General features: G+C 51.8%; 1 long non-coding RNA gene across 1 annotated transcript; it reads left to right on the plus strand.

Moving 5' to 3' along the window:
• Positions 1-1,935: 1,935 nt before the first annotated feature.
• Positions 1,936-119,760, plus strand: LOC142907639 (uncharacterized). The gene is made up of 6 exons (XR_012931165.1): positions 1,936-2,623; positions 3,687-4,031; positions 114,713-114,809; positions 116,017-116,052; positions 117,435-117,563; positions 118,988-119,760. It is a non-coding gene; the product is annotated as an uncharacterized LOC142907639 (long non-coding RNA).
• Positions 119,761-139,825: the final 20,065 nt, after the last annotated feature.

The following is a 139,825-nucleotide window of genomic DNA, read 5'->3' on the forward strand; positions in this document are numbered from 1 at the left end:
GCGTGTCTTTCCATGGGCCTCTTGTCCTCGTTTGGTGAGTTTTCTTTATTGCTTTCTTACTCTGTTGCTTTTGTGATGGCTGCTCAATTGGGAGGAAGTCACAAGGTAGATGCAAATTCCAATTAATCAATTTGGTTCTCCCTTCTCCCAATGCCAACATATACCTTGTCCTCCCAGTAGGAGCGAATTTTGCCCGGTCCCCCTTTCTCTCACGCATGTTTCTCACCAGGACACGATTGCCTTGATGTAGCTTTGCCCCAGGGATTTTCTCGTCATACTGGCCCTTCCCTTTAGTGTGTTCTTTTGTTGCAAAGTTGGATGCTATTCGGTAGGTTTCCACCATCTGCCGTCTCCACTTCTCCACATATTGCTTATAGGATCATCTCTCTTCCTGGTATTTGAAACCAAAAATAAGATCCACTGGTAGTTTTACAGACCTCCTAAACAGGAGAAATAAAGGTTAGAATCCTGTAGCTTCACTATGAGTACATTTATAGGCATGCACTACCTTGGCTAGGTAGCTCTTCCAATTTGTCTTCTGCTCATCAGTCAGAGTTCTTTAATTCGATAGCTCCGAACAAAAAGTTTGTGCAGATGCTCGTGGCTCCTGAGAGATGTTAATCAACTAATGCTTTGTTCTCTACCGTGTCCCTTCAAAATGGTTTTTAACTTGTAAATAGTCAAATCAAATTTTATTTCTAGCATGTCCCTCAAATTCAGACCAGGAATGATTGCTCTGATAACTACCTCAATTATGTCATACTCAGCATCGTCCTTACGGATTCCTGCATCGATCTGGTGCATCAGATTGGTGTAGCATAACTTGTCTATCTGCCTTCCACCAATCTGCCCACAGACCCTGAATTATCTCTGTATTGTTACATCTGGCACATTTGCTGGTCTGGCCATTCGTACGGGATCCAATGCTGCTATGGTTTTTGTTCCACCTTCACTTGAGGTTTTCTTTTACTCAAGGGTTTTTCTGGATTCTTCTTGTGACTCTTGTATTTCATCATCCATATCTTCAGATATGGTAGCAGTGTTTGACCTGTTCCCTAACTGTCTTTGTATTTCTGCTGTATTGTCTCAATGAAAGACATCAGGTTTTGAACACATGCACAGGCCTCATGATCTTATTTTTGGTCTTCAACTTCATCGAGTACTATTTCTGCCATACGAATTAAAGCCCGTCTGGTTTTATCTTAACCAGTCTCATAATCATCGAAACACTTCAAATATATGCATGTTTCCATGAGCTGGGCTTTCTGCAGCTGATCCAAGGCAGCATTGGCCTTGTCCTGCAGCTGTTCCAATGCCATGATGTGAAGACCGTTCAGATCCTTGCACGACTGTCTTTACATATGGTGCCCGTACAATTGCTTGGTCCATCTCGTTGGAAGAGTTTATCTCTGTCAGTGAACTCTAGGAAACTCTGTCAGGCTCGCCAAAATATGTTGTACACTCGAATTGAAGGACGTGGGCAGGTGCTCCAAATCGAGGGCAAACACATTTATTGTAATACTTTGTAAAATGCAACAGCACGTGTGTTACACACAGAAGTTTCCAACCAAGTCGCCATTAACCTCGTGACTAGTGTACAGGTTCAGGTTACTCAATAACAGTTTCTATTAAACCCATTTCACTACTGATAAACCTTCTTTGTCTTTAAACATAACCTTTAAAGTTAACTATTCGAATACTACTTTAATCCTAATCTGTATGTCTATCTATACCATCCACTTATATATTGATATCGTACACCCATTATCTGTACTGTATATGAACTGTATACGTACTGTACTTGTCATCATTGTACAACTTACTATTGTAAATGTGTTATATTTTTAATAGCATTGCAATTAGTTAAACTCTGGGTGCATGGACATGGTTATAGCATAAACAGTATTAGGGTTAAAGAATCACCAGTGTTAACTACAGTACATCATCCTTTACAGTGTACAGTCCTAAACACCCTCCTATTGAAGAGCTCACAATCTACCAATTCAAAGCCAAGCTTAAAGACTAGAACATTTCAATAACCATCAAATCCAATATTTGGGCCGTTTACCTGTAAAATGCAACAGCACGTGGTGTTACACACAGAAATTCTCAACCGAGTCACCATTAAGCATACGACTGGTGTCCAGGTCAGGTTACTCAATAACCCTGCCAGCCACCTACAGGCCCGACTCAAAATCGCATACTGGTCTACACACGTGCAGTGATGTACTGCACAGCACATAGGGACCTTCACAAAACCACACTTTACTCCATTGCTGCACGAGGAAATAATTAAAAGTGTTCCATTCCTATTGTGCCACATATGCCATTAAAATGTCTTGCTTGCATGTGGCCATTTCAGCGTCAAGTTACATCGTTTTAACCATCACCAGCAAGACTACCACGACCATGACAGTTTCAAGAACGACTTATCTCCCATACTTGTTCTCCTACTGGGCCTACTTGAGAGAGACTGCGAGTGGAAACGTGGTTAAAACATTCTCGATGTACTCAAGCGTGATAACATTTACTGGCTTGGATCCTGGAAGAAACTACTCTGTGTCTGTGTGGGCTTCCGATGGGTCTGTCTCATATTGGTCAGATGTGGTAATGGACAGAACTTGTAAGTACCATTGTGGTCAACTGTTCAGACTATATTAATTTAGACATTAATGTGTGTATGCTACTTTATATCACAAGTGCATTGTGATTAATACACTGTATTACTTAATTTGGTATTGAAAACTTTTCACCACCATGTAATTCTGCCATTGCCCCTGCATTTAAAATAGACATACACGATTCACATTGGTCATGTTGACAGGCCACTATTCTCTTATGGTATAAGTAGGTCAAAAACACGTAAGGATGTGATTTGGGCTGATTTAAAGTAGACAGGCGTAATCCTTGATCCTGGTGATGATTTAATAATATTAATTTACACTGCTAAAGTGCCTTGCACCTGGAGGTCAGAAGGCACTGTACAAAACACAAACACGTGCATGCTCAACCCAATAAAATCCATCCTCAAACTTAAAAGATTCAGGAAATAGAAAATTTCCTTTAAAAATAAGTGCGTCTAAAGGAACGAATTGAATAAAGCTATGGAGCCAGCATAGTGAACGTTCAGGGGATGTGAACTCCACAGCCTGAGGGCCACACGAGAAAAGGCCTGGTTAGCCATCATCATACAGGAGAAGTTACCTCGGCAGACAACGATACACTATTTCTGTTGTACCAGGTAAGGCCCACTGAGCTATGTAGCTCTTTTTAGAAGCGGCCTGGTGATCATAAATTATAGCAAAAACGAAGTGTCTTATCAAGTGAAATTTTAGCAGCCAGATACTCTAAACGCATTACTTTTAAATCTGGAGGGAAAAACCAGAAGACCCGTAAAAGAGGAGAAGAGGTGGACTGGTAAGCACGCGCACCGAGGGTAATTGGGCCCAATGTTGGCACGCCTGTATTGCCAATGGAGTCGACAATTTTAGGCACCAACCGTGTCTCACATGCACGCACATGCTCAAAACCGAGCCCCTGCAATGTGTTAGTTTTTTGTGCCTCTGTGTTTTGAATTAAATGGATTTTATTATTGGTCATTGGTAATATCAGCAGTGAGTTACATCTTCACCAATCCTGCATCCCCTCCCCCCCAACTACCCCATTCACCAACTTTTTTCCCCCAGATCCAGCATCTGTCAGATACTTTTCATGCTTCCCGTATTCCACGGAGAATATTTCCTGCAGTTGGTCTCTCCCCGACGGTGTATGGAGCTGGCTGTACCTGCAAGTGATCAACGGCAGTGATCGTTTGCAGGCAGTAGGCATCTTCAATGACGATTTCACAGTCATAACCATTTATACTAAGAATGAAACAATTATAGAGCCTCGGGGAAATGGAAAAACAAATTTAACATTTGCTATGCTTGGACGTCTGATGCCGAACACTGAATACTTAGTCAATATCACCACCTACTCAGGAGATCTGCCCAGTCAAACTCTACAAGGAAAAGCACGGACCGACATAAGCGGTGAGTTAATCCATGTTTATTGGCACATGAGTGGTTGTGATTGTTGAGTTTTGTACCAAATGTGTGAGCAAATCAATCATAAATGTGTGCAATGTATTTTAGAGACAATCGGGTGGTCTGTTCTGGTATCAGGGAGTCCATGTCCAAGCACCCATCCACCCACAGCAACCTGTATCAGTAATTTTAATTTCTAAACCATTTAATAACTTTCTGACATTCCAGTAACAATCGTTTTGTGCGAAGTATTTTTTATAAAGAGTTCAAAGTTTTCATGGTACACACCCAACAACTTAAGTTCAGTACTGGGCCTCGCCTTACTCATCTGTACCTCAAATGACCACCTGCTTAAGTGTTTAAACATCAGAATGTGTCTTTTTCCTGCATGTCCGATTTAACGTGATTGGCTACGTACGGTGCAAAAAAAGTTCACCTTACGTACAGCACTGGAGAGGGAAAAAAGTGGCTGGTTCTGAAACTGGCCTTATCAACTCCCTTGTGAGCAGTGCCATCCTTTAAAAGGCTGCTCATTAAGAGCACTTGCCCTTACGACTGGCTGTTCAAAAACGGCTACGATGGATTTTTGTTTAAACCTCACTTGTTTGGTTGGAGCAGTGGACACCGTATTGAGGGTGCTGCGCTATGAATAGAGCGACCCCCCCCTCCCCCCATGCATTTTCTGGCTATGGCAAATATCAGTATCTGAACTGTTGCTAGTTCCTCCAACCCCTGCTTCGCTATCCCACACTGACCAGCATGGAAAAGTATGGTCAAGTAATGTCCATGCCTTCATCCAGTAGTGGATTAACAAATGGTTCTAAATTACAACAGTCTGTGCAATTGTGCTTATTTCCAAAACTTCCATGTTCATGTGGGTAGCTCCTCCACCCGTTCAATAGACGGTGAACATCACGACGGTGCAGAACCAGGTTACACTGTTAATTTGTGGCAAGTGCTTTGTATGAAATCTAGACGTGAAGTCAATGCTTCTAGGAAAACTCAGTTTAGACCATCTTACATCTTCAATATAAACCAGTCACAATTGTACAGTCTCCAGCAAACCAAATGCCATTGGATCAAGCTTAATATGCTCGTGGCTAAAGGCTTGCCAACACTGTCTTGACCACGTTTCACCACACGTGGGAGATGCGCGTTGGTGAACGGGGGTAGAGCACAGGACCGGTTCAGACATCAGTCACATGAACTGTAATCAGGAATTCAACTCTGGTAACCAGGTTCATTGAGCACTGCACTCATCAGTACGCACAAGAAAAGTGCTTGTAAAATATTGACCATTTACAATGTGCACTGTAATATGAAATTATTTCATCGAAACTCTGTTATTTATTGATTGGGCCGAGACGGTCCCAGTTCCAGAAAGACTGTTGCCAGTGTTCCGAAGCATACAAAACTGAGAAAATTGAGGAGTGGGTAAGCAGCAGGGTCAGTGTCTGAGAGAGCAGAGCGCAACTTACTGTGTGGGCCACGAAAATGGTTACGTGAGGCCATATACAAGTGGGTGCTGACAGAGGTAGAGGATAAAGCGGAAATGAGTTAGAAAAGATGACTGCTTAATGTTCCAGTGAAGGGGCTGGGGGGGGGGGGGGGAGAGTAGTTGGTTGAGTCAGGACCAGGTAGAGCAGGTGAGTGAGTCAGGACCAGGTAGAGTAAGTGGGTGAGTCAGGACCAGGTAGAGTAGGTGAGTAAGTCAGGGCCAGGTAGAGTAGGTGGGTGAGTCAGGGCCAGGTAGAGTAGGTGGGTGAGTCAGAACCAGGTTGAGTAGGTGGGTGAGTCAGGGCCAGGTTAAGTAGGTGGGTGAGTCAGAACCAGGTTGAGTAGGTGGGTGAGTCAGGGCCAGGTTGAGTAGGTGGGTGAGTCAGGGCCAGGTAGAGTAGGTGGGTGAGTCATGACCAGGTAGAGTAAGTGGGTGAGTCAGAACCAGGTTGAGTAGGTGGGTGAGTCAGGGCCAGGTAGAGTAGGTGGGTGAGTCAGAACCAGGTTGAGTAGGTGGGTGAGTCAGGGCCAGGTTAAGTAGGTGGGTGAGTCAGAACCAGGTTGAGTAGGTGGGTGAGTCAGGGCCAGGTACAGTAAGTGGATGAGTCAGGACCAGGTAGAGTAGGTGAGTGAGTCAGGGCCAGGTAGAGTAGGTGGGTGAGTCAGGGCCAGGTAGAGTAGGTGGGTGAGTCAGGACGAGGAAGAGTAGGTGGGTGAGTCAGGACGAGGTAGAGTAGGTGAATGAGTCAGGACCAGGTAGAGTAGGTGGGTGAGTCAGAACCAGGTTGAGTAGGTGGGTGAGTCAGGGCCAGGTAGAGTAAGTGGATGAGTCAGGACCAGGTAGAGTAGGTGAGTGAGTCAGGGCCAGGTAGAGTAGGTGGGTGAGTCAGGGCCAGGTAGAGTAGGTGGGTGAGTCAGGACCAGGTAAAGTAGGTGGGTGAGTCAGGACAAGGTAGATTATGTGAGTGAGTCAGGACCAGGTGGAGTAGGCGGGTGAGTCAGGACCAGGTAGAGTAGGTGGGTGAGTCAGGATCAGGTAGATTAGGTGGGTGAGTCAGGACCAGGTCGAGGTGGGTGAGTCATGACCAGGCAGAGTAGGTGGGTGAGTTAGGACCAGGTAGAGTTGGTGAGTGAGTCAGGACCATGTAGAGTAGGTGGGTGAGTCAGAACCAGGTAGAGTAGTTGGGTGAATCAGGACCAGGTAGAGTAGGTGGGTGAGTCAGGACCAGGTAGAGTAGGTGAGTGAGTCAGGACCAGGTAGAGTAGGTGGGTGAATCAGTACCAGGTAGAGTACGTAGGTGAATCAGGACCAGGTAGAGTAGGTGGGTGGGACAGGACCAGGTAGAGCAGGTGGGTGAGTCATGACCAGGTAGAGTAGGTGGGTGAGTTAGGACCAGGTGGAGTAGGTGGGTGAGTCAGGACCAAGTAGAATAGGTGGGTGAATCAGGACCAGGTAGAATAGGTGGGTGAGACATGACCAGGTAGAGTAGGTGGCTGAATCAGGACCACATAGAGTAGGTGGGTGAATCAGGACCAGGTAGAGTAGGTGAATGAGTCAGGACCAGGTAGAGTAGGTGGGTGAGTCAGAACCAGGTTGAGTAGGTGGGTGAGTCAGGACCAGGTAGAGTAGGTGAGTGAGTCAGGGCCAGGTAGAGTAGGTGGGTGAGTCAGGGCCAGGTAGAGTAGGTGCGTGAGTCAGGACGAGGAAGAGTAGGTGGGTGAGTCAGGACGAGGTAGAGTAGGTGAATGAGTCAGGACCAGGTAGAGTAGGTGGGTGAGTCAGAACCAGGTTGAGTAGGTGGGTGAGTCAGGGCCAGGTAGAGTAAGTGGATGAGTCAGGACCAGGTAGAGTAGGTGAGTGAGTCAGGGCCAGGTAGAGTAGGTGGGTGAGTCAGGGCCAGGTAGATTAGGTGGGTGAGTCAGGACCAGGTAAAGTAGGTGGGTGAGTCAGGACGAGGTAGAGTATGTGAGTGAGTCAGGACCAGGTAGAGTAGGCGGGTGAGTCAGGGCCAGGTAGAGGAAGTGGGTGAGTCAGGACCAGGCAGAGTAGGTGAGTGAGTCAGGACCAGGTAGAGTAGGTGGGTGAGTCAGGATCAGGTAGATTAGGTGGGTGAGTCAGGACCAGGTCGAGGTGGGTGAGTCATGACCAGGCAGAGTAGGTGGGTGAGTTACGACCAGGTAGAGTTGGTGAGTGAGTCAGGACAATGTAGAGTAGGTGGGTGAGTCAGAACCAGGTAGAGTAGTTGGGTGAATCAGGACCAGGTAGAGTAGGTGGGTGAGTCAGGACCAGGTAGAGTAGGTGAGTGAGTCAGGACCAGGTAGAGTAGGTGGGTGAATCAGTACCAGGTAGAGTACATGGTTGAGTCAGGACCAGGTAGAGTAGGTGGTTGAGTCAGGATCAGGGAGAGTAGGTGGGTGAGTTAGGACCAGGGAGAGTAGGTGAGTGAGTCAGGGCCAGGTAGAGTAGGTGGGTGAGTCAGGGCCAGGTAGAGTAGGTGGGTGAGTCAGGACGAGGAAGAGTAGGTGGGTGAGTCAGGACGAGGTAGAGTAGGTGAATGAGTCAGGACCAGGTAGAGTAGGTGGGTGAGTCAGAACCAGGTTGAGTAGGTGGGTGAGTCAGGGCCAGGTAGAGTAAGTGGATGAGTCAGGACCAGGTAGAGTAGGTGAGTGAGTCAGGGCCAGGTAGAGTAGGTGGGTGAGTCAGGGCCAGGTAGATTAGGTGGGTGAGTCAGGACCAGGTAAAGTAGGTGGGTGAGTCAGGACGAGGTAGAGTATGTGAGTGAGTCGGGACCAGGTAGAGTAGGCGGGTGAGTCAGGGCCAGGTAGAGGAAGTGGGTGAGTCAGGACCAGGCAGAGTAGGTGAGTGAGTCAGGACCAGGTAGAGTAGGTGGGTGAGTCAGGATCAGGTAGATTAGGTGGGTGAGTCAGGACCAGGTCGAGGTGGGTGAGTCATGACCAGGCAGAGTAGGTGGGTGAGTTACGACCAGGTAGAGTTGGTGAGTGAGTCAGGACAATGTAGAGTAGGTGGGTGAGTCAGAACCAGGTAGAGTAGTTGGGTGAATCAGGACCAGGTAGAGTAGGTGGGTGAGTCAGGACCAGGTAGAGTAGGTGAGTGAGTCAGGACCAGGTAGAGTAGGTGGGTGAATCAGTACCAGGTAGAGTACATGGTTGAGTCAGGACCAGGTAGAGTAGGTGGTTGAGTCAGGATCAGGGAGAGTAGGTGGGTGAGTTAGGACCAGGGAGAGTAGGTGAGTGAGTCAGGACCAGGTAGAGTAGTTGGGTGAGTCAGGACCAGGTAGAGTACGTAGGTGAATCAGGACCAGGTAGAGTAGGTGGGTGGGACAGGACCAGGTAGAGCAGGTGGGTGAGTCATGACCAGGTAGAGTAGGTGGGTGAGTCAGGACCAGGTGGAGTAGGTGGGTGAGTCAGGACCAAGTAGAATAGGTGGGTGAATCAGGACCAGGTAGAGTAGGTGGGTGAGACATGACCAGGTAGAGTAGGTGGCTGAATCAGGACCACATAGAGTAGGTGGGTGAATCAGGACCAGGTAGAGTAGGTGGTTGAGTCAGGACCAGGAAGAGTAGGTGGGTGAATCAGAACCAGGTAGAGTAGATGGGTGAGTCAGGACCAGGTAGAGTAGGTGGGTGAGTTAGGACCAGGTAGAGTTGGTGAGTGAGTCAGGACCATGTAGAGTAGGTGGGTGAGTCAGAACCAGGTAGAGTAGTTGGGTGAATCAGGACCAGGTAGAGTAGGTGGGTGAGTCAGGACCAGGTAGAGTAGGTGAGTGAGTCAGGACCAGGTAGAGTAGGTGGGTGAATCAGTACAAGGAAGAGTACATGGTTGAGTCAGGACCAGGTAGAGTAGGTGGTTGAGTCAGGATCAGGGAGAGTAGGTGGGTGAGTTAGGACCAGGGAGAGTAGGTGAGTGAGTCAGGACCAGGTAGAGTAGTTGGGTGAGTCAGGACCAGGTAGAGTACGTAGGTGAATCAGGACCAGGTAGAGTAGGTAGGTGGGACAGGACCAGGTAGAGCAGGTGGGTGAGTCATGACCAGGTAGAGTAGGTGGGTGAGTCAGGACCAGGTGGATTAGGTGGGTGAGTCAGGACCAAGTAGAATAGGTGGGTGAATCAGGACCAGGTAGAGTAGGTGGGTGAGACATGACCAGGTAGAGTAGGTGGCTGAATCAGGACCACATAGAGTAGGTGGGTGAATCAGGACCAGGTAGAGTAGGTGGTTGAGTCAGGACCAGGAAGAGTAGGTGGGTGAATCAGAACCAGGTAGAGTAGATGGGTGAGTCAGGAACAGGTAGAGTAGGTGGGTGAGTCAGGACCAGGTAGAGTAGGTAAGTGAGTCAGGATCAGGTAGAGTAGGTGGGTGAATCAGTACCAGGTAGAGTAGTTGGTTGAGTCAGGACCAGGTAAAGTAGGTGGTTGAGTCAGGATAAGGGAGAGTAGGTGGGTGAGTCAGGACCAGGGAGATTAGGTGAGTGAGTCAGTACCAGGTAGAGTAGGTGGGTGAGACATGACCAGGTAGAGTAGGTGGCTGAATCAGGACCACATAGAGTAGGTGGGTGAATCAGGACCAGGTAGAGTAGGTGAATGAGTCAGGACCTTGTAGAGTAGGTGGGTGAGTCAGAACCAGGTTGAGTAGGTGGGTGAGTCAGGGCCAGGTGGAGTAAGTGGATGAGTCAGGACCAGGTAGAGTAGGTGAGTGAGTCAGGGCCAGGTAGAGTAGGTGGGTGAATCAGTACCAGGTAGAGTACGTAGGTGAATCAGGACCAGGTAGAGTAGGTGGGTGGGACAGGACCAGGTAGAGCAGGTGGGTGAGTCATGACCAGGTAGAGTAGGTGGGTGAGTTAGGACCAGGTGGAGTAGGTGGGTGAGTCAGGACCAAGTAGAATAGGTGGGTGAATCAGGACCAGGTAGAATAGGTGGGTGAGACATGACCAGGTAGAGTAGGTGGCTGAATCAGGACCACATAGAGTAGGTGGGTGAATCAGGACCAGGTAGAGTAGGTGAATGAGTCAGGACCAGGTAGAGTAGGTGGGTGAGTCAGAACCAGGTTGAGTAGGTGGGTGAGTCAGGACCAGGTAGAGTAGGTGAGTGAGTCAGGGCCAGGTAGAGTAGGTGGGTGAGTCAGGGCCAGGTAGAGTAGGTGGGTGAGTCAGGACGAGGAAGAGTAGGTGGGTGAGTCAGGACGAGGTAGAGTAGGTGAATGAGTCAGGACCAGGTAGAGTAGGTGGGTGAGTCAGAACCAGGTTGAGTAGGTGGGTGAGTCAGGGCCAGGTAGAGTAAGTGGATGAGTTAGGACCAGGGAGAGTAGGTGAGTGAGTCAGGACCAGGTAGAGTAGTTGGGTGAGTCAGGACCAGGTGGATTAGGTGGGTGAGTCAGGACCAAGTAGAATAGGTGGGTGAATCAGGACCAGGTAGAGTAGGTGGGTGAGACATGACCAGGTAGAGTAGGTGGCTGAATCAGGACCACATAGAGTAGGTGGGTGAATCAGGACCAGGTAGAGTAGGTGGTTGAGTCAGGACCAGGAAGAGTAGGTGGGTGAATCAGAACCAGGTAGAGTAGATGGGTGAGTCAGGAACAGGTAGAGTAGGTGGGTGAGTCAGGACCAGGTAGAGTAGGTAAGTGAGTCAGGATCAGGTAGAGTAGGTGGGTGAATCAGTACCAGGTAGAGTAGTTGGTTGAGTCAGGACCAGGTAAAGTAGGTGGTTGAGTCAGGATAAGGGAGAGTAGGTGGGTGAGTCAGGACCAGGGAGATTAGGTGAGTGAGTCAGTACCAGGTAGAGTAGGTGGGTGAGACATGACCAGGTAGAGTAGGTGGCTGAATCAGGACCACATAGAGTAGGTGGGTGAATCAGGACCAGGTAGAGTAGGTGAATGAGTCAGGACCTTGTAGAGTAGGTGGGTGAGTCAGAACCAGGTTGAGTAGGTGGGTGAGTCAGGGCCAGGTGGAGTAAGTGGATGAGTCAGGACCAGGTAGAGTAGGTGAGTGAGTCAGGGCCAGGTAGAGTAGGTGGGTGAATCAGTACCAGGTAGAGTACGTAGGTGAATCAGGACCAGGTAGAGTAGGTGGGTGGGACAGGACCAGGTAGAGCAGGTGGGTGAGTCATGACCAGGTAGAGTAGGTGGGTGAGTTAGGACCAGGTGGAGTAGGTGGGTGAGTCAGGACCAAGTAGAATAGGTGGGTGAATCAGGACCAGGTAGAATAGGTGGGTGAGACATGACCAGGTAGAGTAGGTGGCTGAATCAGGACCACATAGAGTAGGTGGGTGAATCAGGACCAGGTAGAGTAGGTGAATGAGTCAGGACCAGGTAGAGTAGGTGGGTGAGTCAGAACCAGGTTGAGTAGGTGGGTGAGTCAGGACCAGGTAGAGTAGGTGAGTGAGTCAGGGCCAGGTAGAGTAGGTGGGTGAGTCAGGGCCAGGTAGAGTAGGTGGGTGAGTCAGGACGAGGAAGAGTAGGTGGGTGAGTCAGGACGAGGTAGAGTAGGTGAATGAGTCAGGACCAGGTAGAGTAGGTGGGTGAGTCAGAACCAGGTTGAGTAGGTGGGTGAGTCAGGGCCAGGTAGAGTAAGTGGATGAGTCAGGACCAGGTAGAGTAGGTGAGTGAGTCAGGGCCAGGTAGAGTAGGTGGGTGAGTCAGGGCCAGGTAGATTAGGTGGGTGAGTCAGGACCAGGTAAAGTAGGTGGGTGAGTCAGGACGAGGTAGAGTATGTGAGTGAGTCAGGACCAGGTAGAGTAGGCGGGTGAGTCAGGGCCAGGTAGAGGAAGTGGGTGAGTCAGGACCAGGCAGAGTAGGTGAGTGAGTCAGGACCAGGTAGAGTAGGTGGGTGAGTCAGGATCAGGTAGATTAGGTGGGTGAGTCAGGACCAGGTCGAGGTGGGTGAGTCATGACCAGGCAGAGTAGTTGGGTGAGTTACGACCAGGTAGAGTTGGTGAGTGAGTCAGGACAATGTAGAGTAGGTGGGTGAGTCAGAACCAGGTAGAGTAGTTGGGTGAATCAGGACCAGGTAGAGTAGGTGGGTGAGTCAGGACCAGGTAGAGTAGGTGAGTGAGTCAGGACCAGGTAGAGTAGGTGGGTGAATCAGTACCAGGTAGAGTACATGGTTGAGTCAGGACCAGGTAGAGTAGGTGGTTGAGTCAGGATCAGGGAGAGTAGGTGGGTGAGTTAGGACCAGGGAGAGTAGGTGAGTGAGTCAGGACCAGGTAGAGTAGTTGGGTGAGTCAGGACCAGGTAGAGTACGTAGGTGAATCAGGACCAGGTAGAGTAGGTGGGTGGGACAGGACCAGGTAGAGCAGGTGGGTGAGTCATGACCAGGTAGAGTAGGTGGGTGAGTCAGGACCAGGTGGAGTAGGTGGGTGAGTCAGGACCAAGTAGAATAGGTGGGTGAATCAGGACCAGGTAGAGTAGGTGGGTGAGACATGACCAGGTAGAGTAGGTGGCTGAATCAGGACCACATAGAGTAGGTGGGTGAATCAGGACCAGGTAGAGTAGGTGGTTGAGTCAGGACCAGGAAGAGTAGGTGGGTGAATCAGAACCAGGTAGAGTAGATGGGTGAGTCAGGACCAGGTAGAGTAGGTGGGTGAGTTAGGACCAGGTAGAGTTGGTGAGTGAGTCAGGACCATGTAGAGTAGGTGGGTGAGTCAGAACCAGGTAGAGTAGTTGGGTGAATCAGGACCAGGTAGAGTAGGTGGGTGAGTCAGGACCAGGTAGAGTAGGTGAGTGAGTCAGGACCAGGTAGAGTAGGTGGGTGAATCAGTACAAGGAAGAGTACATGGTTGAGTCAGGACCAGGTAGAGTAGGTGGTTGAGTCAGGATCAGGGAGAGTAGGTGGGTGAGTTAGGACCAGGGAGAGTAGGTGAGTGAGTCAGGACCAGGTAGAGTAGTTGGGTGAGTCAGGACCAGGTAGAGTACGTAGGTGAATCAGGACCAGGTAGAGTAGGTGGGTGGGACAGGACCAGGTAGAGCAGGTGGGTGAGTCATGACCAGGTAGAGTAGGTGGGTGAGTCAGGACCAGGTGGATTAGGTGGGTGAGTCAGGACCAAGTAGAATAGGTGGGTGAATCAGGACCAGGTAGAATAGGTGGGTGAGACATGACCAGGTAGAGTAGGTGGCTGAATCAGGACCACATAGAGTAGGTGGGTGAATCAGGACCAGGTAGAGTAGGTGGTTGAGTCAGGACCAGGAAGAGTAGGTGGGTGAATCAGAACCAGGTAGAGTAGATGGGTGAGTCAGGAACAGGTAGAGTAGGTGGGTGAGTCAGGACCAGGTAGAGTAGGTAAGTGAGTCAGGATCAGGTAGAGTAGGTGGGTGAATCAGTACCAGGTAGAGTAGTTGGTTGAGTCAGGACCAGGTAGAGTAGGTGGTTGAGTCAGGATAAGGGAGAGTAGGTGGGTGAGTCAGGACCAGGGAGATTAGGTGAGTGAGTCAGTACCAGGTAGAGTAGGTGGGTGAGACATGACCAGGTAGAGTAGGTGGCTGAATCAGGACCACATAGAGTAGGTGGGTGAATCAGGACCAGGTAGAGTAGGTGAATGAGTCAGGACCTTGTAGAGTAGGTGGGTGAGTCAGAACCAGGTTGAGTAGGTGGGTGAGTCAGGGCCAGGTGGAGTAAGTGGATGAGTCAGGACCAGGTAGAGTAGGTGAGTGAGTCAGGGCCAGGTAGAGTAGGTGGGTGAGTCAGGGCCAGGTAGAGTAGGTGGGTGAGTCAGGACGAGAAAGAGTAGGTGGGTGAGTCAGGACGAGGTAGAGTAGGTGAATGAGTCAGGACCAGGTAGAGTAGGTGGGTGAGTCAGAACCAGGTAGAGTAGTTGGATGAATCAGGACCAGGTAGAGTAGGTGGGTGAGTCAGGACCAGGTAGAGTAGGTGAGTGAGTCAGGACCAGGTAGAGTAGGTGGGTGAATCAGTACCAGGAAGAGTACATGGTTGAGTCAGGACCAGGTAGAGTAGGTGGTTGAGTCAGGATCAGGGAGAGTAGGTGGGTGAGTTAGGACCAGGGAGAGTAGGTGAGTGAGTCAGGACCAGGTAGAGTAGTTGGGTGAGTCAGGACCAGGTAGAGTACGTAGGTGAATCAGGACCAGGTAGAGTAGGTGGGTGGGACAGGACCAGGTAGAGCAGGTGGGTGAGTCATGACCAGGTAGAGTAGGTGGGTGAGTCAGGACCAGGTGGAGTAGGTGGGTGAGTCAGGACCAAGTAGAATAGGTGGGTGAATCAGGACCAGGTAGAGTAGGTGGGTGAGACATGACCAGGTAGAGTAGGTGGCTGAATCAGGACCACATAGAGTAGGTGGGTGAATCAGGACCAGGTAGAGTAGGTGGTTGAGTCAGGACCAGGAAGAGTAGGTGGGTGAATCAGAACCAGGTAGAGTAGATGGGTGAGTCAGGACCAGGTAGAGTAGGTGGGTGAGTTAGGACCAGGTAGAGTTGGTGAGTGAGTCAGGACCATGTAGAGTAGGTGGGTGAGTCAGAACCAGGTAGAGTAGTTGGGTGAATCAGGACCAGGTAGAGTAGGTGGGTGAGTCAGGACCAGGTAGAGTAGGTGAGTGAGTCAGGACCAGGTAGAGTAGGTGGGTGAATCAGTACCAGGAAGAGTACATGGTTGAGTCAGGACCAGGTAGAGTAGGTGGTTGAGTCAGGATCAGGGAGAGTAGGTGGGTGAGTTAGGACCAGGGAGAGTAGGTGAGTGAGTCAGGACCAGGTAGAGTAGTTGGGTGAGTCAGGACCAGGTAGAGTACGTAGGTGAATCAGGACCAGGTAGAGTAGGTGGGTGGGACAGGACCAGGTAGAGCAGGTGGGTGAGTCATGACCAGGTAGAGTAGGTGGGTGAGTCAGGACCAGGTGGATTAGGTGGGTGAGTCAGGACCAAGTAGAATAGGTGGGTGAATCAGGACCAGGTAGAGTAGGTGGGTGAGACATGACCAGGTAGAGTAGGTGGTTGAATCAGGACCACATAGAGTAGGTGGGTGAATCAGGACCAGGTAGAGTAGGTGGTTGAGTCAGGACCAGGAAGAGTAGGTGGGTGAATCAGAACCAGGTAGAGTAGATGGGTGAGTCAGGAACAGGTAGAGTAGGTGGGTGAGTCAGGACCAGGTAGAGTAGGTAAGTGAGTGAGGATCAGGTAGAGTAGGTGGGTGAATCAGTACCAGGTAGAGTAGTTGGTTGAGTCAGGACCAGGTAGAGTAGGTGGTTGAGTCAGGATAAGGGAGAGTAGGTGGGTGAGTCAGGACCAGGGAGAGTACGTAGGTGAATCAGGACCAGGTAGAGTAGGTGGGTGGGACAGGACCAGGTAGAGCAGGTGGGTGAGTCATGACCAGGTAGAGTAGGTGGGTGAGTCAGGACCAGGTGGATTAGGTGGGTGAGTCAGGACCAAGTAGAATAGGTGGGTGAATCAGGACCTGGTAGAGTAGGTGGGTGAGACATGACCAGGTAGAGTAGGTGGCTGAATCAGGACCACATAGAGTAGGTGGGTGAATCAGGACCAGGTAGAGTAGGTGGTTGAGTCAGGACCAGGAAGAGTAGGTGGGTGAATCAGAACCAGGTAGAGTAGATGGGTGAGTCAGGAACAGGTAGAGTAGGTGGGTGAGTTAGGACCAGGTAGAGTTGGTGAGTGAGTCAGGACCATGTAGAGTAGGTGGGTGAGTCAGAACCAGGTAGAGTAGTTGGGTGAATCAGGACCAGGTAGAGTAGGTGGGTGAGTCAGGACCAGGTAGAGTAGGTGAGTGAGTCAGGACCAGGTAGAGTAGGTGGGTGAATCAGTACAAGGAAGAGTACATGGTTGAGTCAGGACCAGGTAGAGTAGGTGGTTGAGTCAGGATCAGGGAGAGTAGGTGGGTGAGTTAGGACCAGGGAGAGTAGGTGAGTGAGTCAGGACCAGGTAGAGTAGTTGGGTGAGTCAGGACCAGGTAGAGTACGTAGGTGAATCAGGACCAGGTAGAGTAGGTGGGTGGGACAGGACCAGGTAGAGCAGGTGGGTGAGTCATGACCAGGTAGAGTAGGTGGGTGAGTCAGGACCAGGTGGATTAGGTGGGTGAGTCAGGACCAAGTAGAATAGGTGGGTGAATCAGGACCAGGTAGAATAGGTGGGTGAGACATGACCAGGTAGAGTAGGTGGCTGAATCAGGACCACATAGAGTAGGTGGGTGAATCAGGACCAGGTAGAGTAGGTGGTTGAGTCAGGACCAGGAAGAGTAGGTGGGTGAATCAGAACCAGGTAGAGTAGATGGGTGAGTCAGGAACAGGTAGAGTAGGTGGGTGAGTCAGGACCAGGTAGAGTAGGTAAGTGAGTCAGGATCAGGTAGAGTAGGTGGGTGAATCAGTACCAGGTAGAGTAGTTGGTTGAGTCAGGACCAGGTAGAGTAGGTGGTTGAGTCAGGATAAGGGAGAGTAGGTGGGTGAGTCAGGACCAGGGAGATTAGGTGAGTGAGTCAGTACCAGGTAGAGTAGGTGGGTGAGACATGACCAGGTAGAGTAGGTGGCTGAATCAGGACCACATAGAGTAGGTGGGTGAATCAGGACCAGGTAGAGTAGGTGAATGAGTCAGGACCTTGTAGAGTAGGTGGGTGAGTCAGAACCAGGTTGAGTAGGTGGGTGAGTCAGGGCCAGGTGGAGTAAGTGGATGAGTCAGGACCAGGTAGAGTAGGTGAGTGAGTCAGGGCCAGGTAGAGTAGGTGGGTGAGTCAGGGCCAGGTAGAGTAGGTGGGTGAGTCAGGACGAGAAAGAGTAGGTGGGTGAGTCAGGACGAGGTAGAGTAGGTGAATGAGTCAGGACCAGGTAGAGTAGGTGGGTGAGTCAGAACCAGGTAGAGTAGTTGGATGAATCAGGACCAGGTAGAGTAGGTGGGTGAGTCAGGACCAGGTAGAGTAGGTGAGTGAGTCAGGACCAGGTAGAGTAGGTGGGTGAATCAGTACCAGGAAGAGTACATGGTTGAGTCAGGACCAGGTAGAGTAGGTGGTTGAGTCAGGATCAGGGAGAGTAGGTGGGTGAGTTAGGACCAGGGAGAGTAGGTGAGTGAGTCAGGACCAGGTAGAGTAGTTGGGTGAGTCAGGACCAGGTAGAGTACGTAGGTGAATCAGGACCAGGTAGAGTAGGTGGGTGGGACAGGACCAGGTAGAGCAGGTGGGTGAGTCATGACCAGGTAGAGTAGGTGGGTGAGTCAGGACCAGGTGGAGTAGGTGGGTGAGTCAGGACCAAGTAGAATAGGTGGGTGAATCAGGACCAGGTAGAGTAGGTGGGTGAGACATGACCAGGTAGAGTAGGTGGCTGAATCAGGACCACATAGAGTAGGTGGGTGAATCAGGACCAGGTAGAGTAGGTGGTTGAGTCAGGACCAGGAAGAGTAGGTGGGTGAATCAGAACCAGGTAGAGTAGATGGGTGAGTCAGGACCAGGTAGAGTAGGTGGGTGAGTTAGGACCAGGTAGAGTTGGTGAGTGAGTCAGGACCATGTAGAGTAGGTGGGTGAGTCAGAACCAGGTAGAGTAGTTGGGTGAATCAGGACCAGGTAGAGTAGGTGGGTGAGTCAGGACCAGGTAGAGTAGGTGAGTGAGTCAGGACCAGGTAGAGTAGGTGGGTGAATCAGTACCAGGAAGAGTACATGGTTGAGTCAGGACCAGGTAGAGTAGGTGGTTGAGTCAGGATCAGGGAGAGTAGGTGGGTGAGTTAGGACCAGGGAGAGTAGGTGAGTGAGTCAGGACCAGGTAGAGTAGTTGGGTGAGTCAGGACCAGGTAGAGTACGTAGGTGAATCAGGACCAGGTAGAGTAGGTGGGTGGGACAGGACCAGGTAGAGCAGGTGGGTGAGTCATGACCAGGTAGAGTAGGTGGGTGAGTCAGGACCAGGTGGAGTAGGTGGGTGAGTCAGGACCAAGTAGAATAGGTGGGTGAATCAGGACCAGGTAGAGTAGGTGGGTGAGACATGACCAGGTAGAGTAGGTGGCTGAATCAGGACCACATAGAGTAGGTGGGTGAATCAGGACCAGGTAGAGTAGGTGGTTGAGTCAGGACCAGGAAGAGTAGGTGGGTGAATCAGAACCAGGTAGAGTAGATGGGTGAGTCAGGACCAGGTAGAGTAGGTGGGTGAGTTAGGACCAGGTAGAGTTGGTGAGTGAGTCAGGACCATGTAGAGTAGGTGGGTGAGTCAGAACCAGGTAGAGTAGTTGGGTGAATCAGGACCAGGTAGAGTAGGTGGGTGAGTCAGGACCAGGTAGAGTAGGTGAGTGAGTCAGGACCAGGTAGAGTAGGTGGGTGAATCAGTACCAGGAAGAGTACATGGTTGAGTCAGGACCAGGTAGAGTAGGTGGTTGAGTCAGGATCAGGGAGAGTAGGTGGGTGAGTTAGGACCAGGGAGAGTAGGTGAGTGAGTCAGGACCAGGTAGAGTAGTTGGGTGAGTCAGGACCAGGTAGAGTACGTAGGTGAATCAGGACCAGGTAGAGTAGGTGGGTGGGACAGGACCAGGTAGAGCAGGTGGGTGAGTCATGACCAGGTAGAGTAGGTGGGTGAGTCAGGACCAGGTGGATTAGGTGGGTGAGTCAGGACCAAGTAGAATAGGTGGGTGAATCAGGACCAGGTAGAGTAGGTGGGTGAGACATGACCAGGTAGAGTAGGTGGTTGAATCAGGACCACATAGAGTAGGTGGGTGAATCAGGACCAGGTAGAGTAGGTGGTTGAGTCAGGACCAGGAAGAGTAGGTGGGTGAATCAGAACCAGGTAGAGTAGATGGGTGAGTCAGGAACAGGTAGAGTAGGTGGGTGAGTCAGGACCAGGTAGAGTAGGTAAGTGAGTGAGGATCAGGTAGAGTAGGTGGGTGAATCAGTACCAGGTAGAGTAGTTGGTTGAGTCAGGACCAGGTAGAGTAGGTGGTTGAGTCAGGATAAGGGAGAGTAGGTGGGTGAGTCAGGACCAGGGAGAGTACGTAGGTGAATCAGGACCAGGTAGAGTAGGTGGGTGGGACAGGACCAGGTAGAGCAGGTGGGTGAGTCATGACCAGGTAGAGTAGGTGGGTGAGTCAGGACCAGGTGGATTAGGTGGGTGAGTCAGGACCAAGTAGAATAGGTGGGTGAATCAGGACCTGGTAGAGTAGGTGGGTGAGACATGACCAGGTAGAGTAGGTGGCTGAATCAGGACCACATAGAGTAGGTGGGTGAATCAGGACCAGGTAGAGTAGGTGGTTGAGTCAGGACCAGGAAGAGTAGGTGGGTGAATCAGAACCAGGTAGAGTAGATGGGTGAGTCAGGAACAGGTAGAGTAGGTGGGTGAGTCAGGACCAGGTAGAGTAGGTAAGTGAGTCAGGATCAGGTAGAGTAGGTGGGTGAATCAGTACCAGGTAGAGTAGTTGGTTGAGTCAGGACCAGGTAGAGTAGGTGGTTGAGTCAGGATAAGGGAGAGTAGATGGGTGAGTCAGGACCAGGGAGATTAGGTGAGTGAGTCAGTACCAGGTAGAGTAGGTGGGTGAGACAGGACCAGGTAGAGCAGGTGGGTGAGTCATGACCAGGTAGAGTAGGTGGGTGAGTCAGGACCAGGTGGATTAGGTGGGTGAGTCAGGACCAAGTAGAATAGGTGGGTGAATCAGGACCTGGTAGAGTAGGTGGGTGAGACATGACCAGGTAGAGTAGGTGGCTGAATCATGACCAGGTAGAGTAAGTGGGTGAGTCAGGACCAGGTGGAGTAGGTGGGTGAGTCAGGACCAGGTAGAGTAGGTGAGTGAGTCAAGACCAGGTAGAGTTGGTGAATGAGTCAGGACCATGTAGAGTAGGTGGGTGAGTCAGGACCAGGTAGAGTAGGTGAGTGAGGCAGGACCAGGTAGAGTAGCTGGGTGAATCAGGACCGGTAGAGGAGGTGGGTGAGTCAGGACCAGGTAGAGTAGGTGGGTGAATCGGGACCAGGTAGAGAAGGTGGGTGAATCAGGACCAGGTAGAGTAGGTGGTTGAGTCAGGACCAGGTAGAGTAGGTGGGTGAATCAGGACCAGGTAAAGTAGGTGGGTGAGTCAGGACCAGGTAGAGTAAGTGGGTGAATCAGGACCAGGTAGAGTAGATGGGTGAATCAGTACCAGGTAGAGTAGGTGGTTGAGTCAGGACCAGGTAGAGTAGGTGGGTTAATCAGGACCAGGTAGAGTAGGTGGGTGAGTCAGGACCAGGTAGAATAGGTGGTTGAGTCAGGACCAGGTAGAGTAGGTGGGTGAATCAGGACCAGGAAGAGTAGGTGGGTGAGTCAGGACCAGGGAGAGAAGGTGAGTGAGTCAGGACCAGGTAGAGTAGGTGGGTGAGTCAGGACCAGGTAAAGTAGGTGGGTGGGACAGGACCAGGTAGAGCAGGTGGGTGAGTCATGACCAGGTAGAGTAGGTGGGTGAGTCAGGACCAGGTAGAGTAGGTGGGTGAATAAGGACCAGGTAGAGTAGGTGGGTGAGTCAGGACAAGGGAGCGTAGGTGGGTGATTCACGACCAGGTAGAGTAGGTGAGTGAGTCAGGATCATGTAGAGTAGGTGGGTGAATCAGTATCAGGTGGAGTAGGTGGGTGAATCAGGACCAGGTAGAGTAGGTGGTTGAGCCAGGACCAGATAGAGTAGGTGGGTGAATCAGGACCAGGTAAAGTAGGTGGGTGAGTCAGGACCAGGTAGAGTAAGTGGGTGAATCAGGACCAGGTAGAGTAGATGGGTGAATCAGGACCAGGTAGAGTAGGTGGTTGAGTCAGGACCAGGTAGAGTAGGTGGGTGAATCAGGACCAGGTAGAGTAGGTGGTTGAGTCAGGACCAGGAAGAGTAGGTGGGTGAATCCGAACCAGTTAGAGTAGGTGGGTGAGTCAGGACCAGGTAGAGTAGGTGGGTGAGTCAGGACCAGGTAGAGTAGGTGATTGAGTCAGGATCAGGTAGAGTAGGTGGGTGAATCAGTACCAGGTAGAGTAGGTGGTTGAGTCAGGATCAGGGAGAGTAGGTGGGTGAGTCAGGACCAGGGAGATTAGGTAAGTGAGTCAGGACCAGGTAGAGTAGGTGGGTGAATCAGGACCAGGTAGAGTAGGTGGGTGAATCAGGACCAGGTAGAGTAGGTGGATGGGACAGGACCAGGTAGAGCAGGTGGGTGAGTCATGAGCAGGTAGAGTAGGTGGGTGAGTCAGGACCAGGTGGAGTAGGTGGGTGAGTCAGGACCAGGTAGAGTAGGTGAGTGAGTCAGGACCAGGTAGAGTTGGTGAGTGAGTCAGGACCATGTAGAGTAGGTTGGTGAATCAGTACAAGGTAGAATAGGTGGGTGGGACAGGACCAGGTAGAGCAGGTGGGTGAATCAGGACCAGGAAGAGTAGGTGGGTGAGTCAGGACCAGCGAGAGTAGATGAGTGAGTCATGACCAGGTAGAGTAGGTGGGTGAATCAGCACCAGGTAGATTAGGTGGGTGGGACAGGACCAGGTAGAGCAGGTGGATGAGTCATGACCAGGTAGAGTAGGTGGGTGAATCAGGACCAGGTGGAGTAGGTGGGTGAGTCAGGACCAGGTAGAGTAGGTGAGTGAGTCAAGACCAGGTAGAGTTGGTGAATGAGTCAGGACCATGTAGAGTAGGTGGGTGAGTCAGGACCAGGTAGAGTAGGTGAGTGAGGCAGGACCAGGTAGAGTAGCTGGGTGAATCAGGACCGGTAGAGGAGGTGGGTGAGTCAGGACCAGGTAGAGTAGGTGGGTGAATCGGGACCAGGTAGAGTAGGTGGGTGAATCAGGACCAGGTAGAGTAGGTGGTTGAGTCAGGACCAGGTAGAGTAGGTGGGTGAATCAGGACCAGGTAAAGTAGGTGGGTGGGTCAGGACCAGGTAGAGTAAGTGGGTGAATCAGGACCAGGTAGAGTAGATGGGTGAATCAGTACCAGGTAGAGTAGGTGGTTGAGTCAGGACCAGGTAGAGTAGGTGGGTTAATCAGGACCAGGTAGAGTAGGTGGGTGAGTCAGGACCAGGTAGAGTAGGTGGTTGAGTCAGGACCAGGTAGAGTAGGTGGGTGAATCAGGACCAGGAAGAGTAGGTGGGTGAGTCAGGACCAGGGAGAGAAGGTGAGTGAGTCAGGACCAGGTAGAGTAGGTGGGTGAGTCAGGACCAGGTAGAGTAGGTGGGTGAATCAGGACCAGGTAGAGTAGGTGGGTGAATCAGGACCAGGTAGATTAGGTGGGTGGGACAGGACCAGGTAGAGCAGGTGGGTGAGTCATGACCAGGTAGAGTAGGTGGGTGAGTCAGGACCAGGTAGAGTAGGTGGGTGAGTCAGGACCAGGTAAAGTAGGTGGGTGGGACAGGACCAGGTAGAGCAGGTGGGTGAGTCATGACCAGGTAGAGTAGGTGGGTGAGTCAGGACCAGGTAGAGTAGGTGGGTGAATAAGGACCAGGTAGAGTAGGTGGGTGAGTCAGGACAAGGGAGAGTAGGTGGGTGATTCACGACCAGGTAGAGTAGGTGAGTGAGTCAGGATCATGTAGAGTAGGTGGGTGAATCAGTATCAGGTGGAGTAGGTGGGTGAATCAGGACCAGGTAGAGTAGGTGGTTGAGTCAGGACCAGATAGAGTAGGTGGGTGAATCAGGACCAGGTAAAGTAGGTGGGTGAGTCAGGACCAGGTAGAGTAAGTGGGTGAATCAGGACCAGGTAGAGTAGATGGGTGAATCAGGACCAGGTAGAGTAGGTGGTTGAGTCAGGACCAGGTAGAGTAGGTGGGTGAATCAGGACCAGGTAGAGTAGGTGGTTGAGTCAGGATCAGGGAGAGTAGGTGGGTGAGTCAGGACCAGGGAGATTAGGTAAGTGAGTCATGACCAGGTAGAGTAGGTGGGTGAGTCAGGACCAGGTGGAGTAGGTGGGTGAGTCAGGACCATGTAGAGTAGGTTGGTGAATCAGTACAAGGTAGAGTAGGTGGGTGGGACAGGACCAGGTAGAGCAGGTGGGTGAATCAGGACCAGGAAGAGTAGGTGGGTGAGTCAGGACCAGGGAGAGTAGGTGGGTGGGACAGGACCAGGTAGAGCAGGTGGGTGAGTCATGACCAGGTAGAGTAGGTGGGTGAGTCAGGACCAGGTAGAGTAGGTGGGTGAATAAGGACCAGGTAGAGTAGGTGGGTGAGTCAGGACAAGGGAGAGTAGGTGGGTGATTCACGACCAGGTAGAGTAGGTGAGTGAGTCAGGATCATGTAGAGTAGGTGGGTGAATCAGTATCAGGTGGAGTAGGTGGGTGAATCAGGACCAGGTAGAGTAGGTGGTTGAGTCAGGACCAGATAGAGTAGGTGGGTGAATCAGGACCAGGTAAAGTAGATGGGTGAGTCAGGACCAGGTAGAGTAAGTGGGTGAATCAGGACCAGGTAGAGTAGATGGGTGAATCAGGACCAGGTAGAGTAGGTGGTTGAGTCAGGACCAGGTAGAGTAGGTGGGTGAATCAGGACCAGGTAGAGTAGGTGGTTGAGTCAGGATCAGGGAGAGTAGGTGGGTGAGTCAGGACCAGGGAGATTAGGTAAGTGAGTCATGACCAGGTAGAGTAGGTGGGTGAGTCAGGACCAGGTGGAGTAGGTGGGTGAGTCAGGACCATGTAGAGTAGGTTGGTGAATCAGTACAAGGTAGAGTAGGTGGGTGGGACAGGACCAGGTAGAGCAGGTGGGTGAATCAGGACCAGGAAGAGTAGGTGGGTGAGTCAGGACCAGGGAGAGTAGGTGAGTGAGTCATGACCAGGTAGAGTAGGTGGGTGAGTCAGGACCAGGTAGAGTAGGTGGGTGAATCAGGACCAGGTAGAGTAGGTGGGTGAATCAGGACCAGGTAGATTAGGTGGGTGGGACAGGACCAGGTAGAGCAGGTGGGTGAGTCATGACCAGGTAGAGTAGGTGGGTGAGTCAGGACCAGGTGGAGTAGGTGGGTGAGTCAGGACCAGGTAGAGTAGGTGAGTGAGTCAAGACCAGGTAGAGTTGGTGAATGAGTCAGGACAATGTAGAGTAGCTGGGTGAATCAGGACCGGTAGAGGAGGTGGGTGAGTCAGGACCAGGTAGAGTAGGTGGGTGAATCGGGACCAGGTAGAGTAGGTGGGTGAATCAGGACCAGGTAGATTAGGTCGGTGGGACAGGACCAGGTAGAGCAGGTGGGTGAGTCATGACCAGGTAGAGTAGGTGGGTGAGTCAGGACCAGGTAGAGTAGGTGAGTGAGTCAGGACCAGGTAGAGTAGGTGGGTGAATCAGGACCAGGTAGAGTAGGTGGGTGAATCAGGACCAGGTAGATTAGGTGGGTGGGACAGGACCAGGTAGAGCAGGTGGGTGAGTCATGACCAGGTAGAGTAGGTGGGTGAGTCAGGACCAGGTGGAGTATGTGGGTGAGTCAGGACCAGGTAGAGTAGGTTGGTGGGACAGGACCAGGTAGAGCAGGTGGGTGAGTCATGATCAGGTAGAGTAGGTGGGTGAGACATGACCAGGTAGAGTAGGTGGCTGAATCAGGACCAGATAGAGTAGGTGGGTGAATCAGGACCAGGTAGAGTAGGTGGTTGAGTCAGGACCAGGAAGAGTAGGATCGTGAATCAGAACCAGGTAGAGTAGGTGGGTGAGTCAGGACCAGGTAGAGTAGGTGGGTGAGTCAGGACCAGGTAGAGTAGGTGAGTGAGTCAGGATCAGGTAGAGTAGATGGGTGAATCAGTACCAGGTAGAGTAGTTGGTTGAGTCAGGACCAGGTAGAGTAGGTGGTTGAGTCAGGATCAGGGAGAGTAGGTGGGTGAATCAGTACCAGGTAGAATACTTGGTTGAGTCAGGACCAGGTAGAGTAGGTGGTTGAGTCAGGATCAGGTAGAGTAGGTGGGTGAATCAGGACCAGGTAGAGTAGGTGGGTGAATCAGGACCAGGTAGAGTAGGTGGATGGGACAGGACCAGGTAGAGAAGGTGGGTGAGTCATGACCAGGTAAACTAGGTGGGTGAGTCAGGACCAGGTGGAGTAGGTGGGTGAGTCAGGACCAGGTAGAGTAGGTGAGTGAGTCAGGACCAGGTAGAGTTGGTGAGTGAGTCAGGACCATGTAGAGTAGGTTGGTGAATCAGTACAAGGTAGAGTAGGTGGGTGGGACAGGACCAGGTAGAGCAGGTGGGTGAATCAGGACCAGGAAGAGTAGGTGGGTGAGTCAGGACCAGCGAGAGTAGGTGAGTGAGTCATGACCAGGTAGAGTAGGTGGGTGAGTCAGGACCAGGTAGAGTAGGTGGGTGAATCAGGACCAGGTAGAGTAGGTGGGTGAATAAGGACCAGGTGGAGTAGGTGGGTGGGACAGGACCAGGTAGAGCAGGTGGGTGAGTCATGACCAGGTAGAGTAGGTGGGTGAGTCAGGACCAGGTGGAGTAGGTGGGTGAGTCAGGACGAGGTAGAGTAGGTGAGTGAGTCAGGATCATGTAGAGTAGGTGGGTGAATCAGTATCAGGTGGAGTAGGTGGGTGAGTCAGGACCAGGTAGAGTAGGTGAGTGAGTCAAGACCAGGTAGAGTTGGTGAATGAGTCAGGACCATGTAGAGTAGGTGGGTGAGTCAGGACCAGGTAGAGTAGGTGAGTGAGGCAGGACCAGGTAGAGTAGCTGGGTGAATCAGGACCGGGTAGAGGAGGTGGGTGAGTCAGGACCAGGTAGAGTAGGTGGGTGAATTGGGACCAGGTAGAGTAGGTGGGTGAATCAGGACCAGGTAGAGTAGGTGGTTGAGTCAGGACCAGGTAGAGTAGGTGGGTGAATTAGGACCAGGTAAAGTAGGTGGGTGAGTCAGGACCAGGTAGAGTAAGTGGGTGAATCAGGACCAGGTAGAGTAGATGGGTGAATCAGGACCAGGTAGAGTAGGTGGTTGAGTCAGGACCAGGTAGAGTAAGTGGGTGAATCAGGACCAGGTAGAGTAGGTGGTTGAGTCAGGATCAGGGAGAGTAGTTGGATGAGTCAGGACCAGGGAGGTTAGGTAAGTGAGTCAGGACCAGGTAGAGCAGGTGGGTGAGTCATGACCAGGTAGAGTAGGTGGGTGAGTCAGGACCAGGTGGAGTAGGTGGGTGAGTCAGGACCAGGAAGAGTAGGTGAGTGAGTCAGGACCAGGTAGAGTTGGTGAGTGAGTCAGGACCATGTAGAGTAGGTTGGTGAATCAGTACAAGGTAGAGTAGGTGGGTGGGACAGGACCAGGTAGAGCAGGTGGGTGAATCAGGACCAGGAAGAGTAGGTGGGTGAGTCAGGACCAGGGAGAGTAGGTGAGTGAGTCATGACCAGGTAGAGTAGGTGGGTGAGTCAGGACCAGGTAGAGTAGGTGGGTGAATCAGGACCAGGTAGAGTAGGTGGGTGAATCAGGACCAGGTAGATTAGGTGGGTGGGACAGGACCAGGTAGAGCAGGTGGGTGAGTCATGACCAGGTAGAGTAGGTGGGTGAGTCAGGACCAGGTGGAGTAGGTGGGTGAGTCAGGACCAGGTAGAGTAGGTGAGAGAGTCAAGACCAGGTAGAGTTGGTGAATGAGTCAGGACAATGTAGAGTAGGTGGGTGAGTCAGGACCAGGTAGAGTAGGTGAGTGAGGCAGGACCAGGTAGAGTAGCTGGGTGAATCAGGACCGGTAGAGGAGGTGGGTGAGTCAGGACCAGGTAGAGTAGGTGGGTGAATCGGGACCAGGTAGAGTAGGTGAGTGAGTCAAGACCAGGTAGAGTTGGTGAATGAGTCAGGACAATGTAGAGTAGCTGGGTGAATCAGGACCGGTAGAGGAGGTGGGTGAGTCAGGACCAGGTAGAGTAGGTGGGTGAATCGGGACCAGGTAGAGTAGGTGGGTGAATCAGGACCAGGTAGATTAGGTCGGTGGGACAGGACCAGGTAGAGCAGGTGGGTGAGTCATGACCAGGTAGAGTAGGTGGGTGAGTCAGGACCAGGTAGAGTAGGTGAGTGAGTCAGGACCAGGTAGAGTAGGTGGGTGAATCAGGACCAGGTAGAGTAGGTGGGTGAATCAGGACCAGGTAGATTAGGTGGGTGGGACAGGACCAGGTAGAGCAGGTGGGTGAGTCATGACCAGGTAGAGTAGGTGGGTGAGTCAGGACCAGGTGGAGTAGGTGGGTGAGTCAGGACCAGGTAGAGTAGGTTGGTGGGACAGGACCAGGTAGAGCAGGTGGGTGAGTCATGACCAGGTAGAGTAGGTGGGTGAGACATGACCAGGTAGAGTAGGTGGCTGAATCAGGACCAGATAGAGTAGGTGGGTGAATCAGGACCAGGTAGAGTAGGTGGTTGAGTCAGGACCAGGAAGAGTAGGTTCGTGAATCAGAACCAGGTAGAGTAGGTGGGTGAGTCAGGACCAGGTAGAGTAGGTGGGTGAGGCAGGACCAGGTAGAGTAGGTGAGTGAGTCAGGATCAGGTAGAGTAGATGGGTGAATCAGTACCAGGTAGAGTAGTTGGTTGAGTCAGGACCAGGTAGAGTAGGTGGTTGAGTCAGGATCAGGGAGAGTAGGTGGGTGAATCAGTACCAGGTAGAGTACTTGGTTGAGTCAGGACCAGGTAGAGTAGGTGGTTGAGTCAGGATCAGGTAGAGTAGGTGGGTGAATCAGGACCAGGTAGAGTAGGTGGGTGAATCAGGACCAGGTAGAGTAGGTGGATGGGACAGGACCAGGTAGAGCAGGTGGGTGAGTCATGACCAGGTAGAGTAGGTGGGTGAGTCAGGACCAGGTGGAGTAGGTGGGTGAATCAGGACCGGTAGAGGAGGTGGGTGAGTCAGGACCAGGTAGAGTAGGTGGGTGAATCGGGACCAGGTAGAGTAGGTGGGTGAATCAGGACCAGGTAGATTAGGTCGGTGGGACAGGACCAGGTAGAGCAGGTGGGTGAGTCATGACCAGGTAGAGTAGGTGGGTGAGTCAGGACCAGGTAGAGTAGGTGAGTGAGTCAGGACCAGGTAGAGTAGGTGGGTGAATCAGGACCAGGTAGAGTAGGTGGGTGAATCAGGACCAGGTAGATTAGGTGGGTGGGACAGGACCAGGTAGAGCAGGTGGGTGAGTCATGACCAGGTAGAGTAGGTGGGTGAGTCAGGACCAGGTGGAGTAGGTGGGTGAGTCAGGACCAGGTAGAGTAGGTTGGTGGGACAGGACCAGGTAGAGCAGGTGGGTGAGTCATGACCAGGTAGAGTAGGTGGGTGAGACATGACCAGGTAGAGTAGGTGGCTGAATCAGGACCAGATAGAGTAGGTGGGTGAATCAGGACCAGGTAGAGTAGGTGGTTGAGTCAGGACCAGGAAGAGTAGGTTCGTGAATCAGAACCAGGTAGAGTAGGTGGGTGAGTCAGGACCAGGTAGAGTAGGTGGGTGAGTCAGGACCAGGTAGAGTAGGTGAGTGAGTCAGGATCAGGTAGAGTAGATGGGTGAATCAGTACCAGGTAGAGTAGTTGGTTGAGTCAGGACCAGGTAGAGTAGGTGGTTGAGTCAGGATCAGGGAGAGTAGGTGGGTGAATCAGTACCAGGTAGAGTACTTGGTTGAGTCAGGACCAGGTAGAGTAGGTGGTTGAGTCAGGATCAGGTAGAGTAAGTGGGTGAATCAGGACCAGGTAGAGTAGGTGGGTGAATCAGGACCAGGTAGAGTAGGTGGATGGGACAGGACCAGGTAGAGCAGGTGGGTGAGTCATGACCAGGTAGAGTAGGTGGGTGAGTCAGGACCAGGTGGAGTAGGTGGGTGAGTCAGGACCAGGTAGAGTAGGTGAGTGAGTCAGGACCAGGTAGAGTTGGTGAGTGAATCAGGACCATGTAGAGTAGGTTGGTGAATCAGTACAAGGTAGAGTAGGTGGGTGGGACAGGACCAGGTAGAGCAGGTGGGTGAATCAGGACCAGGAAGAGTAGGTGGGTGAGTCAGGACCAGCGAGGGTAGGTGAGTGAGTCATGACCAGGTAGAGTAGGTGGGTGAGTCAGGACCAGGTAGAGTAGGTGGGTGAATCAGGACCAGGTAGAGTAGGTGGGTGAGTCAGGACCAGGGAGAGTAGGTGGGTGGGACAGGACCAGGTAGAGCAGGTGGGTGAGTCATGACCAGGTAGAGTAGGTGGGTGAGTCAGGACCAGGTAGAGTAGGTGGGTGAATAAGGACCAGGTAGAGTAGGTGGGTGAGTCAGGACAAGGGAGAGTAGGTGGGTGATTCACGACCAGGTAGAGTAGGTGAGTGAGTCAGGATCATGTAGAGTAGGTGGGTGAATCAGTATCAGGTGGAGTAGGTGGGTGAATCAGGACCAGGTAGAGTAGGTGGTTGAGTCAGGACCAGATAGAGTAGGTGGGTGAATCAGGACCAGGTAAAGTAGATGGGTGAGTCAGGACCAGGTAGAGTAAGTGGGTGAATCAGGACCAGGTAGAGTAGATGGGTGAATCAGGACCAGGTAGAGTAGGTGGTTGAGTCAGGACCAGGTAGAGTAGGTGGGTGAATCAGGACCAGGTAGAGTAGGTGGTTGAGTCAGGATCAGGGAGAGTAGGTGGGTGAGTCAGGACCAGGGAGATTAGGTAAGTGAGTCATGACCAGGTAGAGTAGGTGGGTGAGTCAGGACCAGGTGGAGTAGGTGGGTGAGTCAGGACCATGTAGAGTAGGTTGGTGAATCAGTACAAGGTAGAGTAGGTGGGTGGGACAGGACCAGGTAGAGCAGGTGGGTGAATCAGGACCAGGAAGAGTAGGTGGGTGAGTCAGGACCAGGGAGAGTAGGTGAGTGAGTCATGACCAGGTAGAGTAGGTGGGTGAGTCAGGACCAGGTAGAGTAGGTGGGTGAATCAGGACCAGGTAGAGTAGGTGGGTGAATCAGGACCAGGTAGATTAGGTGGGTGGGACAGGACCAGGTAGAGCAGGTGGGTGAGTCATGACCAGGTAGAGTAGGTGGGTGAGTCAGGACCAGGTGGAGTAGGTGGGTGAGTCAGGACCAGGTAGAGTAGGTGAGTGAGTCAAGACCAGGTAGAGTTGGTGAATGAGTCAGGACAATGTAGAGTAGCTGGGTGAATCAGGACCGGTAGAGGAGGTGGGTGAGTCAGGACCAGGTAGAGTAGGTGGGTGAATCGGGACCAGGTAGAGTAGGTGGGTGAATCAGGACCAGGTAGATTAGGTCGGTGGGACAGGACCAGGTAGAGCAGGTGGGTGAGTCATGACCAGGTAGAGTAGGTGGGTGAGTCAGGACCAGGTAGAGTAGGTGAGTGAATCAGGACCAGGTAGAGTAGGTGGGTGAATCAGGACCAGGTAGAGTAGGTGGGTGAATCAGGACCAGGTAGATTAGGTGGGTGGGACAGGACCAGGTAGAGCAGGTGGGTGAGTCATGACCAGGTAGAGTAGGTGGGTGAGTCAGGACCAGGTGGAGTATGTGGGTGAGTCAGGACCAGGTAGAGTAGGTTGGTGGGACAGGACCAGGTAGAGCAGGTGGGTGAGTCATGATCAGGTAGAGTAGGTGGGTGAGACATGACCAGGTAGAGTAGGTGGCTGAATCAGGACCAGATAGAGTAGGTGGGTGAATCAGGACCAGGTAGAGTAGGTGGTTGAGTCAGGACCAGGAAGAGTAGGATCGTGAATCAGAACCAAGTAGAGTAGGTGGGTGAGTCAGGACCAGGTAGAGTAGGTGGGTGAGTCAGGACCAGGTAGAGTAGGTGAGTGAGTCAGGATCAGGTAGAGTAGATGGGTGAATCAGTACCAGGTAGAGTAGTTGGTTGAGTCAGGACCAGGTAGAGTAGGTGGTTGAGTCAGGATCAGGGAGAGTAGGTGGGTGAATCAGTACCAGGTAGAGTACTTGGTTGAGTCAGGACCAGGTAGAGTAGGTGGTTGAGTCAGGATCAGGTAGAGTAGGTGGGTGAATCAGGACCAGGTAGAGTAGGTGGGTGAATCAGGACCAGGTAGAGTAGGTGGATGGGACAGGACCAGGTAGAGAAGGTGGGTGAGTCATGACCAGGTAAACTAGGTGGGTGAGTCAGGACCAGGTGGAGTAGGTGGGTGAGTCAGGACCAGGTAGAGTAGGTGAGTGAGTCAGGACCAGGTAGAGTTGGTGAGTGAGTCAGGACCATGTAGAGTAGGTTGGTGAATCAGTACAAGGTAGAGTAGGTGGGTGGGACAGGACCAGGTAGAGCAGGTGGGTGAATCAGGACCAGGAAGAGTAGGTGGGTGAGTCAGGACCAGCGAGAGTAGGTGAGTGAGTCATGACCAGGTAGAGTAGGTGGGTGAGTCAGGACCAGGTAGAGTAGGTGGGTGAATCAGGACCAGGTAGAGTAGGTGGGTGAATAAGGACCAGGTGGAGTAGGTGGGTGGGACAGGACCAGGTAGAGCAGGTGGGTGAGTCATGACCAGGTAGAGTAGGTGGGTGAGTCAGGACCAGGTGGAGTAGGTGGGTGAGTCAGGACGAGGTAGAGTAGGTGAGTGAGTCAGGATCATGTAGAGTAGGTGGGTGAATCAGTATCAGGTGGAGTAGGTGGGTGAGTCAGGACCAGGTAGAGTAGGTGAGTGAGTCAAGACCAGGTAGAGTTGGTGAATGAGTCAGGACCATGTAGAGTAGGTGGGTGAGTCAGGACCAGGTAGAGTAGGTGAGTGAGGCAGGACCAGGTAGAGTAGCTGGGTGAATCAGGACCGGGTAGAGGAGGTGGGTGAGTCAGGAACAGGTAGAGTAGGTGGGTGAATTGGGACCAGGTAGAGTAGGTGGGTGAATCAGGACCAGGTAGAGTAGGTGGTTGAGTCAGGACCAGGTAGAGTAGGTGGGTGAATTAGGACCAGGTAAAGTAGGTGGGTGAGTCAGGACCAGGTAGAGTAAGTGGGTGAATCAGGACCAGGTAGAGTAGATGGGTGAATCAGGACCAGGTAGAGTAGGTGGTTGAGTCAGGACCAGGTAGAGTAAGTGGGTGAATCAGGACCAGGTAGAGTAGGTGGTTGAGTCAGGATCAGGGAGAGTAGTTGGATGAGTCAGGACCAGGGAGGTTAGGTAAGTGAGTCAGGACCAGGTAGAGCAGGTGGGTGAGTCATGACCAGGTAGAGTAGGTGGGTGAGTCAGGACCAGGTGGAGTAGGTGGGTGAGTCAGGACCAGGAAGAGTAGGTGAGTGAGTCAGGACCAGGTAGAGTTGGTGAGTGAGTCAGGACCATGTAGAGTAGGTTGGTGAATCAGTACAAGGTAGAGTAGGTGGGTGGGACAGGACCAGGTAGAGCAGGTGGGTGAATCAGGACCAGGAAGAGTAGGTGGGTGAGTCAGGACCAGGGAGAGTAGGTGAGTGAGTCATGACCAGGTAGAGTAGGTGGGTGAGTCAGGACCAGGTAGAGTAGGTGGGTGAATCAGGACCAGGTAGAGTAGGTGGGTGAATCAGGACCAGGTAGATTAGGTGGGTGGGACAGGACCAGGTAGAGCAGGTGGGTGAGTCATGACCAGGTAGAGTAGGTGGGTGAGTCAGGACCAGGTGGAGTAGGTGGGTGAATCAGTACCAGGTAGAGTAGTTGGTTGAGTCAGGACCAGGTAGAGTAGGTGGTTGAGTCAGGATCAGGGAGAGTAGGTGGGTGAATCAGTACCAGGTAGAGTACTTGGTTGAGTCAGGACCAGGTAGAGTAGGTGGTTGAGTCAGGATCAGGTAGAGTAGGTGGGTGAATCAGGACCAGGTAGAGTAGGTGGGTGAATCAGGACCAGGTAGAGTAGGTGGATGGGACAGGACCAGGTAGAGAAGGTGGGTGAGTCATGACCAGGTAAACTAGGTGGGTGAGTCAGGACCAGGTGGAGTAGGTGGGTGAGTCAGGACCAGGTAGAGTAGGTGAGTGAGTCAGGACCAGGTAGAGTTGGTGAGTGAGTCAGGACCATGTAGAGTAGGTTGGTGAATCAGTACAAGGTAGAGTAGGTGGGTGGGACAGGACCAGGTAGAGCAGGTGGGTGAATCAGGACCAGGAAGAGTAGGTGGGTGAGTCAGGACCAGCGAGAGTAGGTGAGTGAGTCATGACCAGGTAGAGTAGGTGGGTGAGTCAGGACCAGGTAGAGTAGGTGGGTGAATCAGGACCAGGTAGAGTAGGTGGGTGAATAAGGACCAGGTGGAGTAGGTGGGTGGGACAGGACCAGGTAGAGCAGGTGGGTGAGTCATGACCAGGTAGAGTAGGTGGGTGAGTCAGGACCAGGTGGAGTAGGTGGGTGAGTCAGGACGAGGTAGAGTAGGTGAGTGAGTCAGGATCATGTAGAGTAGGTGGGTGAATCAGTATCAGGTGGAGTAGGTGGGTGAGTCAGGACCAGGTAGAGTAGGTGAGTGAGTCAAGACCAGGTAGAGTTGGTGAATGAGTCAGGACCATGTAGAGTAGGTGGGTGAGTCAGGACCAGGTAGAGTAGGTGAGTGAGGCAGGACCAGGTAGAGTAGCTGGGTGAATCAGGACCGGGTAGAGGAGGTGGGTGAGTCAGGAACAGGTAGAGTAGGTGGGTGAATTGGGACCAGGTAGAGTAGGTGGGTGAATCAGGACCAGGTAGAGTAGGTGGTTGAGTCAGGACCAGGTAGAGTAGGTGGGTGAATTAGGACCAGGTAAAGTAGGTGGGTGAGTCAGGACCAGGTAGAGTAAGTGGGTGAATCAGGACCAGGTAGAGTAGATGGGTGAATCAGGACCAGGTAGAGTAGGTGGTTGAGTCAGGACCAGGTAGAGTAAGTGGGTGAATCAGGACCAGGTAGAGTAGGTGGTTGAGTCAGGATCAGGGAGAGTAGTTGGATGAGTCAGGACCAGGGAGGTTAGGTAAGTGAGTCAGGACCAGGTAGAGCAGGTGGGTGAGTCATGACCAGGTAGAGTAGGTGGGTGAGTCAGGACCAGGTGGAGTAGGTGGGTGAGTCAGGACCAGGAAGAGTAGGTGAGTGAGTCAGGACCAGGTAGAGTTGGTGAGTGAGTCAGGACCATGTAGAGTAGGTTGGTGAATCAGTACAAGGTAGAGTAGGTGGGTGGGACAGGACCAGGTAGAGCAGGTGGGTGAATCAGGACCAGGAAGAGTAGGTGGGTGAGTCAGGACCAGGGAGAGTAGGTGAGTGAGTCATGACCAGGTAGAGTAGGTGGGTGAGTCAGGACCAGGTAGAGTAGGTGGGTGAATCAGGACCAGGTAGAGTAGGTGGGTGAATCAGGACCAGGTAGATTAGGTGGGTGGGACAGGACCAGGTAGAGCAGGTGGGTGAGTCATGACCAGGTAGAGTAGGTGGGTGAGTCAGGACCAGGTGGAGTAGGTGGGTGAGTCAGGACCAGGTAGAGTAGGTGAGAGAGTCAAGACCAGGTAGAGTTGGTGAATGAGTCAGGACAATGTAGAGTAGGTGGGTGAGTCAGGACCAGGTAGAGTAGGTGAGTGAGGCAGGACCAGGTAGAGTAGCTGGGTGAATCAGGACCGGTAGAGGAGGTGGGTGAGTCAGGACCAGGTAGAGTAGGTGGGTGAATCGGGACCAGGTAGAGTAGGTGAGTGAGTCAAGACCAGGTAGAGTTGGTGAATGAGTCAGGACAATGTAGAGTAGCTGGGTGAATCAGGACCGGTAGAGGAGGTGGGTGAGTCAGGACCAGGTAGAGTAGGTGGGTGAATCGGGACCAGGTAGAGTAGGTGGGTGAATCAGGACCAGGTAGATTAGGTCGGTGGGACAGGACCAGGTAGAGCAGGTGGGTGAGTCATGACCAGGTAGAGTAGGTGGGTGAGTCAGGACCAGGTAGAGTAGGTGAGTGAGTCAGGACCAGGTAGAGTAGGTGGGTGAATCAGGACCAGGTAGAGTAGGTGGGTGAATCAGGACCAGGTAGATTAGGTGGGTGGGACAGGACCAGGTAGAGCAGGTGGGTGAGTCATGACCAGGTAGAGTAGGTGGGTGAGTCAGGACCAGGTGGAGTAGGTGTGTGAGTCAGGACCAGGTAGAGTAGGTTGGTGGGACAGGACCAGGTAGAGCAGGTGGGTGAGTCATGACCAGGTAGAGTAGGTGGGTGAATAAGGACCAGGTAGAGTAGGTGGGTGAGTCAGGACAAGGGAGAGTAGGTGGGTGATTCACGACCAGGTAGAGTAGGTGAGTGAGTCAGGATCATGTAGAGTAGGTGGGTGAATCAGTATCAGGTGGAGTAGGTGGGTGAATCAGGACCAGGTAGAGTAGGTGGTTGAGTCAGGACCAGATAGAGTAGGTGGGTGAATCAGGACCAGGTAAAGTAGATGGGTGAGTCAGGACCAGGTAGAGTAAGTGGGTGAATCAGGACCAGGTAGAGTAGATGGGTGAATCAGGACCAGGTAGAGTAGGTGGTTGAGTCAGGACCAGGTAGAGTAGGTGGGTGAATCAGGACCAGGTAGAGTAGGTGGTTGAGTCAGGATCAGGGAGAGTAGGTGGGTGAGTCAGGACCAGGGAGATTAGGTAAGTGAGTCATGACCAGGTAGAGTAGGTGGGTGAGTCAGGACCAGGTGGAGTAGGTGGGTGAGTCAGGACCATGTAGAGTAGGTTGGTGAATCAGTACAAGGTAGAGTAGGTGGGTGGGACAGGACCAGGTAGAGCAGGTGGGTGAATCAGGACCAGGAAGAGTAGGTGGGTGAGTCAGGACCAGGGAGAGTAGGTGAGTGAGTCATGACCAGGTAGAGTAGGTGGGTGAGTCAGGACCAGGTAGAGTAGGTGGGTGAATCAGGACCAGGTAGAGTAGGTGGGTGAATCAGGACCAGGTAGATTAGGTGGGTGGGACAGGACCAGGTAGAGCAGGTGGGTGAGTCATGACCAGGTAGAGTAGGTGGGTGAGTCAGGACCAGGTGGAGTAGGTGGGTGAGTCAGGACCAGGTAGAGTAGGTGAGTGAGTCAAGACCAGGTAGAGTTGGTGAATGAGTCAGGACAATGTAGAGTAGCTGGGTGAATCAGGACCGGTAGAGGAGGTGGGTGAGTCAGGACCAGGTAGAGTAGGTGGGTGAATCGGGACCAGGTAGAGTAGGTGGGTGAATCAGGACCAGGTAGATTAGGTCGGTGGGACAGGACCAGGTAGAGCAGGTGGGTGAGTCATGACCAGGTAGAGTAGGTGGGTGAGTCAGGACCAGGTAGAGTAGGTGAGTGAGTCAGGACCAGGTAGAGTAGGTGGGTGAATCAGGACCAGGTAGAGTAGGTGGGTGAATCAGGACCAGGTAGATTAGGTGGGTGGGACAGGACCAGGTAGAGCAGGTGGGTGAGTCATGACCAGGTAGAGTAGGTGGGTGAGTCAGGACCAGGTGGAGTATGTGGGTGAGTCAGGACCAGGTAGAGTAGGTTGGTGGGACAGGACCAGGTAGAGCAGGTGGGTGAGTCATGATCAGGTAGAGTAGGTGGGTGAGACATGACCAGGTAGAGTAGGTGGCTGAATCAGGACCAGATAGAGTAGGTGGGTGAATCAGGACCAGGTAGAGTAGGTGGTTGAGTCAGGACCAGGAAGAGTAGGATCGTGAATCAGAACCAGGTAGAGTAGGTGGGTGAGTCAGGACCAGGTAGAGTAGGTGGGTGAGTCAGGACCAGGTAGAGTAGGTGAGTGAGTCAGGATCAGGTAGAGTAGATGGGTGAATCAGTACCAGGTAGAGTAGTTGGTTGAGTCAGGACCAGGTAGAGTAGGTGGTTGAGTCAGGATCAGGGAGAGTAGGTGGGTGAATCAGTACCAGGTAGAGTACTTGGTTGAGTCAGGACCAGGTAGAGTAGGTGGTTGAGTCAGGATCAGGTAGAGTAGGTGGGTGAATCAGGACCAGGTAGAGTAGGTGGGTGAATCAGGACCAGGTAGAGTAGGTGGATGGGACAGGACCAGGTAGAGAAGGTGGGTGAGTCATGACCAGGTAAACTAGGTGGGTGAGTCAGGACCAGGTGGAGTAGGTGGGTGAGTCAGGACCAGGTAGAGTAGATGGGTGAATCAGGACCAGGTAGAGTAGGTGGTTGAGTCAGGACCAGGTAGAGTAAGTGGGTGAATCAGGACCAGGTAGAGTAGGTGGTTGAGTCAGGATCAGGGAGAGTAGTTGGATGAGTCAGGACCAGGGAGGTTAGGTAAGTGAGTCAGGACCAGGTAGAGCAGGTGGGTGAGTCATGACCAGGTAGAGTAGGTGGGTGAGTCAGGACCAGGTGGAGTAGGTGGGTGAGTCAGGACCAGGAAGAGTAGGTGAGTGAGTCAGGACCAGGTAGAGTTGGTGAGTGAGTCAGGACCATGTAGAGTAGGTTGGTGAATCAGTACAAGGTAGAGTAGGTGGGTGGGACAGGACCAGGTAGAGCAGGTGGGTGAATCAGGACCAGGAAGAGTAGGTGGGTGAGTCAGGACCAGGGAGAGTAGGTGAGTGAGTCATGACCAGGTAGAGTAGGTGGGTGAGTCAGGACCAGGTAGAGTAGGTGGGTGAATCAGGACCAGGTAGAGTAGGTGGGTGAATCAGGACCAGGTAGATTAGGTGGGTGGGACAGGACCAGGTAGAGCAGGTGGGTGAGTCATGACCAGGTAGAGTAGGTGGGTGAGTCAGGACCAGGTGGAGTAGGTGGGTGAGTCAGGACCAGGTAGAGTAGGTGAGAGAGTCAAGACCAGGTAGAGTTGGTGAATGAGTCAGGACAATGTAGAGTAGGTGGGTGAGTCAGGACCAGGTAGAGTAGGTGAGTGAGGCAGGACCAGGTAGAGTAGCTGGGTGAATCAGGACCGGTAGAGGAGGTGGGTGAGTCAGGACCAGGTAGAGTAGGTGGGTGAATCGGGACCAGGTAGAGTAGGTGAGTGAGTCAAGACCAGGTAGAGTTGGTGAATGAGTCAGGACAATGTAGAGTAGCTGGGTGAATCAGGACCGGTAGAGGAGGTGGGTGAGTCAGGACCAGGTAGAGTAGGTGGGTGAATCGGGACCAGGTAGAGTAGGTGGGTGAATCAGGACCAGGTAGATTAGGTCGGTGGGACAGGACCAGGTAGAGCAGGTGGGTGAGTCATGACCAGGTAGAGTAGGTGGGTGAGTCAGGACCAGGTAGAGTAGGTGAGTGAGTCAGGACCAGGTAGAGTAGGTGGGTGAATCAGGTCCAGGTAGAGTAGGTGGGTGAATCAGGACCAGGTAGATTAGGTGGGTGGGACAGGACCAGGTAGAGCAGGTGGGTGAGTCATGACCAGGTAGAGTAGGTGGGTGAGTCAGGACCAGGTGGAGTAGGTGGGTGAGTCAGGACCAGGTAGAGTAGGTTGGTGGGACAGGACCAGGTAGAGCAGGTGGGTGAGTCATGACCAGGTAGAGTAGGTGGGTGAGACATGACCAGGTAGAGTAGGTGGCTGAATCAGGACCAGATAGAGTAGGTGGGTGAATCAGGACCAGGTAGAGTAGGTGGTTGAGTCAGGACCAGGAAGAGTAGGTTCGTGAATCAGAACCAGGTAGAGTAGGTGGGTGAGTCAGGACCAGGTAGAGTAGGTGGGTGAGTCAGGACCAGGTAGAGTAGGTGAGTGAGTCAGGATCAGGTAGAGTAGATGGGTGAATCAGTACCAGGTAGAGTAGTTGGTTGAGTCAGGACCAGGTAGAGTAGGTGGTTGAGTCAGGATCAGGGAGAGTAGGTGGGTGAATCAGTACCAGGTAGAGTACTTGGTTGAGTCAGGACCAGGTAGAGTAGGTGGTTGAGTCAGGATCAGGTAGAGTAGGTGGGTGAATCAGGACCAGGTAGAGTAGGTGGGTGAATCAGGACCAGGTAGAGTAGGTGGATGGGACAGGACCAGGTAGAGCAGGTGGGTGAGTCATGACCAGGTAGAGTAGGTGGGTGAGTCAGGACCAGGTGGAGTAGGTGGGTGAATCAGGACCGGTAGAGGAGGTGGGTGAGTCAGGACCAGGTAGAGTAGGTGGGTGAATCGGGACCAGGTAGAGTAGGTGGGTGAATCAGGACCAGGTAGATTAGGTCGGTGGGACAGGACCAGGTAGAGCAGGTGGGTGAGTCATGACCAGGTAGAGTAGGTGGGTGAGTCAGGACCAGGTAGAGTAGGTGAGTGAGTCAGGACCAGGTAGAGTAGGTGGGTGAATCAGGACCAGGTAGAGTAGGTGGGTGAATCAGGACCAGGTAGATTAGGTGGGTGGGACAGGACCAGGTAGAGCAGGTGGGTGAGTCATGACCAGGCTGAGTAGGTGGGTGAGTCAGGACCAGGTGGAGTAGGTGGGTGAGTCAGGACCAGGTAGAGTAGGTTGGTGGGACAGGACCAGGTAGAGCAGGTGGGTGAGTCATGACCAGGTAGAGTAGGTGGGTGAGACATGACCAGGTAGAGTAGGTGGCTGAATCAGGACCAGATAGAGTAGGTGGGTGAATCAGGACCAGGTAGAGTAGGTGGTTGAGTCAGGACCAGGAAGAGTAGGTTCGTGAATCAGAACCAGGTAGAGTAGGTGGGTGAGTCAGGACCAGGTAGAGTAGGTGGGTGAGTCAGGACCAGGTAGAGTAGGTGAGTGAGTCAGGATCAGGGAGAGTAGGTGAGTGAATCAGTACCAGGTAGAGTACTTGGTTGAGTCAGGACCAGGTAGAGTAGGTGGTTGAGTCAGGATCAGGTAGAGTAGGTGGGTGAATCAGGACCAGGTAGAGTAGGTGGGTGAATCAGGACCAGGTAGAGTAGGTGGATGGGACAGGACCAGGTAGAGCAGGTGGGTGAGTCATGACCAGGTAGAGTAGGTGGGTGAGTCAGGACCAGGTGGAGTAGGTGGGTGAGTCAGGACCAGGTAGAGTAGGTGAGTGAGTCAGGACCAGGTAGAGTTGGTGAGTGAATCAGGACCATGTAGAGTAGGTTGGTGAATCAGTACAAGGTAGAGTAGGTGGGTGGGACAGGACCAGGTAGAGCAGGTGGGTGAATCAGGACCAGGAAGAGTAGGTGGGTGAGTCAGGACCAGCGAGAGTAGGTGAGTGAGTCATGACCAGGTAGAGTAGGTGGGTGAGTCAGGACCAGGTAGAGTAGGTGGGTGAATCAGGACCAGGTAGAGTAGGTGGGTGAGTCAGGACCAGGTGGAGTAGGTGGGTGAGTCAGGACCAGGTAGAGCAGGTGGGTGAGTCATGACCAGGTAGAGTAGGTGGGTGAGTCAGGACCAGGTGGAGTAGGTGGGTGAGTCAGGACGAGGTAGAGTAGGTGAGTGAGTCAAGAACAGGTAGAGTTGGTGAATGAGTAAGGACCATGTAGAGTAGATGGGTGAGTCAGGACCAGGTAGAGTAGGTGAGTGAGGCAGGACCAGGTAGAGTAGCTGGGTGAATCAGGACCGGTAGAGGAGGTGGGTGAGTCAGGACCAGGTAGAGTAGGTGGGTGAATCGGGACCAGGTAGAGTAGGTGGGTGAATCAGGACCAGGTAGAGTAGGTGGTTGAGTCAGGACCAGGTAGAGGACGTGGGTGAATCAGGACCAGGTAAAGTAGGTGGGTGAGTCAGGACCAGGTAGAGTAAGTGGGTGAATCAGGACCAGGTAGAGTAGATGGGTGAATCAGTACCAGGTAGAGTAGGTGGTTGAGTCAGGACCAGGTAGAGTAGGTGGGTGAATCAGGACCAGGTAGAGTAGGTGGGTGAGTCAGGACCAGCTAGAGTAGGTGGTTGAGTCAGGACCAGGTAGAGTAGGTGGGTGAATCAGGACCAGGAAGAGTAGGTGGGTGAGTCAGGACCAGGGAGAGAAGGTGAGTAAGTCAGGACCAGGTAGAGTAGGTGGGTGAGTCAGGACCAGGTAGAGTAGTTGGGTGAATTAGGACCAGGTAGAGTAGGTGGGTGAATCAGGACCAGGTAGATTAGGTGGGTGGGACAGGACCAGGTAGAGCAGGTGGGTGAGTCATGACCAGGTAGAGTAGGTGGGTGAGTCAGGACCAGGTAGAGTAGGTGGGTGAGTCAGGACCAGGTAAAGTAGGTGGGTGGGACAGGACCAGGTAGAGCAGGTGGGTGAGTCATGACCAGGTAGAGTAAGTGGGTGAGTCAGGACCAGGTAGAGTAGGTGGGTGAATAAGGACCAGGTAGAGTAGGTGGGTGAGTCAGGACAAGGGAGGGTAGGCGGGTGATTCACGACCAGGTAGAGTAGGTGATTGAGTCAGGATCATGTAGAGTAGGTGGGTGAATCAGTATCAGGTGGAGTAGGTGGGTGAGTCAGGACCAGGTAGAGTAGGTGAGTGAGTCAAGACCAGGTAGAGTTGGTGAATGAGTCAGGACCATGTAGAGTAGGTGGGTGAGTCAGGACCAGGTAGAGTAGGTGAGTGAGGCAGGACCAGGTAGAGTAGCTGGGTGAATCAGGACCGGGTAGTGGAGGTGGGTGAGTCAGGACCAGGTAGAGTAGGTGGGTGAATTGGGACCAGGTAGAGTAGGTGGGTGAATCAGGACCAGGTAGAGTAGGTGGTTGAGTCAGGACCAGGTAGAGTAGGTGGGTGAATTAGGACCAGGTAAAGTAGGTGGGTGAGTCAGGACCAGGTAGAGTAAGTGGGTGAATCAGGACCAGGTAGAGTAGATGGGTGAATCAGGACCAGGTAGAGTAGGTGGTTGAGTCAGGACCAGGTATAGTAAGTGGGTGAATCAGGACCAGGTAGAGTAGGTGGTTGAGTCAGGATCAGGGAGAGTAGTTGGATGAGTCAGGACCAGGGAGGTTAGGTAAGTGAGTCAGGACCAGGTAGAGCAGGTGGGTGAGTCATGACCAGGTAGAGTAGGTGGGTGAGTCAGGACCAGGTGGAGTAGGTGGGTGAGTCAGGACCAGGAAGAGTAGGTGAGTGAGTCAGGACCAGGTAGAGTTGGTGAGTGAGTCAGGACCATGTAGAGTAGGTTGGTGAATCAGTACAAGGTAGAGTAGGTGGGTGGGACAGGACCAGGTAGAGCAGGTGGGTGAATCAGGACCAGGAAGAGTAGGTGTGTGAGTCAGGACCAGGGAGAGTAGGTGAGTGAGTCATGACCAGGTAGAGTAGGTGGGTGAGTCAGGACCAGGTAGAGTAGGTGGGTGAATCAGGACCAGGTAGAGTAGGTGGGTGAATCAGGACCAGGTAGATTAGGTGGGTGGGACAGGACCAGGTAGAGCAGGTGGGTGAGTCATGACCAGGTAGAGTAGGTGGGTGAGTCAGGACCAGGTGGAGTAGGTGGGTGAGTCAGGACCATGTAGAGTAGGTGAGAGAGTCAAGACCAGGTAGAGTTGGTGAATGAGTCAGGACAATGTAGAGTAGGTGGGTGAGTCAGGACCAGGTAGAGTAGGTGAGTGAGGCAGGACCAGGTAGAGTAGCTGGGTGAATCAGGACCGGTAGAGGAGGTGGGTGAGTCAGGACCAGGTAGAGTAGGTGGGTGAATCGGGACCAGGTAGAGTAGGTGAGTGAGTCAAGACCAGGTAGAGTTGGTGAATGAGTCAGGACAATGTAGAGTAGCTGGGTGAATCAGGACCGGTAGAGGAAGTGGGTGAGTCAGGACCAGGTAGAGTAGGTGGGTGAATCGGGACCAGGTAGAGTAGGTGGGTGAATCAGGACCAGGTAGATTAGGTCGGTGGGACAGGACCAGGTAGAGCAGGTGGGTGAGTCATGACCAGGTAGAGTAGGTGGGTGAGTCAGGACCAGGTAGAGTAGGTGAGTGAGTCAGGACCAGGTAGAGTAGGTGGGTGAATCAGGACCAGGTAGAGTAGGTGGGTGAATCAGGACCAGGTAGATTAGGTGGGTGGGACAGGACCAGGTAGAGCAGGTGGGTGAGTCATGACCAGGTAGAGTAGGTGGGTGAGTCAGGACCAGGTGGAGTAGGTGGGTGAGTCAGGACCAGGTAGAGTAGGTTGGTGGGACAGGACCAGGTAGAGCAGGTGGGTGAGTCATGACCAGGTAGAGTAGGTGGGTGAGACATGACCAGGTAGAGTAGGTGGCTGAATCAGGACCAGATAGAGTAGGTGGGTGAATCAGGACCAGGTAGAGTAGGTGGTTGAGTCAGGACCAGGAAGAGTAGGTTCGTGAATCAGAACCAGGTAGAGTAGGTGGGTGAGTCAGGACCAGGTAGAGTAGGTGGGTGAGTCAGGACCAGGTAGAGTAGGTGAGTGAGTCAGGATCAGGTAGAGTAGATGGGTGAATCAGTACCAGGTAGAGTAGTTGGTTGAGTCAGGACCAGGTAGAGTAGGTGGTTGAGTCAGGATCAGGGAGAGTAGGTGGGTGAATCAGTACCAGGTAGAGTACTTGGTTGAGTCAGGACCAGGTAGAGTAGGTGGTTGAGTCAGGATCAGGTAGAGTAGGTGGGTGAATCAGGACCAGGTAGAGTAGGTGGGTGAATCAGGACCAGGTAGAGTAGGTGGATGGGTCAGGACCAGGTAGAGCAGGTGGGTGAGTCATGACCAGGTAGAGTAGGTGGGTGAGTCAGGACCAGGTGGAGTAGGTGGGTGAGTCAGGACCAGGTAGAGTAGGTGAGTGAGTCAGGACCAGGTAGAGTTGGTGAGTGAATCAGGACCATGTAGAGTAGGTTGGTGAATCAGTACAAGGTAGAGTAGGTGGGTGGGACAGGACCAGGTAGAGCAGGTGGGTGAATCAGGACCAGGAAGAGTAGGTGGGTGAGTCAGGACCAGCGAGAGTAGGTGAGTGAGTCATGACCAGGTAGAGTAGGTGGGTGAGTCAGGACCAGGTAGAGTAGGTGGGTGAATCAGGACCAGGTAGAGTAGGTGGGTGAATCAGGACCAGGTAGATTAGGTGGGTGGGACAGGACCAGGTAGAGCAGGTGGGTGAGTCATGACCAGGTAGAGTAGGTGGGTGAGTCAGGACCAGGTGGAGTAGGTGGGTGAGTCAGGACGAGGTAGAGTAGGTGAGTGAGTCAAGAACAGGTAGAGTTGGTGAATGAGTCAGGACCATGTAGAGTAGATGGGTGAGTCAGGACCAGGTAGAGTAGGTGAGTGAGGCAGGACCAGGTAGAGTAGCTGGGTGAATCAGGACCGGTAGAGGAGGTGGGTGAGTCAGGACCAGGTAGAGTAGGTGGGTGAATCGGGACCAGGTAGAGTAGGTGGGTGAATCAGGACCAGGTAGAGTAGGTGGTTGAGTCAGGACCAGGTAGAGGAGGTGGGTGAATCAGGACCAGGTAAAGTAGGTGGGTGAGTCAGGACCAGGTAGAGTAAGTGGGTGAATCAGGACCAGGTAGAGTAGATGGGTGAATCAGTACCAGGTAGAGTAGGTGGTTGAGTCAGGACCAGGTAGAGTAGGTGGGTGAATCAGGACCAGGTAGAGTAGGTGGGTGAGTCAAGACCAGCTAGAGTAGGTGGTTGAGTCAGGACCAGGTAGAGTAGGTGGGTGAATCAGGACCAGGAAGAGTAGGTGGGTGAGTCAGGACCAGGGAGAAAAGGTGAGTAAGTCAGGACCAGGTAGAGTAGGTGGGTGAGTCAGGACCAGGTAGAGTAGTTGGGTGAATTAGGACCAGGTAGAGTAGGTGGGTGAATCAGGACCAGGTAGATTAGGTGGGTGGGACAGGAACAGGTAGAGCAGGTGGGTGAGTCATGACCAGGTAGAGTAGGTGGGTGAGTCAGGACCAGGTAGAGTAGGTGGGTGAGTCAGGACCAGGTAAAGTAGGTGGGTGGGACAGGACCAGGTAGAGCAGGTGGGTGAGTCATGACCTGGTAGAGTAAGTGGGTGAGTCAGGACCAGGTAGAGTAGGTGGGTGAATAAGGACCAGGTAGAGTAGGTGGGTGAGTCAGGAGAAGGGAGAGTAGGCGGGTGATTCACTACCAGGTAGAGTAGGTGAGTGAGTCAGGATCATGTAGAGTAGGTGGGTGAATCAGTATCAGGTGGAGTAGGTGGGTGAGTCAGGACCAGGTAGAGTAGGTGAGTGAGGCAGGACCAGGTAGAGTAGCTGGGTGAATCAGGACCGGGTAGAGGAGGTGGGTGAGTCAGGACCAGGTAGAGTAGGTGGGTGAATTGGGACCAGGTAGAGTAGGTGGGTGAATCAGGACCAGGTAGAGTAGGTGGTTGAGTCAGGACCAGGTAGAGTAGGTGGGTGAATTAGGACCAGGTAAAGTAGGTGGGTGAGTCAGGACCAGGTAGAGTAAGTGGGTGAATCAGGACCAGGTAGAGTAGATGGGTGAATCAGGACCAGGTAGAGTAGGTGGTTGAGTCAGGACCAGGTAGAGTAAGTGGGTGAATCAGGACCAGGTAGAGTAGGTGGTTGAGTCAGGATCAGGGAGAGTAGGTAAGTGAGTCAGGACCAGGGAGAGCAGGTGGGTGAGTCAGGACCAGGTGGAGTAGGTGGGTGAGTCAGGACCAGGAAGAGTAGGTGAGTGAGTCAGGACCAGGTAGAGTTGGTGAGTGAGTCAGGACCATGTAGAGTAGGTTGGTGAATCAGTACAAGGTAGAGTAGGTGGGTGGGACAGGACCAGGTAGAGCAGGTGGGTGAATCAGGACCAGGAAGAGTAGGTGGGTGAGTCAGGACCAGGGAGAGTAGGTGAGTGAGTCATGACCAGGTAGAGTAGGTGGGTGAGTCAGGACCAGGTAGAGTAGGTGGGTGAATCAGGACCAGGTAAAGTAGGTGGGTGAATCAGGACCAGGTAGATTAGGTGGGTGGGACAGGACCAGGTAGAGCAGGTGGGTGAGTCATGACCAGGTAGAGTAGGTGGGTGAGTCAGGACCAGGTGGAGTAGGTGGGTGAGTCAGGACCAGGTAGAGTAGATGAGAGAGTCAAGACCAGGTAGAGTTGGTGAATGAGTCAGGACAATGTAGAGTAGGTGGGTGAGTCAGGACCAGGTAGAGTAGGTGAGTGAGGCAGGACCAGGTAGAGTAGCTGGGTGAATCAGGACCGGTAGAGGAGGTGGGTGAGTCAGGACCAGGTAGAGTAGGTGGGTGAATCGGGACCAGGTAGAGTAGGTGGGTGAATCAGGACCAGGTAGAGTAGGTGGTTGAGTCAGGACCAGGTAGAGTAGGTGGGTGAATCAGGACCAGGTAAAGTAGGTGGGTGAGTCAGGACCAGGTAGAGTAAGTGGGTGAATCAGGACCAGGTAGAGTAGATGGGTGAATCAGGACCAGGTAGAGTAGGTGGTTGAGTCAGGACCAGGTAGAGTAGGTGGGTGAATCAGGACCAGGTAAAGTAGGTGGGTGAGTCAGGACCAGGTAGAGTAGGTGGTTGAGTCAGGACCAGGTAGAGTAGGTGGGTGAATCAGGACCAGGAAGAGTAGGTGGGTGAGTCAGGACCAGGGAGAGAAGGTGAGTGAGTCAGGACCAGGTAGAGTACGTGGGTGAGTCAGGACCAGGTAGAGTAGGTGGGTGAATCAGGACCAGGTAGAGTAGGTGGGTGAATCAGGACCAGGTAGATTAGGTGGGTGGGACAGGACCAGGTAGAGCAGGTGGGTGAGTCATGACCAGGTAGAGTAGGTGGGTGAGTCAGGACCAGGTAGAGTAGGTAGGTGAGTCAGGACCAGGTAAAGTAGGTGGGTGGGACACGACCAGGTAGAGCAGGTGGGTGAGTCATGACCAGGTAGAGTAGGTGGGTGAGTCAGGACCAGGTAGACTAGGTGGGTGAATAAGGACCAGGTAGAGTAGGTGGGTGAGTCAGGACAAGGGAGAGTAGGTGGGTGATTCACGACCAGGTAGAGTAAGTGAGTGAGTTAGGATCAGGTAGAGTAGGTGGGTGAATCAGTATCAGGTGGAGTAGGTGGGTGAGTCAGGACCAGGTAGAGTAGGTGAGTGAGTCAAGACCAGGTAGAGTTGGTGAATGAGTCAGGACCATATAGAGTAGGTGGGTGAGTCAGGACCAGGTAGAGTAGGTGAGTGAGGCAGGACCAGGTAGAGTAGATGGGTGAATCAGGACCGGGTAGAGGAGGTGGGTGAGTCAGGACCAGGTAGAGTAGGTGGGTGAATCGGGACCAGGTAGAGTAGGTGGGTGAATCAGGATCAGGTAGAGTAGGTGGTTGAGTCAGGACCAGGTAGAGTAGGTGGGTGAATCAGGACCTGGTAAAGTAGGTGGGTGAGTCAGGACCAGGTAGAGTAAGTGGGTGAATCAGGACCAGGTAGAGTAGATGGGTGAATCAGGACCGGGTAGAGTAGGTGGTTGAGTCAGGACCAGGTAGAGTAGGTGGGTGAGTCAGGACCAGGGAGAGAAGGTGAGTGAGTCAGGACCAGGTAGAGTAGGTGGGTGAGTCAGGACCAGGTAGAGTAGGTGGGTGAATCAGGACCAGGTAGAGTAGGTGGGTGAGTCAGGACCAGGTGGAGTAGGTGGGTGAGTCAGGACCAGGTAGAGTAGGTGAGTGAGTCAGGACCAGGTAGAGTTGGTGAGTGAGTCAGGACCATGTAGAGTAGGTTGGTGAATCAGTACAAGGTAGAGTAGGTGGGTGGGACAGGACCAGGTAGAGCAGGTGGGTGAATCAGGACCAGGAAGAGTAGGTGGGTGAGTCAGGACCAGCGAGAGTAGGTGAGTGAGTCATGACCAGGTAGAGTAGGTGGGTGAATCAGGACCAGGTAGAGTAGGTGGGTAAATCAGGACCAGGTAGATTAGATGGGTGGGACAGGACCAGGTAGAGCAGGTGGGTGAGTCATGACCAGGTAGAGTAAGTGGGTCAGTCAGGACCAGGTAGAGTAAGTGGGTGAGTCAGGACCAGGTAAAGTAGGTGGGTGGGACAGGACCAGGTAGAGCAGGTGGGTGAGTCATGACCAGGTAGAGTAGGTGAGTGAGTCAGGACCAGGTAGAGTAGGTGGGTGAATCAGGACCAGGTAGAGTAGGTGGGTGAGTCAGGACAAGGGAGAGTAGGTGGGTGATTCACGACCAGGTAGAGTAGGTGAGTGAGTCAGGATCAGGTAGAGTAGGTGGGTGAATCAGTATCAGGTGGAGTAGGTGGGTGAGTCAGGACCAGGTAGAGTAGGTGAGTGAGTCAGGACCAGGTAGAGTTGGTGAGTAAGTCAGGACCATGTAGAGTAGGTGGGTGAGTCAGAACCAGGTAGAGTAGTTGGGTTTATCAGGACCAGGTAGAGTAGGTGGGTGAGTCAGGACCAGGTAGAGTAGGTGAGTGAGTCAGGACCAGGTAGAGTAGGTGGGTGAATCAGTACCAGGTAGAGTACATGGTTGAGTCAAGATCAGGTAGAGTAGGTGGTTGAGTCAGGATCAGGGAGAGTAGATGGGTGAGTCAGGACCAGGGAGAGTAGGTGAGTGAGTCAGGACCAGGTAGAGTAGGTGGGTGAGTCATGACCAGGTAGAGTAGGTGGGTGAATCAGGACAGGTAGAGTACGTGGGTGAATCAGGACCAGGTAGAGTAGGTGGGTGAGACAGGACCAGGTCGAGCAGGTGGGTGAGTCATAACTTGGTAGTGTAGGTGGGTGAGTCAGGACCAGGTGGAGTAGGTGGGTGAGTCAGGACCAGGTAGAGTAGGTGAGTGAGTCAGGACAAGGTAGAGTAGCTGGGTGAATCAGGACCGGGTAGAGGAGGTGGGTGAGTCAGGACCAGGTAGAGTAGGTGGGTGAATCGGGACCAGGTAGAGTAGGTGGGTGAATCAGGACCAGGTAGAGTAGGTGGTTGAGTCAGGACCAGGTAGAGTAGGTGGGTGAATCAGGACCAGGTAAAGTAGGTGGGTGAGTCAGGACCAGGTAGAGTAAGTGGGTGAATCAGGACCAGGTAGAGTAGATGGGTGAATCAGGACCGGTTGAGTAGGTGGTTGAGTCAGGACCAGGTAGAGTAGGTGGGTGAATCAGGACCAGGTAGAGTAGGTGGGTGAGTAAGGACCAGGTAGAGTAGGTGGTTGAGTCAGGACCAGGTAGAGTAGGTGGGTGAATCAGGACCAGGTAGAGCAGGTGGGTGAATCAGGATCAGGTAGAGTAGGTGGGTGAATCAGGACCAGGTAGAGAAAGTGGGTGAGTCAGGACAAGGGAGAGTAGGTGGGTGATTCACGACCAGGTAGAGTAGGTGAGTGAGTCAGGATCAGGTAGAGTAGGTGGGTGAATCAGTATCAGGTGGAGTAGGTGGGTGAGTCAGGACCAGGTAGAGTAGGTGAGTGAGTCAGGACCATGTAGAGTTGGTGAGTGAGTCAGGACCATGTAGAGTAGGTGGGTGAGTCAGAACCAGGTAGAGTAGTTGGGTGAATCAGGACCAGGTAGAGTAGGTGGGTGAATCAGTACCAGGTAGAGTACATGGTTGAGTCAGGATCAGGTAGAGTAGGTGGTTGAGTCAGGATCAGGGGGAGTAGGTGGGTGAGTCAGGACCAGGGAGAGTAGGTGAGTGAGTCAGGACCAGGTAGAGTAGGTGGGTGAGTCATGACCAGGTAGAGTAGGTGGGTGAGTCATGACCAGGTAGAGTAGGTGGGTGAATCAGGACAGGTAGAGTACGTGGGTGAATCAGGACCAGGTAGAGTAGGTGGGTGAGACAGGACCAGGTAGAGTAGGTGAGTGAGGCAGGACCAGGTAGAGTAGCTGGGTGAATCAGGACCGGGTAGAGGAGGTGGGTGAGTCAGGACCAGGTAGAGTAGGTGGGTGAATCAGGACCAGGTAGAGTAGGTGGGTGAATCAAGACCAGGTAGAGTAGGTGGGTGAATCAGGACCAGGTAGAGTAGGTGGTTGAGTCAGGACCAGGTAGAGTAGGTGGGTCAATCAGGACCAGGTATAGTAGGTGGGTGAGTCAGGACCAGGTAGAGTAAGTGGGTGAATCAGGACCAGGTAGAGTAGATGGGTGAATCAGGACCAGGTAGAGTAGGTGGTTGAGTCAGGACCAGGTAGAGTAGGTGGGTGAATCAGGACCAGGTAGAGTAGGTGGGTGAGTCAGGACCAGGTAGAGTAGGTGGTTGAGTCAGGACCAGGTAGAGTAGGTGGGTGAATCAGGACCAGGAAGAGTAGGTGGGTGAGTCAGGACCAGGGAGAGAAGATGAGTGAGTCAGGACCAGGTAGAGTAGGTGGGTGAGTCAGGACCAGGTAGAGTAGGTGGGTGAATCAGGACCAGGTAGAGTAGGTGGGTGAATCAGGACCTGGTAGATTAGGTGGGTGGGACAGGACCAGGTAGAGCAGGTGGGTGAGTCATGACCAGGTAGAGTAGGTGGGTGAGTCAGGACCAGGTAGAGTAGGTGGGTGAGTCAGGACCAGGTAAAGTAGGTGGTTGGGACATGACCAGGTAGAGCAGGTGGGTGAGTCATGACCAGGTAGAGTAGGTGGGTGAGTCAGGACCAGGTAGAGTAGGTGGGTGAATCAGGACCAGGTAGAGTAGGTGGGTGAGTCAGGACAAGGGAGAGTAGGAAGGTGATTCACGACCAGGTAGAGTAGGTGAGTGAGTCAGGATCAGGTAGAGTAGGTGGGTGAATCAGTATCAGGTGGAGTAGGTGGGTGAGTCAGGACCAGGTAGAGTAGGTGAGTGAGTCAGGACCATGTAGAGTTGGTGAGTGAGTCAGGACCATGTAGAGTAGGTGGGTGAGTCAGAACCAGGTAGAGTAGTTGGGTGAATCAGGACCAGGTAGAGTAGGTGGGTGAATCAGTACCAGGTAGAGTACATGGTTGAGTCAGGATCAGGTAGAGTAGGTGGTTGAGTCAGGATCAGGGGGAGTAGGTGGGTGAGTCAGGACCAGGGAGAGTAGGTGAGTGAGTCAGGACCAGGTAGAGTAGGTGGGTGAGTCATGACCAGGTAGAGTAGGTGGGTGAGTCATGACCAGGTAGAGTAGGTGGGTGAATCAGGACAGGTAGAGTACGTGGGTGAATCAAGACCAGGTAGAGTAGGTGGGTGAGACAGGACCAGGTAGAGTAGGTGAGTGAGGCAGGACCAGGTAGAGTAGCTGGGTGAATCAGGACCGGGTAGAGGAGGTGGGTGAGTCAGGACCAGGTAGAGTAGGTGGGTGAATCAGGACCAGGTAGAGTAGGTGGGTGAATCAAGACCAGGTAGAGTAGGTGGGTGAATCAGGACCAGGTAGAGTAGGTGGTTGAGTCAGGACCAGGTAGAGTAGGTGGGTCAATCAGGACCAGGTATAGTAGGTGGGTGAGTCAGGACCAGGTAGAGTAAGTGGGTGAATCAGGACCAGGTAGAGTAGATGGGTGAATCAGGACCAGGTAGAGTAGGTGGTTGAGTCAGGACCAGGTAGAGTAGGTGGGTGAATCAGGACCAGGTAGAGTAGGTGGGTGAGTCAGGACCAGGTAGAGTAGGTGGTTGAGTCAGGACCAGGTAGAGTAGGTGGGTGAATCAGGACCAGGAAGAGTAGGTGGGTGAGTCAGGACCAGGGAGAGAAGATGAGTGAGTCAGGACCAGGTAGAGTAGGTGGGTGAGTCAGGACCAGGTAGAGTAGGTGGGTGAATCAGGACCAGGTAGAGTAGGTGGGTGAATCAGGACCTGGTAGATTAGGTGGGTGGGACAGGACCAGGTAGAGCAGGTGGGTGAGTCATGACCAGGTAGAGTAGGTGGGTGAGTCAGGACCAGGTAGAGTAGGTGGGTGAGTCAGGACCAGGTAAAGTAGGTGGTTGGGACATGACCAGGTAGAGCAGGTGGGTGAGTCATGACCAGGTAGAGTAGGTGGGTGAGTCAGGACCAGGTAGAGTAGGTGGGTGAATCAGGACCAGGTAGAGTAGGTGGGTGAGTCAGGACAAGGGAGAGTAGGAAGGTGATTCACGACCAGGTAGAGTAGGTGAGTGAGTCAGGATCAGGTAGAGTAGGTGGGTGAATCAGTATCAGGTGGAGTAGGTGGGTGAGTCAGGACCAGGTAGAGTAGGTGAGTGAGTCAAGACCAGGTAGAGTTGGTGAATGAGTCAGGACCATGTAGAGTAGGTGGGTGAGTCAGGACCAGGTAGAGTAGGTGAGTGAGGCAAGACCAGGTAGAGTAGCTGGGTGAATCAGGACCGGGTAGAGGAGGTGGGTGAGTCAGGACCAGGTAGAGTAGGTGGGTGTATCGGGACCAGGTAGAGTAGGTGGGTGAATCAGGTCCAGGTAGAATAGGTTGTTGAGTCAGGACCAAGTAGAGTAGGTTGGTGAATCAGGACCAGGTAAAGTAGGTGGGTGAGTCAGGACCAGGTATAGTAAGTGGGTGAATCAGGACCAGGTAGAGTAGATGGGTGAATCAGGACCAGGTAGAGTAGGTGGTTGAGTCAGGACCAGGTAGAGTAGGTGGGTGAATCAGGACCAGGTAGAGTAGGTGGATGAGTCAGGACGAGGTAGAGTAGGTGGTTGAGTCAGGACCAGGTAGAGTAGGTGGGTGAATCAGGACCAGGTAGAGCAGGTGGGTGAATCAGGACCAGGAAGAGTAGTTGGGTGAGTCAGGACCAGGGAGAGAAGGTGAGTGAGTCAGGACCAGGTAGAGTAGGTGGGTGAGTCAGGACCAGGTAGAGTAGGTGGGTGAATCAGGACCAGGTAGAGTAGGTGGGTGAATCAGGACCAGATAGATTAGGTGGGTGGGACAGGACCAGGTAGAGCAGGTGGGTGAGTCATGACCAGGTAGAGTAGGTGGGTCAGTCAGGACCAGGTAGAGTAGGTGGGTGAGTCAGGACCAGGTAGAGTAGGTGAGTGAGTCAGGACCAGGTAGAGTAGGTGGTTGAGTCAGGATCAGGTAGAGTAGATGGGTGAATCAGTACCAGGTAGAGTACATGGTTGAGTCAGGACCAGGTAGAGTAGGTGGTTGAGTCAGGATCAGGGAGAGTAGGTGGGTGAGTCAGGACCAGGGAGAGTAGGTGAGTGAGTCAGGACCAGGTAGAGTAGGTGGGTGAATCAGGACAGGTAGAGTACGTGGGTGAATCAGGACCAGGTAGAGTAGGTGGGTGAGACAGGACCAGGTCGAGCAGGTGGGTGAGTCATAACCAGGTAGAGTAGGTGGGTGAGTCAGGACCAGGTGGAGTAGGTGGGTGAGTCAGGACCAGGTAGAGTAGGTAGGTGAGTCAGGACCAGGTAGAGTAAGTGGGTGAATCAGGACCAGGTAGAGTAGATGGGTGAATCAGGACCAGGTAGAGTAGGTGGTTGAGTCAGGACCAGGTAGAGTAGGTGGGTGAATCAGTACCAGGTAGAGTAGGTGAGTGAGTCAGGATCAGGTAGAGTAGGTGGGTGAATCAGTATCAGGTGGAGTAGGTGGGTGAGTCAGGACCAGGTAGAGTAGGTGAGTGAGTCAGGACCATGTAGAGTTGGTGAGTGAGTCAGGACCATGTAGAGTAGGTGGGTGAGTCAGAACCAGGTAGAGTAGTTGGGTGAATCAGGACCAGGTAGAGTAGGTGGGTGAGTCAGGACCAGGTAGAGTAGGTGAGTGAGTCAGGACCAGGTAGAGTAGGTGGGTGAATCAGTACCAGGTAGAGTACATGGTTGAGTCAGGATCAGGTAGAGTAGGTGGTTGAGTCAGGATCAGGGAGAGTAGGTGGGTGAGTCAGGACCAGGGAAAGTAGGTGAGTGATTCAGGACCAGGTAGAGTAGGTGGGTGAGTCATGACCAGGTAGAGTAGGTGGGTGAATCAGGACAGGTAGAGTACGTGGGTGAATCAGGACCAGGTAGAGTAGGTGGGTGAGACAGGACCAGGTCGAGCAGGTGGGTGAGTCATAACCAGGTAGAGTAGGTGGGTGAGTCAGGACCAGGTGGAGTAGGTGGGTGAGTCAGGACCAGGTAGAGTAGGTGAGTGAGTCAGGACAAGGTAGAGTTGGTGAGTGAGTCAGGACCATGTAGAGTAGGTGGGTGAGTCAGGACCAGGTAGAGTAGGTGGGTGTATCGGGACCAGGTAGAGTAGGTGGGTATATCAGGTCCAGGTAGAGTAGGTGGTTGAGTCAGGACCAAGTAGAGTAGGTTGGTGAATCAGGACCAGGTAAAGTAGGTGGGTGAGTCAGGACCAGGTATAGTAAGTGGGTGAATCAGGACCAGGTAGAGTAGATGGCTGAATCAGGACCAGGTAGAGTAGGTGGTTGAGTCAGGACCAGGTAGAGTAGGTGGGTGAATCAGGACCAGGTAGAGTAGGTGGGTGAGTCAGGACGAGGTAGAGTAGGTGGTTGAGTCAGGACCAGGTAGAGTAGGTGGGTGAATCAGGACCAGGTAGAGCAGGTGGGTGAATCAGGACCAGGAAGTGTAGTTGGTTGAGTCAGGACCAGGGAGAGAAGGTGAGTGAGTCAGGACCAGGTAGAGTAGGTGGGTGAGTCAGGACCAGGTAGAGTAGGTGGGTGAATCAGGACCAGGTAGAGTAGGTGGGTGAATCAGGACCAGGTAGATTAGGTGGGTGGGACAGGACCAGGTAGAGCAGGTGGGTGAGTCATGACCAGGTAGAGTAGGTGGGTCAGTCAGGACCAGGCAGAGTAGGTGGGTGAGTCAGGACCAGGTAGAGTAGGTGAGTGAGTCAGGATCAGGTAGAGTAGGTGGTTGAGTCAGGATCAGGTAGAGTAGGTGGGTGAATCAGTACCAGGTAGAGTACTTGGTTGAGTCAGGATCAGGTAGAGTAGATGGGTGAATCAGTACCAGGTAGAGTACATGGTTGAGTCAGGACCAGGTAGAGTAGGTGGTTGAGTCAGGATCAGGGAGAGTAGGTGGGTGAGTCAGGACCAGGGAGAGTAGGTGAGTGAGTCAGGACCAGGTAGAGTAGGTGGTTGAGTCAGGATCAGGTAGAGTAGATGGGTGAATCAGTACCAGGTAGAGTACATGGTTGAGTCAGGACCAGGTAGAGTAGGTGGTTGAGTCAGGATCAGGGAGAGTAGGTGGGTGAGTCAGGACCAGGGAGAGTAGGTGAGTGAGTCAGGACCAGGTAGAGTAGGTGGGTGAATCAGGACAGGTAGAGTACGTGGGTGAATCAGGACCAGGTAGAGTAGGTGGGTGAGACAGGACCAGGTCGAGCAGGTGGGTGAGTCATAACCAGGTAGAGTAGGTGGGTGAGTCAGGACCAGGTGGAGTAGGTGGGTGAGTCAGGACCAGGTAGAGTAGGTAGGTGAGTCAGGACCAGGTAGAGTAAGTGGGTGAATCAGGACCAGGTAGAGTAGATGGGTGAATCAGGACCAGGTAGAGTAGGTGGTTGAGTCAGGACCAGGTAGAGTAGGTGGGTGAATCAGTACCAGGTAGAGTAGGTGAGTGAGTCAGGATCAGGTAGAGTAGGTGGGTGAATCAGTATCAGGTGGAGTAGGTGGGTGAGTCAGGACCAGGTAGAGTAGGTGAGTGAGTCAGGACCATGTAGAGTTGGTGAGTGAGTCAGGACCATGTAGAGTAGGTGGGTGAGTCAGAACCAGGTAGAGTAGTTGGGTGAATCAGGACCAGGTAGAGTAGGTGGGTGAGTCAGGACCAGGTAGAGTAGGTGAGTGAGTCAGGACCAGGTAGAGTAGGTGGGTGAATCAGTACCAGGTAGAGTACATGGTTGAGTCAGGATCAGGTAGAGTAGGTGGTTGAGTCAGGATCAGGGAGAGTAGGTGGGTGAGTCAGGACCAGGGAAAGTAGGTGAGTGATTCAGGACCAGGTAGAGTAGGTGGGTGAGTCATGACCAGGTAGAGTAGGTGGGTGAATCAGGACAGGTAGAGTACGTGGGTGAATCAGGACCAGGTAGAGTAGGTGGGTGAGACAGGACCAGGTCGAGCAGGTGGGTGAGTCATAACCAGGTAGAGTAGGTGGGTGAGTCAGGACCAGGTGGAGTAGGTGGGTGAGTCAGGACCAGGTAGAGTAGGTGAGTGAGTCAGGACAAGGTAGAGTTGGTGAGTGAGTCAGGACCATGTAGAGTAGGTGGGTGAGTCAGGACCAGGTAGAGTAGGTGGGTGTATCGGGACCAGGTAGAGTAGGTGGGTATATCAGGTCCAGGTAGAGTAGGTGGTTGAGTCAGGACCAAGTAGAGTAGGTTGGTGAATCAGGACCAGGTAAAGTAGGTGGGTGAGTCAGGACCAGGTATAGTAAGTGGGTGAATCAGGACCAGGTAGAGTAGATGGCTGAATCAGGACCAGGTAGAGTAGGTGGTTGAGTCAGGACCAGGTAGAGTAGGTGGGTGAATCAGGACCAGGTAGAGTAGGTGGGTGAGTCAGGACGAGGTAGAGTAGGTGGTTGAGTCAGGACCAGGTAGAGTAGGTGGGTGAATCAGGACCAGGTAGAGCAGGTGGGTGAATCAGGACCAGGAAGTGTAGTTGGTTGAGTCAGGACCAGGGAGAGAAGGTGAGTGAGTCAGGACCAGGTAGAGTAGGTGGGTGAGTCAGGACCAGGTAGAGTAGGTGGGTGAATCAGGACCAGGTAGAGTAGGTGGGTGAATCAGGACCAGGTAGATTAGGTGGGTGGGACAGGACCAGGTAGAGCAGGTGGGTGAGTCATGACCAGGTAGAGTAGGTGGGTCAGTCAGGACCAGGCAGAGTAGGTGGGTGAGTCAGGACCAGGTAGAGTAGGTGAGTGAGTCAGGATCAGGTAGAGTAGGTGGTTGAGTCAGGATCAGGTAGAGTAGGTGGGTGAATCAGTACCAGGTAGAGTACATGGTTGAGTCAGGACCAGGTAGAGTAGGTGGTTGAGTCAGGATCAGGGAGAGTAGGTGGGTGAGTCAGGACCAGGGAGAGTAGGTGAGTGAGTCAGGACCAGGTAGAGTAGGTGGGTGAATCAGGACAGGTAGAGTACGTGGGTGAATCAGGACCAGGTAGAGTAGGTGGGTGAGTCAGGACCAGGTAGAGTAGGTGAGTGAGTCAGGACCATGTAGAGTTGGTGAGTGATTCAGGACCATGTAGAGTAGGTGGGTGAGTCAGAACCAGGTAGAGTAGTTGGGTGAATCAGGACCAGGTAGAGTAGGTGGGTGAGTCAGGACCAGGTAGAGTAGGTGAGTGAGTCAGGACCAGGTAGAGTAGGTGGGTGAATCAGTACCAGGTAGAGTACATGGTTGAGTCAGGATCAGGTAGAGTAGGTGGTTGAGTCAGGATCAGGGAGAGTAGGTGGGTGAGTCAGGACCAGGGAGAGTAGGTGAGTGAGTCAGGACCAGGTAGAGTAGGTGGGTGAGTCATGACCAGGTAGAGTAGGTGGGTGAATCAGGACAGGTAGAGTACGTGGGTGAATCAGGACCAGGTAGAGTAGGTGGGTGAGACAGGACCAGGTCGAGCAGGTGGGTGAGTCAGAACCAGGTAGAGTAGGTGGGTGAGTCAGGACCAGGTGGAGTAGGTGGGTGAGTCAGGACCAGGTAGAGTAGGTGAGTGAGTCAGGACAAGGTAGAGTTGGTGAGTGAGTCAGGACCATGTAGAGTAGGTGGGTGAGTCAGGACCAGGTAGAGTAGGTGAGTGAGGCAGGACCAGGTAGAGTAGCTGGGTGAATCAGGACCGGGTAGAGGAGGTGGGTGAGTCAGGACCAGGTAGAGTAGGTGGGTGTATCGGGACCAGGTAGAGTAGGTGGGTATATCAGGTCCAGGTAGAGTAGGTGGGTGAATCAGGACCAGGTAGAGTAGATGGCTGAATCAGGACCAGGTAGAGTAGGTGGGTGAGTCAGGACGAGGTAGAGTAGGTGGTTGAGTCAGGACCAGGTAGAGTAGGTGGGTGAATCAGGACCAGGTAGAGCAGGTGGGTGAATCAGGACCAGGAAGTGTAGTTGGTTGAGTCAGGACCAGGTAGAGTAGGTGGTTGAGTCAGGATCAGGTAGAGTAGGTGGGTGAATCAGTACCAGGTAGAGTACATGGTTGAGTCAGGACCAGGTAGAGTAGGTGGGTGAATCAGGACCAGGTAGATTAGGTGGGTGGGACAGGACCAGGTAGAGCAGGTGAGTGAGTCAGGACCAGGTAGAGTAGGTGGGTCAGTCAGGACCAGGTAGAGTAGGTGGGTGAGTCAGGACCAGGTAGAGTAGGTGAGTGAGTCAGGACCAGGTAGAGTAGGTGGTTGAGTCAGGACCATGTAGAGTTGGTGAGTGATTCAGGACCATGTAGAGTAGGTGGGTGAGTCAGAACCAGGTAGAGTAGTTGGGTGAATCAGGACCAGGTAGAGTAGGTGAGTGAGTCAGGACCAGGTAGAGTAGGTGGGTGAATCAGTACCAGGTAGAGTACATGGTTGAGTCAGGATCAGGTAGAGTAGGTGGTTGAGTCAGGACCAGGTAGAGTAGGTGGGTGAGTCAGGACCAGGGAGAGTAGGTGAGTGAGTCAGGACCAGGTAGAGTAGGTGGGTGAGTCATGACCAGGTAGAGTAGGTGGGTGAATCAGGACCAGGTAGAGTACGTGGGTGAATCAGGACCAGGTAGAGTAGGTGGGTGAGACAGGACCAGGTCGAGCAGGTGGGTGAGTCATAACCAGGTAGAGTAGGTGGGTGAGTCAGGACTAGGTGGAGTAGGTGGGTGAGTCAGGACCAGGTAGAGTAGGTGAGTGAGTCAGGACAAGGTAGAGTTGGTGAGTGAGTCAGGACCATGTAGAGTAGGTGGGTGAGTCAGGACCAGGTAGAGTAGGTGAGTGAGGCAGGACCAGGTAGAGTAGCTGGGTGAATCAGGACCAGGTAGAGTAGGTGGGTGAGACAGGACCAGGTAGAGTAGGTGGGTGTATCGGGACCAGGTAGAGTAGGTGGGTATATCAGGTCCAGGTAGAGTAGGTGGTTGAGTCAGGACCAAGTAGAGTAGGTTGGTGAATCAGGACCAGGTAGAGTAGGTGGGTGAGTCAGGACGAGGTAGAGTAGGTGGTTGAGTCAGGACCAGGTAGAGTAGGTGGGTGAATCAGGACCAGGTAGAGCAGGTGGGTGAATCAGGACCAGGAAGAGTAGTTGGGTGAGTCAGGACCAGGGAGAGAAGGTGAGTGAGTCAGGACCAGGTAGAGTAGGTGGGTGAGTCAGGACCAGGTAGAGTAGGTGGGTGAATCAGGACCAGATAGAGTAGGTGGGTGAATCAGGACCAGGTAGAGTAGGTGGGTGAGTCAGGACCAGGTAGAGTAGGTGAGTGAGTCAGGACCAGGGAGAGAAGGTGAGTGAGTCAGGACCAGGTAGAGTAGGTGGGTGAGTCAGGACCAGGTAGAGTAGGTGGGTGAATCAGGACCAGATAGAGTAGGTGGGTGAATCAGGACCAGGTAGATTAGGTGGGTGGGACAGGACCAGGTAGAGCAGGTGGGTGAGTCATGACCAGGTAGAGTAGGTGGGTCAGTCAGGACCAGGTAGAGTAGGTGGGTGAGTCAGGACCAGGTAGAGTAGGTGAGTGAGTCAGGACCAGGTAGAGTAGGTGGTTGAGTCAGGATCAGGTAGAGTAGATGGGTGAATCAGTACCAGGTAGAGTACATGGTTGAGTCAGGACCAGGTAGAGTAGGTGGTTGAGTCAGGATCAGGGAGAGTAGGTGGGTGAGTCAGGACCAGGGAGAGTAGGTGAGTGAGTCAGGACCAGGTAGAGTAGGTGGGTGAATCAGGACAGGTAGAGTACGTGGGTGAATCAGGACCAGGTAGAGTAGGTGGGTGAGACAGGACCAGGTCGAGCAGGTGGGTGAGTCATAACCAGGTAGAGTAGGTGGGGGAGTCAGGACCAGGTGGAGTAGGTGGGTGAGTCAGGACCAGGTAGAGTAGGTGGGTGAGTCAGGACCAGGTAGAGTAAGTGGGTGAATCAGGACCAGGTAGAGTAGATGGGTGAATCAGGACCAGGTAGAGTAGGTGGTTGAGTCAGGACCAGGTAGAGTAGGTGGGTGAATCAGTACCAGGTAGAGTAGGTGAGTGAGTCAGGATCAGGTAGAGTAGGTGGGTGAATCAGTATCAGGTGGAGTAGGTGGGTGAGTCAGGAACAGGTAGAGTAGGTGAGTGAGTCAGGACCATGTAGAGTTGGTGAGTGAGTCAGGACCATGTAGAGTAGGTGGGTGAGTCAGAACCAGGTAGAGTAGTTGGGTGAATCAGGACCAGGTAGAGTAGGTGGGTGAGTCAGGACCAGGTAGAGTAGGTGAGTGAGTCAGGACCAGGTAGAGTAGGTGGGTGAATCAGTACCAGGTAGAGTACATGGTTGAGTCAGGATCAGGTAGAGTAGGTGGTTGAGTCAGGATCAGGGAGAGTAGGTGGGTGAGTCAGGACCAGGGAAAGTAGGTGAGTGAGTCAGGACCAGGTAGAGTAGGTGGGTGAGTCATGACCAGGTAGAGTAGGTGGGTGAATCAGGACAGGTAGAGTACGTGGGTGAATCAGGACCAGGTAGAGTAGGTGGGTGAGACAGGACCAGGTCGAGCAGGTGGGTGAGTCATAACCAGGTAGAGTAGGTGGGTGAGTCAGGACCAGGTGGAGTAGGTGGGTGAGTCAGGACCAGGTAGAGTAGGTGAGTGAGTCAGGACAAGGTAGAGTTGGTGAGTGAGTCAGGACCATGTAGAGTAGGTGGGTGAGTCAGGACCAGGTAGAGTAGGTGGGTGTATCGGGACCAGGTAGAGTAGGTGGGTATATCAGGTCCAGGTAGAGTAGGTGGTTGAGTCAGGACCAAGTAGAGTAGGTTGGTGAATCAGGACCAGGTAAAGTAGGTGGGTGAGTCAGGACCAGGTATAGTAAGTGGGTGAATCAGGACCAGGTAGAGTAGATGGGTGAATCAGGACCAGGTAGAGTAGGTGGTTGAGTCAGGACCAGGTAGAGTAGGTGGGTGAATCAGTACCAGGTAGAGTAGGTGAGTGAGTCATGATCAGGTAGAGTAGGTGGGTGAATCAGTATCAGGTGGAGTAGGTGGGTGAGTCAGGACCAGGTAGAGTAGGTGAGTGAGTCAGGACCATGTAGAGTTGGTGAGTGAGTCAGGACCATGTAGAGTAGGTGGGTGAGTCAGAACCAGGTAGAGTAGTTGGGTGAATCAGGACCAGGTAGAGTAGGTGGGTGAGTCAGGACCAGGTAGAGTAGGTGAGTGAGTCAGGACCAGGTAGAGTAGGTGGGTGAATCAGTACCAGGTAGAGTACATGGTTGAGTCAGGATCAGGTAGAGTAGGTGGTTGAGTCAGGATCAGGGAGAGTAGGTGGGTGAGTCAGGACCAGGGAAAGTAGGTGAGTGAGTCAGGACCAGGTAGAGTAGGTGGGTGAGTCATGACCAGGTAGAGTAGGTGGGTGAATCAGGACAGGTAGAGTACGTGGGTGAATCAGGACCAGGTAGAGTAGGTGGGTGAGACAGGACCAGGTCGAGCAGGTGGGTGAGTCATAACCAGGTAGAGTAGGTGGGTGAGTCAGGACCAGGTGGAGTAGGTGGGTGAGTCAGGACCAGGTAGAGTAGGTGAGTGAGTCAGGACAAGGTAGAGTTGGTGAGTGAGTCAGGACCATGTAGAGTAGGTGGGTGAGTCAGGACCAGGTAGAGTAGGTGGGTGTATCGGGACCAGGTAGAGTAGGTGGGTATATCAGGTCCAGGTAGAGTAGGTGGTTGAGTCAGGACCAAGTAGAGTAGGTTGGTGAATCAGGACCAGGTAAAGTAGGTGGGTGAGTCAGGACCAGGTATAGTAAGTGGGTGAATCAGGACCAGGTAGAGTAGATGGCTGAATCAGGACCAGGTAGAGTAGGTGGTTGAGTCAGGACCAGGTAGAGTAGGTGGGTGAATCAGGACCAGGTAGAGTAGGTGGGTGAGTCAGGACGAGGTAGAGTAGGTGGTTGAGTCAGGACCAGGTAGAGTAGGTGGGTGAATCAGGACCAGGTAGAGCAGGTGGGTGAATCAGGACCAGGAAGAGTAGTTGGTTGAGTCAGGACCAGGGAGAGAAGGTGAGTGAGTCAGGACCAGGTAGAGTAGGTGGGTGAGTCAGGACCAGGTAGAGTAGGTGGGTGAATCAGGACCAGGTAGAGTAGGTGGGTGAATCAGGACCAGGTAGATTAGGTGGGTGGGACAGGACCAGGTAGAGCAGGTGGGTGAGTCATGACCAGGTAGAGTAGGTGGGTCAGTCAGGACCAGGTAGAGTAGGTGGGTGAGTCAGGACCAGGTAGAGTAGGTGAGTGAGTCAGGACCAGGTAGAGTAGGTGGTTGAGTCAGGATCAGGTAGAGTAGGTGGGTGAATCAGTATCAGGTGGAGTAGGTGGGTGAGTCAGGACCAGGTAGAGTAGGTGAGTGAGTCAGGACCATGTAGAGTTGGTGAGTGAGTCAGGACCATGTAGAGTAGGTGGGTGAGTCAGAACCAGGTAGAGTAGTTGGGTGAATCAGGACCAGGTAGAGTAGGTGGGTGAGTCAGGACCAGGTAGAGTAGGTGAGTGAGTCAGGACCAGGTAGAGTAGGTGGGTGAATCAGTACCAGGTAGAGTACATGGTTGAGTCAGGATCAGGTAGAGTAGGTGGTTGAGTCAGGATCAGGGAGAGTAGGTGGGTGAGTCAGGACCAGGGAAAGTAGGTGAGTGAGTCAGGACCAGGTAGAGTAGGTGGTTGAGTCAGGACCAGGTAGAGTAGGTGGGTGAGTCAGGACGAGGTAGAGTAGGTGGTTGAGTCAGGACCAGGTAGAGTAGGTGGGTGAATCAGGACCAGGTAGAGCAGGTGGGTGAATCAGGACCAGGAAGAGTAGTTGGTTGAGTCAGGACCAGGGAGAGAAGGTGAGTGAGTCAGGACCAGGTAGAGTAGGTGGGTGAGTCAGGACCAGGTAGAGTAGGTGGGTGAATCAGGACCAGGTAGAGTAGGTGGGTGAATCAGGACCAGGTAGATTAGGTGGGTGGGACAGGACCAGGTAGAGCAGGTGGGTGAGTCATGACCAGGTAGAGTAGGTGGGTCAGTCAGGACCAGGTAGAGTAGGTGGGTGAGTCAGGACCAGGTAGAGTAGGTGAGTGAGTCAGGACCAGGTAGAGTAGGTGGTTGAGTCAGGATCAGGTAGAGTAGGTGGTTGAGTCAGGATCAGGGAGAGTAGGTGGGTGAGTCAGGACCAGGGAAAGTAGGTGAGTGAGTCAGGACCAGGTAGAGTAGGTGGGTGAGTCATGACCAGGTAGAGTAGGTGGGTGAATCAGGACAGGTAGAGTACGTGGGTGAATCAGGACCAGGTAGAGTAGGTGGGTGAGACAGGACCAGGTCGAGCAGGTGGGTGAGTCATAACCAGGTAGAGTAGGTGGGTGAGTCAGGACCAGGTGGAGTAGGTGGGTGAGTCAGGACCAGGTAGAGTAGGTGAGTGAGTCAGGACAAGGTAGAGTTGGTGAGTGAGTCAGGACCATGTAGAGTAGGTGGGTGAGTCAGGACCAGGTAGAGTAGGTGGGTGTATCGGGACCAGGTAGAGTAGGTGGGTATATCAGGTCCAGGTAGAGTAGGTGGTTGAGTCAGGACCAAGTAGAGTAGGTTGGTGAATCAGGACCAGGTAAAGTAGGTGGGTGAGTCAGGACCAGGTATAGTAAGTGGGTGAATCAGGACCAGGTAGAGTAGATGGCTGAATCAGGACCAGGTAGAGTAGGTGGTTGAGTCAGGACCAGGTAGAGTAGGTGGGTGAATCAGGACCAGGTAGAGTAGGTGGGTGAGTCAGGACGAGGTAGAGTAGGTGGTTGAGTCAGGACCAGGTAGAGTAGGTGGGTGAATCAGCACCAGGTAGAGCAGGTGGGTGAATCAGGACCAGGAAGAGTAGTTGGTTGAGTCAGGACCAGGGAGAGAAGGTGAGTGAGTCAGGACCAGGTAGAGTAGGTGGGTGAGTCACGACCAGGTAGAGTAGGTGGGTGAATCAGGACCAGGTAGAGTAGGTGGGTGAATCAGGACCAGGTAGATTAGGTGGGTGGGACAGGACCAGGTAGAGCAGGTGGGTGAGTCATGACCAGGTAGAGTAGGTGGGTCAGTCAGGACCAGGTAGAGTAGGTGGGTGAGTCAGGACCAGGTAGAGTAGGTGAGTGAGTCAGGACCAGGTAGAGTAGGTGGTTGAGTCAGGATCAGGTAGAGTAGGTGGGTGAATCAGTATCAGGTGGAGTAGGTGGGTGAGTCAGGACCAGGTAGAGTAGGTGAGTGAGTCAGGACCATGTAGAGTTGGTGAGTGAGTCAGGACCATGTAGAGTAGGTGGGTGAGTCAGAACCAGGTAGAGTAGTTGGGTGAATCAGGACCAGGTAGAGTAGGTGGGTGAGTCAGGACCAGGTAGAGTAGGTGAGTGAGTCAGGACCAGGTAGAGTAGGTGGGTGAATCAGTACCAGGTAGAGTACATGGTTGAGTCAGGATCAGGTAGAGTAGGTGGTTGAGTCAGGATCAGGGAGAGTAGGTGGGTGAGTCAGGACCAGGGAAAGTAGGTGAGTGAGTCAGGACCAGGTAGAGTAGGTGGGTGAGTCATGACCAGGTAGAGTAGGTGGGTGAATCAGGACAGGTAGAGTACGTGGGTGAATCAGGACCAGGTAGAGTAGGTGGGTGAGACAGGACCAGGTCGAGCAGGTGGGTGAGTCATAACCAGGTAGAGTAGGTGGGTAAGTCAGGACCAGGTGGAGTAGGTGGGTGAGTCAGGACCAGGTAGAGTAGGTGAGTGAGTCAGGACAAGGTAGAGTTGGTGAGTGAGTCAGGACCATGTAGAGTAGGTGGGTGAGTCAGGACCAGGTAGAGTAGGTGGGTGTATCGGGACCAGGTAGAGTAGGTGGGTATATCAGGTCCAGGTAGAGTAGGTGGTTGAGTCAGGACCAAGTAGAGTAGGTTGGTGAATCAGGAGCAGGTAAAGTAGGTGGGTGAGTCAGGACCAGGTATAGTAAGTGGGTGAATCAGGACCAGGTAGAGTAGATGGCTGAATCAGGACCAGGTAGAGTAGGTGGTTGAGGCAGGACCAGGTAGAGTAGGTGGGTGAATCAGGACCAGGTAGAGTAGGTGGGTGAGTCAGTACGAGGTAGAGTAGGTGGTTGAGTCAGGACCAGGTAGAGTAGGTGGGTGAATCAGGACCAGGTAGAGCAGGTGGGTGAATCAGGACCAGGAAGAGTAGTTGGTTGAGTCAGGACCAGGGAGAGAAGGTGAGTGAGTCAGGACCAGGTAGAGTAGGTGGGTGAGTTAGGACCAGGTAGAGTAGGTGGGTGAATCAGGACCAGGTAGAGTAGGTGGGTGAATCAGGACCAGGTAGATTAGGTGGGTGGGACAGGACCAGGTAGAGCAGGTGGGTGAGTCATGACCAGGTAGAGTAGGTGGGTCAGTCTGGACCAGGTAGAGTAGGTGGGTGAGTCAGGACCAGGTAGAGTAGGTGAGTGAGTCAGGACCAGGTAGAGTAGGTGGTTGAGTCAGGATCAGGTAGAGTAGGTGGGTGAATCAGTACCAGGTAGAGTACATGGTTGAGTCAGGACCAGGTAGAGTAGGTGGGTGAATCAGGACCAGGTAGAGTAGGTGGGTGAGTCAGGATGAGGTAGAGTAGGTGGTTGAGTCAGGACCAGGTAGAGTAGGTGGGTGAATCAGGACAGGTAGAGTACGTGGGTGAATCAGGACCAGGTAGAGTAGGTGGGTGAGTCAGGACCAGGTAGAGTAGGTGAGTGAGTCAGGACCATGTAGAGTTGGTGAGTGAGTCAGGACCATGTAGAGTAGGTGGGTGAGTCAGAACCAGGTAGAGTAGTTGGGTGAATCAGGACCAGGTAGAGGAGGTGGGTGAGTCAGGACCAGGTAGAGTAGGTGAGTGAGTCAGGACCAGGTAGAGTAGGTGGGTGAATCAGTACCAGGTAGAGTACATGGTTGAGTCAGGATCAGGTAGAGTAGGTGGTTGAGTCAGGATCAGGGAGAGTAGGTGGGTGAGTCAGGACCAGGGAGAGTAGGTGAGTGAGTCCGGACCAGGTAGAGTAGGTGGGTGAGTCATGACCAGGTAGAGTAGGTGGGTGAATCAGGACAGATAGAGTACGTGGGTGAATCAGGACCAGGTAGAGTAGGTGGGTGAGACAGGACCAGGTCGAGCAGGTGGGTGAGTCATAACCAGGTAGAGTAGGTGGGTGAGTCAGGACCAGGTGGAGTAGGTGGGTGAGTCAGGACCAGGTAGAGTAGGTGAGTGAGTCAGGACAAGGTAGAGTTGGTGAGTGAGTCAGGACCATGTAGAGTAGGTGGGTGAGTCAGGACCAGGTAGAGTAGGTGAGTGAGGCAGGACCAGGTAGAGTAGCTGGGTGAATCAGGACCGGGTAGAGGAGGTGGGTGAGTCAGGACCAGGTAGAGTAGGTGGGTGTATCGGGACCAGGTAGAGTAGGTGGGTATATCAGGTCCAGGTAGAGTAGGTGGTTGAGTCAGGACCAAGTAGAGTAGGTTGGTGAATCAGGACCAGGTAGAGTAGGTGGGTGAGTCAGGACGAGGTAGAGTAGGTGGTTGAGTCAGGACCAGGTAGAGTAGGTGGGTGAATCAGGACCAGGTAGAGCAGGTGGGTGAATCAGGACCAGGAAGAGTAGTTGGTTGAGTCAGGACCAGGGAGAGAAGGTGAGTGAGTCAGGACCAGGTAGAGTAGGTGGGTGAGTCAGGACCAGGTAGAGTAGGTGGGTGAATCAGGACCAGGTAGAGTAGGTGGGTGAATCAGGACCAGGTAGATTAGGTGGGTGGGACAGGACCAGGTAGAGCAGGTGGGTGAGTCATGACCAGGTAGAGTAGGTGGGTCAGTCAGGACCAGGTAGAGTAGGTGGGTGAGTCAGGACCAGGTAGAGTAGGTGAGTGAGTCAGGACCAGGTAGAGTAGGTGGTTGAGTCAGGATCAGGTAGAGTAGGTGGGTGAATCAGTACCAGGTAGAGTACATGGTTGAGTCAGGACCAGGTAGAGTAGGTGGGTGAGTCAGGACCAGGGAGAGTAGGTGAGTGAGTCAGGACCAGGTAGAGTACGTGGGTGAATCAGGACAGGTAGAGTACGTGGGTGAATCAGGACCAGGTAGAGTAGGTGGGTGAGTCAGGACCAGGTAGAGTAGGTGGGTGAGTCAGAACCAGGTAGAGTAGTTGGGTGAATCAGGACCAGGTAGAGTAGGTGGGTGAGTCAGGACCAGGTGGAGTAGGTGAGTGAGTCAGGACCAGGTAGAGTAGGTGAGTGAGTCAGGACAAGGTAGAGTTGGTGAGTGAGTCAGGACCATGTAGAGTAGGTGGGTGAGTCAGGACCAGGTAGAGTAGGTGAGTGAGGCAGGACCAGGTAGAGTAGCTGGGTGAATCAGGACCGGGTAGAGGAGGTGGGTGAGTCAGGACCAGGTAGAGTAGGTGGGTGTATCGGGACCAGGTAGAGTAGGTGGGTATATCAGGTCCAGGTAGAGTAGGTGGTTGAGTCAGGACCAAGTAGAGTAGGTTGGTGAATCAGGACCAGGTAGAGTAGATGGGTGAATCAGGACCAGGTAGAGTAGGTGGGTGAGTCAGGACCAGGTAGAGTAGGTGAGTGAGTCAGGACAAGGTAGAGTTGGTGAGTGAGTCAGGACCATGTAGAGTAGGTGGGTGAGTCAGGACCAGGTAGAGTAGGTGAGTGAGGCAGGACCAGGTAGAGTAGCTGGGTGAATCAGGACCGGGTAGAGGAGGTGGGTGAGTCAGGACCAGGTAGAGTAGGTGAGTGAGTCAGGACCAGGTAGAGTAGGTGGGTGAATCAGTACCAGGTAGAGTACATGGTTGAGTCAGGATCAGGTAGAGTAGGTGGTTGAGTCAGGATCAGGGAGAGTAGGTGGGTGAGTCAGGACCAGGGAAAGTAGGTGAGTGAGTCAGGACCAGGTAGAGTAGGTGGGTGAGTCATGACCAGGTAGAGTAGGTGGGTGAATCAGGACAGGTAGAGTACGTGGGTGAATCAGGACCAGGTAGAGTAGGTGGGTGAGACAGGACCAGGTCGAGCAGGTGGGTGAGTCATAACCAGGTAGAGTAGGTGGGTGAGTCAGGACCAGGTGGAGTAGGTGGGTGAGTCAGGACCAGGTAGAGTAGGTGAGTGAGTCAGGACAAGGTAGAGTTGGTGAGTGAGTCAGGACCATGTAGAGTAGGTGGGTGAGTCAGGACCAGGTAGAGTAGGTGGGTGTATCGGGACCAGGTAGAGTAGGTGGGTATATCAGGTCCAGGTAGAGTAGGTGGTTGAGTCAGGACCAAGTAGAGTAGGTTGGTGAATCAGGACCAGGTAAAGTAGGTGGGTGAGTCAGGACCAGGTATAGTAAGTGGGTGAATCAGGACCAGGTAGAGTAGATGGGTGAATCAGGACCAGGTAGAGTAGGTGGTTGAGTCAGGACCAGGTAGAGTAGGTGGGTGAATCAGTACCAGGTAGAGTAGGTGAGTGAGTCATGATCAGGTAGAGTAGGTGGGTGAATCAGTATCAGGTGGAGTAGGTGGGTGAGTCAGGACCAGGTAGAGTAGGTGAGTGAGTCAGGACCATGTAGAGTTGGTGAGTGAGTCAGGACCATGTAGAGTAGGTGGGTGAGTCAGAACCAGGTAGAGTAGTTGGGTGAATCAGGACCAGGTAGAGTAGGTGGGTGAGTCAGGACCAGGTAGAGTAGGTGAGTGAGTCAGGACCAGGTAGAGTAGGTGGGTGAATCAGTACCAGGTAGAGTACATGGTTGAGTCAGGATCAGGTAGAGTAGGTGGTTGAGTCAGGATCAGGGAGAGTAGGTGGGTGAGTCAGGACCAGGGAAAGTAGGTGAGTGAGTCAGGACCAGGTAGAGTAGGTGGGTGAGTCATGACCAGGTAGAGTAGGTGGGTGAATCAGGACAGGTAGAGTACGTGGGTGAATCAGGACCAGGTAGAGTAGGTGGGTGAGACAGGACCAGGTCGAGCAGGTGGGTGAGTCATAACCAGGTAGAGTAGGTGGGTGAGTCAGGACCAGGTGGAGTAGGTGGGTGAGTCAGGACCAGGTAGAGTAGGTGAGTGAGTCAGGACAAGGTAGAGTTGGTGAGTGAGTCAGGACCATGTAGAGTAGGTGGGTGAGTCAGGACCAGGTAGAGTAGGTGGGTGTATCGGGACCAGGTAGAGTAGGTGGGTATATCAGGTCCAGGTAGAGTAGGTGGTTGAGTCAGGACCAAGTAGAGTAGGTTGGTGAATCAGGACCAGGTAAAGTAGGTGGGTGAGTCAGGACCAGGTATAGTAAGTGGGTGAATCAGGACCAGGTAGAGTAGATGGCTGAATCAGGACCAGGTAGAGTAGGTGGTTGAGTCAGGACCAGGTAGAGTAGGTGGGTGAATCAGGACCAGGTAGAGTAGGTGGGTGAGTCAGGACGAGGTAGAGTAGGTGGTTGAGTCAGGACCAGGTAGAGTAGGTGGGTGAATCAGGACCAGGTAGAGCAGGTGGGTGAATCAGGACCAGGAAGAGTAGTTGGTTGAGTCAGGACCAGGGAGAGAAGGTGAGTGAGTCAGGACCAGGTAGAGTAGGTGGGTGAGTCAGGACCAGGTAGAGTAGGTGGGTGAATCAGGACCAGGTAGAGTAGGTGGGTGAATCAGGACCAGGTAGATTAGGTGGGTGGGACAGGACCAGGTAGAGCAGGTGGGTGAGTCATGACCAGGTAGAGTAGGTGGGTCAGTCAGGACCAGGTAGAGTAGGTGGGTGAGTCAGGACCAGGTAGAGTAGGTGAGTGAGTCAGGACCAGGTAGAGTAGGTGGTTGAGTCAGGATCAGGTAGAGTAGGTGGGTGAATCAGTATCAGGTGGAGTAGGTGGGTGAGTCAGGACCAGGTAGAGTAGGTGAGTGAGTCAGGACCATGTAGAGTTGGTGAGTGAGTCAGGACCATGTAGAGTAGGTGGGTGAGTCAGAACCAGGTAGAGTAGTTGGGTGAATCAGGACCAGGTAGAGTAGGTGGGTGAGTCAGGACCAGGTAGAGTAGGTGAGTGAGTCAGGACCAGGTAGAGTAGGTGGGTGAATCAGTACCAGGTAGAGTACATGGTTGAGTCAGGATCAGGTAGAGTAGGTGGTTGAGTCAGGATCAGGGAGAGTAGGTGGGTGAGTCAGGACCAGGGAAAGTAGGTGAGTGAGTCAGGACCAGGTAGAGTAGGTGGGTGAGTCATGACCAGGTAGAGTAGGTGGGTGAATCAGGACAGGTAGAGTACGTGGGTGAATCAGGACCAGGTAGAATAGGTGGGTGAGACAGGACCAGGTCGAGCAGGTGGGTGAGTCATAACCAGGTAGAGTAGGTGGGTGAGTCAGGACTAGGTGGAGTAGGTGGGTGAGTCAGGACCAGGTAGACTAGGTGAGTGAGTCAGGACAAGGTAGAGTTGGTGAGTGAGTCAGGACCATGTAGAGTAGGTGGGTGAGTCAGGACCAGGTAGAGTAGGTGGGTGTATCGGGACCAGGTAGAGTAGGTGGGTATATCAGGTCCAGGTAGAGTAGGTGGTTGAGTCAGGACCAAGTAGAGTAGGTTGGTGAATCAGGACCAGGTAAAGTAGGTGGGTGAGTCAGGACCAGGTAGAGTAGGTGGTTGAGTCAGGACCAGGTAGAGTAGGTGGGTGAATCAGGACCAGGTAGAGTAGGTGGGTGAGTCAGGACGAGGTAGAGTAGGTGGTTGAGTCAGGACCAGGTAGAGTAGGTGGGTGAATCAGGACCAGGTAGAGCAGGTGGGTGAATCAGGACCAGGAAGAGTAGTTGGTTGAGTCAGGACCAGGGAGAGAAGGTGAGTGAGTCAGGACCAGGTAGAGTAGGTGGGTGAGTCAGGACCAGGTAGAGTAGGTGGGTGAATCAGGACCAGGTAGAGTAGGTGGGTGAATCAGGACCAGGTAGATTAGGTGGGTGGGACAGGACCAGGTAGAGCAGGTGGGTGAGTCATGACCAGGTAGAGTAGGTGGGTCAGTCAGGACCAGGTAGAGTAGGTGGGTGAGTCAGGACCAGGTAGAGTAGGTGAGTGAGTCAGGACCAGGTAGAGTAGGTGGTTGAGTCAGGATCAGGTAGAGTAGGTGGTTGAGTCAGGATCAGGGAGAGTAGGTGGGTGAGTCAGGACCAGGGAAAGTAGGTGAGTGAGTCAGGACCAGGTAGAGTAGGTGGGTGAGTCATGACCAGGTAGAGTAGGTGGGTGAATCAGGACAGGTAGAGTACGTGGGTGAATCAGGACCAGGTAGAGTAGGTGGGTGAGACAGGACCAGGTCGAGCAGGTGGGTGAGTCATAACCAGGTAGAGTAGGTGGGTGAGTCAGGACCAGGTGGAGTAGGTGGGTGAGTCAGGACCAGGTAGAGTAGGTGAGTGAGTCAGGACAAGGTAGAGTTGGTGAGTGAGTCAGGACCATGTAGAGTAGGTGGGTGAGTCAGGACCAGGTAGAGTAGGTGGGTGTATCGGGACCAGGTAGAGTAGGTGGGTATATCAGGTCCAGGTAGAGTAGGTGGTTGAGTCAGGACCAAGTAGAGTAGGTTGGTGAATCAGGACCAGGTAAAGTAGGTGGGTGAGTCAGGACCAGGTATAGTAAGTGGGTGAATCAGGACCAGGTAGAGTAGATGGCTGAATCAGGACCAGGTAGAGTAGGTGGTTGAGTCAGGACCAGGTAGAGTAGGTGGGTGAATCAGGACCAGGTAGAGTAGGTGGGTGAGTCAGGACGAGGTAGAGTAGGTGGTTGAGTCAGGACCAGGTAGAGTAGGTGGGTGAATCAGCACCAGGTAGAGCAGGTGGGTGAATCAGGACCAGGAAGAGTAGTTGGTTGAGTCAGGACCAGGGAGAGAAGGTGAGTGAGTCAGGACCAGGTAGAGTAGGTGGGTGAGTCACGACCAGGTAGAGTAGGTGGGTGAATCAGGACCAGGTAGAGTAGGTGGGTGAATCAGGACCAGGTAGATTAGGTGGGTGGGACAGGACCAGGTAGAGCAGGTGGGTGAGTCATGACCAGGTAGAGTAGGTGGGTCAGTCAGGACCAGGTAGAGTAGGTGGGTGAGTCAGGACCAGGTAGAGTAGGTGAGTGAGTCAGGACCAGGTAGAGTAGGTGGTTGAGTCAGGATCAGGTAGAGTAGGTGGGTGAATCAGTATCAGGTGGAGTAGGTGGGTGAGTCAGGACCAGGTAGAGTAGGTGAGTGAGTCAGGACCATGTAGAGTTGGTGAGTGAGTCAGGACCATGTAGAGTAGGTGGGTGAGTCAGAACCAGGTAGAGTAGTTGGGTGAATCAGGACAAGGTAGAGTAGGTGGGTGAGTCAGGACCAGGTAGAGTAGGTGAGTGAGTCAGGACCAGGTAGAGTAGGTGGGTGAATCAGTACCAGGTAGAGTACATGGTTGAGTCAGGATCAGGTAGAGTAGGTGGTTGAGTCAGGATCAGGGAGAGTAGGTGGGTGAGTCAGGACCAGGGAAAGTAGGTGAGTGAGTCAGGACCAGGTAGAGTAGGTGGGTGAGTCATGACCAGGTAGAGTAGGTGGGTGAATCAGGACAGGTAGAGTACGTGGGTGAATCAGGACCAGGTAGAGTAGGTGGGTGAGACAGGACCAGGTCGAGCAGGTGGGTGAGTCATAACCAGGTAGAGTAGGTGGGTAAGTCAGGACCAGGTGGAGTAGGTGGGTGAGTCAGGACCAGGTAGAGTAGGTGAGTGAGTCAGGACAAGGTAGAGTTGGTGAGTGAGTCAGGACCATGTAGAGTAGGTGGGTGAGTCAGGACCAGGTAGAGTAGGTGGGTGTATCGGGACCAGGTAGAGTAGGTGGGTATATCAGGTCCAGGTAGAGTAGGTGGTTGAGTCAGGACCAAGTAGAGTAGGTTGGTGAATCAGGAGCAGGTAAAGTAGGTGGGTGAGTCAGGACCAGGTATAGTAAGTGGGTGAATCAGGACCAGGTAGAGTAGATGGCTGAATCAGGACCAGGTAGAGTAGGTGGTTGAGGCAGGACCAGGTAGAGTAGGTGGGTGAATCAGGACCAGGTAGAGTAGGTGGGTGAGTCAGTACGAGGTAGAGTAGGTGGTTGAGTCAGGACCAGGTAGAGTAGGTGGGTGAATCAGGACCAGGTAGAGCAGGTGGGTGAATCAGGACCAGGAAGAGTAGTTGGTTGAGTCAGGACCAGGGAGAGAAGGTGAGTGAGTCAGGACCAGGTAGAGTAGGTGGGTGAGTTAGGACCAGGTAGAGTAGGTGGGTGAATCAGGACCAGGTAGAGTAGGTGGGTGAATCAGGACCAGGTAGATTAGGTGGGTGGGACAGGACCAGGTAGAGCAGGTGGGTGAGTCATGACCAGGTAGAGTAGGTGGGTCAGTCAGGACCAGGTAGAGTAGGTGGGTGAGTCAGGACCAGGTAGAGTAGGTGAGTGAGTCAGGACCAGGTAGAGTAGGTGGTTGAGTCAGGATCAGGTAGAGTAGGTGGGTGAATCAGTACCAGGTAGAGTACATGGTTGAGTCAGGACCAGGTAGAGTAGGTGGGTGAATCAGGACCAGGTAGAGTAGGTGGGTGAGTCAGGATGAGGTAGAGTAGGTGGTTGAGTCAGGACCAGGTAGAGTAGGTGGGTGAATCAGGACAGGTAGAGTACGTGGGTGAATCAGGACCAGGTAGAGTAGGTGGGTGAGTCAGGACCAGGTAGAGTAGGTGAGTGAGTCAGGACCATGTAGAGTTGGTGAGTGAGTCAGGACCATGTAGAGTAGGTGGGTGAGTCAGAACCAGGTAGAGTAGTTGGGTGAATCAGGACCAGGTAGAGGAGGTGGGTGAGTCAGGACCAGGTAGAGTAGGTGAGTGAGTCAGGACCAGGTAGAGTAGGTGGGTGAATCAGTACCAGGTAGAGTACATGGTTGAGTCAGGATCAGGTAGAGTAGGTGGTTGAGTCAGGATCAGGGAGAGTAGGTGGGTGAGTCAGGACCAGGGAGAGTAGGTGAGTGAGTCCGGACCAGGTAGAGTAGGTGGGTGAGTCATGACCAGGTAGAGTAGGTGGGTGAATCAGGACAGATAGAGTACGTGGGTGAATCAGGACCAGGTAGAGTAGGTGGGTGAGACAGGACCAGGTCGAGCAGGTGGGTGAGTCATAACCAGGTAGAGTAGGTGGGTGAGTCAGGACCAGGTGGAGTAGGTGGGTGAGTCAGGACCAGGTAGAGTAGGTGAGTGAGTCAGGACAAGGTAGAGTTGGTGAGTGAGTCAGGACCATGTAGAGTAGGTGGGTGAGTCAGGACCAGGTAGAGTAGGTGAGTGAGGCAGGACCAGGTAGAGTAGCTGGGTGAATCAGGACCGGGTAGAGGAGGTGGGTGAGTCAGGACCAGGTAGAGTAGGTGGGTGTATCGGGACCAGGTAGAGTAGGTGGGTATATCAGGTCCAGGTAGAGTAGGTGGTTGAGTCAGGACCAAGTAGAGTAGGTTGGTGAATCAGGACCAGGTAGAGTAGGTGGGTGAGTCAGGACGAGGTAGAGTAGGTGGTTGAGTCAGGACCAGGTAGAGTAGGTGGGTGAATCAGGACCAGGTAGAGCAGGTGGGTGAATCAGGACCAGGAAGAGTAGTTGGTTGAGTCAGGACCAGGGAGAGAAGGTGAGTGAGTCAGGACCAGGTAGAGTAGGTGGGTGAGTCAGGACCAGGTAGAGTAGGTGGGTGAATCAGGACCAGGTAGAGTAGGTGGGTGAATCAGGACCAGGTAGATTAGGTGGGTGGGACAGGACCAGGTAGAGCAGGTGGGTGAGTCATGACCAGGTAGAGTAGGTGGGTCAGTCAGGACCAGGTAGAGTAGGTGGGTGAGTCAGGACCAGGTAGAGTAGGTGAGTGAGTCAGGACCAGGTAGAGTAGGTGGTTGAGTCAGGATCAGGTAGAGTAGGTGGGTGAATCAGTACCAGGTAGAGTACATGGTTGAGTCAGGACCAGGTAGAGTAGGTGGTTGAGTCAGGATCAGGGAGAGTAGGTGGGTGAGTCAGGACCAGGGAGAGTAGGTGAGTGAGTCAGGACCAGGTAGAGTACGTGGGTGAATCAGGACAGGTAGAGTACGTGGGTGAATCAGGACCAGGTAGAGTAGGTGGGTGAGTCAGGACCAGGTAGAGTAGGTGAGTGAGTCAGGACCATGTAGAGTTGGTGAGTGAGTCAGGACCATGTAGAGTAGGTGGGTGAGTCAGAACCAGGTAGAGTAGTTGGGTGAATCAGGACCAGGTAGAGTAGGTGGGTGAGTCAGGACCAGGTGGAGTAGGTGAGTGAGTCAGGACCAGGTAGAGTAGGTGAGTGAGTCAGGACAAGGTAGAGTTGGTGAGTGAGTCAGGACCATGTAGAGTAGGTGGGTGAGTCAGGACCAGGTAGAGTAGGTGAGTGAGGCAGGACCAGGTAGAGTAGCTGGGTGAATCAGGACCGGGTAGAGGAGGTGGGTGAGTCAGGACCAGGTAGAGTAGGTGGGTGTATCGGGACCAGGTAGAGTAGGTGGGTATATCAGGTCCAGGTAGAGTAGGTGGTTGAGTCAGGACCAAGTAGAGTAGGTTGGTGAATCAGGACCAGGTAGAGTAGATGGGTGAATCAGGACCAGGTAGAGTAGGTGGGTGAGTCAGGACCAGGTAGAGTAGGTGAGTGAGTCAGGACAAGGTAGAGTTGGTGAGTGAGTCAGGACCATGTAGAGTAGGTGGGTGAGTCAGGACCAGGTAGAGTAGGTGAGTGAGGCAGGACCAGGTAGAGTAGCTGGGTGAATCAGGACCGGGTAGAGGAGGTGGGTGAGTCAGGACCAGGTAGAGTAGGTGAGTGAGTCAGGACCAGGTAGAGTAGGTGGTTGAGTCAGGATCAGGTAGAGTAGGTGGGTGAATCAGTACCAGGTAGAGTACATGGTTGAGTCAGGACCAGGTAGAGTAGGTGGTTGAGTCAGGACCAGGTATAGTAAGTGGGTGAGTCAGGACCAGGGAGAGTAGGTGAGTGAGTCAGGACCAGGTATAGTAGGTGGGTGAATCAGGACAGGTAGAGTACGTGGGTGAATCAGGACCAGGTAGAGTAGGTGGGTGAGACAGGACCAGGTCGAGCAGGTGGTTGAGTCAGGACCAGGTAGAGTAGGTGGGTGAGTCAGGACCAGGTGGAGTAGGTGGGTGAGTCAGGACCAGGTAGAGTAGGTGGGTGAGTCAGGACCAGGTAGAGTAAGTGGGTGAATCAGGACCAGGTAGAGTAGGTGGTTGAGTCAGGACCAGGTAGAGTAGGTGGGTGAATCAGTACCAGGTAGAGTAGGTGAGTGAGTCAGGATCAGGTAGAGTAGGTGGGTGAATCAGTACCAGGTAGAGTAGGTGGGTGAATCAGGACCAGGTAGAGTAGGTGGGTGAATCAGGACCAGGTAGATTAGGTGGGTGGGACAGGACCAGGTAGAGCAGGTGGGTGAGTCATGACCAGGTAGAGTAGGTGGGTGAGTCAGGACCAGGTAGAGTAGGTTGGTGAGTCAGGACCAGGTAAAGTAGGTGGGTGGGACATGACCAGGTAGAGCAGGTGGGTGAGTCATGACCAGGTAGAGTAGGTGGGTGAGTCAGGACCAGGTAGAGTAGGTGGGTGAATCAGGACCAGGTAGAGTAGGTGGGTGAGTCAGGACAAGGGAGAGTAGGTGGGTGATTCACGACCAGGTAGAGTAGGTGAATGAGTCAGGATCAGGTAGAGTAGGTGGGTGAATCAGTATCAGGTGGAGTAGGTGGGTGAGTCAGGACCAGGTAGAGTAGGTGAGTGAGTCAAGACCAGGTAGAGTTGGTGAATGAGTCAGGACCAGGTAGAGTAGGTGGTTGAGTCAGGACCAGGTAGAGTAGGTGGGTGAATCAGTACCAGGTAGATTAGGTGGGTGAATCAGGACCAGGTAGAGTAGGTGGGTGAATCAGGACCAGGTAGATTAGGTGGGTGGGACAGGACCAGGTCGAGCAGGTGGGTGAGTCATAACCAGGTAGAGTAGGTGGGTGAGTCAGGACCAGGTAGAGTAGGTTGGTGAGTCAGGACCAGGTAAAGTAGGTGGGTGGGACATGACCAGGTAGAGCAGGTGGGTGAGTCATGACCAGGTAGAGTAGGTGGGTGAGTCAGGACCAGGTAGAGTAGGTGGGTGAATCAGGACCAGGTAGAGTAGGTGGGTGAGTCAGGACAAGGGAGAGTAGGTGGGTGATTCACGACCAGGTAGAGTAGGTGAATGAGTCAGGATCAGGTAGAGTAGGTGGGTGAATCAGTATCAGGTGGAGTAGGTGGGTGAGTCAGGACCAGGTAGAGTAGGTGAGTGAGTCAAGACCAGGTAGAGTTGGTGAATGAGTCAGGACCATATAGAGTAGGTGGGTGAGTCAGGACCAGGTAGAGTAGGTGAGTGAGTCAGGATCAGGTAGAGTAGGTGGGTGAATCAGTACCAGGTAGAGTAGGTGGGTGAATCAGGACCAGGTAGAGTAGGTGGGTGAATCAGGACCAGGTAGATTAGGTGGGTGGGACAGGACCAGGTAGAGCAGGTGGGTGAGTCATGACCAGGTAGAGTAGGTGGGTGAGTCAGGACCAGGTAGAGTAGGTTGGTGAGTCAGGACCAGGTAAAGTAGGTGGGTGGGACATGACCAGGTAGAGCAGGTGGGTGAGTCATGACCAGGTAGAGTAGGTGGGTGAGTCAGGACCAGGTAGAGTAGGTGGGTGAATCAGGACCAGGTAGAGTAGGTGGGTGAGTCAGGACAAGGGAGAGTAGGTGGGTGATTCACGACCAGGTAGAGTAGGTGAATGAGTCAGGATCAGGTAGAGTAGGTGGGTGAATCAGTATCAGGTGGAGTAGGTGGGTGAGTCAGGACCAGGTAGAGTAGGTGAGTGAGTCAAGACCAGGTAGAGTTGGTGAATGAGTCAGGACCAGGTAGAGTAGGTGGTTGAGTCAGGACCAGGTAGAGTAGGTGGGTGAATCAGTACCAGGTAGATTAGGTGGGTGAATCAGGACCAGGTAGAGTAGGTGGGTGAATCAGGACCAGGTAGATTAGGTGGGTGGGACAGGACCAGGTCGAGCAGGTGGGTGAGTCATAACCAGGTAGAGTAGGTGGGTGAGTCAGGACCAGGTAGAGTAGGTTGGTGAGTCAGGACCAGGTAAAGTAGGTGGGTGGGACATGACCAGGTAGAGCAGGTGGGTGAGTCATGACCAGGTAGAGTAGGTGGGTGAGTCAGGACCAGGTAGAGTAGGTGGGTGAATCAGGACCAGGTAGAGTAGGTTGGTGAGTCAGGACAAGGGAGAGTAGGTGGGTGATTCACGACCAGGTAGAGTAGGTGAATGAGTCAGGATCAGGTAGAGTAGGTGGGTGAATCAGTATCAGGTGGAGTAGGTGGGTGAGTCAGGACCAGGTAGAGTAGGTGAGTGAGTCAAGACCAGGTAGAGTTGGTGAATGAGTCAGGACCATGTAGAGTAGGTGGGTGAGTCAGGACCAGGTAGAGTAGGTGAGTGAGGCAAGACCAGGTAGAGTAGCTGGGTGAATCAGGACCGGGTAGAGGAGGTGGGTGAGTCAGGACCAGGTAGAGTAGGTGGGTGTATCGGGACCAGGTAGAGTAGGTGGGTGAATCAGGTCCAGGTAGAGTAGGTGGTTGAGTCAGGACCAAGTAGAGTAGGTTGGTGAATCAGGACCAGGTAAAGTAGGTGGGTGAGTCAGGACCAGGTATAGTAAGTGGGTGAATCAGGACCAGGTAGAGTAGATGGGTGAATCAGGACCAGGTAGAGTAGGTGGGTGAATCAGGACCAGGTAGAGCAGGTGGGTGAATCAGGACCAGGAAGAGTGGTTGGGTGAGTCAGGACCAGGGAGAGAAGGTGAGTGAGTCAGGACCAGGTAGAGTAGGTGGGTGAATCAGGACCAGGTAGATTAGGTGGGTGAATCAGGACCAGGTAGAGTAGGTGGGTGAATCAGGACCAGGTAGATTAGGTGGGTGGGACAGGACCAGGTAGATCAGGTGGGTGAGTCATGACCAGGTAGAGTAGGTGGGTCAGTCAGGACCAGGTAGAGTAGGTGGGTGAGTCAGGACCAGGTAGAGTAGGTGAGTGAGTCAGGACCAGGTAGAGTAGGTGGTTGAGTCAGGATCAGGTAGAGTAGGTGGGTGAATCAGTACCAGGTAGAGTACATGGTTGAGTCAGGATCAGGTAGAGTAGGTGGTTGAGTCAGGATCAGGGAGAGTAGGTGGGTGAGTCAGGACCAGGGAGAGTAGGTGAGTGAGTCAGGACCAGGTATAGTAGGTGGGTGAATCAGGACAGGTAGAGTACGTGGGTGAATCAGGACCAGGTAGAGTAGGTGGGTGAGACAGGACCAGGTCGAGCAGGTGGGTGAGTCATAACCAGGTAGAGTAGGTGGGTGAGTCAGGACCAGGTGGAGTAGGTGGGTGAGTCAGGACCAGGTAGAGTAGGTGGGTGAGTCAGGACCAGGTAGAGTAAGTGGGTGAATCAGGACCAGGTAGAGTAGATGGGTGAATCAGGACCAGGTAGAGTAGGTGGTTGAGTCAGGACCAGGTAGAGTAGGTGGGTGAATCAGTACCAGGTAGAGTAGGTGAGTGAGTCAGGATCAGGTAGAGTAGGTGGGTGAATCAGTATCAGGTGGAGTAGGTGGGTGAGTCAGGACCAGGTAGAGTAGGTGAGTGAGTCAGGACCATGTAGAGTTGGTGAGTGAGTGAGGACCATGTAGAGTAGGTGGGTGAGTCAGAACCAGGTAGAGTAGTTGGGTGAATCAGGACCAGGTAGAGTAGGTGGGTGAGTCAGGACCAGGTAGAGTAGGTGAGTGAGTCAGGACCAGGTAGAGTAGGTGGGTGAATCAGTACCAGGTAGAGTACATGGTTGAGTCAGGATCAGGTAGAGTAGGTGGTTGAGTCAGGATCAGGGAGAGTAGGTGGGTGAGTCAGGACCAGGGAGAGTAGGTGAGTGAGTCAGGACCAGGTAGAGTAGGTGGGTGAGTCATGACCAGGTAGAGTAGGTGGGTGAATCAGGACAGGTAGAGTACGTGGGTGAATCAGGACCAGGTAGAGTAGGTGGGTGAGACAGGACCAGGTCGAGCAGGTGGGTGAGTCATAACCAGGTGGAGTAGGTGGGTGAGTCAGGACCAGGTGGAGTAGGTGGGTGAGTCAGGACCAGGTAGAGTAGGTGAGTGAGTCAGGACAAGGTAGAGTTGGTGAGTTAGTCAGGACCATGTAGAGTAGGTGGGTGAGTCAGGACCAGGTAGAGTAGGTGAGTGAGGCAGGACCAGGTAGAGTAGCTGGGTGAATCAGGACCGGGTAGAGGAGGTGGGTGAGTCAGGACCAGGTAGAGTAGGTGGGTGAATCAGGACCAGGTAGAGTAGGTGGGTGAATCAAGACCAGGTAGAGTAGGTGGGTGAATCAGGACAAGGTAGAGTAAGTGGTTGAGTCAGGACCAGGTAGAGTAGGTGGGTCAATCAGGACCAGGTATAGTAGGTGGGTGAGTCAGGACCAGGTAGAGTAAGTGGGTGAATCAGGACCAGGTAGAGTAGATGGGTGAATCAGGACCAGGTAGAGTAGGTGGTTGAGTCAGGACCAGGTAGAGTAGGTGGGTGAATCAGGACCAGGTAGAGTAGGTGGGTGAGTCAGGACCAGGTAGAGTAGGTGGGTGAATCAGGACCAGGTAGATTAGGTGGGTGGGACAGGACCAGGTAGATCAGGTGGGTGAGTCATGACCAGGTAGAGTAGGTGGGTCAGTCAGGACCAGGTAGAGTAGGTGGGTGAGTCAGGACCAGGTAGAGTAGGTGAGTGAGTCAGGACCAGGTAGAGTAGGTGGTTGAGTCAGGATCAGGTAGAGTAGGTGGGTGAATCAGTACCAGGTAGAGTACATGGTTGAGTCAGGATCAGGTAGAGTAGGTGGTTGAGTCAGGATCAGGGAGAGTAGGTGGGTGAGTCAGGACCAGGGAGAGTAGGTGAGTGAGTCAGGACCAGGTATAGTAGGTGGGTGAATCAGGACAGGTAGAGTACGTGGGTGAATCAGGACCAGGTAGAGTAGGTGGGTGAGACAGGACCAGGTCGAGCAGGTGGGTGAGTCATAACCAGGTAGAGTAGGTGGGTGAGTCAGGACCAGGTGGAGTAGGTGGGTGAGTCAGGACCAGGTAGAGTAGGTGGGTGAGTCAGGACCAGGTAGAGTAAGTGGGTGAATCAGGACCAGGTAGAGTAGATGGGTGAATCAGGACCAGGTAGAGTAGGTGGTTGAGTCAGGACCAGGTAGAGTAGGTGGGTGAATCAGTACCAGGTAGAGTAGGTGAGTGAGTCAGGATCAGGTAGAGTAGGTGGGTGAATCAGTATCAGGTGGAGTAGGTGGGTGAGTCAGGACCAGGTAGAGTAGGTGAGTGAGTCAGGACCATGTAGAGTTGGTGAGTGAGTGAGGACCATGTAGAGTAGGTGGGTGAGTCAGAACCAGGTAGAGTAGTTGGGTGAATCAGGACCAGGTAGAGTAGGTGGGTGAGTCAGGACCAGGTAGAGTAGGTGAGTGAGTCAGGACCAGGTAGAGTAGGTGGGTGAATCAGTACCAGGTAGAGTACATGGTTGAGTCAGGATCAGGTAGAGTAGGTGGTTGAGTCAGGATCAGGGAGAGTAGGTGGGTGAGTCAGGACCAGGGAGAGTAGGTGAGTGAGTCAGAACCAGGTAGAGTAGGTGGGTGAGTCATGACCAGGTAGGTGGGTGAATCAGGACAGGTAGAGTACGTGGGTGAATCAGGACCAGGTAGAGTAGGTGGGTGAGACAGGACCAGGTCGAGCAGGTGGGTGAGTCATAACCAGGTGGAGTAGGTGGGTGAGTCAGGACCAGGTGGAGTAGGTGGGTGAGTCAGGACCAGGTAGAGTAGGTGAGTGAGTCAGGACAAGGTAGAGTTGGTGAGTGAGTCAGGACCATGTAGAGTAGGTGGGTGAGTCAGGACCAGGTAGAGTAGGTGAGTGAGGCAGGACCAGGTAGAGTAGCTGGGTGAATCAGGACCGGGTAGAGGAGGTGGGTGAGTCAGGACCAGGTAGAGTAGGTGGGTGAATCAGGACCAGGTAGAGTAGGTGGGTGAATCAAGACCAGGTAGAGTAGGTGGGTGAATCAGGACAAGGTAGAGTAGGTGGTTGAGTCAGGACCAGGTAGAGTAGGTGGGTCAATCAGGACCAGGTATAGTAGGTGGGTGAGTCAGGACTGGGTAGAGTAAGTGGGTGAATCAGGACCAGGTAGAGTAGATGGGTCAATCAGGACCAGGTAGAGTAGGTGGTTGAGTCAGGACCAGGTAGAGTAGGTGGGTGAATCAGGACCAGGTAGAGTAGGTGGGTGAGTCAGGACCAGGTAGAGTAGGTGGTTGAGTCAGGACCAGGTAGAGTAGGTGGGTGAATCAGGACCAGGAAGAGTAGGTGGGTGAGTCAGGACCAGGGAGAGAAGATGAGTGAGTCAGGACCAGGTAGAGTAGGTGGGTGAGTCAGGACCAGGTAGAGTAGGTGGGTGAATCAGGACCAGGTAGAGTAGGTGGGTGAATCAGGACCAGGTAGATTAGGTGGGTGGGACAGGACCAGGTAGAGCAGGTGGGTGAGTCATGACCTGGTAGAGTAGGTGGGTGAGTCAGGACCAGGTAGAGTAGGTGGGTGAGTCAGGACCAGGTAAAGTAGGTGGGTGGGACATGACCAGGTAGAGCAGGTGGGTGAGTCATGACCAGGTAGAGTAGGTGGGTGAGTCAGGACCAGGTAGAGTAGGTGGGTGAATCAGGACCAGGTAGAGTAGGTGGGTGAGTCAGGACAAGGGAGAGTGGGTGGATGATTCACGACCAGGTAGAGTAGGTGAGTGAGTCAGGATCAGGTAGAGTAGGTGGGTGAATCAGTATCAGGTGGAGTAGGTGGGTGATTCAGGACCAGGTAGAGTAGGTGAGTGAGTCAAGACCAGGTAGAGTTGGTGAATGAGTCAGGACCATGTAGAGTAGGTGGGTGAGTCAGGACCAGGTAGAGTAGGTGAGTGAGGCAAGACCAGGTAGAGTAGCTGGGTGAATCAGGACCGGGTAGAGGAGGTGGGTGAGTCAGGACCAGGTAGAGTAGGTGGGTGTATCGGGACAAGGTAGAGTAGGTGGGTGAATCAGGTCCAGGTAGAGTAGGTGGTTGAGTCAGGACCAAGTAGAGTAGGTTGGTGAATCAGGACCAGGTAAAGTAGGTGGGTGAGACAGGACCAGGTCGAGCAGGTGGGTGAGTCATAACCAGGTAGAGTAGGTGGGTGAGTCAGGACCAGGTGGAGTAGGTGGGTGAGTCAGGACCAGGTAGAGTAGGTGAGTGAGTCAGGACAAGGTAGAGTTGGTGAGTGAGTCAGGACCATGTAGAGTAGGTGGGTGAGTCAGGACCAGGTAGAGTAGGTGAGTGAGGCAGGACCAGGTAGAGTAGCTGCGTGAATCAGGAACGGGTAGAGGAGGTGGGTGAGTCAGGACCAGGTAGAGTAGGTGGGTGAATCAGGACCAGGTAGAGTAGGTGGGTGAATCAGGACCAGGTAGAGTAGGTGGTTGAGTCAGGACCAGGTAGAGTAGGTTGGTCAATCAGGACCAGGTATAGTAGGTGGGTGAATCAGTACCAGGTAGAGTACATGGTTGAGTCAGGACCAGGTAGAGTAGGTGGTTGAGTCAGGATCAGGGAGAGTAGGTGGGTGAGTCAGGACCAGGGAGAGTAGGTGAGTGAGTCAGGACCAGGTAGAGTAGGTGGGTGAATCACACAGGTAGAGTACGTGGGTGAATCAGGACCAGGTAGAGTAGGTGGGGGAATCAGGACCAGGTAGAGAAGGTGGTTGAGTCAGGACCAGGTAGAGTAGGTGGGTGAATCAGGACCAGGTAGAGTAGGTGGGTGAGTCAGGACGAGGTAGAGTAGGTGGTTGCGTCAGGACCAGGTAGAGTAGGTGGGTGAATCAGGACCAGGTAGAGCAGGGGGGTGAATCAGGACCAGGAAGAGTAGTTGGGTGAGTCAGGACCAGGGAGAGAAGGTGAGTGAGTCAGGACCAGGTAGAGTAGGTGGGTGAGTCAGGACCAGGTAGAGTAGGTGGGTGAGTCAGGACCAGGTAGAGTAGGTGGGTCAGTCAGGACCAGGTAGAGTAGGTGGGTGAGTCAGGACCAGGTAGAGTAGTTGGGTGAATCAGGACCAGGTAGAGTAGGTGGGTGAGTCAGGACCAGGTAGAGTAGGTGGGTGAATCAGGACCAGGTAACGTAGGTGGGTGAGTCCGGACAAGGGAGAGTCGGTGGGTGATTCAGGACCAGGTAGAGTAGGTCTGTGAATCAGGACCAGGTAGAGTAGGTGGGTGAATTAGGACCAGGTAGAGTAGGTGGTTGAGTCAGGACCAGGTAGAGTAGTTGGGTGAATCAGGACCAGGTAGAGTAGGTGGGTGAGTCAGGACCAGGTAGAGTAGGTGGGTGAGTCAGGACAAGGGAGTGTAGGTGGGTGATTCACGACCAGGTAGAGTAGATGAGTGAGTCAGGACCAGGTAGAGTAGGTGGGTGAATCAGGACCAGGTAGAGTAGGTGGTTGAGTCAGGACCAGGTAGATTAGGTGGGTGAATCAGGACCAGGAAAAGTAGGTGGGTGAGTCAGGACCAGGTAGAGTAGGTGGGTGAATCAGGACCAGGTAGAGTAGGTGGGTGAATTAGGACCAGGTAGAGTAGGTGGGTGAATCAGGACCAGGTAGAGTAGGTGGGTGAATCAGGACCAGGTAGAGTAGGTGGGTGAGTCAGGACCAGGTAGAGTAGGTGGGTGAGTCAGGACAAGTGAGAGTAGGTGGGTGATTCACGACCAGGTAGAGTAGATGAGTGAGTCAGGACCAGGTAGAGTAGGTGGGTGAATCAGTACCAGGTAGAGTACATGGTTGAGTCAGGATCAGGTAGAGTAGGTGGTTGAGTCAGGATCAGGGAGAGTAGGTGGGTGAGTCAGGACCAGGGAGAGTAGGTGAGTGAGTCAGAACCAGGTAGAGTAGGTGGGTGAGTCATGACCAGGTAGAGTAGGTGGGTGAATCAGGACAGGTAGAGTACGTGGGTGAATCAGGACCAGGTAGAGTAGGTGGGTGAGACAGGACCAGGTCGAGCAGGTGGGTGAGTCATAACCAGGTGGAGTAGGTGGGTGAGTCAGGACCAGGTGGAGTAGGTGGGTGAGTCAGGACCAGGTAGAGTAGGTGAGTGAGTCAGGACAAGGTAGAGTTGGTGAGTGAGTCAGGACCATGTAGAGTAGGTGGGTGAGTCAGGACCAGGTAGAGTAGGTGAGTGAGGCAGGACCAGGTAGAGTAGCTGGGTGAATCAGGACCGGGTAGAGGAGGTGGGTGAGTCAGGACCAGGTAGAGTAGGTGGGTGAATCAGGACCAGGTAGAGTAGGTGGGTGAATCAAGACCAGGTAGAGTAGGTGGGTGAATCAGGACAAGGTAGAGTAGGTGGTTGAGTCAGGACCAGGTAGAGTAGGTGGGTCAATCAGGACCAGGTATAGTAGGTGGGTGAGTCAGGACCAGGTAGAGTAAGTGGGTGAATCAGGACCAGGTAGAGTAGATGGGTGAATCAGGACCAGGTAGAGTAGGTGGTTGAGTCAGGACCAGGTAGAGTAGGTGGGTGAATCAGGACCAGGTAGAGTAGGTGGGTGAGTCAGGACCAGGTAGAGTAGGTGGTTGAGTCAGGACCAGGTAGAGTAGGTGGGTGAATCAGGACCAGGAAGAGTAGGTGGGTGAGTCAGGACCAGGGAGAGAAGATGAGTGAGTCAGGACCAGGTAGAGTAGGTGGGTGAGTCAGGACCAGGTAGAGTAGGTGGGTGAATCAGGACCAGGTAGAGTAGGTGGGTGAATCAGGACCAGGTAGATTAGGTGGGTGGGACAGGACCAGGTAGAGCAGGTGGGTGAGTCATGACCTGGTAGAGTAGGTGGGTGAGTCAGGACCAGGTAGAGTAGGTGGGTGAGTCAGGACCAGGTAAAGTAGGTGGGTGGGACATGACCAGGTAGAGCAGGTGGGTGAGTCATGACCAGGTAGAGTAGGTGGGTGAGTCAGGACCAGGTAGAGTAGGTGGGTGAATCAGGACCAGGTAGAGTAGGTGGGTGAGTCAGGACAAGGGAGAGTGGGTGGATGATTCACGACCAGGTAGAGTAGGTGAGTGAGTCAGGATCAGGTAGAGTAGGTGGGTGAATCAGTATCAGGTGGAGTAGGTGGGTGATTCAGGACCAGGTAGAGTAGGTGAGTGAGTCAAGACCAGGTAGAGTTGGTGAATGAGTCAGGACCATGTAGAGTAGGTGGGTGAGTCAGGACCAGGTAGAGTAGGTGAGTGAGGCAAGACCAGGTAGAGTAGCTGGGTGAATCAGGACCGGGTAGAGGAGGTGGGTGAGTCAGGACCAGGTAGAGTAGGTGGGTGTATCGGGACAAGGTAGAGTAGGTGGGTGAATCAGGTCCAGGTAGAGTAGGTGGTTGAGTCAGGACCAAGTAGAGTAGGTTGGTGAATCAGGACCAGGTAAAGTAGGTGGGTGAGACAGGACCAGGTCGAGCAGGTGGGTGAGTCATAACCAGGTAGAGTAGGTGGGTGAGTCAGGACCAGGTGGAGTAGGTGGGTGAGTCAGGACCAGGTAGAGTAGGTGAGTGAGTCAGGACAAGGTAGAGTTGGTGAGTGAGTCAGGACCATGTAGAGTAGGTGGGTGAGTCAGGACCAGGTAGAGTAGGTGAGTGAGGCAGGACCAGGTAGAGTAGCTGCGTGAATCAGGAACGGGTAGAGGAGGTGGGTGAGTCAGGACCAGGTAGAGTAGGTGGGTGAATCAGGACCAGGTAGAGTAGGTGGGTGAATCAGGACCAGGTAGAGTAGGTGGTTGAGTCAGGACCAGGTAGAGTAGGTGGGTCAATCAGGACCAGGTATAGTAGGTGGGTGAATCAGTACCAGGTAGAGTACATGGTTGAGTCAGGACCAGGTAGAGTAGGTGGTTGAGTCAGGATCAGGGAGAGTAGGTGGGTGAGTCAGGACCAGGGAGAGTAGGTGAGTGAGTCAGGACCAGGTAGAGTAGGTGGGTGAATCACACAGGTAGAGTACGTGGGTGAATCAGGACCAGGTAGAGTAGGTGGGGGAATCAGGACCAGGTAGAGAAGGTGGTTGAGTCAGGACCAGGTAGAGTAGGTGGGTGAATCAGGACCAGGTAGAGTAGGTGGGTGAGTCAGGACGAGGTAGAGTAGGTGGTTGCGTCAGGACCAGGTAGAGTAGGTGGGTGAATCAGGACCAGGTAGAGCAGGGGGGTGAATCAGGACCAGGAAGAGTAGTTGGGTGAGTCAGGACCAGGGAGAGAAGGTGAGTGAGTCAGGACCAGGTAGAGTAGGTGGGTGAGTCAGGACCAGGTAGAGTAGGTGGGTGAGTCAGGACCAGGTAGAGTAGGTGGGTCAGTCAGGACCAGGTAGAGTAGGTGGGTGAGTCAGGACCAGGTAGAGTAGTTGGGTGAATCAGGACCAGGTAGAGTAGGTGGGTGAGTCAGGACCAGGTAGAGTAGGTGGGTGAATCAGGACCAGGTAACGTAGGTGGGTGAGTCCGGACAAGGGAGAGTCGGTGGGTGATTCAGGACCAGGTAGAGTAGGTCTGTGAATCAGGACCAGGTAGAGTAGGTGGGTGAATTAGGACCAGGTAGAGTAGGTGGTTGAGTCAGGACCAGGTAGAGTAGTTGGGTGAATCAGGACCAGGTAGAGTAGGTGGGTGAGTCAGGACCAGGTAGAGTAGGTGGGTGAGTCAGGACAAGGGAGTGTAGGTGGGTGATTCACGACCAGGTAGAGTAGATGAGTGAGTCAGGACCAGGTAGAGTAGGTGGGTGAATCAGGACCAGGTAGAGTAGGTGGTTGAGTCAGGACCAGGTAGATTAGGTGGGTGAATCAGGACCAGGAAAAGTAGGTGGGTGAGTCAGGACCAGGTAGAGTAGGTGGGTGAATCAGGACCAGGTAGAGTAGGTGGGTGAATTAGGACCAGGTAGAGTAGGTGGGTGAATCAGGACCAGGTAGAGTAGGTGGGTGAATCAGGACCAGGTAGAGTAGGTGGGTGAGTCAGGACCAGGTAGAGTAGGTGGGTGAGTCAGGACAAGTGAGAGTAGGTGGGTGATTCACGACCAGGTAGAGTAGATGAGTGAGTCAGGACCAGGTAGAGTAGGTGGGTGAATCAGTATCAGGTAGAGTAAGTGGTTGAGTCAGGCCCAGGTAGAGTAGGTAGGTGAATCAGGGCCAGGTATAGTAGGTGGGTGAGACATGACCAGGTAGAGTAAATGGCTGAATCAGGACCAGGTAGAGTTGGTGAGTGAGTCAGGACCATGTAGATTAGGTTGGTGAATCAGTACCAGGTAGAGTAGGTGGGTGAGTCAGGACCAGGTAGAGTAGGTGGGTGAGTTAGGACAAGGGAGAGTCGGTGGGTGATTCAGGATCAGGTAGAGTAGGTGAGTGAGTCAGCACCAGGAAGAGTAGGTGGGTGAATCAGGACCAGGTAGAGTAGGTGGTTGAATCAGGACCAGGTAGAGTAGGTGGGGGAATCAGGACCAGGTAGAGAAGGTGGTTGAGTCAGGACCAGGTAGAGTAGGTGGGTGAATCAGGACCAGGTAGAGTAGGTGGGTGAGTCAGGACCAGGTAGAGTAGTTGGGTGAGTCATAACAAGGGAGAGTAGGTGGGTGATTCACGACCAGGTAGAGTAGGTGAGTGAGTCAGGATCAGGTAGAGTAGGTGGGTGAATCAGTATCAGGTAGAGTAAGTGGTTGAGTCAGGCCCAGGTAGAGTAGTTGGGGGAATCAGGACCAGGTAGAGTAGGTGGGTGAGTCAGGACCAGGTAGAGTAGGTGAGTGAGTCAGGACCAGGAAGAGTAGGTCGGTGAATCAGTACCAGGTAGAGTAGATGGTTGCGTCAGGACCAGGTAGAGTAGCTGGGTGAATCAGGACCGGGTAGAGGAGGTGGGTGAGTCAGGACCAGGTAGAGTAGGTGGGTGAGTCACGACCAGGTAGAGTAGGTGGGTGAGTCAGGACAAGGGAGAGTAGGTGGGTGATTCACGACCAGGTAGAGTAGATGAGTGAGTCATGACCAGGTAGAGTAGGTGGTTGAGTCAGGACCAGGTAGAGTAGGTGGGTGAATCAGGACCAGGTAGAGTAGGTGGGTGAGTCAGGACCAGGTAGAGTAGGTGGGTGAGTCAGGACAAGGGAGAGTATGTGGGTGATTCACGACCAGGTAGAGTAGATGAGTGAGTCAGGACCAGGTAGAGTAGGTGGGTGAATCAGTATCAGGTAGAGTAAGTGGTTGAGTCAGGCTCAGGTAGAGTAGGTAGGTGAATCAGGACCAGGTAGAGTAGGTGGGTGAGACATGACCAGGTAGAGTAGGTGGCTGAATCAGGACCAGATAGAGTAGGTGGGTGAATCAGGACGAGGTAGAGTAGGTGGTTGAGTCAGGACCAGGAAGAGTAGGTGGGTGAATCAGAACCAGGTAGAGTAGGTGGGTGAATTAGGACCAGGTAGAGTAGGTGGTTGAGTCAGGACCAGGTAGAGTAGTTGGGTGAATCAGGACCAGGTACAGTAGGTGGGTGAGTCAGGACCAGGTAGAGTAGGTGGGTGAGTCAGGACAAGGGAGTGTAGGTGGGTGAATCAGGACCAGGTAAAGTAGGTGGGTGAGTCAGGACCAGGTAGAGTAGGTGGGTGAATCAGGACCAGGTAGAGTAGGTGGGTGAATTAGGACCAGGTAGAGTAGGTGGGTGAATCAGGACCAGGTAGAGTAGGTGGGTGATTCAGGACCAGGTAGAGTAGGTGGGTGAGTCAGGTAGAGTAGGTGGGAGAGTCAGGACAAGGGAGAGTAGGTGGGTGATTCACGACCAGGTAGAGTAGATGAGTGAGTCAGGACCAGGTAGAGTAGGTAGGTGAATCAGGGCCAGGTAGAGTAGGTGGGTGAGACATGACCAGGTAGAGTAAATGGCTGAATCAGGACCAGGTAGAGTTGGTGAGTGAGTCAGGACCATGTAGATTAGGTTGGTGAATCAGTACCAGGTAGAGAAGGTGGGTGAGTCAGGACCAGGTAGAGTAGGTGGGTGAGTCAGGACAAGGGAGAGTCGGTGGGTGATTCAGGACCAGGTAGAGTAGGTGAGTGAGTCAGCACCAGGAAGAGTAGGTGGGTGAATCACGACCAGGTAGAGTAGGTGGGTGAATCAGGACCAGGTAGAGTAGGTGGGTGAGTCAGGACCAGGTAGAGTAGGTGGGAGAGTCAGGACCAGGTAGAGTAGCTGGGTGAATCAGGACCGGGTAGAGGAGGTGGGTGAGTCAGGACCAGGTAGAGTAGGTGGGTGAGTCACGACCAGGTAGAGTAGGTGGGTGAGTCAGGACAAGGGAGAGTAGGTGGGTGATTCACGACCAGGTAGAGTAGATGAGTGAGTCATGACCAGGTAGAGTAGGTGGTTGAGTCAGGACCAGGTAGAGTAGGTGGGTGAATCAGGACCAGGTAGAGTAGGTGGGTGAGTCAGGACCAGGTAGAGTAGGTGGGTGAGTCAGGACAAGGGAGAGTATGTGGGTGATTCACGACCAGGTAGAGTAGATGAGTGAGTCAGGACCAGGTAGAGTAGGTGGGTGAATCAGTATCAGGTAGAGTAAGTGGTTGAGTCAGGCCCAGGTAGAGTAGGTAGGTGAATCAGGACCAGGTAGAGTAGGTGGGTGAGACATGACCAGGTAGAGTAGGTGGCTGAATCAGGACCAGATAGAGTAGGTGGGTGAATCAGGACGAGGTAGAGTAGGTGGTTGAGTCAGGACCAGGAAGAGTAGGTGGGTGAATCAGAACCAGGTAGAGTAGGTGGGTGAATTAGGACCAGGTAGAGTAGGTGGTTGAGTCAGGACCAGGTAGAGTAGTTGGGTGAATCAGGACCAGGTAGAGTAGGTGGGTGAGTCAGGACCAGGTAGAGTAGGTGGGTGATTCAGGACAAGGGAGTGTAGGTGGGTGAATCAGGACCAGGTAAAGTAGGTGGGTGAGTCAGGACCAGGTAGAGTAGATGGGTGAATCAGGACCAGGTAGAGTAGGTGGGTGAATTAGGACCAGGTAGAGTAGGTGGGTGAATCAGGACCAGGTAGAGTAGGTGGGTGAATCAGGACCAGGTAGAGTAGGTGGGTGAGTCAGGTAGAGTAGGTGGGAGAGTCAGGACAAGGGAGAGTAGGTGGGTGATTCACGACCAGGTAGAGTAGATGAGTGAGTCAGGACCAGGTAGAGTAGGTGGGTGAATCAGTATCAGGTAGAGTTAGTGGTTGAGTCAGGCCCAGGTAGAGTAGGTAGGTGAATCAGGGCCAGGTAGAGTAGGTGGGTGAGACATGACCAGGTAGAGTAGGTGAGTGAGTCAGGACCAGGAAGAGTAGGTCGGTGAATCAGTACCAGGTAGAGTAGATGGTTGCGTCAGGACCAGGTAGAGTAGCTGGGTGAATCAGGACCGGGTAGAGGAGGTGGGTGAGTCAGGACCAGGTAGAGTAGGTGGGTGAGTCACGACCAGGTAGAGTAGGTGGGTGAGTCAGGACAAGGGAGAGTAGGTGGGTGATTCACGACCAGGTAGAGTAGATGAGTGAGTCATGACCAGGTAGAGTAGGTGGTTGAGTCAGGACCAGGTAGAGTAGGTGGGTGAATCAGGACCAGGTAGAGTAGGTGGGTGAGTCAGGACCAGGTAGAGTAGGTGGGTGAGTCAGGACAAGGGAGAGTATGTGGGTGATTCACGACCAGGTAGAGTAGATGAGTGAGTCAGGACCAGGTAGAGTAGGTGGGTGAATCAGTATCAGGTAGAGTAAGTGGTTGAGTCAGGCTCAGGTAGAGTAGGTAGGTGAATCAGGACCAGGTAGAGTAGGTGGGTGAGACATGACCAGGTAGAGTAGGTGGCTGAATCAGGACCAGATAGAGTAGGTGGGTGAATCAGGACGAGGTAGAGTAGGTGGTTGAGTCAGGACCAGGAAGAGTAGGTGGGTGAATCAGAACCAGGTAGAGTAGGTGGGTGAATTAGGACCAGGTAGAGTAGGTGGTTGAGTCAGGACCAGGTAGAGTAGTTGGGTGAATCAGGACCAGGTACAGTAGGTGGGTGAGTCAGGACCAGGTAGAGTAGGTGGGTGAGTCAGGACAAGGGAGTGTAGGTGGGTGAATCAGGACCAGGTAAAGTAGGTGGGTGAGTCAGGACCAGGTAGAGTAGGTGGGTGAATCAGGACCAGGTAGAGTAGGTGGGTGAATTAGGACCAGGTAGAGTAGGTGGGTGAATCAGGACCAGGTAGAGTAGGTGGGTGATTCAGGACCAGGTAGAGTAGGTGGGTGAGTCAGGTAGAGTAGGTGGGAGAGTCAGGACAAGGGAGAGTAGGTGGGTGATTCACGACCAGGTAGAGTAGATGAGTGAGTCAGGACCAGGTAGAGTAGGTAGGTGAATCAGGGCCAGGTAGAGTAGGTGGGTGAGACATGACCAGGTAGAGTAAATGGCTGAATCAGGACCAGGTAGAGTTGGTGAGTGAGTCAGGACCATGTAGATTAGGTTGGTGAATCAGTACCAGGTAGAGAAGGTGGGTGAGTCAGGACCAGGTAGAGTAGGTGGGTGAGTCAGGACAAGGGAGAGTCGGTGGGTGATTCAGGACCAGGTAGAGTAGGTGAGTGAGTCAGCACCAGGAAGAGTAGGTGGGTGAATCACGACCAGGTAGAGTAGGTGGGTGAATCAGGACCAGGTAGAGTAGGTGGGTGAGTCAGGACCAGGTAGAGTAGGTGGGAGAGTCAGGACCAGGTAGAGTAGCTGGGTGAATCAGGACCGGGTAGAGGAGGTGGGTGAGTCAGGACCAGGTAGAGTAGGTGGGTGAGTCACGACCAGGTAGAGTAGGTGGGTGAGTCAGGACAAGGGAGAGTAGGTGGGTGATTCACGACCAGGTAGAGTAGATGAGTGAGTCATGACCAGGTAGAGTAGGTGGTTGAGTCAGGACCAGGTAGAGTAGGTGGGTGAATCAGGACCAGGTAGAGTAGGTGGGTGAGTCAGGACCAGGTAGAGTAGGTGGGTGAGTCAGGACAAGGGAGAGTATGTGGGTGATTCACGACCAGGTAGAGTAGATGAGTGAGTCAGGACCAGGTAGAGTAGGTGGGTGAATCAGTATCAGGTAGAGTAAGTGGTTGAGTCAGGCTCAGGTAGAGTAGGTAGGTGAATCAGGACCAGGTAGAGTAGGTGGGTGAGACATGACCAGGTAGAGTAGGTGGCTGAATCAGGACCAGATAGAGTAGGTGGGTGAATCAGGACGAGGTAGAGTAGGTGGTTGAGTCAGGACCAGGAAGAGTAGGTGGGTGAATCAGAACCAGTTAGAGTAGGTGGGTGAATTAGGACCAGGTAGAGTAGGTGGTTGAGTCAGGACCAGGTAGAGTAGTTGGGTGAATCAGGACCAGGTACAGTAGGTGGGTGAGTCAGGACCAGGTAGAGTAGGTGGGTGAGTCAGGACAAGGGAGTGTAGGTGGGTGAATCAGGACCAGGTAAAGTAGGTGGGTGAGTCAGGACCAGGTAGAGTAGGTGGGTGAATCAGGACCAGGTAGAGTAGGTGGGTGAATTAGGACCAGGTAGAGTAGGTGGGTGAATCAGGACCAGGTAGAGTAGGTGGGTGAATCAGGACCAGGTAGAGTAGGTGGGTGAGTCAGGTAGAGTAGGTGGGAGAGTCAGGACAAGGGAGAGTAGGTGGGTGATTCACGACCAGGTAGAGTAGATGAGTGAGTCAGGACCAGGTAGAGTAGGTAGGTGAATCAGGGCCAGGTAGAGTAGGTGGGTGAGACATGACCAGGTAGAGTAAATGGCTGAATCAGGACCAGGTAGAGTTGGTGAGTGAGTCAGGACCATGTAGATTAGGTTGGTGAATCAGTACCAGGTAGAGAAGGTGGGTGAGTCAGGACCAGGTAGAGTAGGTGGGTGAGTCAGGACAAGGGAGAGTCGGTGGGTGATTCAGGACCAGGTAGAGTAGGTGAGTGAGTCAGCACCAGGAAGAGTAGGTGGGTGAATCACGACCAGGTAGAGTAGGTGGGTGAATCAGGACCAGGTAGAGGAGGTGGGTGAGTCAGGACCAGGTAGAGTAGGTGGGAGAGTCAGGACAAGGGAGAGTAGGTGGGTGATTCACGACCAGGTAGAGTAGATGAGTGAGTCAGGACCAGGTAGAGTAGGTGGGTGAATCAGTATCAGGTAGAGTAAGTGGTTGAGTCAGGCCCAGGTAGAGTAGGTAGGTGAATCAGGGCCAGGTAGAGTAGGTGGGTTAGACATGACCAGGTAGAGTAAATGGCTGAATCAGGACCAGGTAGAGTTGGTGAGTGAGTCAGGACCATGTAGATTAGGTTGGTGAATCAGTACCAGGTAGAGTAGGTGGGTGAGTCAGGACCAGGTAGAGTAGGTGGGTGAGTCAGGACAAGGGAGAGTCGGTGGGTGATTCAGGACCAGGTAGAGGAGGTGAGTGAGTCAGCACCAGGAAGAGTAGGTGGGTGAATCAGGACCAGGTAGAGTAGGTGGGTGAATCAGGACCAGGTAGAGTAGGTGGGGGAATCAGGACCAGGTAGAGAAGGTGGTTGAGTCAGGACCAGGTAGAGTAGGTGGGTGAATCAGGACCAGGTAGAGTAGGTGAGTGAGTCAGGACCAGGTAGAGTAGGTGGGTGAGTCATAACAAGGGAGAGTAGGTGGGTGATTCACGACCAGGTAGAGTAGGTGAGTGAGTCAGGATCAGGTAGAGTAGGTGGGTGAATCAGTATCAGGTAGAGTAAGTGGTTGAGTCAGGCCCAGGTAGAGTAGTTGGGGGAATCAGGACCAGGTAGAGTAGGTGGGTGAGTCAGGACCAGGTAGAGTAGGTGAGTGAGTCAGGACCAGGAAGAGTAGGTCGGTGAATCAGTACCAGGTAGAGTAGATGGTTGCGTCAGGACCAGGTAGAGTAGCTGGGTGAATCAGGACCGGGTAGAGGAGGTGGGTGAGTCAGGACCAGGTAGAGTAGGTGGGTGAGTCACGACCAGGTAGAGTAGGTGGGTGAGTCAGGACAAGGGAGAGTAGGTGGGTGATTCACGACCAGGTAGAGTAGATGAGTGAGTCATGACCAGGTAGAGTAAGTGGTTGAGTCAGGACCAGGTAGAGTAGGTGGGTGAATCAGGACCAGGTAGAGTAGGTGGGTGAGTCAGGACCAGGTAGAGTAGGTGGGTGAGTCAGGACAAGGGAGAGTATGTGGGTGATTCACGACCAGGTAGAGTAGATGAGTGAGTCAGGACCAGGTAGAGTAGGTGGGTGAATCAGTATCAGGTAGAGTAAGTGGTTGAGTCAGGCCCAGGTAGAGTAGGTAGGTGAATCAGGACCAGGTAGAGTAGGTGGGTGAGACATGACCAGGTAGAGTAGGTGGCTGAATCAGGACCAGATAGAGTAGGTGGGTGAATCAGGACGAGGTAGAGTAGGTGGTTGAGTCAGGACCAGGAAGAGTAGGTGGGTGAATCAGAACCAGGTAGAGTAGGTGGGTGAATTAGGACCAGGTAGAGTAGGTGGTTGAGTCAGGACCAGGTAGAGTAGTTGGGTGAATCAGGACCAGGTAGAGTAGGTGGGTGAGTCAGGACCAGGTAGAGTAGGTGGGTGATTCAGGACAAGGGAGTGTAGGTGGGTGAATCAGGACCAGGTAAAGTAGGTGGGTGAGTCAGGACCAGGTAGAGTAGATGGGTGAATCAGGACCAGGTAGAGTAGGTGGGTGAATTAGGACCAGGTAGAGTAGGTGGGTGAATCAGGACCAGGTAGAGTAGGTGGGTGAATCAGGACCAGGTAGAGTAGGTGGGTGAGTCAGGTAGAGTAGGTGGGAGAGTCAGGACAAGGGAGAGTAGGTGGGTGATTCACGACCAGGTAGAGTAGATGAGTGAGTCAGGACCAGGTAGAGTAGGTGGGTGAATCAGTATCAGGTAGAGTTAGTGGTTGAGTCAGGCCCAGGTAGAGTAGGTAGGTGAATCAGGGCCAGGTAGAGTAGGTGGGTGAGACATGACCAGGTAGAGTAAATGGCTGAATGAGGACCAGGTAGAGTTGGTGAGTGAGTCAGGACCATGTAGATTAGGTTGGTGAATCAGTACCAGGTAGAGTAGGTGGGTGAGTCAGGACGAGGTAGAGTAGGTGGGTGAGTCAGGACAAGGGAGAGTCGGTGGGTGATTCAGGACCAGGTAGAGTAGGTGAGTGAGTCAGCACCAGGAAGAGTAGGTGGGTGAATCAGGACCAGGTAGAGTAGGTGGGTGAATCAGGACCAGGTAAAGTAGGTGGGTGAGTCAGGACCAGGTAGAGTAGGTGGGAGAGTCAGGACAAGGGAGAGTAGGTGGGTGATTCACGACCTTGTAGAGTAGATGAGTGAGTCAGGACCAGGTAGAGTAGGTGGGTGAATCAGTATCAGGTAGAGTAAGTGGTTGAGTCAGGCCAAAGGTAGAGTAGGTAGGTGAATCAGGGCCAGGTAGAGTAGGTGGGTGAGACATGACCAGGTAGAGTAAATGGCTGAATCAGGACCAGGTAGAGTTGGGGAGTGAGTCAGGACCATGTAGATTAGGTTGGTGAATCAGTACCAGGTAGAGTAGGTGGGTGAGTCAGGACCAGGTAGAGTAGGTGGGTGAGTCAGGACAAGGGAGAGTCGGTGGGTGATTCAGGACCAAGTAGAGTAGGTGAGTGAGTCAGCACCAGGAAGAGTAGGTCGGTGAATCAGTACCAGGTAGAGTAGATGGTTGCGTCAGGACCAGGTAGAGTAGCTGGGTGAATCAGGACCGGGTAGAGGAGGTGGGTGAGTCAGGACCAGGTAGAGTAGGTGGGTGAGTCACGACCAGGTAGAGTAGGTGGGTGAGTCAGGACAAGGGAGAGTAGGTGGGTGATTCACGACCAGGTAGAGTAGATGAGTGAGTCATGACCAGGTAGAGTAGGTGGTTGAGTCAGGACCAGGTAGAGTAGGTGGGTGAATCAGGACCAGGTAGAGTAGGTGGGTGAGTCAGGACCAGGTAGAGTAGGTGGGTGAGTCAGGACAAGGGAGAGTATGTGGGTGATTCACGACCAGGTAGAGTAGATGAGTGAGTCAGGACCAGGTAGAGTAGGTGGGTGAATCAGTATCAGGTAGAGTAAGTGGTTGAGTCAGGCCCAGGTAGAGTAGGTAGATGAATCAGGACCAGGTAGAGTAGGTGGGTGAGACATGACCAGGTAGAGTAGGTGGCTGAATCAGGACCAGATAGAGTAGGTGGGTGAATCAGGACGAGGTAGAGTAGGTGGTTGAGTCAGGACCAGGAAGAGTAGGTGAGTGAGTCAGGACCAGGTAGAGTAGGTGGGTGAATCAGAACCAGGTAGAGTAGGTGGGTGAGTCAGGACTTGGTAGAGTAGGTGGGTGAGTCAGGACCAGGTATAGTAGGTGAGTGAGTCAGGACCAGGTAGAGTAGGTGGGTGAATCAGCACCAGGTAGAGTAGGTGGGTGAATCAGGACCAGGTAGCGTAGGTGGGTGGGACAGGACCAGGTAGAGCAGGTGGGTGAGTCATGACCAGGTAGAGTAGGTGGGTGAGTCAGGACCAGGTGGAGTAGGTGGGTGAGTCAGGACCAGGTAGAGTAGGTGAGTGAGTCAGGACCAGGTAGAGTTGGTGAGTGAGTCAGGACCATGTAGATTAGGTTGGTGAATCAGTACCAGGTTGAGTAGGTGGGTGGGACAGGACCAGGTAGAGCAGGTTGGTGAATCAGGACCAGGTAGAGTAGGTGGGTGAGTCAGGACCAGGTAGAGTAGGTGAGTGAGTCAGGACCAGGAAGAGTAGGTCGGTGAATCAGTACCAGGTAGAGTAGATGGTTGCGTCAGGACCAGGTAGAGTAGCTGGGTGAATCAGGACCGGGTAGAGGAGGTGGGTGAGTCAGGACCAGGTAGAGTAGGTGGGTGAGTCACGACCAGGTAGAGTAGGTGGGTGAGTCAGGCCCAGGTAGAGTAGGTAGATGAATCAGGACCAGGTAGAGTAGGTGGGTGAGACATGACCAGGTAGAGTAGGTGGCTGAATCAGGACCAGATAGAGTAGGTGGGTGAATCAGGACGAGGTAAAGTAGGTGAGTGAGTCAGGACCATGTAGATTAGGTTGGTGAATCAGAACCAGGTAGAGTAGGTGGGTGAGTCAGGACCAGGGAGAGTAGGTGGGTGAGTCAGGACCAGGTAGAGTAGGTGAGTGAGTCAGGACCAGGTAGAGTAGGTGGGTGAATCAGTACCAGGTAGAGTAGGTGGTTGAGTCAGGATCAGGGAGAGTAGGTGGGTGAGTCAGGACCAGGGTGAGTAGGTGAGTGAGTCAGCACCAGGTAGAGTAGGTGGGTGAGTCAGGACCAGGTAGAGTAGGTGGGTGAATCAGCACCAGGTAGAGTAGGTGGGTGAATCAGGACCAGGTAGCGTAGGTGGGTGGGACAGGACCAGGTAGAGCAGGTGGGTGAGTCATGACCAGGTAGAGTAGGTGGGTGAGTCAGGACCAGGTGGAGTAGGTGGGTGAGTCAGGACCAGGTAGAGTAGGTGAGTGAGTCAGGACCAGGTAGAGTTGGTGAGTGAGTCAGGACCATGTAGATTAGGTTGGTGAATCAGTACCAGGTTGAGTAGGTGGGTGGGACAGGACCAGGTAGAGCAGGTTGGTGAATCAGGACCAGGTAGAGTAGGTGGGTGAGTCAGGACCAGGTAGAGTAGGTGGGTGAATCACGACCAGGTAGAGTAGGTGAGTGAGTCAGGATCAGGTAGAGTAGGTGGGTGAATCAGTATCAGGTAGAGTAAGTGGTTGAGTCAGGCCCAGGTAGAGTAGTTGGGTGAATCAGGACCAAGTAGAGTAGGTGGGTGAGTCAGGACCAGGTAGAGTAGGTGAGTGAGTCAGGACCAGGTAGAGTAGGTGGGTGAATCAGTACCAGGTGGAGTAGATGGTTGAGTCAGGACCAGGTAGAGTAGGTGATTGAGTCAGGATCAGGCAGAGTAGGTGGCTGAGTCAGGACCAGGGAGAGTAAGTGAATGAGTCAAGACCAGGTAGAGTAGGTGGGTGAGTCATGACCAGGTAGAGTAGGTGAGTGAGTCAGGACCAGGAAGAGTAGGTCGGTGAATCAGGACCAGGTAGAGTAGGTGGGTGAATCAGGACCAGGTAGAGTAGGTGGGGGAATCAGGACCAGGTAGAGAAGGTGGTTGAGTCAGGACCAGGTAGAGTAGGTGGGTGAATCAGTACCAGGTGGAGTAGATGGTTGAGTCAGGACAAGGTAGAGTAGGTGATTGAGTCAGGATCAGGCAGAGTAGGTGGCTGAGTCAGGACCAGGGAGAGTAAGTGAATGAGTCAAGACCAGGTAGAGTAGGTGGGTGAGTCATGACCAGGTAGAGTAGGTGGGTGAATCAGGACCAGGTAGAGTACGTGGGTGAATCAGGACCAGGTAGAGTAGGTGGGTGGGACAGGACCAGGTCGAGTAGGTGGGTGAGTCATGACCAGGTAGAGTAGGTGGGTGAGTCAGGACCAGGTGGAGTAGGTGGGTGAGTCAGGACCAGGTAGAGTAGGTGAGTGAGTCAGGACAAGGTAGAGTTGGTGAGTGAGTCAGGACCATGTAGAGTAGGTGGGTGAGTCAGGACCAGGCAGAGTAGGTGAGTGAGGCAGGACCAGGTAGAGTAAGTGGTTGAGTCAGGCCCAGGTAGAGTAGTTGGGTGAATCAGGACCAAGTAGAGTAGGTGGGTGAGTCAGGACCAGGTAGAGTAGGTGAGTGAGTCAGGACCAGGTAGAGTAGGTGGGTGAATCAGTACCAGGTAGAGTAGATGGTAGAGTCAGGACCAGGTAGAGTAGGTGGGTGAATCAGTACCAGGTAGAGTAGGTGGTTGAGTCAGGATCAGGGAGAGTAGGTGGGTGAGTCAGGACCAGGGTGAGTAGGTGAGTGAGTCAGCACCAGGTAGAGTAGGTGGGTGAGTCAGGACCAGGTAGAGTAGGTGGGTGAATCAGCACCAGGTAGAGTAGGTGGGTGAATCAGGACCAGGTAGCGTAGGTGGGTGGGACAGGACCAGGTAGAGCAGGTGGGTGAGTCATGACCAGGTAGAGTAGGTGGGTGAGTCAGGACCAGGTGGAGTAGGTGGGTGAGTCAGGACCAGGTAGAGTAGGTGAGTGAGTCAGGACCAGGTAGAGTAGGTGGGTGATTCAGGACCAGGTAGAGCAGGTGAGTGAGTCAGCACCAGGAAGAGTAGGTGGGTGAATCAGGACCAGGTAGAGTAGGTGGGTGAGTCAGGACAAGGGAGTGTAGGTGGGTGATTCACGACCAGGTAGAGTAGGTGAGTGAGTTAGGATCAGGTAGAGTAGGTGGGTGAATCAGTATCAGGTAGAGTAGATGGTTGAGTCAGGACCAGGTAGAGTAGGTGATTGAGTCAGGATCAGGCAGAGTAGGTGGCTGAGTCAGGACCAGGGAGAGTAAGTGAGTGAGTCAAGACCAGGTAGAGTAGGTGGGTGAGTCATGACCAGGTAGAGTAGGTGGGTGAATCAGGACCAGGTAGAGTACGTGGGTGAATCAGGACCAGGTAGAGTAGGTGGGTGGGACAGGACCAGGTCGAGTAGGTGGGTGAGTCATGACCAGGTAGAGTAGGTGGGTGAGTCAGGACCAGGTGGAGTAGGTGGGTGAGTCAGGACCAGGTAGAGTAGGTGAGTGAGTCAGGACAAGGTAGAGTTGGTGAGTGAGTCAGGACCATGTAGACTAGGTGGGTGAGTCAGGACCAGGCAGAGTAGGTGAGTGAGGCAGGACCAGGTAGAGTAAGTGGTTGAGTCAGGCCCAGGTAGAGTAGTTGGGTGAATCAGGACCAAGTAGAGTAGGTGGGTGAGTCAGGACCAGGTAGAGTAGGTGAGTGAGTCAGGACCAGGTAGAGTAGTTGGGTGAATCAGTACCAGCTAGAGTAGATGGTTGCATCAGGACCAGGTAGAGTAGGTGAGTGAGTCAGGACCAGGTAGAGTAGGTGGGTGAATCAGTACCAGGTAGAGTAGATGGTTGAGTCAGGACCAGGTAGAGTAGGTGATTGAGTCAGGATCAGGCAGAGTAGGTGGCTGAGTCAGGACCAGGGAGAGTAAGTGAGTGAGTCAAGACCAGGTAGAGTAGGTGGGTGAGTCATGACCAGGTAGAGTAGGTGGGTGAATCAGGACCAGGTAGAGTACGTGGGTGAATCAGGACCAGGTAGAGTAGGTGGGTGAGACAGGACCAGGTCGAGTAGGTGGGTGAGTCATGACCAGGTAGAGTAGGTGGGTGAGTCAGGACCAGGTGGAGTAGGTGGGTGAGTCAGGACCAGGTAGAGTAGGTGAGTGAGTCAGGACAAGGTAGAGTTGGTGAGTGAGTCAGGACCATGTAGACTAGGTGGGTGAGTCAGGACCAGGCAGAGTAGGTGAGTGAGGCAGGACCAGGTAGAGTAAGTGGTTGAGTCAGGCCCAGGTAGAGTAGTTGGGTGAATCAGGACCAAGTAGAGTAGGTGGGTGAGTCAGGACAAGGTAGAGTTGGTGAGTGAGTCAGGACAATGTAGACTAGGTGGGTGAGTCAGGACCAGGCAGAGTAGGTGAGTGAGGCAGGACCAGGTAGAGTAAGTGGTTGAGTCAGGCCCAGGTAGAGTAGTTGGGTGAATCAGGACCAAGTAGAGTAGGTGGGTGAGTCAGGACCAGGTAGAGTAGGTGAGTGAGTCAGGACCAGGTAGAGTAGGTGGGTGAATCAGTACCAGCTAGAGTAGATGGTTGCGTCAGGACCAGGTAGAGTAGGTGAGTGAGTCAGGACCAGGTAGAGTAGGTGGGTGAATCAGTACCAGGTAGAGTAGATGGTTGAGTCAGGACCAGGTAGAGTAGGTGATTGAGTCAGGATCAGGCAGAGTAGGTGGCTGAGTGAGGACCAGGGAGAGTAAGTGAGTGAGTCAAGACCAGGTAGAGTAGGTGGGTGAGTCATGACCAGGTAGAGTAGGTGGGTGAATCAGGACCAGGTAGAGTACGTGGGTGAATCAGGACCAGGTAGAGTAGGTGGGTGGGACAGGACCAGGTCGAGTAGGTGGGTGAGTCATGACCAGGTAGAGTAGGTGGGTGAGTCAGGACCAGGTGGAGTAGGTGGGTGAGTCAGGACCAGGTAGAGTAGGTGAGTGAGTCAGGACAAGGTAGAGTTGGTGAGTGAGTCAGGACCATGTAGACTAGGTGGGTGAGTCAGGACCAGGCAGAGTAGGTGAGTGAGGCAGGACCAGGTAGAGTAAGTGGTTGAGTCAGGCCCAGGTAGAGTAGTTGGGTGAATCAGGACCAAGTAGAGTAGGTGGGTGAGTCAGGACCAGGTAGAGTAGGTGAGTGAGTCAGGACCAGGTAGAGTAGGTGGGTGAATCAGTACCAGCTAGAGTAGATGGTTGCGTCAGGACCAGGTAGAGTAGGTGATTGAGTCAGGATCAGGCAGAGTAGGTGGCTGAGTCAGGACCAGGGAGAGTAAGTGAGTGAGTCAAGACCAGGTAGAGTAGGTGGGTGAGTCATGACCAGGTAGAGTAGGTGGGTGAATCAGGACCAGGTAGAGTACGTGGGTGAATCAGGACCAGGTAGAGTAGGTGGGTGGGACAGGACCAGGTCGAGTAGGTGGGTGAGTCATGACCAGGTAGAGTAGGTGGGTGAGTCAGGACCAGGTGGAGTAGGTGGGTGAGTCAGAACCAGGTAGAGTAGGTGAGTGAGTCAGGACAAGGTAGAGTTGGTGAGTGAGTCAGGACCATGTAGAGTAGGTGGGTGAGTCAGGACCAGGCAGAGTAGGTGAGTGAGGCAGGACCAGGTAGAGTAGCTGGGTGAATCAGGACCGGGTAGAGGAGGTGGGTGAGTCAGGACCAGGTAGAGTAGGTGGGTGAATCAGGACCAGGTAGAGTAGATGGGTGACTCAGGACCAGGTAGAGTAGGTGGTTGAGTCAGGACCAGGTAGAGTAGGTGGGTGAATCAGGACCAGGTAGAGTAGGTGGGTGAATTAGGACCAGGTAGAGTAGGTGGTTGCATCAGGACCAGGTAGAGTAGTTGGGTGAATCAGGACCAGGTAGAGTAGGTGGGTGAGTCAGGACCAGGTAGAGTAGGTGGGTGAGTCAGGACAAGGGAGAGTAGGTGGGTGATTCACGACCAGGTAGATTAGATGAGTGAGTCAGGACCAGGTAGAGTAGGTGGGTGAATCAGGACCAGGTAGAGTAGGTGGGTGAATCAGGACCAGGTAGAGTAGGTGGTTGAGTCAGGACCAGGTAGAGTAGGTGGGTGAATCAGGACCAGGTAAAGTAGGTGGGTGAGTCAGGACCAGGTAGAGTAGGTGGGTGAATCAGGACCAGGTAGAGTAGGTGGGTGAATCAGGACCAGGTAGAGTAGGTGGGTGAATCAGGACCAGGTAGAGTAGGTGGTTGAGTCAGGACCAGGTAGAGTAGGTGGGTGAATCAGGACCAGGTAAAGTAGGTGGGTGAGTCAGGACCAGGTAGGGTAGGTGGGTGAATCAGGACCAGGTAGAGTAGATGGGTGACTCAGGACCAGGTAGAGTAGGTGGTTGAGTCAGGACCAGGTAGAGTAGGTGGGTGAATCAGGACCAGGTAGAGTAGGTGGGTGAATTAGGACCAGGTAGAGTAGGTGGTTGCATCAGGACCAGGTAGAGTAGTTGGGTGAATCAGGACCAGGTAGAGTAGTTGGGTGAGTCAGGACCAGGTAGAGTAGGTGGGTGAGTCAGGACAAGGGAGAGTAGGTGGGTGATTCACGACCACGTAGATTAGATGAGTGAGTCAGGACCAGGTAGAGTAGGTGGGTGAATCAGGACCAGGTAGAGTAGGTGGGTGAATCAGGACCAGGTAGAGTAGGTGGTTGCGTCAGGACCAGGTAGAGTAGGTGGGTGAATCAGGACCAGGTAAAGTAGGTGGGTGAGTCAGGACCAGGTAGAGTAGGTGGGTGAGACAGGACCAGGTCGAGTAGGTGGGTGAGTCATGACCAGGTAGAGTAGGTGGGTGAGTCAGGACCAGGTGGAGTAGGTGGGTGAGTCAGGACCAGGTAGAGTAGGTGAGTGAGTCAGGACAAGGTAGAGTTGGTGAGTGAGTCAGGACCATGTAGACTAGGTGGGTGAGTCAGGACCAGGCAGAGTAGGTGAGTGAGGCAGGACCAGGTAGAGTAAGTGGTTGAGTCAGGCCCAGGTAGAGTAGTTGGGTGAATCAGGACCAAGTAGAGTAGGTGGGTGAGTCAGGACAAGGTAGAGTTGGTGAGTGAGTCAGGACCATGTAGACTAGGTGGGTGAGTCAGGACCAGGCAGAGTAGGTGAGTGAGGCAGGACCAGGTAGAGTAAGTGGTTGAGTCAGGCCCAGGTAGAGTAGTTGGGTGAATCAGGACCAAGTAGAGTAGGTGGGTGAGTCAGGACCAGGTAGAGTAGGTGAGTGAGTCAGGACCAGGTAGAGTAGGTGGGTGAATCAGTACCAGCTAGAGTAGATGGTTGCGTCAGGACCAGGTAGAGTAGGTGAGTGAGTCAGGACCAGGTAGAGTAGGTGGGTGAATCAGTACCAGGTAGAGTAGATGGTTGAGTCAGGACCAGGTAGAGTAGGTGATTGAGTCAGGATCAGGCAGAGTAGGTGGCTGAGTCAGGACCAGGGAGAGTAAGTGAGTGAGTCAAGACCAGGTAGAGTAGGTGGGTGAGTCATGACCAGGTAGAGTAGGTGGGTGAATCAGGACCAGGTAGAGTACGTGGGTGAATCAGGACCAGGTAGAGTAGGTGGGTGGGACAGGACCAGGTCGAGTAGGTGGGTGAGTCATGACCAGGTAGAGTAGGTGGGTGAGTCAGGACCAGGTGGAGTAGGTGGGTGAGTCAGGACCAGGTAGAGTAGGTGAGTGAGTCAGGACAAGGTAGAGTTGGTGAGTGAGTCAGGACCATGTAGACTAGGTGGGTGAGTCAGGACCAGGCAGAGTAGGTGAGTGAGGCAGGACCAGGTAGAGTAAGTGGTTGAGTCAGGCCCAGGTAGAGTAGTTGGGTGAATCAGGACCAAGTAGAGTAGGTGGGTGAGTCAGGACCAGGTAGAGTAGGTGAGTGAGTCAGGACCAGGTAGAGTAGGTGGGTGAATCAGTACCAGCTAGAGTAGATGGTTGCGTCAGGACCAGGTAGAGTAGGTGATTGAGTCAGGATCAGGCAGAGTAGGTGGCTGAGTCAGGACCAGGGAGAGTAAGTGAGTGAGTCAAGACCAGGTAGAGTAGGTGGGTGAGTCATGACCAGGTAGAGTAGGTGGGTGAATCAGGACCAGGTAGAGTACGTGGGTGAATCAGGACCAGGTAGAGTAGGTGGGTGGGACAGGACCAGGTCGAGTAGGTGGGTGAGTCATGACCAGGTAGAGTAGGTGGGTGAGTCAGGACCAGGTGGAGTAGGTGGGTGAGTCAGAACCAGGTAGAGTAGGTGAGTGAGTCAGGACAAGGTAGAGTTGGTGAGTGAGTCAGGACCATGGAGAGTAGGTGGGTGAGTCAGGACCAGGCAGAGTAGGTGAGTGAGGCAGGACCAGGTAGAGTAGCTGGGTGAATCAGGACCGGGTAGAGGAGGTGGGTGAGTCAGGACCAGGTAGAGTAGGTGGGTGAATCAGGACCAGGTAGAGTAGATGGGTGACTCAGGACGAGGTAGAGTAGGTGGTTGAGTCAGGACCAGGTAGAGTAGGTGGGTGAATCAGGACCAGGTAGAGTAGGTGGGTGAATTAGGACCAGGTAGAGTAGGTGGTTGCATCAGGACCAGGTAGAGTAGTTGGGTGAATCAGGACCAGGTAGAGTAGGTGGGTGAGTCAGGACCAGGTAGAGTAGGTGGGTGAGTCAGGACAAGGGAGAGTAGGTGGGTGATTCACGACCAGGTAGATTAGATGAGTGAGTCAGGACCAGGTAGAGTAGGTGGGTGAATCAGGACCAGGTAGAGTAGGTGGGTGAATCAGGACCAGGTAGAGTAGGTGGTTGAGTCAGGACCAGGTAGAGTAGGTGGGTGAATCAGGACCAGGTAAAGTAGGTGGGTGAGTCAGGACCAGGTAGAGTAGGTGGGTGAATCAGGACCAGGTAGAGTAGGTGGGTGAATCAGGACCAGGTAGAGTAGGTGGGTGAATCAGGACCAGGTAGAGTAGGTGGTTGAGTCAGGACCAGGTAGAGTAGGTGGGTGAATCAGGACCAGGTAAAGTAGGTGGGTGAGTCAGGACCAGGTAGGGTAGGTGGGTGAATCAGGACCAGGTAGAGTAGATGGGTGACTCAGGACCAGGTAGAGTAGGTGGTTGAGTCAGGACCAGGTAGAGTAGGTGGGTGAATCAGGACCAGGTAGAGTAGGTGGGTGAATTAGGACCAGGTAGAGTAGGTGGTTGCATCAGGACCAGGTAGAGTAGTTGGGTGAATCAGGACCAGGTAGAGTAGTTGGGTGAGTCAGGACCAGGTAGAGTAGGTGGGTGAGTCAGGACAAGGGAGAGTAGGTGGGTGATTCACGACCACGTAGATTAGATGAGTGAGTCAGGACCAGGTAGAGTAGGTGGGTGAATCAGGACCAGGTAGAGTAGGTGGGTGAATCAGGACCAGGTAGAGTAGGTGGTTGCGTCAGGACCAGGTAGAGTAGGTGGGTGAATCAGGACCAGGTAAAGTAGGTGGGTGAGTCAGGACCAGGTAGAGTAGGTGGGTGAATCAGGACCAGGTAGAGTAGGTGGGTGAATCAGGACCAGGTAGAGTAGGTGGGTGAATCAGGACCAGGTAGAGTATGTGGTTGAGTCAGGACCAGGTAGAGTAGGTGGGTGAATCAGGACCAGGTAAAGTATGTGGGTGAGTCAGGACCAGGTAGAGTAGGTGGGTGAATCAGGACCAGGTAGAGTAGGTGGGTGAATTAGGACCAGGTAGAGTAGGTGGGTGAATCAGGACCAGGTAGAGTAGGTGGTTGAGTCAGGATCAGGGAGAGTAGGTGGGTGAGTCAGGACCAGGGTGAGTAGGTGAGTGAGTCAGCACCAGGTAGAGTAGGTGGGTGAGTCAGGACCAGGTAGAGTAGGTGGGTGAATCAGCACCAGGTAGAGTAGGTGGGTGAATCAGGACCAGGTAGCGTAGGTGGGTGGGACAGGACCAGGTAGAGCAGGTGGGTGAGTCATGACCAGGTAGAGTAGGTGGGTGAGTCAGGACCAGGTGGAGTAGGTGGGTGAGTCAGGACCAGGTAGAGTAGGTGAGTGAGTCAGGACCAGGTAGAGTTGGTGAGTGAGTCAGGACCATGTAGATTAGGTTGGTGAATCAGTACCAGGTTGAGTAGGTGGGTGGGACAGGACCAGGTAGAGCAGGTTGGTGAATCAGGACCAGGTAGAGTAGGTGGGTGAGTCAGGACCAGGTAGAGTAGGTGGGTGAATCACGACCAGGTAGAGTAGGTGAGTGAGTCAGGATCAGGTAGAGTAGGTGGGTGAATCAGTATCAGGTAGAGTAAGTGGTTGAGTCAGGCCCAGGTAGAGTAGTTGGGTGAATCAGGACCAAGTAGAGTAGGTGGGTGAGTCAGGACCAGGTAGAGTAGGTGAGTGAGTCAGGACCAGGTAGAGTAGGTGGGTGAATCAGTACCAGGTGGAGTAGATGGTTGAGTCAGGACCAGGTAGAGTAGGTGATTGAGTCAGGATCAGGCAGAGTAGGTGGCTGAGTCAGGACCAGGGAGAGTAAGTGAATGAGTCAAGACCAGGTAGAGTAGGTGGGTGAGTCATGACCAGGTAGAGTAGGTGAGTGAGTCAGGACCAGGAAGAGTAGGTCGGTGAATCAGGACCAGGTAGAGTAGGTGGGTGAATCAGGACCAGGTAGAGTAGGTGGGGGAATCAGGACCAGGTAGAGAAGGTGGTTGAGTCAGGACCAGGTAGAGTAGGTGGGTGAATCAGTACCAGGTGGAGTAGATGGTTGAGTCAGGACCAGGTAGAGTAGGTGATTGAGTCAGGATCAGGCAGAGTAGGTGGCTGAGTCAGGACCAGGGAGAGTAAGTGAATGAGTCAAGACCAGGTAGAGTAGGTGGGTGAGTCATGACCAGGTAGAGTAGGTGGGTGAATCAGGACCAGGTAGAGTACGTGGGTGAATCAGGACCAGGTAGAGTAGGTGGGTGGGACAGGACCAGGTCGAGTAGGTGAGTGAGTCAGGACAAGGTAGAGTTGGTGAGTGAGTCAGGACCATGTAGAGTAGGTGGGTGAGTCAGGACCAGGCAGAGTAGGTGAGTGAGGCAGGACCAGGTAGAGTAAGTGGTTGAGTCAGGCCCAGGTAGAGTAGTTGGGTGAATCAGGACCAAGTAGAGTAGGTGGGTGAGTCAGGACCAGGTAGAGTAGGTGAGTGAGTCAGGACCAGGTAGAGTAGGTGGGTGAATCAGTACCAGGTAGAGTAGATGGTAGAGTCAGGACCAGGTAGAGTAGGTGGGTGAATCAGTACCAGGTAGAGTAGGTGGTTGAGTCAGGATCAGGGAGAGTAGGTGGGTGAGTCAGGACCAGGGTGAGTAGGTGAGTGAGTCAGCACCAGGTAGAGTAGGTGGGTGAGTCAGGACCAGGTAGAGTAGGTGGGTGAATCAGCACCAGGTAGAGTAGGTGGGTGAATCAGGACCAGGTAGCGTAGGTGGGTGGGACAGGACCAGGTAGAGCAGGTGGGTGAGTCATGACCAGGTAGAGTAGGTGGGTGAGTCAGGACCAGGTGGAGTAGGTGGGTGAGTCAGGACCAGGTAGAGTAGGTGAGTGAGTCAGGACCAGGTAGAGTAGGTGGGTGATTCAGGACCAGGTAGAGCAGGTGAGTGAGTCAGCACCAGGAAGAGTAGGTGGGTGAATCAGGACCAGGTAGAGTAGGTGGGTGAGTCAGGACAAGGGAGTGTAGGTGGGTGATTCACGACCAGGTAGAGTAGGTGAGTGAGTTAGGATCAGGTAGAGTAGGTGGGTGAATCAGTATCAGGTAGAGTAGATGGTTGAGTCAGGACCAGGTAGAGTAGGTGATTGAGTCAGGATCAGGCAGAGTAGGTGGCTGAGTCAGGACCAGGGAGAGTAAGTGAGTGAGTCAAGACCAGGTAGAGTAGGTGGGTGAGTCATGACCAGGTAGAGTAGGTGGGTGAATCAGGACCAGGTAGAGTACGTGGGTGAATCAGGACCAGGTAGAGTAGGTGGGTGGGACAGGACCAGGTCGAGTAGGTGGGTGAGTCATGACCAGGTAGAGTAGGTGGGTGAGTCAGGACCAGGTGGAGTAGGTGGGTGAGTCAGGACCAGGTAGAGTAGGTGAGTGAGTCAGGACAAGGTAGAGTTGGTGAGTGAGTCAGGACCATGTAGACTAGGTGGGTGAGTCAGGACCAGGCAGAGTAGGTGAGTGAGGCAGGACCAGGTAGAGTAAGTGGTTGAGTCAGGCCCAGGTAGAGTAGTTGGGTGAATCAGGACCAAGTAGAGTAGGTGGGTGAGTCAGGACCAGGTAGAGTAGATGAGTGAGTCAGGACCAGGTAGAGTAGTTGGGTGAATCAGTACCAGCTAGAGTAGATGGTTGCATCAGGACCAGGTAGAGTAGGTGAGTGAGTCAGGACCAGGTAGAGTAGGTGGGTGAATCAGTACCAGGTAGAGTAGATGGTTGAGTCAGGACCAGGTAGAGTAGGTGATTGAGTCAGGATCAGGCAGAGTAGGTGGCTGAGTCAGGACCAGGGAGAGTAAGTGAGTGAGTCAAGACCAGGTAGAGTAGGTGGGTGAGTCATGACCAGGTAGAGTAGGTGGGTGAATCAGGACCAGGTAGAGTACGTGGGTGAATCAGGACCAGGTAGAGTAGGTGGGTGAGACAGGACCAGGTCGAGTAGGTGGGTGAGTCATGACCAGGTAGAGTAGGTGGGTGAGTCAGGACCAGGTGGAGTAGGTGGGTGAGTCAGGACCAGGTAGAGTAGGTGAGTGAGTCAGGACAAGGTAGAGTTGGTGAGTGAGTCAGGACCATGTAGACTAGGTGGGTGAGTCAGGACCAGGCAGAGTAGGTGAGTGAGGCAGGACCAGGTAGAGTAAGTGGTTGAGTCAGGCCCAGGTAGAGTAGTTGGGTGAATCAGGACCAAGTAGAGTAGGTGGGTGAGTCAGGACAAGGTAGAGTTGGTGAGTGAGTCAGGACCATGTAGACTAGGTGGGTGAGTCAGGACCAGGCAGAGTAGGTGAGTGAGGCAGGACCAGGTAGAGTAAGTGGTTGAGTCAGGCCCAGGTAGAGTAGTTGGGTGAATCAGGACCAAGTAGAGTAGGTGGGTGAGTCAGGACCAGGTAGAGTAGGTGAGTGAGTCAGGACCAGGTAGAGTAGGTGGGTGAATCAGTACCAGCTAGAGTAGATGGTTGCGTCAGGACCAGGTAGAGTAGGTGAGTGAGTCAGGACCAGGTAGAGTAGGTGGGTGAATCAGTACCAGGTAGAGTAGATGGTTGAGTCAGGACCAGGTAGAGTAGGTGATTGAGTCAGGATCAGGCAGAGTAGGTGGCTGAGTCAGGACCAGGGAGAGTAAGTGAGTGAGTCAAGACCAGGTAGAGTAGGTGGGTGAGTCATGACCAGGTAGAGTAGGTGGGTGAATCAGGACCAGGTAGAGTACGTGGGTGAATCAGGACCAGGTAGAGTAGGTGGGTGGGACAGGACCAGGTCGAGTAGGTGGGTGAGTCATGACCAGGTAGAGTAGGTGGGTGAGTCAGGACCAGGTGGAGTAGGTGGGTGAGTCAGGACCAGGTAGAGTAGGTGAGTGAGTCAGGACAAGGTAGAGTTGGTGAGTGAGTCAGGACCATGTAGACTAGGTGGGTGAGTCAGGACCAGGCAGAGTAGGTGAGTGAGGCAGGACCAGGTAGAGTAAGTGGTTGAGTCAGGCCCAGGTAGAGTAGTTGGGTGAATCAGGACCAAGTAGAGTAGGTGGGTGAGTCAGGACCAGGTAGAGTAGGTGAGTGAGTCAGGACCAGGTAGAGTAGGTGGGTGAATCAGTACCAGCTAGAGTAGATGGTTGCGTCAGGACCAGGTAGAGTAGGTGATTGAGTCAGGATCAGGCAGAGTAGGTGGCTGAGTCAGGACCAGGGAGAGTAAGTGAGTGAGTCAAGACCAGGTAGAGTAGGTGGGTGAGTCATGACCAGGTAGAGTAGGTGGGTGAATCAGGACCAGGTAGAGTACGTGGGTAAATCAGGACCAGGTAGAGTAGGTGGGTGGGACAGGACCAGGTCGAGTAGGTGGGTGAGTCATGACCAGGTAGAGTAGGTGGGTGAGTCAGGACCAGGTGGAGTAGGTGGGTGAGTCAGAACCAGGTAGAGTAGGTGAGTGAGTCAGGACAAGGTAGAGTTGGTGAGTGAGTCAGGATCATGTAGAGTAGGTGGGTGAGTCAGGACCAGGCAGAGTAGGTGAGTGAGGCAGGACCAGGTAGAGTAGCTGGGTGAATCAGGACCGGGTAGAGGAGGTGGGTGAGTCAGGACCAGGTAGAGTAGGTGGGTGAATCAGGACCAGGTAGAGTAGATGGGTGACTCAGGACCAGGTAGAGTAGGTGGTTGAGTCAGGACCAGGTAGAGTAGGTGGGTGAATCAGGACCAGGTAGAGTAGGTGGGTGAATTAGGACCAGGTAGAGTAGGTGGTTGCATCAGGACCAGGTAGAGTAGTTGGGTGAATCAGGACCAGGTAGAGTAGGTGGGTGAGTCAGGACCAGGTAGAGTAGGTGGGTGAGTCAGGACAAGGGAGAGTAGGTGGGTGATTCACGACCAGGTAGATTAGATGAGTGAGTCAGGACCAGGTAGAGTAGGTGGGTGAATCAGGACCAGGTAGAGTAGGTGGGTGAATCAGGACCAGGTAAAGTAGGTGGGTGAGTCAGGACCAGGTAGAGTAGGTGGGTGAATCAGGACCAGGTAGAGTAGGTGGGTGAATCAGGACCAGGTAGAGTAGGTGGGTGAATCAGGACCAGGTAGAGTAGGTGGTTGAGTCAGGACCAGGTAGAGTAGGTGGGTGAATCAGGACCAGGTAAAGTAGGTGGGTGAGTCAGGACCAGGTAGGGTAGGTGGGTGAATCAGGACCAGGTAGAGTAGATGGGTGACTCAGGACCAGGTAGAGTAGGTGGTTGAGTCAGGACCAGGTAGAGTAGGTGGGTGAATCAGGACCAGGTAGAGTAGGTGGGTGAATTAGGACCAGGTAGAGTAGGTGGTTGCATCAGGACCAGGTAGAGTAGTTGGGTGAATCAGGACCAGGTAGAGTAGTTGGGTGAGTCAGGACCAGGTAGAGTAGGTGGGTGAGTCAGGACAAGGGAGAGTAGGTGGGTGATTCACGACCACGTAGATTAGATGAGTGAGTCAGGACCAGGTAGAGTAGGTGGGTGAATCAGGACCAGGTAGAGTAGGTGGGTGAATCAGGACCAGGTAGAGTAGGTGGTTGAGTCAGGACCAGGTAGAGTAGGTGGGTGAATCAGGACCAGGTAAAGTAGGTGGGTGAGTCAGGACCAGGTAGAGTAGGTGGGTGAATCAGGACCAGGTAGAGTAGGTGGGTGAATCAGGACCAGGTAGAGTAGGTGGGTGAATCAGGACCAGGTAGAGTATGTGGTTGAGTCAGGACCAGGTAGAGTAGGTGGGTGAATCAGGACCAGGTAAAGTATGTGGGTGAGTCAGGACCAGGTAGAGTAGGTGGGTGAATCAGGACCAGGTAGAGTAGGTGGGTGAATTAGGACCAGGTAGAGTAGGTGGGTGAATCAGGACCAGGTAGAGTAGGTGGGTGAATCAGGACCAGGTAGAGTAGGTGGGTGAATTAGGACCAGGTAGAGTAGGTGGTTGAGTCAGGACCAGGTAGAGTAGGTGGGTGAATCAGGACCAGGTAGAGTAGGTGGGTGAGTCAGGACCCGGTAGAGTAGGTGGGTGAGTCAGGACAAGGGAGAGTAGGTGGGTGATTCACGACCAGGTAGAGCAGATGAGTGAGTCAGGACCAGGTAGAGTAGGTGGGTGAATCAGTATCAGATAGAGTAAGTGGTTGAGTCAGGCCCAGGTAGAGTAGGTAGGTGAATCAGGACCAGGTAGAGTAGGTGGGTGAGACATGACCAGGTAGAGTAGGTGGCTGAATCAGGACCAGATAGAGTAGGTGGGTGAATCAGGACCAGGTAGAGTAGGTGGTTGAGTCAGGACCAGGAAGAGTAGGTGGGTGAATCAGAACCAGGTAGAGTAGGTGGGTGAGTCAGGACCAGGTAGATAGGTGGGTGAGTCAGGACCAGGTAGAGTAGGTGAGTGAGTCAGGACCAGGTAGAGTAGGTGGGTGAATCAGTACCAGGTAGAGTAGGTGGTTGAGTCAGGACCAGGTAGAGTATGTGGTTGAGTCAGGATCAGGGAGAGTAGGTGGGTGAGTCAGGACCAGGGAGAGTAGGTGAGTGAGTCAGGACCAGGTAGAGTAGGTGGGTGAATCTGGACCAGGTAGAGTAGGTGGGTGAATCAGGACCAGGTAGAGTAGGTGGGTGGGACAGGACCAGGTAGGGCAGGTGGGTGAGTCATGACCAGGTAGAGTAGGTGGGTGAGTCAGGACCAGGTGGAGTAGGTGGGTGAGTCAGGACCAGGTAGAGTAGGTGAGTTAGTCAGGACCAGGTAGAGTTGGTGAGTGAGTCAGGACCATGTAGATTAGGTTGGTGAATCAGGACCAGGTGGAGTAGGTGGGTGAGTCAGGACAAGGGAGAGTAGGTGGGTGATTCAGGACCAGGTAGAGTAGGTGAGTGAGTCAGCACCAGGAAGAGTAGGTGGGTGAATCAGATCCAGGTAGAGTAGGTGGGTGAGTCAGGACCAGGTAGAGTCGGTGGGTGAGTCAGGACTAGGGAGAGTAGGTGGGTGAGTCATGACCAGGTAGAGTAGGTGGGTGAGTAAGGACCAGGTAGATTAGGTGGGTGAGTCAGGACCAGGTAGAGTTGGTGAGTGAGTCAGGACCAGGTAAAGTAGGTGGGTGAGTCAGGACCAGGTAGAGTAGGTGAGTGAGCTAGGACCAGGTAGAGTAGCTGGGTGAGTCAGGACCAGATAGATTCGGTGAGTGAGTCAGGAGCAGGGTTCGCGTTTATGCCGACGAGTGGGTTACTCGAGGTGGTGGCACCGCACGCTGGAGGATCAGGAATAATAGTAGTTCTTTCGCGACCAATATTGTTCATAAAGGTTTTTTTTTTTCCGAGTTAGATCGCGTAAATATGAATGTCGTTAAACCCGCCACCACCCGACACAGCCAATTAGTAAGGTTCGACGAATCTGGCCAGCGCGAAACATTGTACTCGAATTGTAAATGTTGTGGATTTTTTCTTCAACACACAACTGCTTACTGCTGAACTAGTAACTGATTGCCACGTTTTGTTGACATGACAAAGCTTACTAATTGGCTGTGTCGGGTTAAACGACATTTCTAGATTTAAAGCTTTCGTGACTGCAAGGATCCATACTCTTTGGTTCTATTGGGTAAAGTCACGTAGGTAAAAAAAATAAAATAAAAATAAAACTTTCGCAGCTCTTATAAATTCCCTTTTCACACCATCAATAGGTAAACTCCCCCCCCCCCCCCCCCGCCAAACGGCAAGTCCACCGGCACGTACACCACCTCTTTTCTAAAATCGGCCAATCAAATGCTAATTTTTATGCTAATTTATTTGTCAGGACACCTTGTTTGCTCGCACACAGCTTAAAGGTCCGCGGTCTAAGCGTGGTTGTGTTTCGCTAAATTCTCCTGTTTGATTTGTACTAGGTGCCTCGGTGAATGTATATGCTCTGACTTTAACATAGCTATTTCTGTGACCAGTTACAAGCTAATCACTCAGCTATTTCAATGCTAAATTCTATGCTAATTCGTTTGTCAAGGGGTGCCCTGCGGATGTGTATACTTTAACTTAGCTATTTCAATGCTAAATTCTATGCTAATTCCTTTGTCAAGGGGTGCCTTTGCGGATGTGTATGCTTTAACTTTAACATAGCCATTTCTGTGACCAGTCACAAGCTAATCACTCGGCCATTTCAATGCTAAATTATATGCTAATTCCTTTGTCAAGGCACTTTGTTTCTTCTCACACAGCTTAAAGGTTGTGATCTGAGCGTGGCTTTTTTTCACTCCAGTGCTGTCCTCCAGACAGTCTCGTCCCTTCACCTGATGAAGGCCGCTTGTGTTGTGGCCGAAACGTCGTGATTTTTGTTATTTTATTTTTTTACCTACGTGACTTTACTCAATAGAACCAAAGAGTATTAAACGACATTATTATTATTTACGCAATCTAACCCAAAAAAAACATTTGTTTCATACCTCGAGTCATTTCGGTCTCGACACAGCACTCTGGGCGCCCGTCTCCCCTTTCCATTCCCTATCAGGCTCGGGAAGGATCATTGGCCCTGTGGTGGGAGGTGTGCTGGGAGCGTTGGTGATCATTGCTGGAGGGGTCTTACTCTACGTACGCCGGGAGCGACTGTACGTTCTGAGCGCACGCACACACACACAACACAGTTGCCAACCTCACATTCACTGCGATATCAATTTTGGTCACAGGTGTATATGAACAACCCGCCGTGAATTCACTTCTGGATTAAGACCTGTCCACAACGCACGGGTTGTGGGGTTATTTGCCAATCCTTCGAAACCCTGATCAGAGTATATTAACTCACGCAGCTTCATGTATATTAACTCACGCAGCTAAATAAAGTTATTCATTAAGTTTTGGTAATGATGTGTCTTTCCCTACAGTGCTATTTTGATAGTTCTATCGATGTTTCGTCATGAGACAAATGATCTGTTCGGATCTCTGGCAGAGTAGTGCATCACCCCGTGTTAGACAACGGTCTGTGAGAAACATATCACGCAACTACGTCAAATATTCCTTAAAGTTATGTCTGAGTCAGTCACACTCCGGTCATCCTTGCAGCAGGAGCGGCTTTTGGCTGGTCATCGAACAAATACGGTCACTGTATCGCGTGCTTACGGATGCTCTTCTGCGCCCATCTCAAATTCTCTTCCATCCGATATCAGGAATCCACTGGAGCTTGGCACTTTTAAATGAACTCGATTGGCAAACTAATTTCTTAAATTTATTTTTGTGTTTAGTTTCGTGTCCTTCCCCTGCACCTCTGATTAGCGTGGCTGCCCCCTACTGTATACAGTCATACAGTAGGGGGCTGCAGATTCCTACTCACCCAGCTACGGAATAGGCAATATTCACCACATGGCATTCAAACCTATTGTTTTAATATTTATTTGCGATACCGCATTGGCAGTAATTCATAAATATAGATAACAAAAACTAAGCGCATTTGTTAATACCACTGCACTAACAGGAAATACAATAGATGACGTTTTGGATAATGGTCCTTCTTTATCTATGTGTTTTAAATAAACGCCATTGCCAGAAATGTAATCTAGTATATATTTACTTTCAGGAAAGTTTATGACTGAGTTTGTAATTGTCAGAGCTGGAATTTCTAAAAAGTGCAGAAGCAAATTCATGTTGTCCGGTTTTTGTGCAGTCATTGGTAACTGGGTTGAGCCCAGTTTTAAATACAGGCATCTGCCCAGATTAAATGCTAGGAAGAGACTACTTCTGTCTGTCCATTCATCTGTGTGGCTGTCCACCTAGTAGTCTCCCTATTGGTTAAATGTTCCCAACATGTCCCTCTTTCTACAGGAACTGTTTCAAGAGATCCGATTCCATACAGCAAAGGTAAGTATTCATTATTTTTATCTGTTTGACTCATCGACTCATCTAGCTCCCCTTCACCAGTCCCCCTCAGGTCTCAGATCTGGAGATGCAAATATTCTCTGCATTCCAAGGACGAGCCTTTGGTTGACTTGTGACCACGCGTTTTCTCCTGTAGCCCTCAGACTATGGAACTCTCTTCCACAAGATATCAGGAACCTGTGGACATTTTTAAAGCATATATTAAAACATATTCATATTTATTTACGTAAATATGATAATAAAACATATTCATACTTTATAGCACCATGGCGGCGAGATGTTAACTACCTTGCCTGGTATGCAGTAGGTCGTGGTTTTGATCCAGGCCCTGACGCCAGTATATTTGGAGTTGAAATGTTCTGCCCATGGTGGCATGGATTTTTCTCCAGGCCCTCTGGTTTTTCCCTCCCAATTTGGAAACATGCGTTTACACCTGAATATTTGTCTGCTATACATTCCCCCCTGATACGTTACTTTGTTGAGTTATCATTCGTGGCCAGGTCACTTCTGAAAAATAGCTACATTGCTCAGTGGGCTTTACCTGGTAAAATAAAAAGTGTATACGCTTCCATTTATTCAATTATATTGTATAAGTTAATTTATAAAATGGATTGAAGCATGTTTTTCAACATTTAATGAGAGTTTGCCCCTGTGTCTTGTATAGCATTTGAGATTATCGACATATATTACAATAACAACCAGTGTCTTACAGTACAAAACTAATTCTGTTTGATTCGTGGGCATATACAATACACTGAATATATCAGTGTAGTAATGAAATAGTGGTGGTGAAGTTAGATTTTGTTTGCTTTTAGAACTATTTATAGCATTAGCGGTGGCATTATTCACGTGTTGGTGTCTTAGTACCTGCATGCACTGGTTGTCTCTTCAACGAATCGTATGTGCTCACCACTGAGAATCTCCCGCTTTTGTATGCGAAGGGGGGCACAAACTAAACACAAAACGCAGTTATTAAGAAATGTATTTACAATCTAGTTTTTAAAAAGTGGCTTCCTCATGAAATGTCATTTTTAAAATAGCAATTTTGGAAACGCTGCAATGGGCTAAGACAAGAAAATTCCGTAAATCACAGTTGGAGCCCAGGAGCTTACATTGATGTAAACTGTCTATTTGTAGACACGTCTCGGCAAAGAAGAACACGATTCAAGTATTTATTTCTAAAGTTAATAATTAAGTAATTATATTCCTAACGGGAAAAAGTACAAACATTAAAACTCAACGGGCATGGAGTGACAAGCAAAGTGGTTCGTGCGGTTGCGTTTTGAGGCGGGCAACATCATGCCTGCATGTTGGAATAAAAAAAATGCTCAGCAATATATTGTAATGCCATTTCATTTTTATAGCACAAGAAAATGGGATGATCTCCCGGCTATACCAAGTGGCATGAAAAATGATGTTTGTGATGCAAGTCATAAGGCCGGCAATGAATACGTGATGCCTGACGACTCCGTTTATGAAGATCTGGATAATGGGTACGTGGAAAAGTCACAATTACATAAAATTGACACATAATTTGCTATTAGTATAGGTAATCCAATTTTACACGAGTGAAAATCATGCTTACCATGGGTGTCAGTGTCTAGTTCATGCAATGAACAATTATATGGGTAACACTTCATTTTTGTTAGAAACATTTACACTGTACAATTAAAATTTTAATTAAAAATTACTTTAAGATCCAATCAAAATGTGACTTGATGTTACTCGTGTCACATTCTCATCTAGGCTTAGTCGATTGAAAAATAAAAATCGAATTCAACTCAATGTATTAGCAGGACTTTTATATTTGACTTTTCCAGAATGCAAAAAAAAAACATGAAAAATATGACGTTACTTTTGAAGTTAACAGACCTTCAAAACGTCCATACATTGTAGGACTCTTTTAATAAGTGGAGCATTTTATATATCCTGATTTAAGAGCCCCAAAGAGCATGAGTTTGAGGACCATTAATGAGATTTCAAGTTTTAAAAAGTAATTTAATATTTTTTTAGTAGTATATATGGCGTTGGTTTGACTATATTTGTGACGGATTTTATCATCTCTCTAGCCCTTCTAAATACAACATTACATTTTGACTTAAAACTTTCGGGACTGCAGGAATTCATATTCTTGGTTCTTTTGGGAAAGTCACGTACATAAAAAATGAAAATTAAATTAAAAGAATAAATAAATAATATAATAAAAACCCCACGACGTTTCGATCGCAACACAAGCGGTCTTCATCAGGCGGAGAGAAAGGCAGGGGCAAGCCTCCAAATGCAACTGCTTATCAGGGCTTTCAGAGTGAGCAAAGCTGTGCGGCCTAAACAGCATGGGTGGGGCAGCCAGCGCCAATGTAGGAGCAAAGCACCACAAGTACAAGTAAAGCGAGTGCGTTAGACAATGGGGGAGGGAGGGGGCAGAGACAGGGGGGAGAGGGGGGAGAGGGGGGGAGAGAGGGGGTAGAGATATAGGTGGAACTGAAGGCGAGGGCGCAGTCCAAGTGTGTTACACAATGGGGGGAGGGAGGAGGTAGAGATAGGGGGTAGAGATAGGGGGAGAGAGGGGGGGGTTAGAGGTGGAGCTGAAAGCGAGGGCCCAGTTCAACTGTGTTAGACAATGGGGGGAGGTAGAGATAGGGGGTAGAGATAGGGGGAGAGAGAGGGGGGGTAGAGATAGGGGTGGAGCTGAAGCCGAGGGCTTGTTAAAATAATTTGCATAAAAATAAAATGTCCCGATTGTTTAGATTTTGTATGCATGTTATTATTAATATATTGTTATTATCAGCTTGCTATTTCGCTTAGATTGATTGTATCTATACTTGTGAGTGGCGCTTTATAAACATAGAGATACATAGTTATTGTTGCATGTGTGTTGGATCCTCGTGCTCAAACTTTTATTTTAATTTTATTCAAGTAAACACCAAGAGGACCACCACTCAGGTGCACCGTCGAAGACAGGAGAAGATGATTCCAAGACCGTGGGCAGTTCCGATCCCACCTATCTCGCCCCCGACAATCCATACGTCGATGTGAAATAGCCATTTAAGTCACTCTCCACCTCCTCCTGTTCGATATGAAAAACGGCTCCTCTACTGAGTTTAAAAACATGAACCAGACCTTTCCTGTGCTGGGTTCATGTCAAGGTCTATTTTGCCTCGTACTCAAGGTTAATTCATTCGTACCAGGTTCAAGTTTATCAGGTGTGATATTGTTATAATGCCACCAGTGGGCAGACATTGCACTTATTCGAGAACAAATATTTCTCTTGCAAAAACTGCTCTGCCTTTTTGCAGCTGCGCCTGTAGATCTGTGATTGTATCGGGTATCTGTACTAGTCTAAGGGTACCGATGCAAGTGTAATGGTCTCAGTGGAAATCTCTACGTGTTTTCTTCGAATGGTTCATATAGGTATAGAGTAACAACTATAATTTAAGTGGTTGAGCCAGATGATTGTGTCAGATGTAGTGGATTGTACTGCTCTGATGATGCCTCCCCCCTTCGTATTCGTGAATTGGGCATTGAAGAGTCATACCTTCTGTGGTCTACTCTGGGTGACCACAGGCACACACTACCGGAGAGTTTTTATTTTCAATTGTGCTTTAAGTAACCGCATCTGCCATGGTTTGAGTGGATTCGATTTGGGGTTGTGCCCATAATTTTCGTGGAAGATTAAAGCCATGGATCGTCTGCGTCGGGTCTTGATTCTGGGTTAATGTGTTATACATATAACACATTGGGCGATATAAATATATTTGTATTACTTACCAACATAGCCTATACGGGAGTTAATCTATAGAGAGTGTTAATCTGTTGTTATTCTTTGTTAAGATTATCGGTTTCATGTCAGACTCATTTGTGGCTGCATGATGACGACTGAACCATGGACACGTAGGATGGGAGGATGAGTAATAATCAAACTTGCAATTAATCGATCATTTTTCACAATCACGAGAAGTGCTAAACCCAAATCCTCTGCAAATTTCGCGTTAAAATTCATACATATTGGATGTGTAATGGTACTGTTGTAACATCAATGGCGTGCCACAGTGGGGAGATGTTAAACACCTTGCCTGATATACAGGAGGTCGTGGGTTCGATCCCGACCATGACGCCTGTTGTATATTTGGAGCTTGCCGGTTCTCTCCGTGGTCATGTAGATTTTTCTCCGAGACCTCCGATTTCTCCTTCCACATTTAGAATCGACATCACGCATTTAGAGTATTTTGCTGATATAAATGTCCAAATGATAAGCCATTACGTTGAGCTATCAATTGTGATAACCAGATCGCTTCTAAAAAAATGTTATATAGCTCAGTGGGCCTGTCTGGTAAAATAAAATAGTTTATTTTAAGGATCACCATGTACTTTATTTGTATTTACCATGTAATTAATATGTATTCACTATATAATATAGCTGGTTTAAAATTAACCTGTAGGCTTAGTTATATAAAATGTTAAGGTAAATGGAAGTAAATTAAACACCTTAATTATATACACGTGAATTTTTCCTATTAAAATTGTGACTTAATGTATAAATTTTATACTTCTTTATGACAGGTATTTGGCGATAATCAGGAGTATCTGCTTTCATGTCTCCATAAACTTTATTGACAACCGCATCAATTTCATTTTTTTTCACGAAAAAACACTTCCCCATGAGACATGCAAGGACGAATTCTAGAGCTCATTTTCCGTCAGTTTTAGCTGCTAGCAAATTGTTGTTAATCAGAAAATTCACTCTAGGAGGCAGCTATAAACAGTACATGATACGCAGTTTGATGCCATCTTAGAATTTCAGGAAACCCTTTCCTCTACACATTTGTATCGTGCAAAGTATATATTTAACACTCGACAATGTTAATAACATTTCCATTCGCAATACTTCCTGTTTAATGCTTGGGTTGATGTAGGGTAACATAACACAAAAGGAGGGAGTGTCGTATTACATAATCGGAAAATCTATACTACAGGAGCAAATCGATAAGGTGTAAGGCTCCTTTTCACAGACGCCCAATAGTGGGCGGGTAAGAACGTTACAACAAGCAATGCAAAAACACGATAGGAGTGCCTTTGAGCTTGCAGATTGCCGCTCTTTTCAAGAAAGTAATCCCCCCTCCCCCACAATGGACAAAGGTTTTTTTTGTAAGCAGACGGGTTTTCTCATAAGGCGATGTCATTCGGCGCGCGAGTTTCCGCATGGTGCAACTGATTGCTCGAATGATTCAAAGTAGTCATCTCTTATTATTTTACGACTACCTCCATGGAATAATCAGTGCTCGTTATCCTTGAACTAATTTCAAATAAAGTGTATAACCTACCGCAAAACTATTGTAAGAAACTCGTGTTTTTTTATATAGTCCATTTAGTGTAAAAAGCACTTGCTCATACAAAACACACCGATACATCAAACACGTGCACGTGTATACACGGTACAATATAAACGTGGTGAGTTGTGGACTATGATGAAGACTATAATTGGCTTTACCCTTTCTGGCATTAAGACGGGTGTCAAAATGTTCAAACACCAAATAGACACATGTTGCAAGGCATCAAGTCGTGCATTAACCACACATACTTGTGGCAAAACATACAAACATGCTCTAATAATAACATATGCTTTATCTTTGAGACGGTGAGGGAAGCCAGGAGGGGGAGAGCAGTGACTGAGTCCCAGAGCGGCCAGGAGCACCTTGGAGAACTACCTGGAAAAAAAAACTCTTGAACTTGGCAGAGCGCTACTGCTCACTTTTGACTGATAAAAAGACTATAAGGCTTTAGCTACACTCGATTGCTGCACTTCTTTTCAGCCACTTGAGCAGTGGCGGGCCGTGTATTTTACACCTTGGCCTTCAGTGCTATCCTCCTGCAGTTGCAGTGAGGGAAAAAAGTATTTGATCCCCTGCTGATTTTGTACGTTTGCCCACTGACGAAGAAATGATCAGTCTATAATTTTAATGGACGTTTATTTAAACAGTGAAAGACAGAATAACAACAGAAAATTTCAGAAAAACGCATGTCAAAAATGTTACAAATTTATTTGCATTTTAATGAGGGAAATAAGTATTTGACCCCTCTGCAAAGCATGACTTAGTACTTGGTGGCAAAACCCTTGTTGGCAATCACAGAGGTCAGACGTTTCCTGTAGTTGGCCACCAGGTTTGCACATATCTCAGGAGGGATTTTGTCCCACTCCTCTTTGCAGATCTTCTCCAAGTCATTAAGGTTTCGAGGCTGACGTTTGGCAACTCGAACCTTCAGCTCCCTAAACAGATGTTCTATGGGATTAAGGTCTGGAGACTGGCTAGGCCACTCCAGGGCCTTAATGTGCTTCTTCTTGAGCCACTCCTTTGTTGCCTTGGCCGTGTGTTTTGGGTCTTGTCATGCTGGAATACCCATCCACGACCAATTTTCAATGCCCTGGCTGAGGGAAGGAGGTCTCCACCACTCACCCATGTCGTGGTCTACCAGTGTCACTCCACCACTCACCCGTATCCTGGTCTACCAGTCTCACTCCACCACTCACCCGTGCCCTGGTCTACCAGCCTCACTCCACACTCACCCATGCCCTGGTCTACCAGTGTCACTCCACCACTCACCCGTGCCCTGGTCTACCAGTCTCACTCCACCACTCACCCATGCCCTGATCTACCAGTCTCACTCCACACTCACCTGTGCCCTGGTCTACCAGTGTCACTCCACCACTCACCCGTGCCCTGGTCTACCAGTCTCACTCCACCACTCACCCATGCCCTGATCTACCAGTCTCACTCCACACTCACCTGTGCCGTGATCTACCATTTTCACTCCACACTCACCTGTGTCGTGATCTACCAGTCTCACTCCACCACTCACCCGTGCCGTGGTCTACCAGGCTTACTCCACACTCAACCGTGCCGTGGTCGACCAGTCTCACTCCACACTCACCTGTGCCGTGATCTACCATTTTGACTCCACACTCACCTGTGCCGTGATCTACCAGTCTCACTCCACCACTCACCCATGCCGTGGTCTACCAGTCTCACTCCACACTCACCTGTGCCGTGGTCTACCAGTCTCACTCCACACTCAACCCTGCCGTGGTCTACCAGTCTCACTCCACACTCACCCGTGCCGTGATCTACCAGTCTCACTCCACACTCAACCCTGCCGTGGTCTACCAGTCTCACTCCACCACTCACCCATGCCGTGGTCTACCAGTCTCACTCCACACTCACCCGTGCCGTGGTCTACCAGGCTTACTCCACACTCACCCGTGCCGTAGTCAACCAGTCTCACTTCACCACTCACCCGTGCCGTGCTCTACCTGTGGCACATTAGGAATGGACCACTCTTTTAATTATTTCCTGGTGCAGCAAGCGAGTAAATGTGGTTTTATGAAAGTCCTTATGTGCTGTGCAGTATATCAATGCACGTGTGTACACCAGCATGCGATAACTCAATTGGGCCTGTGGGTGGCTGGCCGGGTTATTGATTAACCGGACTTGTACACCAGTCACGTGGTTAATGGCGACTCGGTTGAGGATTACTGTGTGACACACGTGCTGTTGCATTCTACAGGTAAATGACCCAAAGGTTGTTTTTGATCGTTCTAGACTTGTTCTAGACTTCCAGCTTGACTTTTAATTGTTAGTTTGTGATATATTCAATAGGATGATGACGTACTGTAGTTAATACTTGAAATAATCTAACCCTAATACTGTTTATTCTATAACCATGCCCATGCACCGAGAGTATCACTACTTGCAATGCTATTGAGATTATAACACATGTACAGTAGTAAGTTGTATAATGGTAACAAGTATAGTACGTGTTCTGTACACATACAGTACCGATAATGCGTGTAAGATACCGATATAAGTGGATGTTATAGATAGACATACAGCTTAGGATTAAAGTAATATTCGAAAAGTGCAGTGCTAAGGTAATTGTCAAAGACAAATATGGTTTATCAGTAGTATAATTGGGTGTAAGATAATCTGTTATTGATTAACCGGACGTACACCAGTCACGTGGTTAATGGCGACTCGGTTGAGGATTGCTTTGTGTGACACGTGCTGTTGCATTTTACAGATTGACAATAAATGTGTTTGCCCTCGATTTGGAGATCCTGCCCACGTCCTTCATTTCGAGTGTGCAGCATACCAGTCTCACTCCACCACTCACCCGTGCCATGGTCTACCAGCCTCACTCCACACTCACCCATGCCGTGGTCTACCAGTCTCACTCCACCACTCACCCGTGCCGTGGTCTACCACTCTCACTCCACCACTCACCCATGCCGTGGTCCTCCAGTCTCACTCCACTCACCCGCGCCCTGCGCAGAGGGACCACCGCCAAGTAATTTGTATTGTGCACACAGCGATTTCCCTTCTATCAGGCCAGACCAGACACAGCCCGATATAACTACACCCCGTGCTCCAGAGCTCATAAAAAGGTGGGAAAAGTGTAGATTCGTCGTGGGCGCGAAGGGCCAACCTAGGTTGTGTTCACAACACCCCTGTGGAGAGATACAAAATACCCGTCCGCACTCGTGGATAAGGGTACATATAGGTACAAACACACATAGAGACACCCACCTAAAGTTATGGTCACACGGGTGCTTTCTACTCAACGAATCGGGGTGAACTATTAACTCCAGTGTGAGTTAAGGCAGAGTAGTTTCCTAGCTGAGGTGTGGAATCATGAGTCTTTGGCATACACTAGTGAACTCGGAGTACCCCTCAGGGGGGCTATGTTCTTGGCGAGTGTGGCTCAGGGCTACTCCTCCACCCCCAGCCCCCTCCCCACAACAACGCTTAGCTCCAAGATTTGGACCTGAAGTCGGCCTAAAAATCTGGTACCGAGAGCCAGGTCGAGGAATGCCGGACGGGGTGGGGCTACACCCAGTGCATGGGGGCGAGCTACTGCCAGTCGACCTCTAGCCACTAAGCTAGCAGCCCCTCTCCTCTCGGGGGAAGGGCTTTCCTCCCAGGTTAGAGAGGACACCGAGGGAGAGAGCGAGACACTCACCAGGTGCGTTCGCGTTGGGCCCGCGGCCCGGCCAGGCGGCATGGCAGAAACTTTCGCGATGATGGCAGAATCTAGCGATGATCACGCACGAGGGACTGCCCAACGCAGAGGCTACTCCCGGCCAGCTCTCGCCATGCCAGCAAGGCGTCGGTTTAGCCGCCCCCCTAATTTGCCCACACTGCTCGTGTAGACCTCACGTCGAGTGACACTGTCATACCGCCACACTTGAGCAGTGAATCAGGCCCTCCCCGATGCACTCAGGCGTGGTTGCCTCATACTCCGACAGTGGATCAGGCCTTCCTGGTGTGCTCTGATGTGCTCGCTCTACACTCCAGCAGTGGATCAGGCCTTCCTGCTGGTGCCACCTGTTTTTTTTATTCTCCTTCTTAGTGCTCTTTACTTGCCTTTTATACCACCCTCATTGAATTAATATGAAGGGGATCTGACCTGGATGCTTGTTGAATGAACCATGCCCATGCTCAAATAACATTTCCTCACATGCAAAGGCACGCTCCAACTCCCACTCTCACAAACACGCAAAACCAGTCATACCCCCACCAGACACATAAAGAGTGCAAACAATTATGTCGGGGATTGGGATTCTCTTTCACCTCATCACGTTGTGGCTCCCTTCATAATAAGAGACAATGATTTGTTTGTCTCTTTAAACTGTGTTTTTCCCTACTTTATCCTACTCGCGTAGTCCACTCCAATCTTGTCACGTACTTGTAATAGCCCTATGGTATTTGAGGTCCAGAATATACGGCGTCTCGATATACATAACATTTCCCTGCATATACAGTAGAACATCAATTATCCGGCAACTTCAGGAGAAAGGGGGTGCCGGATAAAAAAAAAACTCCAGATAATCACTGATCATTATTTAAAAATATAATATTTGCATAATCTTGAATAACATGTATTTAGGTGTTATGTTTTTATTGTTTAAATGTTTGCTATATGACATTGGCATAAATAATCAAAGACAAACAATATCCAGTAAAAATTTACATTAATTACTGTACTTACCACTTCAATCTCTAAGACTATGTACTACTGTGCTCGTGTGTTTGACGATCGACGGTCTGACGCGAACGCCGAATTATGTGCACTTGTGGTACCACAGCAATGGAGCAACTCTGCCAGTGATGCTATCTCCTCGTACCCCCCCACACGAACTCATGCACACCTCCTCTAAACACACACATGCACTCATGTAGGGTCTCGTGGGGGGGTCACCTGGAACTCTGGGTTTTTACCCGAGGGGTCCCTCTTGGGGACGTCCCATGGTTTCCCAGTGCCAGGCTGAATTGCACTACGACCCCGTGAATTAGCTTAAAGTTGTATGGGCACGACGAGCTCACGGAGCAAACCGCAGTGAAAACACACCCAGCACAGGTTATAGGGCCTTGGGGGAGCAAAGCTCCCAGCGAGCAATGCGCGAGAGGAGGTGGGAGGGCAAGTTCCTGGGTTGACTAAAGAAAAACATGACCCGGAGTATGAGGAGGAGGACGAGCGCACAGACGACGGGTGAAGGCGCGCCGGTGGCGCCACGCCAGGTAGGGGGCAGGGCATCGGTTTAAAATCGAAAGGTAGGCGCCCGATTGGCCGTGCAGGGTGACACTACGTGACCCTGGATTTCTGGACAAAGGGAGGGGAGAGAGAAAGCGTTAGTCAGTTCTCCTGCAGCCGGCCAGCTACCCGGTCGGACTCCCAGCCACTCGCAGTGTCTGAGCGACGTGGGCGAGTGCTGCTATGACTTGACCCCAGGCAGAGACCTCTCGGACCCTCGTCCCTCCGACTCCCACCGCGTCCATGATACGTCTGCGGGGTGAGAAGTAGCGTAAGGGTCCACCTAGGGATTGAATAGGTGAACGGGTGATGTACACGGATTCTGCTGGACACGAGGGCGGTGGCCTAACTCGTGAGCGCCACACACTGCAGCGTGCTCGGGATCGCGCGCTGCACACTGCAAGTGGAGCTGGGATGGGACTGCTGGGGAGGGTCACCCTTGAGGTCGGTCTCGGACACCAGGTGTGTACCCAGGAGTTCTATGTCTCGAGCGTGTTGTGCCATGAATGTATTGCAGGTACCGACTTTCTGGAAAAGTTGGGGCTCAACGTGCAGCCCCACCAGCGATGCACCACCATGGGAGCGGATTCCGTTCCTGGGACAAGAGCCGGGTCGTCCCCCATTGAGCCCGTGGCCACCATCCTGGCGTCGGCCATCACCGTCGGCCCCCTTGCAGAGATGCTGGTGCTAGTGGCAACACCCTCCACCGACCCCGCACACCGACCATCAGGTGAAGTAATGCTGACTCCTCACCCGGAGTTGGCGGCACGGTATGGGGTTGTGGGGTCCGCCACGCTGGTAAATGCAGATGGGGGCCGACTGTTAATGCGGGTATTTAATCCCCACAGTACCCCAGCAGCGCTGCGACGGCGCACCACGGTAGCTACAATACACCTCCTGCACGCATGCCACTCTAACAGCTAGGTGTGTTTGCACCTCTAGACTGGAGACCCATGCCACCCCGAGGACAACCAGGACCTGGCCTGGCGAGTTGGCCCGACTCCCAGAGCCGAGGTCGTCCCCCTGCTTGATGCGCTATACAGTATGTACCCTGGGCGGATTTACCCAAGGGGGAGGCCGATCAGCAACTCTGACCCATCGGTCTTCTGTAGTGACCCTTCCGCGCGGCCAATAGCTGTACACTGCATTCACCATCTCCACTTCCTGGCATGTAGGCCCCTGAGCTTCAGCATCTCCTGTCCAAGCCACCACCTTAGGCCATTGCCGTATGTTCTCGTGCCTGGCCATGCCCTCCATGGTCGCCACCACGGGAATCGCCACTGCAGGTGGCAGCTCCGACGCCCCCCGCTGCCCACCCCAAATGGCACCTACCGGCCACGCCATGCCCTCCATAGGCGAAATGGCTGCCGGCAACCACGTCGTCTCCGCCGCAGAAATCGCCACTGCAGATGGCAACTCTGGCAAGACCCGTGGCCCATTCCTCGATCCCCTGGATGGCAGGCGCAGATGCAGAGTGCTGCGTGACCAGCTGGCCAACAGTCACGAGGAGCAGGTCGAGACAGCAAAGCACCTTGTGCCACCCATCCACAGCTCGTGACTCCGGAGGATCGGCACTCCTCTCCCGCTGATCCGCAGTCACTGCTCCATCACCAGAAATTCCAGTGCCGCCTCGTTCAGCCATGGGTACGCTACCTGGCCCAGCGCCATCAACGTGCTGTGATAAGCGATGGACGTCTCTGCCTTCCCCCACTTTCACTGCCGGAACTTCCTCTGCATATTCGATGGGGGATTGAAAACAGCTGCCATTTCACCATACGCCTCTTGTAGCGTAGCCCTTCACTTCTCCGGCACAGCTCGGAACTACGCTAGGGCGTCGTTGTCAAGGGCGGTAGGCAGGGCTCTCAGTGTTTCCTCTTCCAACCATCCGATGGCTTGATACGCTGCCTCGAATCTTCGGGTGAAGGCTCCCCAGTCGCCTCCTGCTGCTACAAATTATTTTACAGGCATCATCCACCGTGGGCGGTCAGTTACTCTTTCTCACGCCTCCGGAGCTGTATGTTCTTCAGCCGCCATTTGGTTACCTCGCGAAATGACGGCCATCAGTTGAACGGTTTCCATTGAGGGGACTACCACCGTGGTCTCCGCCATTCCTCCTCTCGCCGCAGCTGCGGCAAGCTACACTGTGAGCTAAGAGCCCTGCTAATAGCCGGTCCAGCCATCCTGTTACCTCGTCCTATTCCTCGATTATTTGTTTCTGTCGGCCGGCCCCCCCTCTCCTCGTTAGCACCGCTGCACCCTCTTCACCAGTGGGGTTATTCACTGGGTCCCCACCAACTGGGGCTTGCTGCAAGGGGGTCTCTTTCCTTTTCCACGTTGTTGTCGGTGAGTTCTCCTTGCAACAATGCCATGGCACTGGTTGTAATTACGACTTGACACACTTCTCTTGAGATGGCACTTTATTGAAGACGCGTTTCCTTGACATCAGGCAGCCCCGAGTCTCCCGCACATCTCCCATATATACCAACTGAGACCACGTCCCCCTTCTCAATCATTCTCGCCGACTCTGGACGCTCGCTCCACTGGCAGATTCCACTGTTCTCTTCCATTACCTGACCTTGCTCCCTTCTCAAACATTCCCGTAGCCAGCAGTCCTTTCGCACTCACAACTATTACCCCTGTCATTACCCCCCGTGGCCACTAGTCCCTTCACACCGCATGCAGGCTCTATTGCCATTCCACATACAACATAGAATGCTCATGATCTTGTCAGATCTCAAAAGCAAAATACAAAGGTTAAGCCATGCGCGTTGATGGCTGGGAGGGGAGGAAGTTTGACCATATTGCACCATTCTGGTCAATGTGGGTTGTTGAAGGCGAGACATATAAAAGTACAACACAACAATGGATGTTGTTGCACTGGACTGTAGTCGGCTGGTCATCGCATAGTCTCACAGTACATAACGTATTGTATGCCACCTATGGTCACCCAAGTACGAGCACCTAGCCTTGCTCAAACCTTAGCTTCTGCGATCTGACACATTTTAAATGCGATTTGTTCAGAGGATTCAATATTAATTCATGGTTAATGAATCCTTCAACCACCTCCGATTAGCACGGTTGGCTACTTACGGCGAGAAATAAGTTTAATATATGTACGTGTACACATTAAATCTGGAATAATGAGGCTCGCCAGCCCTACGGTATCTACACTATGGCTACTTCACCTTCCTCCAGTTCTTGGGATGTCCGTGGAATATTTTCGTGTTCACACCAAAAACGGCCGTTTACCACGACCGGGGTAACATCTGCAATGCGGCGCTCAAGTGTTCTAAGACGATTGCCAGGGGCCATGGCACAAGTATTTTAAAGGGACCTGCCCTCCCCCCCATCTTCCCCCGTGTTCGTCACCTGGTACCTCAGCCACTATGGCCCTTGGGCCTCAGTGCAGGTGCACTGCTGCTGGCTACATCACTCACTGTCAGGTTAAATGGAACGTCCGTCCCCTTCCCCCGTCCCCTCAGTAGGAGTGGGCGACCATTTAGCCTCGAACTCCCCGCTCCCTACCCTTGAGCTTGTGGCTTAAATGCTCACGGTTCCCTCGAGGGCTAGGGAGGGTTGTTATGCCACCGCTTCCAGCAAGGAAGTTCATTGATTTTTCGCCAGGATGGTCTTTCTACTCTCCCCCCTCCTCCTCGGCCTCTTCTCCCCGGGCCCCCGCCGATCAGGTGATCGGCCCCCTCCGCACCAGCGCCCTCTCTGAGGGACATGGCTAAGTGGCTGGCTCATCACCGCCCGGAGTTATGCCACGCACTCCCCACGCACACCACCACTAATGCGGAGGTGGCTGCGTGCACGCGCGTGCCGGCGTAGCGCACGTCACTCACCACGGCTCTCGCTAAATATAGCCGTATGAATATGCACGCGCCCCTCCCCCCTCCTGTGGGTCGGCCTTAATCCGCTGTGCAAACACGCACGTGCGCGCGACACGCGTATACAATGACGGCCGTATTGATGGTAATATACGTGCGCCTCCCACACCAACTCCGCGCTGAATGGCACTGCACTCGTGTGTAAAACACGTGGGGTAACGCCGGCGAACGGGTTTTAACCCACACCTCCCTCGCCCTATTAATCACGCGGCGCCGCTGCATGGACGCGGGAGCCGTTAATGAATTACTACCCGCGTGCCTCCCACACACACGCTCGAATTACGCACCATGCTGAAACTCTCCCCACACACACAGAAATCACGCTGCGCCTGTGCTCTGTGCAAAAGTTTATTAATGGCGCGCTTAAAGAAAAACCCTATTCGGCCCGGAGTAAATTTTCAGCGAGGTGCGCCTTGCCTATCCCTTTTCAATCCCTGGGTGCACCCTCACTCTACTTCTCACCTTGCAGACTTACTCACGGGGTCGTACAGACGCGGTGTGAGTAGGAGGGACGAGAGTACGAGAGGTCTCTGCCTATGGTCGAGTCGTAGCAGCCCTCCCCAGCGTCCCTCGGACGCTGCGAGTGCCTGGGAGTCGGACCAGGCAGCTAAACGGCTGGAGGAGAACTACCCAACGTTTCCCTCTCCCTCCTTTCATGCCCTCGGAATCCAAAGTTGCAGGGTCACGTGGTGTTATCCTGCAAGGCCAATCGGGCGCCTACCTTGCGATTTTAAACCAATGCCTCAACCCTATCTGGAGCGTTGCTTTCCATTACACCTTGATCCATTGTCTGTGCACACGTCCTCTCCAGCCCGGACTCAACCGGTTTGATCGGGGTGGCCGTTCCGCGGAATTCGCAGCTGCAGTTAGTCCAGGAATTTCCCTCCCACCTCTTCTTATGTGCTCCTCGCTGAGTGTTTGCCCTCGAGGCCCTATCTCTCTGTGCTGTGAGTGTTTGATTACGGTTAGCCCGGTGAGCTTCGTCACGCCCATACAATTTTAAGCCAATTCACGGGGCCGCAATGCAATTTAGCCTGGGGGGGGGGGGGGGTCGGCCAATCTCCTGGCACTGGGAAACCGTGGGACATCCCCACTAGGGGCCCCTTGGGTAAAGACCCATGGTACCAGGTGACCCCCCCCCCCCCCACGAGACCCTACGTGGGTGTATGTGTATGTTTAGAGGGGGTGTGCGTGCGTTAGTGTGGAGGGGTGCGAGGGGATGGCAGTGCCGGCAGAGTTGCTCTGTTGCTGTGCCACCACACTTGGAGCGGTTCTACAACGTACAGTGTAATTTGTTTGTTTTGAATTTAAGCTCTATTTGATCGATAGCATCCTAACAGTATTTTATCAAGTAAAGTAGACCAGTTTCAAAATGACGTGATTCAGAATTTAAAGCAAGGACACCCCCCTCCCCCTCCCCAAAAGGTGTTTTGATGATTGGGAAAAAATGTCAGACGAGGCCATTTCTCTCCCCCAGCAAGTTGGCTGCCATTCTGCATTCACATTGTACGTTTCTTAACGACTGAAGAAGCATACAAAACAGATCTGGGACATGGGTCTCCTTTATTTGTCTGCAATTTCGAATGCCACCGATTGCCTGGTGTTTTAGAATTTATACTCTTTGGTTCTATTGGGTAAAGTCATGTAGGTAAAAAATAAAATAACAAAGATCACGACGTTTCGGCCACAACACAAGCGGCCTTCATCAGGTGAGGGGACGAGACTGTCTGGAGGACAGCGCTGGAGTGAAAAAAGCCACGCTCAGATCACGACCTTTAAGCTGTGTGAGAAGAAACAAGGCGCCTTGACAAAGGAATTAGCATATAATTTAGCATTAAAATGGCTGAGTGATTAGCTTGTGACTGGTCACAGAAATGGCTATGTTAAAGTTTAAGCAAACACATCTGCAAAGGCACCCCTTGACAAAGGAATTAGCATAGAATTTAGCATTGAAATAGCTGAGTGATTAGCTTGTAACTGGTCACAGAAATAGCTATGTTAGAGTCAGAGCATATACATTCACCGAGGCACCTAGTACAAATCAAACAGGAGAATTTAGCGAAACACAACCACGCTCAGACCGCGGACCTTTAAGCTGTCTGCGAGCAAACAAGGTGTCCTGACAAAAAAATTAGCATAAAAAATAGCATTTGATTGGCCGATTTTAGAAGAGGTGGTGTATGTGCCGGTGGACTTGCCGTTTGGCGCGGGGGGGGGGAGGGGGAGTTTACCTATTGATGGTGTGAAAAGGGAATTTATAAGAGCTGCGAAAGTTTGGGGTACCACTACTTGAAAATATATTTTACCATTGAAATTAGTTTAATGTTTAGTTCGATTTAGAACATCTTTCAAATGGTTGCTTAATTTGAAACCATCTTCTCGGTTGAAATTGTGTCTGTGTTTGTAGATCTGAATTGCCTCGTGAACAAATCTCTGATAAAAACCCGTGGGTTTGCAAAGAACCTTGGTATCGGAGAAAATTATATCGTGATCACCCACAGCGTTGTAACAGTGATCAGCCACGGCAGAAGAATTCGTTTTTCCGTGTTTCAAATCTGATTTGTGCTCGCGAATTCGGTCAGAGACATGTCGCTTTGTCTCCCCGATATAGCAATCACTGCAGGTACAACTCAATTTGTAAACCCGGGGTACTGTAAGTCAGGAATTACATCCTTCACGGATGGGATCAGATCACGAATTTTGTGTACTGTATTGAACAGCACCTGAATCTTGTGTTTGTTTTTAATTTTGGAAATGTTTTTAGTAACGCCTGCTATATATGGTAGTGTGATTGTTTTGACCGGAGTATCAAGTGGTTGTTTCTGTATGGAGGGAGAAACAGCTTGGCGGATGGTACGGTCAGAGTAACCATTCCTTTTGAGGGCCAGTTGTACATGTTTTAATTCACTGGTCAGGTGGTGTTGGTCCGAAATTCAATGAGCCCTATGGTATAAAGTTTTGATGAGATAATTATTTTGGGCTGGGTGGTGGTGGGAATCAGGTTTCAAGTAGGAATCTGTGGGGGTGGGTTTCCTGTAGACAGAATGCCCCAATGAGCCATCACGTCTCCTCTCAAACAGAACATCTAAGAATGGTAGCTTGCCATCTTTCTCCACTTCCATGGTGAATTTGATGGCGGGATGTCTGGAATTGATATGGTGTAGGAAAAGGTTCAGAGCTCGGAGGCCATGTGGCCAAATGACGAAAGTGTCATCCACATATCTCTTCCACAGGGAAGGTCTGAGGGTGGAAGTCTGGATGGCGTCTGATTCACATTTCTCCATGAAAATATTGGCTATCACTGGTGACAGGGGGGATCCCATGGGGGTACCCTCATTTTGTTTGTAGAAGGAGTCATTCCAAGTAAAGTAGGTATTGTTGAGGCAGTGCCTAACCAGTGCAGGTGTGTCGGGGTCTAGTCCATGTTGCACCAAATTTTCAATTATTTCAATTGTATCAGGTACTGGGACCTTGGTGAACAAAGAGACCACATCGAAGCTGACAAGGGTATCGTCAGGGGACAGTACAACGTCTTTGACCATAGAGACCAATTGGGCTGAGTTAAGTACTGCTGATGCGGTCTTGCCAGTGAAAGGCAGCAAGGTATCTGACAGAAAACGGGCTAGTCTATAGGTAGGGGAGTTGATCGTGGATACGATGGGTCGTAGTGGGGTGCCTTCTTTATGAATCTTGGGAAGACCATAGAATCTAGGGGGTCTTGCAGCAGAAGGATTTAGGAAGGGATGTTTAGTTGGGTCGATTAGGGAGGTCGAACTTGTGATGATCTTGTTGGTTTTTATAGCTAGGCTATTGGTAGGGTCATTTTTTATTTTTGAGTAACTTCCATCGTTAAGCAGATTCTGGATTTTGTTGTTGTATGAATCTTTATCCATAATAACAGTAGCGTTGCCTTTATCGGCTGAGAGGATGACTATATCACTTCTGTTTTTAAAATTCGCGAGTTCAGAGCGTTCATTTTTGCTGATGTTACTAATTTTGTTTCTTAGCATTCTTAAGAATAGTGGCTATTTCAGCTCTCGCAACGTCTGCTTGGATGTGTCCTACGCCTTTGAAGGCTACATCGACCTGAGAGATGATATCATCTACTGGTATGTGTTTTGGGGTGACAGCAAAATTTAGTCCCCTAGCCAGTACTGTTTTCAGATTGTCCGAAATCGGGGTGCTACTCTGATTAATGACGATTTTGTTAACATCTAGTTTTGTTATATGTGGAACTGGGTTCTTCTTTGATAGGTGGTTGAATTTATAAATCTATGCAGCTCTTTTTCAAAAGCGACCTGGCTATCACAAATGATAGCTCAACGACGTGTCTTATCACGTGGAAAAGTATACCAGCCAATACACTAATCGCATGATTCTAAATGTTGAGAGAAAACCCAAATGGAAAAAAATCCATTCGACCACAGGGAGAGACATGCAAACTCCAAATAAACAGCAGGCGCCAGGATCGAACCCACGACCTCCTACATACCAGATGAGGGAGTTTAACACGTAGGCTTTCGCGACCAATATTATCCATGACAAAAGGTTTTTTTGGGGTTGAATCGCCTAAATATGAATGTGTCATGTACTCACCACTACCCGGCACAGCCAATTAGAAGGTGTGTCACTTAAACTAAATGTAGCAATTCGTTACTAGTTGAGTACACTGGTGTGTTAAAGAGTAAAACTACAACATTTATAATTTTGAGTACGACGTTTCGCTGGTGATCATCAGGCGATTTGTCATAATTGTGAAGAAGTCTTCCTGTTTTGGTCTTAAGAGGAAGACCAAAATATGAAGACACAATTCTGGCAAATCGCCAACTCAAATCGTAAATGTCGTGGATATACTCTACAACACACAACCGGTGTGTTGAAGTAGTAACTAATTGGCACATTTGTTGTTTATGTTACAAACCTGCCTAATTGGCTGTATCTGGTGGTAGTGGTGAGTTAATGACACATTTATATTTAAGCGAGGGAGTTAACATCTCGCTACTGTGGAGCCCTGTATGAACACGAAATTACTACTATACATTTGTTTGCGTTATTGAGAACATGCCCCCCCCCCCCGGCCACTGTGGAAGATATCGTGCTCAGATTGGGCCAGAATTGGCAACTATAATGCTGTGTTTTTTCTTCTTTGGTTCTTTCGGTAAAGTCACGTAGAATGAATATTATTGTGTTATTTTATTTGATCAATTTATTATTTTATTCTCATTCTACGTGACTTTACCGAAAGAACCAAAGAAGATTAATCCTTGCAGTCACGAAAGCTTAAAATCGAAATATAATGCTGTGGTAAGCCAACATTGCCTCGATACATCTGTTCATGATGGTGGTGCTGGTTAAAGTCGGGCCTGGGACAGTTGAAGTCACCTTGTGTTGCCTCTGAAACGTCGTGATTTAATTTAGTTGTTTTCATTTATTTTATTTTACCTACGTGACTTTACCGAAAAAACCAAAGAGTATGAATCCTTGCAGTCACGAAAGCTTCAAATCTAGTGGTTTATGGTGTTTAGCCATGAGTGCTCTCTTACGCATCCTGTTCTGCTCTGTCCTTTGGAGGTGCTGATGTCACACCCCGTCCGTGAATTTCTCTCTCAGAAATTTCCCTGGGTCACTCCTTGCCCACGCGAGGGTTATTTCCTCTATGGTTTGTCATTAACTTGTTCCCCCTTCTGCTTCATAAGTGAGGTTAATTCCTGGGAAGCAAACTATACTGCAGCTTCACAAGACCATCCTCAGCTCTGGTGATTATCATCATGCCCATCTGATCAAAATCTCTTGTATTCTGTTTCCCTGATTACCATTCTGCTGCTGTTTGGCTTTGTCATCGTGTTTTTTCAAACTTTTGGTATGCAGGGAACGCATATGTCTACTAGGAGTTGTGAAATGCAAAATGAAAAAGAAATACGAAATCTAAGTTTGAAACATTGCATAAGTACATACATTCCTGCCGATTGTTCAACAACCAAATGCAAGTTTTGGCAAGGTAGCAAAGGAACAACAACAAGAGTCCTAAACTACACGAAGACAATAACATACATCAGCAGTCCCTCAATAACACTGCACAATAACATTGACCAATCGATCGATACACGGGGTAAGGATAAAAGTTACAAACCACATTTTTAAATGTTGTATCTGGAGCCAATCTTCTCTGGGTAGGAGAGCGCTCACTGAGGAACGTGATTATGCTGCCATAAAGAGGGAGCTCGATTGAAGGTGAGTGAAAGCAACTGGTGAGTTCTGGTTTTGACACCGTGAATGGGTCTCTTCGATGGCCGTTGGAAAAGTTATATTGGGAAGAGTGGCAATAAGGACATTGATTAACACGTATTCATAGGCTTTCGCCACTAATATTAACCATTAAGGTTTGTTTGGGGAGGAAGATGACGTGAATATAAATGTGTGATGGAGAGTAAACCCCCATGTAAATGGTGTTGTGGGTTTACCCTCCAACACACAACCGGTTAGTATTTGAACTAGCAGTGAAGTGACGATTATCTGAACCGGTCCTGGCCCTCACCTCAGTCAATTTAGCCTCACATGAATACCTGGTGTGGTGTGTAAACATCGTTATTGGGGAGACAAAGGCGGCCGGGCATCGTACTGGCCACCCATCCCCTCGTGTGCCCTGCCGACCTTCATAGGTGCTATTCGCTAACAGCACTTGCCCCCTATAGTATGTTTAAGGCTATACAGGGGATCTTTGTCTTGTGTATGGTGTGGGGAGAGGTAGTGTATTGGTTAGCGCGCTGACCTACGAACCCAGCGACCAGAGTTCGATACCCACTCACGGCCAACACTAGTGACGATTATATTAACCGGTCCTGAGCCTCCTCTAGGTCGACTCAGCCATAAATGAGTACCTGGTGTGATCAGTAAAATCATCGTCATTGGTGAGACAAAGGCGGTTGCGATCATCATAGGTGCTCGCTGACAGCACTTGCCCCAGCAAGTTGTTAAAGGCTATGCTGGGGATCTTTGTGTATGGAGGAGAGTGGTGTCGCAGTGTTTAGCGCTTTGCTCTTCGCATCGCACGTAGCCGACCATGCTAATCGGAGGTGCTTGGTTGGGAAGGACAACAAACCGAACGAACAAAAGCATTTCTAAAGACATTTTTTTTTATTGTTATAGCTCATGGCTCTCGCAAAGGCGTTACGTTTCACAGACGAGTGTAGTCTTCAGTTAGGGCGCCTTTGCTACAGCGAGTGGGGCTGTATTGTGCTAGTTTGTATGTAGCAGAGCCTATTGTACTAACTATGGGTTTTAATAGCACATCAGGTTTGTGAATCTTTGGTAGTTTTGAGGCCCTTGGTTTGATCAGGTATTGCTTTTCCTTGGGAATTGATGACTTGGCAATGATTGTTTTACGTTTCAAGGTGTTGTTGGTTTGGTCTCGTTTAATTTTAAGGTAGGTACCTTAATGGAGTACATCTTTATATTTTATTATTATAATCCTCACGGAGCATCACAACAGTTGATCGGCCCTTATCAGGAGCAAGAATTTGGATATCTTTATTTGCTCTCAATTCTCTGTTTGTGGCAAGGGTTATAGTGGGGTCAATGGAGATGGGTGAAAACAGGTGCATCAGGGAAGGTTCGAGAAGGGAAGAGAAGACAGTAGAGTCTGCTGGAAGAATCTACTAGGGGGAAAGTGCTGGAAGTTACCAGGGTATGTCTGAACAGGAATATAAGTGGGAGTGAGGCCCCGGATCGGGTCGCTGCCTGAGAGACTGTTGGAAAGCGACATCGTGGCAACCATCGAGCCGACTGTTCGAGATCAATCTAATGGGAACCACCGGGGCTGCAGATAGCGATAGCCTTGTGAAAGGTGTTGTTTCATTTAAGTATGATCAGAAACTAGGGCATGTAGGAGGCATTACATATATTTTGGGCAGATGTTTGCATGTTAAATGTTCGTCGATACAAGCTGCTGTTAACCTAATTTAGATTTGAGCAGATTCCATGCTGAGGGACTGGGCTGTGGTGTTGTGGAGAGTGTATATGGTCATTATTGCAGCTACGCAAATGCCGTTTTAAGTGCACTTTGATATCAAATTTTGCCATTCCACAAACCTCTGGTGCTCAACTGTTGTGGAGTCGCCCACTTCTCCGGAGTACAACATGACACGTAGTAAATACCTACTTAGCTTCTTTGGTTCTTTCGATAAAGTAATGTAGAATGAGAATAAAATAATACATTAATAAATTAAAATAACTCAATAAAATTCTCACGACTTTTCGGCCACAACACATGTGGCCTTCTTCAGGTGAAAGGAACAGACATGTCGGGACGACAGAGCTTCAGTGAACGTTGTTAAGATTTGTAGCATCTTTTTAAGCTGGTTTAGAGAAGTGAGGCACCTTGACAAAGGGGTTTACATATAAAACAGGATGATTTAGCATTGAAATAGCTGAGTGAAAGCTTACACATCCACAGAGGCACCTAGTACAAATCAAACAGGATAATTTAGCACTGAAATAGCTGATTGATTCGCTTGTGGCTGGTCACAGAAATGGCTATGTTAAAGTCAAAGCCTACACATCCACAGAGGCACCTAGTACAAATCAAACAGGAAAATTTAGCATTGAGATAACCGAGTGATTAGCTTGTGACTGGGCATAGAAATAGCTATGTTAAAGTCAAAGCCTACACATCCACAGAGGCACCTAGTACAAATCAAACAGGAGAATTTAGCATTGAAATAACTGAGGGATTAGCTTGTGACTGGTCATAGAAATAGCTATGTTAAAGTCAAAGCCTACACATCTACAGAGGCACCTAGTACATGGACACCAAAGGGGCTGCAACAACTCGACTATCATATAGTAAACCGATGTGAAAAAACCTAAGTCTAAATTACATCAATACAATAAATGTACTCAATATATTCCTCAATAAGCTGAGCTATTAACAGTAACTGGGTATACACTACACGATATAATGAATACCATATAGTAAACCAATTTAAACTAAAATATAAACTACCTCAATGTTATCAATAAACTCTATATATTCTCCAATCGGCTGTTCTGCTTCACGGCAAGTGTCTTGCCTCACGGCAGATGTGGGGCGTGTGTACACAGGAATTTCCTGTTTTTGAAATAGGGGGTGGTCACGTGACCAGGAAGTTGCGATTTTAGATTTCCGCTGAACCACGCGGACGTCGTCCATTAAAACATAATTCAAGATGGCGGCACACATCGCAGCTCCGTGAAGACAGCTGCAGCCACCGTTGTGGGACTTTGGGAAGCATTGTCTGTAAGTT

Source organism: Petromyzon marinus, chromosome 80, assembly GCF_048934315.1.
Source record: "Petromyzon marinus isolate PM22_M1 ecotype Great Lakes invasive population chromosome 80, UKy_Petmar_22M1.pri1.0, whole genome shotgun sequence".
Classification (NCBI taxonomy): domain Eukaryota; kingdom Metazoa; phylum Chordata; class Hyperoartia; order Petromyzontiformes; family Petromyzontidae; genus Petromyzon; species Petromyzon marinus.